Raw genomic sequence first — 144,179 nt, forward strand, 5'->3', positions numbered from 1 at the left:
CTGAGATATTAATAAATGAAATCATAAGAGTTTCACACGCTTCCCTGTTTTGTAACTTGGAAACATCGACGCATTACTTTTAATCCATTGGTTCTGATACTTTTCCTTATCCACAACTTAAATTTAGCAGGAACAAGTAAGTGATTAGTGTCGCTGTCTTTATCCTCCATAACTATTACAGTGCACATATCCTGAAGATCACGCTTGCGCATTGTGACATAATGAAAATTTGGCCATTATTTTTACTAGGGTGTATCGAAGTTACATTGTAAATGCGATTTTATTGGTAGAAGAGGTTACATACTGCAGGATTATGTTCAGCGCACAGTTGCAAAAGAAGAATTTCATTATCATTTGCATTACAGAGGCCATATTTTTCCAAGACACGTCAGGTGTTGTGATTATTTCAACCAGTGCATTAAATAATTTTTTTACCTGCTTTTAGTATTCCTTTTGATACAATTTCCTAGATTTTTGATAACACCACATTTTCTGATCCTAACTACTATTTAAGGTAGGAGCACATATTGGGATAACTGACACGCAACGATCACAATGTAAAGGTCCCCTCAGTAACATAGTTCGATCACTAATTCAACAAGGTTGTTCTAACTAAGATCTTCTACTGATAGCAAAACCTCCCTTCTCTTGTTTCTCCTCAGTGTTTGCCTTTCCAAAAAAGACGAATTCCCTGCACTTTTTCAGTAAGTTAATGAAACAGATAAACCATTACAATTATTTAATCCTGCCTGATATCCTCCACAAATCACTAAACTGTTTCCTGATTTACTACGCTAAACTCATGGATACGTATCCTCGAGTTACCTCCAGGTCTTTATAAGTGTTGACTTGTTATAAAAAATGAAACAGTGTTTAATAATTGTCAAAACTCAGAGCGTAAGATATCATTTTCGAAACTGAATCCAATTTTTAAAATCCAACTGAGAATCTCGTGTTTAACCCGATGTCTATAGATGATGGAGTGTTGTCTTCCTGAAGCAACGCGTTCATTTCTGATATCATCTTTGATGTAAACGACATTTTTACTTTTTTCCTGGGTGATATAGGCGATCTTAGATTCAAATTGATAACCCAGGACAACGTCTATGAATTCATCATTATGTGACTGGAAGAAGAAAACAATAACATACCAATATTAAAAAAAAACCCTTGGATTCAGAAAGGATGATAATCAGGTGTTTCATGAAATATCCGAAGTTCATTATGTCATCCATTTATTATCTGGATGAAAATCTATGAATTGGCGCCATTGATTCTGAATGGATGCTGAGGGTCAGAAATGATATCTCAAAAAGAAATACAACAAAAGCAATAACAAAAATAATTGCCGGTTTTGAAGCAGTTTTAAGGAAGATTGATGTTTATATGCTTTTATTTATTCGACTTATCTTATCATTTTTGTTCATCTTTTGTTGTGAGGATATACTTCTTAATGGTTTTCATCCGTTAATACTGCTTTGTTCTTCGTTCACAAGATATAATCATAAAGCAGTTTCTTTCTGCTATGATTACTGGAATGAGAAATATATACTATTTTGTTTACAATTCATGCCTTGCATAGAACTTTTCACTGCGTTCATTATTTTCAGTATTTAAGCCACCAGATAACAAACACTTCTGATATCTTCTTCTTGTCCCATATAAATATGTAAAAGTGTTTACTACTTAATTTTCTATCTATTATGCTGTAGAGATTGCATATTCATAGTGATTGGTGTATTGCTTATATCACACAATTTTTCGTAGATGTACGCCAAGTTTAAAAAGTGAGAAAATAAGGATAGCATCTCTTATATAACATTTAATCTATACAAACATTTAATTTGCGCAATGGATATGTGGTCCAACGCATGAAGGCGTTAAGTGACAATCATGTTCGTGTTGGTTAGTTGGAAGGGGAAGACTCCCTCCCAACTACGGGCGAAAAAATTGAAAGACAATAAACAAGTACGTTTTTAAAACCTCTACTTTGCTGTAGTTTACAGAACAAGAACACTCAACTCCAGTTGATTGAACAGATGGTTTAGTTTTAACATGGTTGCTCTTGAATTATACAAAGTAACCACGTGTTTCAATTACGTAAGGTGAAAAATAACGTCTGAAATAAGGAAATAATCTGAAAAATTCTGACAAGACAAAGTTGCATTGATTCCTAATCAACGTTTACTTCAGACAATTTACTAAATATCTCTGTCTTATAAATCGATATTTTAATATGATCATTATACTTAGTTACTCTATATGGAAAAGGTGCGACATAGTAAAATACGTTGTGCTATGTTTATCTTGACATATCGGAAATTTTTAATAAATCATGATGAGATATCGGAGGAACTTCACAGTTTCTGATAACAAATCATAAGACGATATTCTGAATCGCTTCAGCAAATATGAAAGAACCTAAATAGTCGATAATAAATATACAGAAAACATACCACCACAAATGAATATTACACATGAAAAGTTTAAAAGTTTAATACATGAAAATATCACTGTTTGTGATGAGAGTATTTCCAAGGAAAACTATTGCTTACGAAACAAATATATTAAACTTGAAGGTATTTGTATACTGTTAAAGTGGTCAATGAAATAATCTGAGAAATAATCTGGATCGTGTAACAGTGCTAAATATTGTTAGATAGGTTAGATACTTCAGACGAAACTGTGTAACCTGGAACAAGTAATACTGCAGGAGGTTTACTCACAGTGTGGTGCACGTATAGATGCATCATTATATACTAGGACGCGTTGATATTCGCTTTAGTATCTGTGAACGGCAATGGCAAAGGGAATCTACCATCTCAGTCAAGATACAGATCATTTGTAAGGGTTAAACGCATTTACTTACCGTCAGATTCGACTGAATTTTAAGAGCTACACATATAGTTTAGTCTATATATTTAATTTTGGTTCAAACGACAGCCTCCGTAAACAATCTAAGTAAAGTGAGGTGTTGTGACCGTCTGAATAACATGGGGATCGATTTATGTGTTTCGATTACCGTCTAGTATACGATTTTTTGTCAGTGTATATAAGTGTGTATATACGTATGAACGCATGTCTAATATAGTGGCTGTTGTGTGTATGTACATACAAATACATATCACGATGGGTCAATAATATATATGTTAGAACGTTCATTTTCGACCGTTATCATCTTGAACATTCCATTAGAAAAAAAATTGAATATCCAAATGCCCAATAAAAATGATTAAATTTGATGTCGCTGTTAGTGAGAATTTTACCTACATTCTGATTGGATGCTGAAAACGCACGTCAACTTGACATTAGATAAAGAAATCTCGCTAATCAACAAAAAATTTTAAACAATAAAGGCGATTTTAGCTTTTAGTTCAAACGTATATTTTCATTAAATAATTACCACATATACGTCAAATATACAAAGAAAATATCGGGTTCACACTCTTATGTATGTTTTTACGTTCATATGTATAACTGTTATTTTACACTTTGAATTTGTATATAAAATTTTGAAACAAAATTATTTTTTACAACCTCTGAACAAAAATGAATTATTTTTTGCTCGGCTGATTAACATTTAACTAGTTTGTATTTATATATTAAAATAATATTCTAATTAAATCTTTTTCAAAGTAATTATTATTTCTTTATTTTGTATTTAAGAATCGATGATAATATATTTAGTTTAGCCTTCCTTTACTTTTCAAACATGTTATTTTTATGTGTTGTTCTGCCATCGGTCTAAATATTATAAATCATCCGCGATTAAATAAATGTTTATATGTTGTCTATTATAGTACAATACATAAACGTCATTATTGTCTACTTTGTGTTAAAACGGTTATATATCGATGATATTATTTTTAGCTTATTTGTTATTATTTTAATCTTGCAAAATGCAAGTTTGTTTTAGATATTGAAAATAGACAAAATGCTAATTGCTTTAACAGGTGAATATCGGTTTTGTTTTGACTCATAAGCTTTCTTTTTTAATACATGTTAACCCCCTCTGTATAAAAATATTCTTATTTGGTTGATGAAAAAATGAATAATAATAAGTTATTTTTAAAATCACTAAATAAAACTTATTTTACGAATACAGGAAGTCTCAGTTATATAGACTTGCTCTGTATTTATTTTATCACTGATTTGTTTACGCCTGACTAAAATTTAAACTAATAATAAGCGGTGTCTGACAGTTAATCCCGCATGAAAATCCAGACATGTAAAAGGAAACAATGCATGGTTGAAAAGTATCGCATTTCACTTATTAATCACATTTGAATTTTGCATGAAGGAAGCATTACTTTATTAATTATTTAATTTATATGTTTCAGTTAACAAATTATAGTTGGTGCAGATCACAATATCATATCTTTTATAACAAGCTAATATCTGTTAGGTACAGATAATTATATTGATTAATTATTTTTCGTAAGCCATTGTGTGGTTGGTGCGGATCAAAATATTATTAAGTTATTTATTGCCAGCCAGTGTATGTAGGTGAATATCAACATAATAAGTTATTTATGGCCACCTAGTGTGTGGTTGGAGCAAATCACCTTACTAATAAGTTACTTATCGCCAGCAAGTGTTTGATCAGTTCAGATCACAATATTAATAAGATATTTATCGCTAGCCGATAACCGGTGTTTGCAGATCGTCGCTACACAAGAGAGAGACCGTAGAATTTATATATATATATATATATATATATATATATATATATATATATATATATATATATATATATATATATATATATCCCGCAACCAACCCCTTACACAAAATCTTCAATAAAAATACCTTAAAGTTATCCTACAGCTGTTGCGAAAATTTACAGATGATAATTAAAGCACATAATAACAAAATATTAAATACAAACCATGTAAACCACAACAAAATAAACAATAAAAAGTAGACACCATGACAAAAATAAAACTAACACTACCAGAAATAATAATAATAATAATAATAATAATAATAATAATAATAATAATAATAATAATAATAATAATAATAATAATAACAAAGAAGAAAACCCGGACAACAACAACCATATTAGAAATAAAAATAAACATACTAATAACGAACAAGATAAATGCAACTGTAGACACCCCAGACTCTGCTTTCTTCAAAATAAATGTCTAACCAAAACGTAGTTTACCGGACCACAATATTTGCGAAAAAAAAACTCCGATTAACAAGAAATATTACGTTGGTATGACTTCCTTAGATTTCAAAACTCGATATTATGACCAAAAAATAACATTCAACAATAAAAAAACACCGTATGAAAACAACGCTAGCAAATAAATACCGGGAACTCAAGGAAAGCGGACATTCGCCGGTAGTCGAATGGAAAATAATAAGACAAGGTACCACATGTAGGGACTTAGCCGATCCATGTAGATTATGCCTTCATGAAAATGTTGCTATCATGTACTTTAAAGAACACCAACGTCTATTAAACTGTAGAAGAGAAATAGCGAACAATTGTGTTCACAGAATAAAATTTACCCTAGGAGAGCGATACAAAATAATTTTAAACTAACAAAAACAATAGAAAAAAAATTAATTAATTAAATCAACATGAATATACATAAACTATCACCCATATATGTATGTATGCATATATATATATATATATATATATACATATCTCTCTTTATATGTACAATTATATATATATATATATATATATATATATAAACTAACATTAAAAACTAACCTAAATTTAAAACAGGTCAAGAAACTAGATATCCAGGCAACATAGAGCACACACAAAGGAATAGGTCAACCAGAGGTCAAATAGACCTTTGTCCGGAAAGTAAATGATCATTGGCTGATAGGGAGGGTGCGGTGGATACTAGAAAGCTGATTGGCTAAATAAAATCTGAATAGAAGGTGCGTATATAAAAACGACAGACAATAAAAAAATTCGCGCATAAGTCTGAAGAGGCCTAGAGTGGATGAAACGCGAAATATTCAGTGTAGCTTAATCGCCATATATATTTCATAACTGATTAACTATATATATACACTTGTGCCCGATATTATTCATACCCCTCGGATCTTTGAGATTTCTATAAGATTATTGCTCAAACCAGAAGGTAGACAATATTAAAGGGATTTCAAACAATAAATCAAGCATAAGCATTTAATTTAAACTCAACAAATAAATAAATTATGCAAGTTTGAAACATTATACAAAGAAAAACAATAATGGAACTAGTTCTAAATTATTCATACCTCTCTTACTAATAGTCAATAGCATGCCCTTTATTCTTAATAACTGCCTGTAACCGTTTTGGATATTTATCAACAAGGTTTTTACAAGCATCAACACTGATTTTTGACCATTCTTCAATGCAGTAGTTCTCCAAATCCCTCAAATTTCTAGGTTTCCGCTTTTTAACCTCAGTTTTCAATATGTGCCAGAGGTTTCCGATAGGGTTCAGGTCGGGACTCTGGCTAGGCCATTCCAAAACATTAATTTGATTATCCTCAAACCATTTCTTGACTATTTTGGCAGTATGTTTTGGATCATTATCCTGTTGAAGGACCCAGTTTGGTCCTAAATGGAGCTTCTCCGCATCCTGTCTAATGTTTTTCTGGAGTATCTCCAAATATTGCTCCTTCATCATGGTTCCATCTATCTTGACCAAACTACCTGGACCACTAGCCGAAAAGGAGCCCCAAAACATTAGGCTACCACCACCATGTTTCACCGTGGGTATGGTGTTCTTTGGGTTGTAAGCTTCTCCTTTCTTCCTCCAAACGTAAGAAGCATCCATATGGCCAAACAATTCAATTTTTTCGTCAGTCCACAAAATACTTGAGAAAACGGACTCTGGAGAATTCACATGGTTCCTAGTAAACTTTAGACGTGCTGCAAGGTGTTTTCCGGTGTGCAATGGAGTCCTTCTTGGTCTTCTTCCTTTTAGACCATTTTCATGCAGAGTCCTTTGCAATGTTTGCCTTGATATTTTTATGCCAGAAGACTCCAGATTTTCTAAAATGTCCTTAGTAGTGGTGGTTGGATTTGCATTAACACTTCTTACAATATTCCTGGTGGCTCATGCAGACAGTTTCCTTTTCCTTCCTCTACCAATCAAGTTGTTTGTTGTGTGGTGACTCTGGAATTTTTTGATGATGCTCTGTACTGTTGCTGTAGGGACCTCAAATTTCTTGGAAATTGACTTTTAACCTAAACCATCCTTATGTGAATTCGCAATTTTAGTCCTAAGATCATTGCTAAGCTCTTTTTTCTTCCCCATTCTAATAATTTTTATTCTTTTATTGGTTTTCAGTTGATATCATTTTAATTTCTGAAAAATGCAAAAAACGAAATGAAATTAATCAAAGGTTGTATAAAAGCATTCAAAATAAGAATCAAACAGGAAACAAACAGTCAGAAACTCGATTAATACTGAAAAAATAAGGGGGTATGATTATTTTTGAACATTGCAGATTTTATAAATAGCTGTATATTTCTTTTATTACAAGTATCCCGAGATTTTAAAATGACTAAAATGATCAGAAGAGGTTTATTAAGAATATGTATCAATATGGACGTAAACAATAAATTCTAACAAAGTTACACCTAATAAACTCAATTTTCAAGGTGGGGTATGAATAATATCGGGCACAACTGTATATATATATATATATATATATATATATATATATATATATATATATATATATGGGGGGCACGTGTTTTTGTACAGTGGGACCGATTAGACTGACAACTGTTTTTTGGACCCTATCAAATAGTAGTGGTCGGTGCACCAGCCCAGATATGACAAACAATACTCCATGCTTGGGAAAATGGTTGTCTTATAGAGATACAGCATACTCTCAGGTGTGAGTAGTCTTCTAGCTCGATAGAGGGAACACACCTTTTTTTACAGCAGCATTTGCAATGCGCTCTATGAATTTGTTCGAGTTCATATTTCTATCAAATGTTAGGTCGAGGAGTTTTAAGGTAGAATTCTCTGGTAGGGTGTTATTTGTCATGGATATATGCGGTTGGAAAGGCGTCTTGTAATTGTTAAAGGAGGGCAGCTTACTTTAAGCATTAAATGTCACCATCCATTTGTGACCCCATTCCACTATAGTCCGGGAGCCATTTTCTAACCATTCTGCCATTGTTTTACATTGATATACAACCGTTCTTCCCTCGTGCATATTATAGAGCGTTGTATCATCATCAACTGCACTCATCTCGGACACAATAGTATCAGGGAGGTCGTTTATGAATATAAGGAATATTAATGGTCCAAAGATCGACTCCTGAGGCACTCCTGCATTAATTTTATGCTGCTTGGATGCACGTCCGCCAATAACAACCTGTATGCTTTTAATGTTTAAGAATGATCTAATTATTTTAATATACGCCCAGTTATACCATACTATTTAATTTTCATTAGCAGCCGTTTGTGCAAGAATTTTTCAAAAGGTCTTGGATATATCAAGAGCTACAGCTTAGGCTTCGCCCGGCTTCACCAGTACATGGGAAATACATTCCAAGATGACTGTTAAATTTTCTGTAGTAGAACGATATTGCTTGAATCTGTAGGGTTTGGCAGACAGAAGATTTGCTTTTGCGAGGTGATGAACTATTGTTTGATTAATTAAGGTCTCTAATATTTTAGCGAAGAGGGGGAGGCTAATGGAGCGATAATTGAGAGGGGGTTTCTGTCACCAGAGTACTTGTATACTTGTAACACAAGAATTAAATGTTTTAAAAAATATAAATATTGTCATTATTCTAGAACATATTATGAATGACAAACCAGTTTGACTTCCATAATCATAACAAGCATACGTCACCATACGTCTCAGCATTGTCCGATGAATACTCAACATAAGTATCCCAGGGATTTTAGCTGAAATTAACTTGAATACATCTAGTAAAGAAAGCCACCAATTCTATAGAACGAGAAACTGTACTGTAGAAATGCAAGAAATAACAACTTTAACACTGTATTTTGCTTGTTACCTCCTTTTAGGTTATGGATTCAAAGGTCAAAACCCCTCTAGATTTCGATTATGTGGCCTCGATTTGGGGTGAACAAAATGGCAACAAATGAATGCCAATAGACTCTTGAACTTCATACTATTTCACAAGCATTAATGTAGCGCATTATCGAGAAGTCCATATTTAGAGATGGTCGACAATCATTCAAATACAGCTTACTTTAACCCTAGTAGCACACAAACTAATAAACACAAACTAAATACTGTATTTTTAATTATATGGATATAGGAAATAATATTTATAGTCTATTCTAGAGTCGAGATTATTTTTAAAACAAAATGCTTTTATCGGTCATTTTCTGTAATACTGCGCCAATATATTATATATAAAACTTGAAAATAGATTGTTTGTTAAATTTGGATATTTCACATGCAAAATCATTTATTTATTCTACCAATATGCTCGTCACACAAATTATAGTTGCTTGTACTTCCATCGAGGAAGCTGTTTCCAATCATGTGTATAAGTATGTTTGTTTGCATATGCTGTATATTTTTGGCATCGCTTGATCAATTATCACTAAAGTTGGTCGAAATATTGATCCTGATCCAAATGAGAAGTGATTTATTTTTTAGATATCTAGTTGAAAGGTAAAAAATCAAGGTCAAATAAAAAGTCAACTCCATATTTTGTGCAATAACTTAAGTTTTCTTTATTGTAGAGACTTTGTCGAAATTGTAGCTAAGCAAGTCCGACGTGTAATGTAGCTTTCACTTCGCAAAGCTTCATCAAATCTGAAAATTGTGTAAACTTTCGATTTTCGATGTTTTAAATTTTTATTTATGAATCTGATGACATTGTGTAAAAGCAATCACTATCCAAAATTTTGAGTTATCACTGTCAGCATGTGACCACATTTTAGAACTACTTGGGGGAATTTTTTAATCAATTTTTTCTTAAATATCCTATTTTATATGAGTAAGTATCAACCTCACTCCGTACTTGTATCCGCTTGACAAGGTCTTTTATAATTTTATTCTCACTATTTTCTTGGTTTCGATTATTCGGTTGTGCACGGATTTGACAAAGACCTTGAATGCTTTATGTCTGTTCAGTTTTGTTTCAGTTCGTCAAGTACAAGGAATTATTGCTCTACTAATTGATTGATACACTCTCTTCATGTTTTCTTCATTTGCATGGACTGTGTTTCATTTTATTCGGAAATTTTTTTAATTTGTGATCCGCCATTTTACAAGATGTCTATTTCTGTTCTAAATACTTCTTACTTTTGCCAGATGTAGCTTTTTTCATGTTTTAATCTTACCGAAAGATAATCAATGAAATTAGAATAAATAACTCATCTTTTTTTAGTTGGTGGTCCATTCTTCTAGCTAGTTGTGTACTGTTGATAACTTGAGACCGTGTAAAATAAATATATTCACGGATTTATATGCATTTTAAGTCAAAAAGCTTGCACACAGTATAATTTAAATTCAAAATATTATCAAACGCTTGATTAACATTTTGATAATTATTTTGCATAGTTTTAAAGCATCAGCAACTAGATTCCTGTAAAAAAAAATCGATTTCTTAGAAGGAACCAAAGATAACAGGTCAGTCTTGCACCTTTCATGAAAATGAAGATAGAATAGATAACTACTAGCAAGGTTTATTCTGTGAGAAAATGGCACTGCAAAAAGAGATCACGCTCTCCATTAGATTATGAAGTTGATTTTAAAAATTAAAAAAAAAATTCTCTAAGCGACCCCCCCTGATTTCGTAATGGAACGCCAACAGAAGATTATCTGAGTTTTGGAAAGCTAGTATATTGCATCGCGAGTTTTTGCTTTTGAAGCAGTAAAAAGATCCATGCATTTTGTTTTTATGAAACTTCAAAATAGATTAGATACGTATCTTTTATTTTAGATCTGGTGTGACCTCTGACCCCGTCCAAGTTACAATGGTTGTGATCGGCTTCTCTCTGGCAGTTCGCGCCACACTCCTCGTTTATCGGGTTGATATGCCAGTTTCCGCTGAAAATGATTAGCTTCTCATGCAGGCGAAAAAAGACAAACTCAGATATCTCTATTCTATGCAATTAATGCAAACGAAATTTGCATAGGGTGTTCACATATATACAACTGTTCAGTTCAATTTAATACAAAACACTTTTAAGTCCCAACAAAACACAATAAACCCTTTTTTTCGGCAAGGTTTTCCGCCGCTGCCGGTGCTCGAAATAATGGTTTACAGTTAATACAGACCCCGTCTTATCCAGTGTGTCGGGGGGCTTAATCTCTCCCAATGGGGAGCTTTATCGCTCCTGGAGGCAGTCTCGCTACATTCCTCCCCCCCTTAGGCCCATTGGTTTCGATGCAAACGAATGGATCCAAGTCATCCGCTCTCACACTGCAATCAATACCAGCTGGGTTTCATCCGCTGTTTCATCTTTCCATTGTTAGTGCACCTGTTAGGAAAGAGAGCATATATATAGTCCTACTAGAGTTCACAACTATCCCACAAATAAGGTTCTCCACACCAGCTCGTCCCGCGAGCTATTGCTCTCCTGGGCCCCCAAAAGTTCAAAAAATAAATTTAATAAAGTCGATAAATCAAAAAGTTCAAAGCCCAAAATTCCAAGCAAGTCCAAGTTTAGCAAGCCCTTATTACTCTTGTTTTTAGATACACGCCAGTTAAAGTAAAAACATCAAACACTTTATAGTTCAAAATTCCAAGAAATTCCAAAGTTGTCAAGGTCTCCTTACTCTTGTATTCACAAAAATTATAATACTAATAGTCTTGCCATTTTCAGCACAAATATGACAGTCTCTTTTTTCTAAGAATCATGCAAGTTCTTCATTTTTTTTCAACAACAAAAAAAAATAATTCTACACAATAATGAAAGTTATGCAGAAAATGTTTCTACAAATTAAAAGTCACCAGGTTTTTAGCCAATTTTTCGATATTTGTCGACAACTATACTGATCTCGTGAAAATCTATCGCCTCTGTCGAAAGTGTTATGCAGACATAATAACATACATACATATATACATTCATTCATTCATGCATACATACATTTTAACAGGCAGGTAAGGTTTTTATTATAGACTAGCTTGGGGGCTCGGCGTTGTCCGGGAGTTTTAAGGTGTGTGTTGAACAAATAAAAGTTGTAGTAGGCAAGCAAATTCTTACCCGTACCGCGAAGGAGGAAAATAAATGAAAAGAAAACGTTACGTCTTTGCTGTTGCGTCCATCGCTAAACCGGAAGTGACGAATGTTTAAATTAAGGGTAGTCAATCGAAAAGATGGGATGACTTTCGAAAATATCGGCGAAAAAAGCCTGTAGTCATGTACCCAGTTGAAGTTGAAGGAATTAATGTTTTTAGCCAATTTTGTGATATTTGTCCTCCGAAGGGTCGGGCTTCAAAACGATGCTAATCTCGTGAAAACTCGTTGCCTCTGTTGCAAGTTTTAGGCAGAAATACAAACGTATATACATGCATACATTTAAAGAGACTAAGGGGATTTATATCATAGAAAATTACATTTCATCTTATATCTCCGCTACTCTGACTTAGGTTTGGTGGTAAACAGATTAGTTAGTTTCCTTAAAAATTAGAAAGGTGTAAAAATGAGGTATCGTTTTTTATTACATTTATTCACGAAACAAATCACTATACTAACATTCTAAAATATGTTTTTCTGCACTAAAATAGTGCTCGTCTAAAACACAACACCCTAGAGATAATTCTAAAATATGTTTTTCTGCACTAAAAAGGTGCTCGTCTAAAACACAACACCCTAGAGATAATTCTAAAATATGTTTTTCTGCACTAAAAAGGTGCTCGTCTAAAACACAACACCCTAGAGATAATTCTAAAATATGTTTTTTTGCACTAAAAAGGTGCTCGTCTAAAACACAACACCCTAGAGATAATTCTAAAATATGTTTTTCTGCACTAAAAAGGTGCTCGTCTAAAACACAACACCCTAGAGATAATTGGAAAAGAATAATAGAGAGTTTTCATTTACAGCTTTACTAAAATTATGTTACTTATAAGATGTGAAATGACGAAAATTACCGATCGATAATTTATAATTGCTTTATTTTACAATTTCGTTCCTTTGAAGCAGGCTATAGATTTTATATATACAGCCTGCCCCAAAAGTCACTGAAGAGCTTGTAACTTAAGTAGATTCTTCACATTTCAAGATATATTTCCGTGATTTTTACAGAATCTGACTAAGACTTTGGGAAATTTTATAAAATGAGCAAAATTTAAACAATTTTTATTGATAAAAAGTAATGCCTCTTAAATTTTACTCATTCAGCTTCGCATATTTGTGCTCTTTCCAAAACATTTTTCATAAGAGATTGCAGAATTACTGGATTGTGATTTAACTCTCTTATTTCGTTCGGCGAGCTGGCACACATCGAAACGTGAAACGCCAAATCCTTCAAGAACTGACGGAAACATCACGAACGAAATAAAGGAGTTAAATCGCAATCCAGAGATTCTGAAATCTGTCCGGAATAGTCTTTTGGAAAGAGCACAAATATGTGAGCTGAAAATGGGTAAAATTTCAAAGATCTTATTTTTCATTAAAACGATTGTTAAAATTTTGCATTTTCAAAAAATATTTTTCAATGTCTTAGACAAATTCTTTTAAATTACGGACTGATATCATCAAAGAGACAATAATATATTTAAGTTAAAGTTTTTTCCGTTAATTTTTGGACACCCTGCATTTTCAATATTGTTGTTTGTGAAGAAGACAAATATTCTAACATGTTTCACTCTCCCGGAACATTTGGTAAGTTCCTAATTATTTATTATAATAGATTTAGTTCTGGTATAAAAAGATGCAAAAATGAAATTAACAGGAAAATGTGAGATGTTATTTTACAAATAAAAAAATCCAAAATAGTTTTGTTTTGTTTAAATATAATTATCTGCTGGACATGTCCATCATTATTTTTACAATTATTGCAATAATTGTGATTGGTTGGATATAAGATAGTAAATACATAACTTTTATTGGCTACTTTTTTAGGCAAAGAACAAAAAAACTAAGGAACTGATTTGACGATTAAAATTAAAATTTTTATTAATGCACCAAAATCTTGAGTGTGAAAATTTTCTCAAGGTCTCATAGGATTTTGATTCATTATATCAAATCCTATCCCCCACCTCTATTACGTTTTCGAAAAATTGTTTAATCCTGCTTTAGACCGACGGCTTATTACTAAAGATACTTAAATGTGTTTATTTTATATCCTTTTATATACAAAGTTTACCAGTTCTGGTTCCATTTAATCGCATAGGAATATTTCTAACTATATGTTGACTAAAGGAGGCTTAATAAATATAGGATATATTAATAGGCTATTTTCAATAATTCTTTTTTTGTTGGTGGTTTGCAATACATTCTAAAGTGATAGGTTATTGTTAAACATACATGCTTTGTACAAAATGTAATATAAAAAGCAATTGTAGATACGTATAGAATGCATTGTAAAAATAGCAAACTACATTACACTATTATGTAGACAATATAATAATATGGATTTCTTTTTAATATTATCTTACTAATTAGATTACAATGATTATTGTCTACAATAATTTAATCAAAATAATATGCTTGGGAATGATTTGGGTTTACAGATTAATTGTAAATGTGCATTAGTAAAATACCCATATTTTAGACAACGTAAGATGTGTACAGCGTCATACATACGGACGCGAAATGTGGTCTCAATGAATGCCGTTTGAATTTTGAAACAGCGACTGAATCACTTATTAATATTAAAGAATTATGAAATAAAATCTGATTCTGAAGTCTTTGTAGCACAACGAGGAAAAGAAAAAAATACGACAAAACTTTCTCTGACCTTCTTTTTGCTGCTGACATGAAACAATAACGTATCGAGTTGTATCTGATTAGAGATTTCAAAATCCTTTCTTTGAATATGAGGCCATCGTCCCAAAACTAAAAGATGAGACCCATTTTATTTTCAGAAAAAAAAAAAAAACAACAACAAAAAAACAGCGCAATATATTATGAAAACGTTACGTATATTAATATTTATAATCTTTATATCTATAAAATTGAAAGTGCCTGTCTGTGTGCCTGTATCTGTGTACATTTCCCTACGCGATAACTCTGTCAATTTTCAGACTTGGAATTTTATATACACGGTACTGAGATTTGGGAAATCTTGATAATCCGTTTTCGGCCAGACATTTGGTTGTTAGGGGGTCAAAGTTCAACGATTTGACCTTTGAGATCTCTACGAAACTCCTCCGCCAATTTTGCATATAGGCACTTAAAATATTATATATAGGTTCCTTGGACATGCATCACTTAATAACTTCATTTGAGCCAGAAACAATAAATGTTAAGGGGGTATAATAGGGGTCAAAGTTTAAAAAAAATGTTTTTTTTTCTCAACATACACCTCCAAACACCCGGGCAACGCCGAGCTAAAAGGATAGTATATCTATAAAGGTGACGTGTCTGTATGTCTGTGTACATTTCCCTACGCAATAACTCTGTCAATTTTAAGTCTACAGACGTGAAATTTGATAGAAAGGGTATTGAAATTTATGAAAATCGTTGTGATCGGGTTTCGACCAGAATTTTGGCTGTTAAGGGGTGAAAGTTCAACGATTTGACCTGTTAGAACTCTAATAATCTCCTCCATCAAGTTAGCGTCAAAACCCTAGACATTTTAGATATAGGTTTCTTGGAATGAGACTAACTTAATAACTTAATTTGAGCCCAAAATAATAAATGTTAAGGAGTCATAATAGGGGTCAATGTTTCAAAAAAATTACCTCTGCCGTGACTACCAAATTACTCAAACAGTTTCTGGTCTAAACATTTGAAATTTGACATGAAGGGTATTCAGAGATAGGGCAAGCTTATTAATTGGTTTGGGTCGAAAGTTTTAGTTACCAAAATATAAATGTATGTATGTATGTATGTTTGCATCTTTGCTTAAAACCTTCGACAGAGGCGACAGATTTTCACAAGATCAGTATCCTTTTGACCGCGCTCTTTCAGACAACAAATATCGATAAATTGGCTAAAAACATTAATATCTTCACCAGCACCTGGGCTGTTTTCTTGCAGAGGGGGAGGGTCGCTTTCTTCGCTGATATTTTTGAAAGCAATCATCTTTTCTTTTCAATTGTCTCGGCTTAATTTTAACCTACGTCACTTCCGGTTTGGCGGGGTCGTAAGAGCAAAGACGTCAGGGTTTTCCCCGTTCTTTTCCTCCTTTGCGGTACGGGTTCGAGCCATCTTCCTACTGGGTATAAACACTTGAAATTTTATACATAGGTCTCCTAGACATGGATCTAACTTAATAACTTGATTTGTTTTCAAAACAATAAATGTAAAGGGGTCATAATTAGGGGCAAATTAAAAAAAAATGACCGCTTTTTGTTGTTCAACATACACCACCAAACACCCGGGCAACGCCGGTCTTCATACTATTCTATCTATCTACATATCTGTAAAATGAAACTGTCTGTCCGTATGTGTGTCTGTGTGTCGGTCTGTGTACATTCCCCTACGCAATAACTCTGTCAATTTTTAGTCTACAGACTTGAAATTTGATATACAGGATACTGAGATTTGGGAAAATCGATGTGGTCGGTTTTCGGCCAGAAATTTGGCGAGTAAGGGGTCAAAGTTTAATGATTTAACCTTTGAGAACTCTACAAAACTCCTCCGACAATTTTGCGTCTACACACTTGAAATTTTAGATATACGTTCCTTGGACATGGATCTAACTTAATAACTAAATTTGATCCCAAAACAATAAAGGTTAAAGGGTAAAAGTAAAAAATTGACCTATGCAGTCTCTTCCAAATTACTCAGACAATTTAAGGTCTTAATATTTGAAATTTTACATAAAGGATATTTGGAGATATTGCAAGTTTTTAATCAGTTTGCGTCGAAAATGTTTAGTTACCAATATATAAATGTATGTATGTATGTATGTTTGCATGTCTGCCTTAAACTTTCAATAGAGGCGACAGATTTTACAAAGGTCAGTATCGTTTTAATGTTCGACTTTCATACGGCAAATATCGAAAAATTGGCTAAAAATATTAATATGTTCCCCTTCAACTTGGCAGCTTTCTACACCGATATTTTTTAAAGTTATCTTCTCCTTTTGATTGTCTAGCCTTAATTATAAAGAATGTCGCATCCTGTTTTGCAGTGATCGTAACAGCATAGACGTTAGGTTTTTACCCCGTTCTTTTGTTCCCTCGCGGTACGGGTTCGAGCCTGCCTTCAGCATACTATATTTTTTATTTGTTTTGCTTCTTTTTTGTTCAACAGACAGATCCCACCCGGGCAACGCCGGGCTGAAATGCTAGTATATCTATAAAAGTGAACGTGTATGTGTGTCTGTGTGTGTGTACATGTTCCTACGCAATAACTCTGCCATTTTTTAGTCTACAGATTCGAAATCTGACAATACAGTGTACTGAGATTTGGGAAAATCTACGTGATCGGTATTCTACAAGAAATGTTGCTGTTAAGGGGTCAAAGTTCACCGATTTGACATTTGAGAACTCTGCCAAACTCCTCCGCCAATTTTGTGTCTAAACACTAGAAATTTTTGATATAGGTTACTTGGACATGGATCTAACATAATAACTTGATTTGAGCCTCAACCAATAAATGTTAAGGGGTTATAATAGGGTTCAAAGTTTACAAAAAAATTTGACCGTTTTTTTGTATGTGTTATTTGTTTTTCTGCTCAGCATACACCTTCAAACACTCGGGCTACGCAGGGCTGAAATGCTAGTATATATGCCTATAAAAGTGAAAGTGTCTGTGTGTGTGCTTGTCTGCCTGTGCTTGTACATTTCCATACGCAATAACTCTCTCAATTTTAAGTCTACAGACTTAAAATTGATATACAGGATACTGAGATTAGGGAAAATCTTTGTGATCCGTTTTCGATCAGAAATTTTGCTGTTATGGTGTCAAAGTTCAACGATTTGACTTTTGAGAACTCTACAAAACTCCTCCGACAATTTTGGGTCTAGAACACTTGAATTTTTGATATAGGTTCTTTGGAGATTGATCTAACTTAAAAACTTAATTTGAGCCCCAACCAAGAAATGCTACGGGATCATAATAGGTCTCAATTTTTTTAAAAAAAATACCGTTTTTTGTGTGTTTTTTTTGTTGCTCAGCATACACCTCAAAACACCCGGGCAACACCGGGTTGAAATGGTAGTATGTCTATAAAAATCAACGTGTATATGTATCTGTTTGCGTGTCTGTGTGTGTGTGTTTACATTTCCCTCCGCAAAACTCTGTCAATTTTCAGTCTACAGACTCGGAATTTAACATTCACGGTACTGAGATTCGGGAAAATCTTTGTAATCAGTTTTCGGCCAGACATTTGGCTGCTAAGGGGTCAGAATTCACCGATTTCACCTTTGGGAACTCAACCAAACTCCTCCGCCAAGTATGGGTCTTAACACTAGAAATTTTATATATAGGTTACTTGGACATGGATCTAACTAAATAACTTGACTTCTGCGGTCTCTGCCAAATAACTCAGATAATTTCAGGTCTAAACTTTTGAAATTTTTCGTAAAGGGTATTCAGCCACATGGCCAGCGTTTTAATCGGTTTGGGTCGAAAAATGTTAGTTACCAGTATATTAATGTATGTATGTATTTTTGCATGCCTGCCTAAATTTTCGATAGAGAAGACGGATTTTTACAAGGTCAGTATCGTTTTGAATTTCGATCTTCCTGCCAATAAATATCGATCAATTGGCTAAAACCTTAATATCTTCACCTTCAACGGGGTACTGTTCTACAGGGCGTTTCTTTTTTCGCCAATATTTTTGAAAGGCATCCTCTCCTTTCGATTTTCTAGCCTTAATTAAAATCTACGTCACTTCCGTTTTGGCGGTAGTCGAACCAGCAAAGACGTAAGATATTTTCCCGGTTCTTTTCCTCCTTCCCGATATGGGTTCGAGCCTGCCTTCCTACGAACACTGTGTTTTTTCTTTATTGCTTAACACCACCATCCAAACACCCCGGTGACGCCGGGCTTAAATGCTTGTTCTTATATACAATGCCTCCCCACGGGACAGAGTTAGATACCAGGGTCGTTTTTTAACGCGGAGAAAGAGAACAAAAATAAAAAAATTGTCTCAGCCCTGAAGGATTTCTCCTACTTGTTTAAAAATAGTTTTATTATTAGAATCAAATACAAATCATTATATGAATCACGGTTTTCATAGGAATATTTACAAGATTTTTATAGTAGAGCAGAGCATATAATTTGCTAAGCTGTAAACACTATTTAAAATGATATTTTATCTCAAAGTATAGTTGTATATATCGTGTATGATACCATTTGATTTTTGAATATTTATTACATTCCTAAACTCTCAAGACCTCTCTAATTTAACCGGTTACATGAAAATATGGTTTATTAAAAGAAATAGATGTTGTATGAAATAATCTAAGTACAGCGCCTTGTTTATATTTCCAATCTGATTAGTTGACATATATATATATATATATATATATATATATATATATATATAAATATGTATGTATAAATATATAGATATATATATATATAAATATATATATATATATATGTATACACACGACTATTTCATTTAATCACATAAAATAATATATGATGATATAATTTTCTGCGTTAATTTACAGTATTTACTTCATCAGTGATCAATAGGTAGGTAAGGCATGATGGTAAGTTATGAAAATATATATGGCAATTAAGCTAAACGGAATATATATATATATATATATATATATATATATATATATATTTATATATATATATGCAGGTAAATGTTAGTATGTGCTTCTGTGTCTGCACATATTTTATTCAAATCTAACGGCGAAACATTATTATGTCATATATTGTATATATTGTATTTAATCTCAAATTCTACTTGATATTTGTAATTAATATTTCAGGAAAACTCGCAACTTGTTTTATCTCAAATATTGTGGACATCCTTTTGAGGAATCATGACTATGGACATTGCGCTACATCCTCTGTTATAGAAATGCCATTAAAAATCATTGAGGCGAAACTCGGTCGTCTTTATCACGTTTCTTCTAGAAATGTCTAAGACTCGTTCTATTTTCAAGATGAAGGATTTCGTAATTCAACTCTTATCTACATCTATTAATTATTACAGATCGGTAAACTTATATGAAGTAAAATCTCTTCAGACTCTATTACAATGCAATCAGGAAATATGGACAGATCTCTAAGTCAAAGGTCCATGTTTAATCGTGATAAATATGAATACGCTGTGATAACCTAGTGGTATAAAAGCACAACGTTTTGATGCAAGTGACTTAAATACAGAGAGAAGTGATTTAATTCTAACCGAAAACACTTCACCGCGAATAATTGATTTTATGTTTTGGATGACACTTATTATTCTCGTCTCATTTATTCTGTATTTCCACAACGTTTAAACCGATATAAATTAAATATCCTTTCACGTGAAAAAATTCGACATTTTCTCTATAACACACACTTCCTTTTTTTTTAGGAGCATTTCCGATAGGGTTACAAAGAAACAATTTGTTTTAGAGATGTTGTTTGTTTTAATTCCTCAGACGAGAGGGCATAGTAGTGTTTAATATGTCAATGTCTTTTAAAGTTTTATGTTTATTTTCTGCATATCGAACCTCTGAACATTTTCTCGAGGTAAGATCAAGTTTCCATCGGGAGAAATACTGTAAACTTTACAAGAAATATAGGGCATAATCTTAATAGTTGCTAAAATATTCTAAATGAGAGTACTAAACATTCAGGAACATTCGGTAGTGTCGTGCATACTTTACTCGTACCGGAGTTAAGCATTATAAACTAAACACTTACTAAAAGTGGGAAAGATATTAGCTTAAACACTACTAACTGTTCATTGAATTGTACTTAAATAAAGTCCCTCCTATTATCTGATAATTTGCATGTTATTGCATGGTGTATTCATCTGCCTTCGAGTTAAAGGAATTTCAATCTCCAATTGTAAACATCGTAATATAACAATATAAAACATTTGGAATGCAATCATATAAAAAATAAAAAAAATATCTGAACACATATTGCACGATGTTGCAATTAATGAATTCAATACATTAATAAAAGTAATACTTATATATCTATGTACATAATATATCTATTTATATATATATATATATATATATATATATATATATATATACGTATGTATGTGTACTTCATTTAATCACATAACTTAATGTACGGAAGTATAATTTCATGCGTAAACTTAAAACATTTACTCCAAGATTGTCAATACATAAGTAGAGCTAGGTAGTAAGTTATAAAAATATATATGGCAATCAAGCTACACATAATATTCCGCGTTTCATCCACGCTAGGATTCCCCAGGCTTATGCAAAGCGTTTTGGTCATCTCGCATTTTATATACGCACATTCTATTGAGTTTTGCGTTAGCCAATCAGCTTATTGGTTCCCACACCACCTTTAACCTTCCAATAGGCAGACACTGACATAACAAACGCCTAGTTCACCTAAGGGTCAACCCTTCTATTATGTGTGCTTGTAAAGCGGGTAGCGTAGATATCTAGTGATATGACCTATTTAAAACCTACGTGTAGTTAAATGTAATTTTTTTAAATATTATGTTAGTTCATATATATATATATATATATATATATATATATATATATATGGTAATTTAATTATATATGCTTGTTTATTTCATATATTTATTTTCTACTGTTACTTTTAATTTGAAAATTATTTTGTATAGCTATCTTAGAGTAAAGGTTATCCTGTGTACACAGTTGTTCGCTATTTCTTCCCTTCTGTTTAGTAGATGATCGGGTTCTTTAAACTATTTAATATAAACTTTTTCATGAAGGCATAATCGACATGGATTATCTTAGTTTCTACATATGTTTACTTGTTTTACTATTTTCCAATTCGACTACCGGCGAACATCCACATTTTTAAGTTCCCAGTATTTTCTTGTTTTATTTGGAATTGGAATATCCCACTTTTATTTTTAGGAGTGCAAAGGTTAATTTGGAATATTCCACTTTCTTCTTTTAGGGATGCACAGCATGATAACAGCCTAATCGAATTGCGATATTAATATAAAGATAAGAAATGGAATATCATAACAAACGACCTGGATGTAAGCGTTACACACAAAAGAACACACACGCTATCGTATTAATATATAGATAAACCAACTCCACACAACGACGATCATACTAGAACTAAAAATAAAAATACTAATAACGAACAAGATAAATGAAACTGTAGATCCCGCCCACATTGCGCCCTTCAAAATAAATGTCTACCCAAAAGTATGGTTTACCAGGCTACAATATTTGCGAAAACAAACCCAAATAACAAGAAATATTACGTAGGTATGACTTCCTTAGATATCCAACCCCAATATTATGACCATAAATGTACATTCACAAATAAAAAACACCGAATAAAACAACACTAGCAAACCAATACTGCGAACTTAAAAAAAGCTGACGTTCGCCGATAGTCGAGTGGAAAATAGTAAGACAAGCAAACACATGTAGAGACCTAACCGATCCATGTAGATTTTGCCTTCATGAAAAATGTGTTATTCTATACTTTAAAGAACCTCTACATCAATTAAACTGTAGGAGAAAAATAGCGAACTGTGTACACAGGAAAAACTTACTCTATCTTAGCGATACAAAATAATTTTCAAATTAAGAATAATAGAAAATAAATAAATAAAGTAAACATACATATACCTAAATTATCATATATATATATATATATATATATATATAAACCAACATAATATTAAAAAAACTCTGATTACAGTTACGTTTAAAATACGTCAAATCACTAGATATCCACGCTTCTTGCCTAAAAAGCACACACAAAGGAAGGTTTAACCTAAAGTAAACAGGGGCGTTGTCCCGTAAGTGACTGTCCATTGGCTGATAAAGAGGAGCTCTGTGGAAATTAGGGAGCTGAGTGGCTGACTAAAAACTCAATAGAATATTCGTATATAAAAATGCGAGATAACCACAGCTCTTTCAATAAGTCTGACGAATCCTTGCGTGGATGAAATGCGGAATATTCTGTGTAGCTTAAATGCAATATATATTTTTATTAATTACACACATATATATATATATGTATATATATATATATATACACACACATATATATTTATATATATATATATATATATATATATGTATATATATAATTTCCTTGGATTTTACTTGTGCAAATGGAAATTCAATTAACTTTCTTGAAGTAATATACTTGGATTTTACCGTCACTGGATTATTTATCTTCCACCAGAATATCTATTCATGTGTAATCACCTTTTTCTTCACCATATTCCCTCTACTTCACTTTTTTTTTGTTATCAAGTAAGATCTTTGACTTGGTTCTTGTGTCATCAAATACTTTTGCATGCAAAATCCGATCCCGTATTTTGGTAATTCCTACCCTCTGATGAGGAGGAACGTATTTCTTCGAAACTCCGCTGATTAAGGACCATCCACTTATCTAGTGTTTCCTTTTCAGATTATGTGTGTTTTTAACTCATTTCAAAGTGTTTTTTAACATGTGTTATTAACTGTTTTCTCGTATATATATATATATATATATATATATATATATATATATATATATACCCACATATATATATATATATTTGTGTGTGTATGTGTGTGTATCCAGTATTATAATATCAATCCCTCCGTGAAAATAGAAAGTTGTGCGTCGAATATCATATGTATTAGTAAAGTTTGACTACAAATATTTTTTTTTAATTCTTAAAGTAGTATAACATCAGACAATAATTATCAACGAGAATTGTAGATTAGTGAAAAAAATACAATACAGAACATATCTGCCTTTTTATTTTTCGGGATAGTTAATTCTCAATCACAAAACATTTATGAAATTTTTAATAAATACTTAATAAAACACTTAAAATGCATAATAAAAAATAATGTTCAATTCTTTTTCAGATGAATAATTTATATAATTTATTGTATTTAATTACTAGCGGAGCTACCCGGAGTTGCCCGGGACTGTATAAACAATGAGAAAATTGAAGTTGATTTTCAACATATTTGTTATTCTTCGGATAGAGGAATTTTTAATGTCTATGTATCATTAGCTTTTTCGAGCAAATGAATATTTTACCTACTCTAAGACGGGTAGTCCATGTATCAAATAATTGTACCTTATCTAGGATAATAGATATACCATATATATGAAATAATGTTTCCTTTGCTGGGATGGGTAATAAACAACACATATTTAAAATAAGTTTACCTACCCTCGGACCGGTAATTAAAATACATACATGAAATAATTTCACATACTATCGGCAGGTAGTGTACAACATGTTAAATTATTTCTCTTACCATCAAGGCTACCACAATTTTAAGAAAACTAAAACAATTTTTAGAAAGTACCTCGGGACCGTATAAACAATGAGAAAATTGAATTTGGTTTTTAATATATTTGTAATTCTTAGGACTGAGAAATTTTTAATGTCTATGTATCATTTGCTATTTCGAGCAAAAGAATATTTTATATAGCTAGGATGGGTATTAGACCTATGAAATAATTGTATCTTACCTAGGGTAGATAATTTACAGAATGTATATGAAATAATTTTACCTTTGCAAGGACGGTGAATATACAACACATATTTAAAATAATTTTACCTACACTAAGACGGGTAATTAAAATAGATATATTAAACAATTTCACAAACTTTTTTAACCCCCAATACGGACATTACTTTCTACAACTTAACCCCCAAAAGAAAACTTAAGAGCACGTTTAAAATTAACATAACCATGCTTCTTTCCACCCACTACTACAACCATCACGTAATTCCTTGATGAGTATATAAAACATTTTAACAAACATAGATCACCCCCTATACAAACTGGCCTAGGAAACTTTCATAGAAAACCAACAATATATATGCATTAATCTAATTGTTAGATCATTAACTGCTTAAGCCATATCTGGAATTGACTTCACAAATGAAGTAATTTTGAAATAGAAACTTATTTTAGCCATTTCCGGTAAAACTTTATATTTCACCCTCCTCATTTAATCCAGGGCGACGCTGATTATTCTACTAATATATATTTGCCTCTATCTCATTCAATCCCGGGGAACGCCAGGAATTTGGCTCATGTATATTTTATTTCCATCAATTTCCTTCAATCCCTGGGGACGCCGGAGATATTGCAAATAAGTTATCTCACGTATCTCATGCAAGCTTGAGTAATGCCGGATATTCTGCTTTTTTATAAGTGCAGATATCTAATACAATCCCGGTCGACACCAAATATTCGTCTATTCTGTATATGCACCTATATCATTTAATCCCAGGCGATGCCACGTATTCTGTCAGTATTTATCTGCGCCTGCATTATTAAATCCTATATATTTCAACCAATCTCATTCAATACGGGGCGATGCAGGGAAGTCTGCTAATTTATATTTCCACCTATCTCATCCAACACCAATCAACGCTAGGTATTTTGCTAATATATATTCTAACCTATTTCGTTCGATCCGGGGCAACGCCAGATGTTCTGCTAGTATATAACTCAATCAATCCAATGAAATCCTGGGCGCCGCAAGGTATTCTGTTAGTATATATTTCAATCAATGTAATTCAATCCAAGGCAACGCCAGGTATCCTGCTAATATATATTTGTATCTATCTCATTGGATCGCAGGCGCCCGTGTATTCTGCTTGCATATATTTGCATGTATCTCATTCAATTCCGGAGGAGTTCGGGTAATCTGTAAGTATATAGGTGGACGGATGTCGTTGAATCCCATAATTCTTGGATATGTTACAAATCTCCACAATCATTTTTCATAATAAAACCCACATGCCTTCCCACTCTTACTTAAATAATAACTTTGATACATTTCACATCTAATCATTTTTCATAATGTTTGGATATGTTACTAATTTTGACAATTATTTTCACGATTGAATTCACATTATCCCCCCTCGTACTAAATTAATAACTTTGATACATTGTCTGGGCTGTTTATTTTATTACAAACACACCAATAAAATATATTACATTTAATCATCTTTTATAATTCTTGGATATGTTACTAATTCCGAAAACCATTGTTAATGATTTAACCAATAATCGCACCTCTCTTATTAAAATATCAACATTGAGACATTGTCTGACTGGTTATTTCATTACAAACACACCAATCAAATAACTCACATTTCATTATTTTTCATAAACTAACCGATAACCTGTCATTAACTTGTTTACACCAAAGGCTCTGTGTCTCATTTTCAGGTCTTAGGTACTCAACTGAACCGATAACATTTTCTAATTGTAAAACTTTTACTCATGTCTGTGTCTAATCACGTGATGTAAAGTTGTCAAAGTGTTTCTCTTTGTTTAATGTCTTGTAGACGAGCACCGCATATGTCAAACTCAAACACAACTCTTTTCGAATAGTAAAAAGAGAAAGACAGACTAAAATAACACCATTCCATGTTTTATCCAGATTGTAATGCAATAAGTGAACACGCAAATTGTTTCATTCCAAGAAATACGAAAACTTTCTTGCGACATCATTGTTTAATATATTAATATCACTATTTATTTATCTTCCTGACAGAGGATTCGTGAAGTTTTTCAGAAGAATCACTCATACGTACAATTTTAGGATACCTTGACAGAATTACCCATTCAGGTTCTCTGCCATGTATATTAAAATTTATAGATTATTGCTCTAATCCAAATTGGGAAAACATATAGACGCTATTGAAATGGCAATACCAAATATTGATGGTTTATAGTTCTTCAATAAGTTCAAGGAAACGAGGTGCCTATGGGCGCATTAATAAATCAATGGAACACATGATCAATCGACATCATTCCAAATTTTAATAATATCTAGTAATTATCGATTATGTGTTATTATAAGCTTGTAAAATGATGTTTCACTTTTATTATTTGGATTTAATTGGAATACTGTTTGCATTCCATTTCGTTATTCTAACAAGCTTTTACAGAAGACGTTAAACAGGATACCTAGTCAATAGTATTATGTATTTATAGTTGGATAATACGTCGTGAAACAACTACTCCGAAATATGAGGATAATAGTCCGCAATAAATAAATGAGTAAATAATGCTCATCTCAATAAAAAATTAGAATTCAATAATTTATATATATAGTATCGGGTCATCATTTGTTTGCAAAGAAAAACAAATCCAAATATAATTTTGTCTACACAAATATCGTACAATAACTTCAAATATTAAGGAGAAGGTATGTGATTAGTAATAAACTCAAATAGATACTTTCGGATCTATTTTAATCTCCACGTTAGTTGAGGATTATTTGTATATTCCCGATTGAAATCTTCGCCACAAATTCTGCTAATAAATACTGTTTTTAGCAGTTTTAGTATTACGCAAATATATACAAGTTAGAAAAGTATTTCATCCAAGTCATGAAAATTGTTTGAAATGTTTTTACTATAGGCTTTAAAAATAAAGGTACAAGATTCAATTTTAAATTTATATACCTTCGAAGTGCACTTTTATAAATTTTACAAAGTAAGGTATAAAAATATAATTTAAATTGAATCAAAAAATACCTTGCATTTATTTTATGTAATGTACATTCTGTTGCACTTTAAAAAAACATTGACAATTTTATATCTATATCATTAATTGCTCGATGAAAGGTAATGTTTTTAAATTGCAACAAAATGTATATTACATTTTGTCTACTTGGCCTTCGGGCCGGGATCAAAGTGTAGTATCTGTTCCGGCAGATGCTGCACTTAAGATAATTTGTACCAGTCAATGGAGGGGAAACCCTCTATACTGGGACAATTATTATTTTTGGTAACCAGAGTGACCCCTTTTAGGGGAGCTGGTTTTTACCTCACATTAAAAACGGCCTTGTGCCTAATTTGCTCAGTGGGGGAGCAAATAAACACCATCTGTTCCGACAGATACTGCAAGCTATGACTAGCAAAGACCAGATGTGGGGGCGACCCCACATGCCTGACCTTTAACCAGCTCCCATTTCCCACCTCTCGGGAGCTGGTCCCCTTTTCCCCTTCCCCCTCCCTTCACTCCTCACATTAAAAATCGGCCTTGTGCCTAATTTGCTCGGTGGGGGAGCAAATAAATACCATCTGTTCCGACAGATGCTGCAAGCTATGACTAGCTATGACTAGCTATGACTAGCAAAGACCAGATGTGGGGGCAACCCCACATGCCTGACCATTAACCAGCTCCCATTTCCCACCTCTCGGGAGCTGGTCCCCTTTTTCCCTTCCCCCTCCCTTCACTCCTCACATTAAAAATCGGCCTTGTGCCTAATTTGCTCGGTGGGGGAGCAAATAAACACCATCTGTTCTTCAGATGCTGCACTTCTATTTCTTGTTCTCTTTCGGTGGAGGAGAAATCCTACACGACTGAGACAATTTTTATTTTTGTACCTTTTCTCCACGTTAAAAAACGACCCTGGTGTCTAACTCTGTCCCGTGGGGAGGCATAGTAAATAGGTACATAAAATAAACCCATGGTATTTTTGATTCAATTTAAATTAAATATTTATACCTTACTTTGTAAAATTTATAAAATGCACTTTAAAGATAAATAAATTTCAAATTGAATATTGTACCTTTATTTTTAAAGCCTATAGTAAAAACATGTTGTTTAACAATTTCCATGCCTTGGATGAAATGCTTTTCTTACTTGTGTCTTATTTTTTAAAGATTATATGGTAAAGCTCTCCTTCACTCTATTAAAGTTTGTATTTATCTTCACACCACAGCTCATTTTTGCAACCCCATCTTTGTATTATTCCAGGTCTTAATATTCTCTCTGTTTCAGTTTGTAATTCTCCTCACACCACAACTCATGTTTGCAACCCCATCTTTGTAATACAGGTCTGAAACATAGGATAATCTGATTTTTTTAACAAAAAACTTTTAAATAACTTTTTTTAATTAAATTTTTTAAAACTTCTATCAGAATAGAAAATCTTTAAAATCTAATAAGGAGAATATTTCATATAGGTTTCATTAATATATATTCAGTGCATAACGAGGAAAAAAGAGATGAAAATTTCAAAAGGACTGTATAACTGGTTACGGTCAATAATAGTCCTCGCCAGCGAAAGTCTTTGTTAATGTTATTCTATTATTATTATTATTATTATTATTATTAGTAGTAGTAGTAGTATTTAAAACATGTTGTGTCCTGCTCTTTCGCGCGAGAACTAATACACACACACACAAACACCCCCCCACACACACATATATATATATATATATATATATATATATATATATATATATATATATATATATATTATACAGTTTTTTCAATATTCGATATTTATTTGCTGGGTTGGATTGCTGCAGTATAGCGGCGCTATTGCAATATATGGGCATTTATTTATGGAATGATCTAAAAGTCATTTTACTTAGAGAATTCTTTTTGGACACTATCGAATTCTGGAAACTACAAAGTTTTCAGTACTGGATATAAATAAATGGGTCATGTGAATATGGTTGAATAGTTTGCACTATCGATTTATCACATGCACTACAGTATTGATTATACAGCGACAGACCCGGTCATATCTCGTAATTAACTTTCAACAACGTTTCAAGTGATCTTACGTTTTAGCTACTTATACATTTGATAATGAGTTAATAATTGAAGTAACTACTGCAGAGAAGCCATTGTTCAGCGTATAAGAAACTATACATACTGTACTCTGAATTGAAACGCCATTGATTTATCCTTGTATAGTTTAATAACTTTAAATTGCAATATCGCGGATAAGTAATACTGATGAGGATGAATAATAACCGGATGGATATAATTACAATAGTCTCTCTTACAGATTGGTGAATTAAACGCATACATTTATAATGTCAGTAGTTTTAGAACATATATTAATGTAAAAAACGTTGCAGTATTTCAATTCAATGGTATGTTGTAGATGTACATTACAAAACTGCATATAAATAGACAAAAAACATAAAGCCAATCACGTCTGATAACATGCCGCTACTGCTGTTACAAATTGATAACGTCGGATGTTACCTACTTTACTCTGGTTAACATGATAAATATAAACAGCTTCCAGAGATCATCTGTTGGAATTTTATAGATGAACATTGCTGGTGAAAACCATCCGGATTATTCGGATTGGTACTATTAACTTTGTTTTTTACACACACACTAAGATGATAATGGTTGTTTCATTGATCCATATATGCTTGTTGTGGGAGGGGTTAAAATATATATATATATATATATATATATATATAAACACACACATTATATATATATTATATATATGTATATATATATGTATATATATATATATATATATATATATATATATATATAGCGGTGTTTATACGGTACAAAATTAACGCATGTTGTATATTGTGTTCTATGTTATTTATATTACGGAGTGGTTGTATTCCATACATATACATAATTACATATATATATGTATAGATATATACATAATCAAATACATATATATATATACATATATATACATATATATATATATATATATATATATTTCAGAGGAACCATAATTTAATTTAAATACCAAAAAGACGAAAAAAAAAAAAAACGGGCAGGTGAAATTATTAAAATTTCCTTAAGGCCTTATCGTCTGACCCTCTAAGAGGAAACGTCAGAATGATAAGTTAAAAACTAAGAAACGAATGAGGAAAGAAGGGGATTTGGTTTCAGTTGGAAGACCAGTGAAAAAAAAAAACTGAAACCAAATTCCCTTCTTTCCTCATTCGTTTCTTAGTTTTTAATTTATCATTCTGACGTTTCCTCTTAGAGAGTCAGACGATAAGGCCTTAAGGACATTTTAATAATTTCACCTGCCCGTTTTTTTTTTTGTCTTTTTGGTATTTAAATTAAATTATCTTTCCTCTGAAATTTCTCCTTCCATTTTGCTGTACCAAGAATTTACTTATATATATATATATATATATATATATATTAGTATATATATATATATATATGTGTGTGTGTGTGTGTGTACATTGTTGGCAACGTAATATGCCGAATGTTTGCATGGGCCTAATAAATGCCTGTTGTGGTCTTATCATAAATGGACCATATGCATGTGTGTATGTTGTGTAACAGACTGTGATCCCCAGATCCTGAATGTCTATTTAACGGTATATATAACATACACATGACAACATACATGTGCCTGCTTGTTGTTTATCATGGAACGTTCTTTTTCCGTCTTCGGGGACGCTAGAATCTATTTAAATGAAACGCTGCAGACAAGAACAAAGTCGATGTGAGATTTTGTGTATTTTATCCCATGTCAGTATTCGTCATAGCAGAAGGGAGTAATCAAAGATCTTTGACTTGGGAGTTCTTTTATGCTTCTATTCTGAGATATTTACTCCCTTATGGGAGACCAATGTTCAGACAATCTGTCTCTCTCAGTGTCCCAGATCAAACTTATTACTATGCTTGCGCAAACACGAACACGTGGCATACGACACGTCACTTCCACTCTCCCTTCGCATCTTCCAGGTTTGAACGGGTAACTATGTTTGTTTCGGTTGCATTTGAACGGGTCATCGTCAAAACATGGCTTTAAAGCTCGGTATTTCGGTCATGCCTATATAAATATATATTCATATAAACAGAAAATATATACATATATATATATATAGAGAGAGAGAGAGAAAGAGAGAGAGATTGACAAATAGATTGCTAAATAAACAGATATATAAATAGATACACAGATAATTAAATAAAAAGATAGTTGACTATTTCTGTCCGATTTCTTTCCCTCCCCCCTTATTTATCAAAATGTATAGCGAGGACATATATTTTATACTACCTCATATATATCAAACGGAACTGCATATGTCAACTCCATGGGCAAAGACATCTGCCATGCAATAATTCACTATAAAAATGAAATCCACAATTAATGCCATCTTGCGTCAACCCGAAAAGACAACTCGATCCTTGTGATCTAATTACCTCCTAATAAAACCAAATGTAAAATCCAGGACCATCTCTCTACTCCCGTCGACACTACTCAATAACTGGTCAATAAACTTTTCGGCAATTAGCCAAACAACACAACTCGAGACCTTTTGGCTCATCAACAAGAAGTAGTCATTGTCGCTGGCTTTATAGACAGACTGTACTTCTCGCAGGTAACACACAAAAATTCAACATCCCAGGCCTTATAGTCTCTGTTATTATCGATTATCCAATTATACTGCATACATTGGGGAACAAAACAGAAAACCCCTTCGACACCGTATCTGGTTGTCAGCATTCTTATTTCCAAGATACCTTTTATCATAGAGATTAACTCAAACTTCACTAGATCTCGGAAGTCAGGATCATCCGACCAGTTCATGGAAAAAATAACAATACACACCCTTACTAACTTAACAATTTTTATCATACCTACAGTACCCAGTGGATCCTTAACAAGAAACCAGGTATCATGTGAAATACCTATCCCTAGCCGGTGTCTTGGGGAAACCAGAAATCAAAGTATTCCCTTTAATACAATTTTAAAACCCCGTACCATGTATGTTTATCAATCACTCCCATTTCTGAAGAACTTAAATAGTCAAAAAGTAGGCCCATCTTTCTTTATACCCATCTTTTCTTTCTTTTTTTCCACGCCCATGTGACCATTATCATCGTGATATTGAACTAACACTCTTTCTCTTAGACGCGACGGAATATATAACCTTATTATCGGTTCGTCGTCGGGTTGCGACAAGTAATATACTATATCGTCCAATATTATGTACTTTTTTCCATCTTGAATCTCCAATCTCCCTATCTGCTTCATGTTGTTTACATACATCCAAACCCGATAATGCAGGACGCTCGTGTGTTATCGATGAGTCTTCAGTATCACTGTTTGATGCAAAATCTTTTGGCTACAAAATGATTTGAGTTTATTGCACTCACCGTGCAATTCCTACTGTTTATTTCTACTGGGGGATCATCATTGTCCTATCTCGAATCTACAGCGCGTGATAGGAGATCCGCACAGACGTTTTATTCCCCCTTCAGGTACCGTATGGTGCAATTATAGCCAGCCATACTTAAAGCCCACGTCTGTATCTTCCTATTTTTTATTGGTGAGTTCAGTAAATACTCAAATGGTCTATGCCCTGTATAGATGGTGAACGTTGCTCTATGCAAATAATGATTTAATTTATTCAGGGCATAGTGTATAGCATGTACCTCTTTCTCTATCGTTACCCATCTGGCTTGAGTATTACTCAACTTGTGGGATAAAAAGTAAATAGGGGTTTCTACCTCTCTACCCTCCCTTGGGTCATAGATCATTTGTGACAAAAATGCCTCAATCGAATGATCAGAGGCATCTGTATACAGTCGGTAGTCCTTATCCGGATCGGGATGAGCCAGTGTTATCATATCTGCAAGCTTCGTGTTTAGGCTATCAAAGGCAGACTGACATGCATCGTCCCAATAAAATCGTGCATGCTTCCTCGTTAATCGGATTAACGGCTCGGCGATATCGGATTTTTTTTATATAAATCGCCGATAGTACGATGTCATACCAATGAAAGATCTTACTTGCTTTACAGCGGTTGGAGTCGAAATCATTTTTATAGACTTGACTTTATCCATGTCTGACTCTATACCTGCATCTATCGCACTATATGCTCCTTCTCCTAGTCTCATTCTTCTCAGCATATAATCTTGAATAGTTCCGTTTCTACCCTGTCTTATATTAGTTAATTCTATTATGTTCTTCTTGGGATTTGCGGCTATCCATAATAATCTTCTAAGGCCCTTTTCAATTCTAGCCAAGTCAACCCTTCATTATTTGCCATGAATCATTTAATGAAGAGTCCAACTGGGCCCCTAGTAGTCAATAGTGCTGCCTGGTATTTTTCTTCATCCCCAGCACGGACTATTCTAAAATATTTTTCTATCTCTTGCAATCACACCATATATCCATCGTCCCTTCTATTTTCTAAAGTTCTTATATTCTTTAGAAGGGACTCACCTCGTAAAGTTTTTGAGATGGCCCCCACCGCGTTCCTAAGCTCAATGGTTAAGCCCTGTACGAAATTTGAAAATATTTGCTGTTCCATCTTTTTTTTTTCAACTTAGCCAAAACAACAAACAAAAACAACGTCAGATGAGAAAACAAAAGTACAAAAATACAATTTAAAAGACAAAAAAAAAGAAAAAAAAAACAAACAATTTTTTTCTGTTTTATTAATTTTGTCACCCAGTCACGAATTTCTTTTTTTCTTTTTCTTTCTCTTTACCGAAATCTTGAGTGTTTTTATGCACACACACATATATATATATATATATATATATATATATATAAATATATATATATATAAATATATATATATATATATAAATATATATATATAAATATATATATATAAATATATATATATAAATATATATATATATATATATATATATATAAACCTTAGAGCAGAAACAAGCAAAGAAAGAATCGGACACGACTTACCCCGTTTGTCTTTTGTTCATGTTTTTTTCTCCCCCCCCCTTGTTTTTTTTTTAATTTGACAGTCTTGACGTGGTATTTTTTTCAATAATCTGTCCGTGATAATAGCTTTTGTTTTGTTTTTTAAAGGACCCTTTTTTCGTTGTGCATATATATATATATATATATATATATATAAAAGTGAACGTGCCTGTCTGTCTGTCTGTCTGTCTGTCTGTGTACATTTCCCTACGCAATAACTCTGTCATTTTTTAGTCTATAGACTCGAAATTTGAAATACCGTGTACTGAGATTTGGGAAAATCGATGTGACGGGTGTCAGCCAGAAATTTGGCTGTTAAGGGGTCAAATTTCAACGATTTGACCTTTAAGAACTCTACCAAACTCCTCCGACAATTTTGGGTCTAGACACTTGAAATTTTAGATATAGGTTCCTTGAACGTGGATCTAACTTAATAAACTGATTTGTGCCCGAAACTATAAATTGTAAGGGGTCATAATAGGGGTCAAATTAAAAAAAAAATACTATTTTTTTTTTTTTTTGCTCAGCATACACCTCCAAACACCCGGGCAACGCCGGGCTGAAATGCTAGTATATATATATTTCTAACCACCAGGTTCAATTTTTTTCACACTTTTGTATAAGTGCTCTGGTTCAGTGGCACCAATTTGTATATATGTTATATACTGGGTATTATGAATATGACGTCTATTCTCTATTATTGTTGTTGCTCGTCTTAGGAAGAGTCTTAATGTTTCATCTAGAGACATGGTACATTCTACTACATGAGCACCACCTGTAATTTAACTATAAAAAGATTTTTGGTTGTTGTAAATCGTCTAGTGATTGGAATGACCGCTGTTGATTCATCAATGAATAATGAGACACTTTGTTATAAACAAACTTGGTTTATTTAACAAACATTCATATATACACAAACGGCGGTGGCGGGGTGGGGGCGGTGCTAGGATAGGTGTAGGTTGCGAACGTGACAGGCAGTTCCTCGTCGTCTGTTTCTCGCTCCCCGTCTACGCGTCTCTTTCCTTGTTTTTGTTTACCATCTCACTTTTATGGACTTTCAACCTGATAATCAATAAACCAATTGACGTCTTTGAACAATATCCAGCCTAGCGTTTGCTTTTTGTTTGACCCCCGACCGAATTACGTCATCTCCAGGTCATCACAATTCCCGGTTTACATTTTTGTCAGCCTTGACATGAGTTCACTCGCACCTTGCTCCATAAATCGTTCTGACCCATAAAACAATTTACGTCATAAGACAAGGTAATCACAATTCCCGGGTTACATTTTTGTTGGCCCGGATTTTGAGTTCGTTCGCATATTGCTTCACCATAACAAGAGAAACCATGTTAGACTAAGAAAGATTTTTCGGAGTAATTTATATTTTCGAAAATGCTCTTTAATCAACATTCAGGGGCGTGTATGAGTCGGTTTAATTTCCAAATTAACTTTTCAATAAGGAATTTTCTCGAAAAATACTTCTTTAAAAAGGTATTAAAAAAAAGCATCGCAGGGAAACTTCAAGTGTTAGTGAAATACGTTTCTCGTTAAAAATTATTAAAATTTGTGTAACATCTAAATCATAATTATCAAATGTTTTTTTTTTTTCAAACAAAAACATTATCAAAAATTCACGTAACATTTCAATATTGATCGAATAATATTTCTTTAGAAAAATATCAGTGTGGAGTTTGAGTAATTTCTCATGTACAAATAATTGAAAGAAAATATCAGAAAACATTTCTAGTGCAATCGTCGTAAATATTATTTCTTAAAAATTATTAAAAATTTGGAAAAATCGGGTGTAATAGTGTATTTTCGCTTGTTGGTTGTAAGTCGTAATGAGGTTTCACTTAACCGACATTGGCACCGATATGGGGATTAATCTATTCAAATACTAAAATAGAAAAAAAAACCTGAGGGAAAAGCAGTACATTCATTAGAAACAGTCAAATTCCACATCATAATTATTACGCAAAATCATTGAAAAATGGTTGATTTAACTAACTCACTCCACGCACTTAACCCATGTGTGGTTCCATAGATGTAAACAACTTTATTGGCGCCTGTTATTACGGCTAATGGTGACTGATACCTTACTTTTAAAATCACAAGCTAAAAAAATAAATAAACTTTTTTTGTTAAATTTTTTAGAGGCCCCTTAACAAAAAAAAAAACTTAACATATTATTTTAAGAATTTCATCAAATTTAATAGTATCGTCTAATCTCTCTTTTTTTATGTTTTCCAACAAAATGAGTCCGCGTGTAGTAGGGTGGAATAGTAAGTCATAATATGATATTTATCATTGAAGAATTACCAAAATCTTTTTGAAAACAGATAAAAAAATCAATAATAAAAAAAAACATCTGATGCAATGGAAATAAAAAAAATATCTAGTTATAAGTACTATTTTGTCAGCGTTAATGGCAGTTTAATCTAAATAAATGGACATATATAAATTGAGAATCGATGTTCGTGGATAAGAAGTTGTTACAAACTGTCTTTCAGCGTTCGTAAAATGAAAAGAATGTTTGAAATTCTAGTTTTTTTTCCTTTTCTTCTATTACGTACCATAGATTTTTTTTCTTTACATTTAAATATAAAAAAAATATCAAGTCGTATTTCTTTTTAATTTGAAATGAGCAGCTTAATTACACAAAGTCCCTGAATGAAATTAACGTTTGCAAAATAAAAGAGTTACAAGACCTCTATCTTTTTATTCAACCTGACAAGAGAAGAACAATGGACACGTTACTTTTTTTTCTATAACCAGAGTTTCGATATTTTTAAATTAAAATATATTTCCAGGAGCAGAAAGATTTGAAAACGTTTTGCTCTTTTATGTAAAGAAACATACATATATTTTTCATTTATTCAGAGAGATACACGCATATATATATATATATATATATATATATATATATATATATATATATATATATATATATATATATATAAGGTAGAGAGACTTTTTAGGGGCACATTTTTCATTTTCTCTTTAATGAGATGTTTTTTCCAATACTTCCTTTTTTCTTTTTTTATGTAATTAAGGCTTATTCTCCATGGAATTTTATTTAGAAAACGTACACTTTTTCATTTATTCGTAGATCTTTTATTTGAAAATTAACTTTTTCCATATGTGCAACATTTTTTTCTGTTTGTTTGTAACAGGTTCCCAAAATGTCTGAGTAATTACTTTGGTTTGCCTGTGTGTTTGTGTGTGTGTGTGTGTGTGTGTGTGTGTTTAGAACTTTCCCAGTCGAATGTTGAAAGATTTAATTTTTTAACACTAGATTTTTATTTTGGGGGATCGCCCAGCTTTATTTTTTCTGCCTGAAATATATTTTAAACACTATAAAAGGTCGTTGTATTTTATTTTAACCGTGGATTTTTTTATAGGCCCCGGCATGATTCCTCTGCTTGTAACGAAATCCTGATTTAAAGGCAACGAATTGTATTAAAGTAAAGGTGGTTTATCCGGAGAGTTTAACTTTTCTCTCTAAACGTTCTGGGTACAGTAACCAATTTCACGCCTGCTTGCAGGAAGTTAATCGTTGAGGATTTTAGATCCTGCCAGTTTTTGGAGACAGTGTTGTTCTGGAAATCAGGTGAAGGTATACCTGGAATTTGGGTGTGGCTTACTCTTGGCTGGTTCGTCATTCTCTGAAAACGGCGTCTTTATGTTGGGGTTCATCTGGGTAGATCGTTTCTGTACCATTTCGCCGTTTAAGGCATGTAAGGCATTTTAAGCGCTTAAGACAGATTAAACAACGCAACACAAGTCGTACTCTATAGGAAAATATAAACTACAAGATATAGTACAGTATTTTACAATTAAAGACAACAAAAATAACAATTAACTTTGAATAAACTTCGAAATTAACGACTTAAGCAAAGTACCCTTAACTAACTGTACGGGAAGAGGGGCGGTGCCCCCTAACCTTCATACGGAGCGGCCAAAATATACGTGCTCACCTCATTATTACCGGCCGCGAAAGAGAAAGGGCATCGTCGAAATTGCATTATGGTCTCTTTTTCTCCATCGCTCCGCCCGACTTAATCTCCTCCCGGTTATGATTGCCGGCCACAACAACGAAGAGGCACTACAAAATAGTGGCACACATTCTCGCTTTTTAAATAGTTGGCTGCGTTTTCTTTCCTTTTTTTCAGCATATTAAACATTGCCTTCAATTATTTGGAAGTATATTGTATAATTTCTTTAATTTTACAATTGAAAAATAGAAAGAATTGATAAGAAAAGGGATTACTGACAATAATGAAGTATAAAATAGAAATAATTAACAAAATATATATTCAGACATTTTATTTGGATTTGATTATTCACGTTTTATTGTGTGAACGTTTGAGTTTTTTTTTTTTTATCTCAGGCAGGTTTAATTAAAATCTCATAAAGAATGTTTTGGAGGAAAGGAAGATATATAACACAGTGCACAGGAGCGCGTGAGAAAGTATCAGGAGCAGTAAAGGATAGAAGGCTTATAAAGAAATTAGAAGCAGCAGCAATAGTAGCCAGAAAATGACGTACTTTCACCTAGCTTAGAGGCGTGGGTAATATGGCTACTTATCCAATTAGGGTATTACATAAGACGCTGCAGAGTAAAACAAATATTTTAATTTATTACAGGACATCAAGAGAAGCTAAAGAAATGTTAAACTCTCCTTCAGTACATTTTTACGCAGGACGCATATTATCTAATAGGAAAAATTATCTGCCTCCGTTTCCTTATTAAAGAGACAAAATGTGTCATCCACATATGGAAAGTATGCTAGAAGTATTGCAGATCTAGACAATATTTGTTACTCGTAGAAACCCACAAACATGTTAATTGTTGTTTACAGACTAAGTCAAACAATACCACATTTATATGCTTGTGCATTGCATTGTTTACATTAAATTACACAAATGCAGTATCAAATTTCATCAGCTTTCATATATGCTTTCAGGAATAGGGGGAGACGGTACCTGGCTGCGATAAAGTATTTCCTGAATGTTAGATTTGTAATGCTTCAGCTGCAAGATACGCAGGGGACATTAAAGTAAGATTAACTCACATTGCTCATAGCTTTGCAAGTACACCAGAATCCCATTCAAAGTTTAAATTTCATAAATGATATTTCACACTTAACACTCTGCGATAAAATAAATCTGTTTTAATAACCAGACTAGATAAAGGGCAATGAGTTGTTGTATTAAATCATGAGTCGACAAAATGTTAGTCATATAAAATAGCGCAGGAAATTGGTAAAATTAAGCCCTGTCAAAACTCATCGTGAAACTTAATCCTAACGGCAATTGGTCAAATGGATGAAAACTTGAGTAATTCCTTCGAATATACTTCGCGAGATATAACCGTAATGTTCTATACGATCAACATTTTTACGATCTACTAAAAAGGCCTATTATTTCTATAGTAGAGTCATCCCGACATAAGGTCGCCCAATTGAACTGTTAATATTTTTTAGCCAGTAGGTTAGCTATAGTTACTAGCTACTGTCTAAAAACATTTTATTTTGCGAATTTGAAATGTATGTGCCTGTACCATATTTGTAAACTAATCACGTGCGTCTTATATTAGGGACAATTAATATATATGTTGATATTTTTATCGCAGCCAGTTATCGCACCTCTTTTATTCATGAAAGCATATTTGGTGTATGTGATAGAATTTGCAACTACAGCTATGCAATTTAGTTTTAACAAGGAAATATACGTACTATTAGATGAGTCATCAATCAGCCGAGTGCTGGGCCCAACAATGACGACCATTACCGTAGGTTTCAAAGAAAAAAAATTATTGTCTAAATCCGCAAAAGATCTGGTCTACTTTCTATTTATTTAATATTGTTTTAATGAGGAGGCGGCGGTAAGTAATATTTCTCATTGAATAATATGCACTCTGTATTAAAGTACAGGCCAATAAGTCTCCTGTGCGTCATGAGTAAGTTGCTAGAATCTGTGTTAAATACAGAAGTAATCAAACATCTCAACAGAAATAACCTTCTTAGTGACACTCAATATGGTTTCCGTTCTGCTAGATCTACAGCAGATGTGCTTACAGTTATATCGCATAGGATTAGCAAATCTCTTGACGGTGGCAATCTTCCTAGGGCAATTGCTCTTGACATATCTAAAACCTTTGATAGGGTATGACATAAAGGTTTACTTCATAAGATCGCTAGCTATGGTATAGCTGGAAAAGTCTTCTCATTATTAAATCATTTCTTTCTGATAGTTTCATAAGAGTAGTAGTTGAGGGGCAAAAATCAGAAGCTCACAGTATTAATGCCGGTGTCCCTCAGGGGTCAATCCTGGGCCCAACTCTTTTCCTGATCTACATTAATGATCTTCCAAATCTCATCCTTACACCATTTGTAGACATTTATACTGACGACACTACCATTTATGGTAGCACATCTAAGACAGTAAACGACCAAGTTCTCTCCAATTCTCTCTCCTCTGATCTTGAGCACGAAGTACAATGGGGAAAGGAGTGGTTGGTTACTTTTAATGCATCTAAAACCAAGCTTCTCTCTTTACATCATCAACATTCTAATCAACATCTGGCATCAATTGAAATGAATGGCTCTCTTCTTCAGGAGGCCTCAAGTTTTGACAAGCTTCTGGGCTTGACCATTACTCCTGATCTTAAATAGAACACGTACATCAAATCTGTTGCCAAGGCCGCTGGAAAAATGGTGGGATCTTTCTATCGATCCGGTAAATATCTCACTGCTGATTCTATTCTCTATCTATATAAAAGCCAAGTACGTCCAAGGATGGAATACTGTTGCCACATCTGGGCAGGAGCTGCTAGAAAGGACTTGTCCTGCCTTGATAGAGTTCAAAATAGACTTCGTAGCCTCGTAGGAGATGTCCTTTTCTCCTCCTTGCAACCTCTATCTCACAAAAGAGATGTTGCGAGGTTGTCTCTGATGTATCGTTATTTTCATGAAAAGTGTTCGACTGAGCTTCAATCTATTGTCCCCCCTCGTCAAACTTTCACAAGAAACACTCGTCTAGCTGTAAACACTATCAATAATTCCCCCCACTCTTTATCTGTGCCTAAACCTAAACGTAGATTCCATGAACAAAGCTTCTTTCTTAGAACTGCGCGCCTGTGGAATTGTCTTCCGTTTTCCTGCTTTCCGGCTGACTACAATATGGTTGTGTTCAAGTCTAACGTAAATAAGTTCTTGATGAGCCGTTCCATATAAGTTATCAAATTTACCAAATTTTCATTACTAATGATTACTATATTGTCCAATTTCTACTGTACACTCTTTAACCCTTATCCTAGGCCTTGATAATGTGGTGATGCCTATGTAAAAAAAAGTATACTTATGATGGAAAGTTTAACTCTGATTTATCTTCCCCTGATGTGCTGTTGTTGCATAGAGGTACATATGTAATAAATAAAAGCATCCATCGTGTTACATGATTGTATACACGCTGGGATCCGTGTTACCTTATAAAATGGAATATCCATTTAATGTGGCACACATCGTGCTCTTTTTAGTTGTTGAAACCAAAATTGGTGGAGGATTTGAAAATGATCACGGATACTTTATCTAATAATGGTTACTTTCTTGAGGCCATTAAATCAGTCATTGAAAAAAAATGCTTTTTTCACGAATACAAACTAATCGAGTGGATAAATACCCAATTTATATTCGTTTATCATGTCAGACACACTAAGCGAGAAATACAAACAAACTATACAGTGGAAATATTATTTTGTTCCTCAAACATAGGCGCTGAGTTCTCTATGAAGACGTAAATAGCATCACATCGAAAGATGTTTTACGCCATCACCATAGCAATAATATATTTTATCCTTTCAAATGAGGGTAGAGTGTCGACTATGTTGGTCGAACATCGTTAAGATTGTACAGTCGAATCAAACAACACATATTGAACGGGATAAAATTAAGATTTACTTACCAATGGGCGTGTTAAGTAACATATCCGTTTTTTTATACATATGAGTCACCACTTATCAAGGTCCTGAGGCTACTCGAGGATAAGGGTTATTGAGTGTATAGTAATCAATGGGATAATGGGATAATATTGTAAGAGTCGTTATTAATAGCATTTTATCGAACAAAGGATCTGTTTTAGAACTAGGTTAGTGGTTTAAGGTAGATCTTTTCCCTCTTTTTTATATATATGTGAATATACCTATGTGTACACACACATGCACACACATATGCATATATATATATATATATATATATATATATATAATTATATATATACAAATATGTGTGATCGTTTATGTATATTCATGTTTATTTAATTTATTTATTTGTTTGTTTTCTATTGTTATTGTTAGAGGGAAAAGATCTTCCTTAAACCACTAACATAGTTCTAAAACAGATTCTTTGTTCGATAAAATGCATGCCCATTGGCTGATAGGAGGGGGAGCGGTGGATACTAGAAAGCTGATTGGCTAACTAGAAATCCTCAACATATATAAAAACAAGAAGCAACCACAAAATTCGCGCATAAGCCTGACGAATCCTACAGTGGATGAAACGCAGAATATTCAGTGTAGCTTAGTCGCCATATATATTTTATAAATTACTAACTAGCTCTACCTACGTATTGAGCACTTTTGAAGTAAATACTTAAAGTTTACGCATAAATCTATACTTTCGTATATTAAGTTTATGTGAGTAAATGAAGTAGTTATATATATATATATATATATATATATATATATATATATATATATATATCCTCTTTTTAGGGTATTGGCATAATGTATTCGCCTTTACTCAATCTAGACATGCTGATATTTCAGACTTTCCCTTTAGAAATAACTCCATTAGAAAAATCTCAAGTATGATTCAAAGATTTCAAACTAGTTATATAGGATGTACATTAGAACTTCCGTGCCATATGAGGTGTGCGTGGATCTCTACTGGTTATAATGTTTTCTATTTGCTCCAGAATCTGTTTATTTTTATCTCATATATAACATGTTCGATACATTTGGTTACTATTCCTCTTTCCTACATCTTCAAGTCCTAACGTTTTGGAGAACATCTGTGTCCTTTGACCTATATGTATTAGTCATCTATTTTATTTTTATTTATGGTTTCTCGGTTGAAATAGGCAACCACCTTTCAATCAGAGAACGTGATTTTGTTGTGAATGTTTACTTTTCTGGCGATAAATCTGAGGTCATATTAAGGTGTGTGGTGATTTTATAGTGATTGCCAATTTAGATACAATTGCGATCCCTTAGAATAAGCGGATTTCATATGTTTTAACATATGAAATCGGCTTATTCTATATTACTGTCACAGTCTCATGGGTATGCGCTTTTGTGAACAGACTCATTACATCTAAACCCACCATATCGCAGGAATAAATTGAGATATTGTTGGTTATTTATAAGAAGTGAGCTGAATTCTTGGTGTATAGTGAATGATTGGGGCAATTATATCTACCAAGACTCAGCTTACTGGATTGCATGCTAAACTTCTGGCCCTAATGGTATACGCTAGCGTCAATAATTGTTGCGCCGCTAAGCTATTTTTTAGCAATCCATCGTCTCGAGCTTTGAGTCATCCATTTGTGACCCTAACATGTAAAGTTATCTCTCCAATTTAAAAAGTATACCAGAATATTATCTGAAGACTTTATTGTTTCGCGCACGGGCAAAACCATTGTGACCTTACTAGTAAACCTCTTACAAAACATTCACTAGCTAATTTGCAACTCACAATCTCATAGAACCACTGATTACGATACTAAATAAAACACGGATAAAGTTGTTTTTCTTTTGATTATGAAACTGATATATGAAAACGTGCCCACCCGTTGGTTAAAGGGTTGTTACGGGTACTTCTTCGAAAATGACTGAAATCGTCGTCAAAGTTTGTCAGCTTAACTCATACAGTCCGTCAAAAGTATAGCAATTTTTGCAGGATATGAAATAGTTTATGCTATGTCATCGAGAAAAAAGTAAATAAAAATAATTTATATGCTAAAATCCTCGGTCATTAAAGCTCTCTCTGAAAATAAATAAATGTCGAGTAAATGTTTTCACAACACCCAATAATCGCAAATTAAATAGTATATTGATAGACTTATTGCTGTGCTTACGATTAAAAAAAAAATGTGAAACTACGTCGATTTTTCTCATTCATGTCTATTTAGCAAAAGTTTCTCTCTTTATTACAATTCTAAGAAAGATCTGAAAATTATATGGCTAAACTAATCAATAGCGTCATTCCCAGCTCCTTTAATACGAGGCATTCACAATTAATTAGTAAAATATTGATGTATAACTATGAAAGCTCAAAACATTCGATTAATAAACTCATAAATAATGCACAGAGAGAATGCACAGTTTACGTTTTTAACAGCGTATTCTAAACTTTTTTATCGTTTGGAAAATCGCAAGAGGCTATAAAATAAAAATGTATATGCAATCCAATTCAAATAATTTTAATCAGACAAAAAATTGTCATAAATTTAAAGATTTGCATCAAGCGAGATTTACATAGTAGACGCCATGTATCAAAAAATGAAACGATAAAAAATCAATTATGAAAGAATAAATCTGGAAGTGTAAGTCATGTTTAGTTTCAGAACAGTTTCCGATGGTTCGTTGTTCTACATAAGGCCTGGGCGATGGCTGCAAAGCATTGAACATATTGAGAGAGCATTATTTATCGAAATGAACTGACCGCTGTAAAACGAATGGAAGCCGACACCATTAATGATTATATTATAAGAGCTGAAACGATTCCAAATTCTTTAAAAATGCCTGGTGAAGTTATAACTGTTAACTTCAATGGCCCTTAAAGGATTACCGAGTGATGTCAAGCTATTTACCACCGCCATAACCCAGAAAGAAAAACACACGACGTTTAGCCAATTCAAGGTAGCACTCAGAAGTTGCGAGGAAAGTGAAAAAATTATCACAGAAAAAAAAAACGAAGCTACAAATATCATGAAATTTTAAAATGCACACATAAAAACACCAAAATTAAATTATACCCATGCCGGGAATATAAACCGCAACTTTGCCAAAAACAAATTTTCTCGTAAGAAACGTACAAAAATAATTTGCTATTATTGTGGACCACCTAATCACAAGAGTTTCCAATGTAGATGCAGGACTCAAACTGGTGACTCCATTAAAGATATGGAGAGTTCCGTCAGCGAACATACATTCTTATTTTCATGTACGTTTAACGTTTCAGCAAACAATAATAATTTCCTTGTCGATTGTGGTGCTACGGCACATATGATTACAAAGGAATCTGATTTTATCAATGTTGATCCCAACTTTAAGCCACAAACTCATTTTGTAGAACTAGCTGAAAAGAGTCGAGTAAATTATATCATTTTGAAAAGAGGTGATGCTAAAATCTCGCGAAGCAAAAATAAAGGTGAATTATGTTTCTGTATTCTAGCAAAGACTCTTTTAATCCCAAAATTTAAACAAAATATATTTGCAGTACTAGCTGGCTGCATTCGACATTAAAGAAAATGGAAGACTATATTATTTAAATAGCGTAATCCCATCGAAAACCGCCTCCCATGATCTACAGACATGGGATAAAATTCTTAGACTCTGCAACATTCCTGATATCAAAAATTTGCCGAGAGTAGTTAACGGAATGAAAATACAAACATGATACCACGCGAGCAACCAAAAGCTATTTAGTCGACATGGCTCCCTACGGTGAAGTAAAGTGTATTCGCTCTGACAACGGTATGGAATTCACTACTAAAGACTTTGAACCTGTACTAATTAACCGTCCTATCAAGCATTAAAAATAAGCTCCTAGATCGCCACACCAAAACGGGACTGCGGAACGACATGGCGGATAGTTTTTGAAATGGCAGATGTATACTCTTTGAATCAAAACTCCAGAAAAACCTCTAGACGTACGCACTAATGGCGGCTGCCTCTATACGCAACAGGTGATTAAACAAAACAGTATCTAAAACCCCATATGAAGCTTTCTGTGAGGAAAAAAACTAATTTAAGCCGAATGCATACATTTGGTTCAACTTGCTTCGCATATATAGGTAAAAAGAGTAAATGAAATATTTAAACCGATAGACGTATATCTTTTGGAGGCGATATAAACAGTCCCGCCAATTTTTTCCAGAGAAAAATAAAATAAAAAGAATCCGATGTGTAAAATTCACAGACATTTTAAAGACGACACCCCGTCATATGAAGAGGATGAAATTATCTTTCGTCAAATTATTAAAACAAATGAAGACAATAAAGATGATGGAGATCAGAGTATCCATGATGATGATGATGATGTAAAAGTCGAAAGATATCCCAAAAGAAATAGAAGGCGACCCGATTTTTTTGTGGTCGACAATATAAAAGATTATCAAATCGACTATTGCTATTCCATGGAAAGTACGACAAAAAGCTTTAACGAAGCAATTAATTCTGAACATTGTGATGAATGGAAAACAGCCATGAAAAAAGAAATAGATGCTTTGACCGAATATAATACCTACACAGTAGTACCTCTCCCAAAGGATACCCATCTTATTTCTACAAGAGCAGGCGTTGAACAATACAAAGCTAGATTTGTTGCTAGAGGATGCTCTCAGATTTACGGTATAGAATTTTTTCTACGTTTTCACCGACCACTAACCTAACAATAATCAAAATTTTATTGCAAATCGCATCGCAATATGACCTAACCACCCATCAAATGAACGTGAAAAATGCTTATTAGAATGCCCCGATACACTGTGAAATTTATATTATTCCTCCAGAGTGATTAATAATGAAAAATAAATATAGCGTGTTGCGACTTAACAAGCAATCGTACGGTCTAAAGCAGAGTGCTCAGTATTGGAATACAGTATTTCATGATTATATTATTAAACAACAAGAATAAAGTTAAAGTGTTTTTATTCAAAACTTGTTGGGGAATTCGGATAAATAATTTTTTGACCGGCCTGTATGTATATACCTTTCTATATATTAAAAGAAGTCCTGGGAAATTCGGTAAGCTGCATCCATTTTGTCTGTGTTAACACTTAACCTACAAATGCGTAACTGATACTTTTACTGAAATAATAAAATTTTTAAAAAGTCACTTTTTTAAAAACTTTTTTTTGTAAATTTATTTTTTGACAAAGAATTTTGTGCATCATTTTTTGGCAAACATTTTCTTTTCGACAGATACTTTTTGCATACTTATTTTAAGACGCATATGAATTACAATTGATTTTTATTTTTTGTGCACATTAGTTTTCTTTCTTATTTATCAAAAATGTCGTATCTTTCTTTGCAGTGTTTTAATTAACGAAACACAACAACAAAAAAAGCAAATCAACCAAAGAAACAACTCTTGTTTGAGTCGTCTACATATTGCATGCATGTTTATTTATATGTATATTTATTTATATGTATATATGTATGCGTTTTTTAACAAAACTGCATAATCAAATTTAAGAAATATTTTTTCACATACCCATACCTATTTAAGGTAAAAATAGTTCTATCTTTTATTTCCCTTCACTGTACATATATATATATATATATATATATATATATATATATATATATATATATATATATATCTGTTTGATATTTGACCAGAATTAAAAATGGCGTCTTTTTTACATGCTAAACTTTAAACATCAAAATGATTTCTAATTTTGTTATGTATAATTGAATATAAAAATACATATTTATGTTTTAGCAGATTGAATACAAGGGGCTTCCCCATTATAAAAAATAGGGGAGATGTTACAATATTTTAAAAATATAATGGGTAAATATTTATTTTCAGAAATATTACAACGTAAAATTCAGAAAAAATTGACACAAAGCCGGGCAAGGGGGAAGGGGAAGGGAGGTCTTCTTTGTCTAATACTAACTAATCTAACCTAACTATTTCCTACTTTAACTCTACTTTCCCCACAATACCTCATTCATGCTATACATCCATTAGCGTATACATCCTTCGTCAATAAGCATAATAACATCATACTATGGAAACCTAATTAAACCCCATGAAAAAAGGGGGGTCGGGAAAATCAAAATTTCATGTACAGAAATTAGAATGGGCTATTTACAATGTTAGTAACAAAATACTAATTTACAAAATTGCTAAAATGTGTCAGACGTCGATTTGTCAGACGAAAGGGTGATGCGGGTTCGAACGCTTTATTTACAACACCTCTTACGAAAACTTCGAAAGGGAACCCGCATCTCTGGCGAATCAAGCGATCTGTCACCTAATTGGGGAGGGAAATGGCGTAAAAAAGAACGGGACAAATTAAAAAGGGGGACCTAATGATCGCTATCACACGCTAGCTAGTTTATGAACACAGGAGCCTAAAAATGGTCCTACTGTTGCCTGAACCGTGACCTACTCTGAACTAAAAACGAGTCAGAGCTGACGTTCGTTTCTGCTACCCAGAATTCCTTTTTCTAATGAACATCCAAAACCAGTCATGACTTGTTTCTCTCACCCGACACACACGCGCAACTGACGCCCACCTTTCAACAACGTCTGACGAAGAGAGTCGAACTCTCTCGGCCATGATAGGAACCTTCAAATGGTAACGGAAGATTGGTATAAGGTCAAGGGGAGCGAATCCGCAGATCCGTACACCACTCTCATGCGTGTGTTCCATCTCACCCCTCTCATCACTGCAAGTAAGGCCAAAGGCAATTCTTTTCTAAGCCTATCCGGTGTCGATGCCCAATTGCTACAGACATTGATAGGAACCAAAGTTAATTACAATGTGTTCAGTATGCGGACCATGACGAAACACAATCAACGGAACCACGATGCGACAATAAACGAAGGCGTGACATAAAGTATCGACTTCATCGCTGTACCGTTTACAAATAGGCGAACTCGCCATACCAACTGAGTGAAGTGTCTTACAGATCTAGAGAGCATCCCGAATTACCAGCCAGGCGAAGGTGTCCTCATCGTTAGTGAGGCATCCCGACCCAGGCGCACAAGGCCAGATTGAGCGAAGCTGCCTCTTCGTCAAAGGGAGTCCCTCACCGATAACATCCCTTACAGACCCCTTCACTAAAACCCAATATAATGCTTTTCGAGACAACAGCAGAGCATCAGAGAGGCTCTCCTTAACTCTTAAGAGGAATTTAAGCGCGCGCCGACACTTGCGATAGAAGGATAATTCACCTCGGGGCAACCTGTGTGGGTCCCCTTCGGACTGGTGCACCCCTCTCAAAGCCTGAAATGCTTTCTTGGTGTCCTCCATGCAGAGGGCATCGTTTTCCCTATCTTGTGTTCACATTCGATCTAGATAGCCGTAGTATATGGAGCCGAATCTCAACGTTGGGCATACCTAGACCTCTTTCAGGAGGATGTAGATAGCAGACATCACGACAGATCATTGGGTCCTTTCCAAGCCATACAAATTTGAAAAAAAGCTCGCTGCAAATATAGCAGTATATCTAGCGGGATTGGAAGCACTGATAGACGATAAATAAAGATTGGATAGATGTGGGTATTACGCACCTTCGTTTTCCCCTTTAATGAAAGGGTTCTACTGATCCACAGCGCAGCTGTGGACCGAACCGCTTTCAGAACCCCCGAGAAATTTTTCTCCAGCTGGAGCTCAGGAACAAACCAGACGTCGATTATTTTGAAAGACTCATCACTCCAACCAAAGGATCCTTGAAGGGACATACTCCTCCAGGCACGGATCCGCAAACCCGAAGATTTGATGCATTTAATTTTGGCCCCTGTTACCGTTTCATACAATCTGATTTCTACACCGATGACACTACTCTCGTTAAACCCACAGATACGTCGTCGGAATAGTCGGAGTACTTTACCTGGGCATCCGCATCTGGCAAAGCAATTCCGCGTAGGATCGGATTCACCCTTAGTCTGCACAAAAATGGCTCGATCGCAAGCACGTACAGCATGGGTGATATCGGCCACCCCTGACGAATAAATCGTGACAAACTGAAAGATCTTGACCTCTTCCCATTCACTTCTACCATCACCGCTCGGTTAACATAGATAAGATAAACCTACGGCCGAAATTGCGAGCCAAAACCGGCCACCGACAAAGCAGCCCCCAAATACGGATGGTTCACCCTTAGAAGGATTTGACTGATCTAAATTGATCAGCACGACCTCAGTGTCGACTTCTTCTATCATCAGACGACTTATGTGCAAGTTATCCTGGATTGGCCTGCCCTTCACGGCACACGTTTGCTCTGGGCTGGAGCTAATAAGACGAGTCAGGACAATCTGAGGACGATTTGCGAGAATCGTGGCCAAAATCTTTAACTTTGTGTTAAGCATCGTTAAGGGCCGAAACTTACCTAATCATCCCCACCATCTTTGCTTTTGCGAACAAGTTTTATCTTGGGGATTGAAGCGTTCCTAAACTATGAGTTAAATAAAACCGTCAACAAAGGGGCAAATATGTGCGACAGCCTCAAATACACTTCTTAGGGCACCCCATCGATCCCCGGTAACTTATTAAGGCCGACCCGCTTTCAGGATTTAATGACTTAACCCTGCGTTATGCAACCTTCGAATCTAGCCGCTCCGGTCGTCGAAATATGAGAAAAGTCACCCAAATAGGTGTCGAACCATTCTAATGACAGACCGGGTTCCATGGAAAAAAGCTCCTGGAAATGCGATCTAAACGCCTCCAGCGCACTCTGCTTTGTGGTCACGGTACACCCGTCCGGCAATGTGACACGAGCGATGGGCCTATCTTCCGCTTGCCTAAACTCCACTGCACGCAGTTCAGCGGCCATTTTTGTTGCTTCCTGGGGCATTCTTTTAAACCTAGTCCTAATCACTAAAGTGTGGTGCTCCTTTTTAGCAAGGGGGGCAAGCTGCCTTAATTATATTTACACTAGCACTCCCCCCTCTCCACCGCCCGATCTAATCTAAACTCTAGTCTCGCTTTAGCTGCCCTAGAATCTAGGTTTAGTCTTTTGCTAAAGTTGGCAGAAAAGGACCTAATGACTTACTGAATTTTTACCCACCACTTATTCCCACTGATGGCTACCATATTATCAGAGCCTTTAAAAACAACGAGAGGAGGGGCAGGGTAAAGGCTTTGTTTGACTCCTCAAGCATTAACAAGATTTCCTTAGCTTCTTCTCTTTGCGTATAACTGTGATGACTCTTTTTGCGCTTGGGAAGTTCGAAGGTATATCTATTAGTTTCGTCCCCTATCGCTCTGAACTCAATTAACTTAGTAAGGTATTTTCTTTAAAAGTTTTGTAATTGTTTAAGGCTGTCTGGTTTATAATGCCAAAGGAGGTAGAGGGTATTTTTCTTGTTTTCTACGGGGGATATCTTCAGTGTCCATGGCAGTGTGTGTGTGTGTGTGTCAAAAGGTGTCTTTGTAAGAGATGCAGGAGGAGTATTGTGAGGGGTCGCAGAGGTGCATGGAACAGGAGAGAAGGGTCCATGTTTTTTAAAAAGGGATTTTGGCAGTTTGTGGGGGACAGGAGTTGTGAGTGGAGGAGCCATTTTGAAAGGGGAGGGAAGTGTTGATGTTGTGGGAGACTGGGTGAAAGGGTTGGCGATAGATTTAGGGCTTGGTTTCGGAGAAGTTGGTTTGTAAGGGGATCGGGATGTTTGCCGTTTTGAGTACAATTTCTTTTTTGAAGTTAACAATTTCGACGTATTTTTCTCTACCGTGGTCGTTTTTTAGCATTGCCACTTCCCTTATCTGGTTGAGGTTCAGGCGTCCAGGTTTTTTTCAGGGCCGATCTGCCATAGTTCTTCTCTGAGTATCTCATCTGGGTTTGTGGTTGTTTCGTGGGTAGGAGGGTTGGGAACACAAGTTGATGTTGTGAGTCCCAAGTGTTGTCCAATAAATTGTTTGGGGTTTGGTGGAGGTTTCTTTAGGGGGCACTCAGACGTAAGGTGCCCAATCTCGCTGCAATTCCAACAGGTTGGTCTCCTGCTAGCTACTATTATGGGTAGTTTTTATTCTCCTACCTCACGGAAGAAAGGAATGTTTATAAAATGTTCCTTATCGAGGAGGATGTCGAAGGGTCATAAACCATGTAACTCGTCAACCTGTACTGACACCATTTCGCCGAATTTTAAAAAGAAGTCGCCAAGATATTCTCCTCCGATGTGGTGCAGTACATGAAGAATTGAAACCGTGGTTCGACGTTTCCCCATATACTCAGTTTTTGTATGTATTGCTGCGTGATGATTTCTTTTTGTAAGATGGTTAGGCATTCTTCTGATGAATTAAAGGGCGCACTCCAGGTGTTATAATCCTTACACTTTATGACACATAAGGGTATGAAGCCTGCTGATGCCAAAAGGCGTAGCTTGTTCTAATAACCTTTTTTGTCCTTCGGTCAACTACGAATAGTGTCAGACACTTTTTTGGATTTCCTCCAACCTCGGTAAATTTATGATCAGTCCAGTATCAGTGACGAGTTCCAGGCATTGTTTCGCCTTTTCCACAAAGTCTTTACTATTAATGTCTACTTTCGTGGGTTTAGACCAAGTGTTTGGCGAAGAAGGTGTGACGTTTTCCGTTTCAATCTCGTGTCGACGAGAATAGACGGCTGGCTCGCAGAAGCGGACATAGCCGAACCGTTTAAAAAACGGTTAAGAAAAAGTCCACAAACTGTTCAGAAATAACAGTAAAAACAGGGTAAAAAAGTGTCATGTGAAAAAAAAAATCCGACGTTCATAAAAAATAAAAGGAAAAGACAAAAAGGAGAGACGTCGCAGATATAATAACGCACGGCACGAGTCAAAAGACGGAATATAATGGGATAGCTATTTATTTGCAGTGCACCGCAGTAAAATGTGGCACAAGGCCTGAAAGTACAGAACAGGCGAGACCCCCTAAAGAAGGGTCATTCTCGCCTCACCAAAAATTGCCTGGGCACTCCCGTCGGTATTCCCCGGTAGGGGCGCCTCAGACGACAAGCAATTAACTTGCCCCACCGGAAAGCCCGGTGGCAAGGCCTGGGAGGGTGGAACTCCTAGGTAGTACCCAAGCGATGTACCTCAGTCCGACAGGTGCTGGCCCGGTTTCCGGCCCATCACCTGTTGAGCTGAGTGTCAAGAACGGATCCTTGACGGGAATGATTGCCCTGTCTCCCTGCAGACGAAGCCGCTAGGAGACACATCCCATCCTCCCGGAGTATAATGGGGTATGATCCCGCATATTCGGAATATTCTATTTATAAACGATGCTACTAGGAATTGATGAATCGAATTAATTCATATTCTGGTACCAACAACCCAGAAACCAGAATTGTTCAACAAATATTTAACCGTTCTGTAACAATTTTGCATATGTTTTTTTTCCGTCTCAACACGGAAGAATCTTTTGCTCTGTGGATTCCAACTCGAGAACTGTCTACTGCAAACCAGTCAACTCCCAGAACTTGTGTAGAACAACGAACCATCGCAAACTGTTATTTAGTTACTTTTAAATAATGAAGGACTTGGTTAGCTCTGTTTAATCCTTCATTGTCGGTCTTGATAATTGTTGTGACAGTTTTGTAACTGTATAGCACATGTCGGGTCTGGTCGCAGTCATTAAATATACAAAACTACCTATGATTTTAATAGTATTTTGCAAATATATCTCGATTGATTCATATTTACTTTGAGTATATACTATCGCTCAAAACCAGGATATTTTGCCAAGATCGGTCATTTGGAATCGTTTACTTGATTTGTTCTTAACATCGGTCAACATTATGTCCCAATTTGATGGTATTTAAATATCATCGACTCATAAAATCAAAAGCAGTGGTTTATTGTCTTTGTGTATAACCACGGGTCTGCAGTAACAAAAAGTAAATGATATTTTGATGAGAGAATGCCCATCGCTAGTGACAAAATATCAAATATTTCCCCACATTTCCAACTCTAATATATATATATATATATATATATATATATATATATATATATATATATATATATATATAAGAGTAGTAGTTGAGGGGCAAAAATCAGAAGCTCACAGTATTAATGCCGGTGTCCCTCAGGGGTCAATCCTGGGCCCAACTCTTTTATGGATCTACATTAATGATCTTCCAAATCACATTCTTACATCATTTGTAGACATTTATGCTGACGACACTACCATTTATGGTAGCACATCGAAGACAGTAAACGACCAAGTTCTCTCCAATTCTCTCTCCTTTGACCTTGAGCACGTAGTACAATGGGGTAAGGGGTGGATGGTTACTTTTAATACATCTAAAACCAAGCTTCTCTCTTTACATCATCTACATTCTGATCCACACCTGGCATCAATTGAAATGAATGGCTCTCGTCTTCAGGAGACCTCAAGTTTTGACAAGCTTCTTGGCTTGTCCATTACTCCTGATCTTAAATGGAACACGTACATCAAATCTGTTGCCAAGGCCGCTGGAAAAATGGTGGGATCTTTCTATCGATCCGGTAGATATATCACTGCTGATGCTATTCTCTATCTATATAAGAGCCAAGTACGTCAAAGGATGGAATACTATTGCCACATCTGGGCAAGAGCTGTTAGAAAGGACTTGGCCTGCCTTGATAGAGTTCAAAATAGACTTCGTAGCCTCGTAGGAGATGCTCTTTTCTATTCCTTGCAACCTCTATCTCACAGAAGAGATGTTGCGAGTTTGTCTCTGATGTATCGTTATTTTCATGGAAAGTGTTCGACTGAGCTTCAATTTATGGTCCCCCCTCGCCAAACTTTCACAAGAAACACTCGTCTAGCTGTAAACACTATCAATAATTCCCCCCACTCTTTATCTGTGCCTAAGCCTAAACGTAGATTCCATGAACAAAGCTTCTTTCTTAGAACTGCACGCCTGTGGAATTGTCTTCCGTTTTCCTGCTTTCCGGCTGACTACAATATGGTTGTGTTCAAGTCAAACGTAAATAAGTTCTTGATGAGCCGTTCCATATATGTTATCAAATTTACCAAATTTTCATTACTAATGATTACTATATTGTCCAATTTCTACTGTACACTCTTTAACCTTATCCTTGAGTGACCTCTTGGCCTTGATAATGTGGTTATGCCTATGTAAAAATAAAAATATATATATATATATATATGTATATATATATATGTGTGTGTGTATGTGTGTGTATGTAAAAAAAAACAATCAATAAAGCATGTGAAAAAACATTTTAACAAGAGTTAAAATATATTTAATTTTCATAAAGGAAACAAAAATTAAGTGGATTGTCCTAAATCCGCGCAGCTTCGAGAGAAATAATTTCCGTATGATCAGAGGGCAAGAATTAGCAAAATGCGGAATCGGACCTTGCTTTATATATATATATATATATATATATATATATATATATATATATATATATATATATATATATATATATATACACTTCATCATCAGTATGTCTTTCTTTTTTATTTTCTGTCATGTTACTTTGTGTGAGCATAGAATCACTAGAAGTCTGTTTGTTGTTGTTACGGTAGTCTTTTCAAATGCCGGAACGGGGAGTTGGTCACGCGGAATTCGAGGCACCGTTCTGACATTTGAAAAGACTACCGTAAAAACAACAAATGGACACACAGACATATATATATATATATATATGTATATATATATATGTGTATGTATATATATATATATATATATATATATATATATATATATATATATATATTAGGTTGGTGCAAATATAATATCGTTTTTATGTATAGTTTAAAGTCAAAATCGGACATTATTATTCGCCGCTAAAATATTGTCTTTGGCATGGTGGCGGGAGGCTCTACTGATCCAATTCATGCGGACCAGAAAATGACGTGTTTGGACGGGAATTAGCTTGATGAGCAACCTTAGTCTGCCAAGACCTTACACCACTCCTCCATTTAAAAGGCACTGCAGACCAAGAAAATCAGTTTAGTTGAGTGCGGGAGTCTGTTTGGACTCAGGAGAAGACATTGTCTACCGACCCACCCCACGTGAAAGTCCTCGTTCACTGACCGGCCGATACGCAAGGAATCCCTTGTTAAAAACAAGAAAAAGACCCCGCGTTAACAACAATCGAAGACTCCGAGAAATATAAAGAATATAATCGATACTTTTATTTTATTTTTCCTGTTGATAAGCATTATAAAATTATGTTTTTGTTTTTGTGAAGAATTAATATTTATACTAAAACCAGAATCAACGTCCTTTATTAATCGTTATTGACTGTGGGTTTACTTTAGAGAAAAAAACTACAATATTGTCTGATATTTTTCAGTTGACGACCAAATGAGAGAAAGTTGTCAAACAACCCCATTAGCATCAGAACAAGGAGCGTCATATTCAACCCTGTATTAATGGAAGCGAATGAGACGGTGCCATTGAACTTTTGTGGATGTTCGAACCGAACCATCGAAAACTCCACCTGTAATTGGGTGACCGGACGGTTTTCCCCGCGTGCATCTTAACTGAGGAAGGCAGAGTCTTCGCACTATGTTATAGTAAACAATAAAAAAGAGAAACAGAAAGTAAAAAAAAATGAAAGTTAGTATAAAAAATAGTAGAGAGAAAAAAGGGGGCAAATAACTAAGGGTTTATGTGTCGAGCTGTTTAAAAAAAAACTAATATAAAGCATACACATTATCTGATAGTTATATTTTATAAGATAACTGTGTTTTGATTCCTGTCCACTCTTCAACTTAGATATAATAACACGTGTAAGAACTGAACAGCTGAAATATTTGTTAAGGAAATATCCTGTTACTACTTGTAAAACGACCGGGAGAAGTCTTTTCCTCGGAATTACTTTAGACATTTAGTATATTGAATGATATCTCTAGAAGTGCAAGCCATGTTTAGTAGACAGAAAAGTTTCCGATGGTTGGCTGAGGTACACCGCCTGGGAAATACCTAGGAGGTCCACCCTCCTAGGCCTTGCCAACAGGCTTTCCGGTGGCGCAAGTTAATTGCTTGTCGCTTGAGGCGCCCCCACTGGGTAATGCCGTCGGGGTTCCCCGACAATCTTTGTTGAGGCGAGAGTGCCCCTTCTTTAGGGGAGCTAGCCTGTTCTGCAGCTTCCGACGTTGTGCGACATTTTGCTGTGGTGGGCAACAAATAAATAACTAGCCCATTATACAAAACAATATTGTAATAATCGAAAAACACGTATCAAGATTTGGAAGGTAGCAAATACATTTTGTGGTAATGTTTAGCCATGGTGTTTTTCTCATATAATGCCTTTTCGTAGACGAACATAGTCTTCTCTATTTTAATATATATATATATACTGAAAATTGCCTCTTAGGAAATTGATTTTTTCAAAGGTCTTCGGTAATATATTAAGCAAAAATGTACACGTAGACGACCCAAGTTAGGAAAAGAAATCTGCATAGAAATTACGCAAATGACATGCAAAGATAGAACCCATGGGCATAGGCTTTAATCAAAGAAAAGTGGCATAAAGGTTATCGGACCATTTTTAGAAATTACTTCGCAAGAATGAAACACCAACAATATGTAAAAACGGCAGATTTAGGTATGGTTGCATCAGCGGAAATTAATTAAGCTCATTAGAACAATTAATGTTGTTTCTACTACTATACTTGACGTCTTTCTATGTGCATTAATCCAAGGAAACTAAATTATTCGTTTTAAGAATAGAGATAAAACATTGAATATTAAACAAGAATCAGTGAAAAGACTTCAAGTTATACGCACTAAACCAGTTACATTTCGTTCGAATATTGCGCCACAAGCATGTCACACTTTTCTGTCAACCACAGCAACATGAACATTCTACAATGCTCCCCGTTACATATACTGTCAACTTTTCTTGAAACCCTCGCCATTCACACCCGAAAAATTAAGTACAATATCTCTCAGACAGCATACTCTTTCAGACAAAACTACACATTTCGCACGCTTACAGCTGACAATACAATGACTAAGCACGTTTGAATTTCGTCACTTAAAACAGACGTCTTCACGTGCACCATAAGTATCTGATTTACTTACATGTTCTTTTTGTTCGCTTGTCTGTTACAGTGCTATTTTACGTCTACATTTTTTGGTAGGGGGCAATAGCAACGGTACTTCCTGCTCTGATACAACATTGCCTTTTTCCTGTCCTCAGTAAATGGAGGAGAAATACTTCCAGACTGAGGCCATTTTTTCTCTCCATATCTTTTCCAATAAAACAGTTTACGTATGTGGATAAGTATGCATATTTGCATTCGGTATTGTGTTAATAAAATTAGAGTGTGTCTTACGTATGAGTTTTTAACAGGAATCTTAACAGGCGTCGCAGTCCAAATATACGGTGTAAAACGGGGAATACACAATTCGAAATCATTGAATTTCTATACATTAATCAGTGTATTTTCTGCAAATTGTATTGCTATAATTCCGTTTTCATAGATAAAACTTTGGTACAAGTTCAAAGCAAATCATTATTATTTAAAAACGTACACATTTTTTGCAAAATTTCAAGTATCACTAAGTTATTTTTTTACTGTTTGATTCAAGTAATAACAAAATTCTCATGGATTATATTTTTATTAAAGTTTAAAAAAAATTAAATTGCTAATACGTGAAGTAATTCCCAGTGATAAATTCTCGAAGATTGAATTCTCTCATGTATTTTTTGCACCGTATCGGATAAAAATAAAGTTAACACTATTGGATTCAGTAGTTTAAATAAATAATCTACTAGCAAAAAATAGCATAATGTGTGTAAGATAACAAAAACGAAAACGCATCCACGGGCGTTTCTTAAAATTTATTGGGATTAAAGTGCAAGTCAGTGAATTTAGCCAGAGATCTATCGACGAATGTCTAAAAGCGAAAAAGACTAAAAAACAAAGAAAGAAACAAAGAAACAAATACTGAGTATAAAATTCAAACAAATTTTGAAAAACAGCATTTTCACGAAATAGTCGAACCTCGACCTATTGTGATCAGCAATATCTTTCATGGCTTTTCTCTTATGAGATTAGTCAATTTACTCAAAATTGCTCATAACACACGGCCAAATTGAACACACTATGAGCGTTTTCTTTCGGTTTATTTTCAGTTTATTAAGAGTCGACAAATAATCTTTGTCTTTTCAGTTAAAGCACACACATATATGTCGTATATTAACATGTACAAACATGGGTTGCATTGGATAATAAAGTAATTAGGATCGATAATGAAATTTATTCTAAAATGTTGCTGTAATCAAACGTAGTGATCAAAAGTTAAAATGCTTACATGCTGCTATTTAGATGTGATTCCAGGAATGTAGTGAATCGTCCATTATAGTAGAAATAATTATACAACAAAAATAAATCAGAGCAGGTAGAATAGGACAATGGCAATAGAGAAATATTCTTTGTGTTGCCAGAACGCGCGTTGGAAGCATACGCAGTGTCAGCCTGCGACATTTGGTCGCGTTTTGATGTCACAGAAAGTATAGAATCAATATGTACAGTTGTCAGACTACAGTTTGGAAGAGAGTTAGAGAGGAGGAGCCATAGTTCAATTTGAGTTGAGTAAGCCCAACTCCCTTTCGGAAGTAAGGCAGAGTGAAGGACAAAGTAATGTACTAATTCTGTCAGGCATCGCATTCCTATCATTCTCATCTCCGGCTGGAAATAAATGCCTCCATATTTTCATTGTCATCGTTGGTAATTAACCACATATTAATTTGTTTTGTCATCGTGTTGCTCACTGAACTTTATATGGAGCCCTTTTCAAATTGTTTACTGTATCCCCTACATTCAATAACGTATATCTCCTCTGCGTTTAAAGAATTGCCCACTTTACATCTCCCTTCACATATCAACCTCCTATTGTAAATGTTAACTCCACCAAGTAACCGGGTCGTCGGCGTAACTGTGTACGCTGTTATAAACGTCTCGTCCCGTTATGCGTACCCACTCTCTGAATTCCTCTATGTATACACCATGTTACAAGTATAAATACACTTATTACACCCACGCACATATACCCACACACGCACACACACATATATATATACATAAAAAAAAAATATATATATATATATATATATATATATAGATAGATAGAGAGAGAGAGAGAGAGAGAGAGAGAGAGAGAGAGAATACCAGTAAAGACATCGGTCAACTATACAATTGATTAATATAGAAATCGAACTTCTGAAAACTGAAATATTCAAATTATCATAAGTGACAAGATGTTCTTTACTAGTGTATGCTGATTATTTACTTGATTATAGTCCAATAAAATTAACGGTAATTTTACTATATTCTCAATCGATGTTACAAAGATTGGTAAAAGATATCGAAAATTAAACATATTTAACACAAAAATTAGCAGTTTTTAAACATTTTGAACAAGATCGGATTTTTTTATCAAAATGCATAGAAAGCAAATTTTAAATAACACGTCTATAACTACAAAAGTTGTTCCCTTTAAATAATTTACCATTTGTCACACGAAAAAACACCTGCATAAGAGTTTTGAGCGTTCAAATAATTTTTCATAATCATTATTCAAATAACCATTTAGTTAAAGTTATATAATTACTTAATATTTTTCTTGAACAAAAATGGATGTTTGCATAATGCGTGCAAATTGCACGAATAGAGCAAAACATAAATTGCTTTCTATCTGTTAAAGTATAACAAATTATATTTAACCAGGAAATCTGAAGTTGTATAAACAGATAATTATAAACGTTTCTTGCCCGTAAAGTAAACTGCGCTTATATAATCATATACTCGGAAAATTTAACATCGCAATATTTTTATGTCGTCTCAAGACATTTCCACACAAATTATATATTTGCTATTTACCAAAACAGACATTCTGCCAAAAAAAAAATTAAAAAAGAATCTTACTCTGACCAAATATTCCCCAATCTGTCTGCAGTACGATTTAATTATTTACATTTTCAGTTGTCAATATTGTCCATTTTTTATAATATGCTGCTTTTCACCGTTAGTTTGCCTGTACGTTACGCTTTGCTAAGAGCTAAATACTAGTCTTGAAATCTAAACTGCTTCAGAAAAGTAAAATTAACGAAATTTAGATTTAAAATACCAATCCAGACACGGTGGACAAGAGGATAACAGTGACTCTCGGTTGATGTAGTATGGTGTTTAAATAGCATTATAATAATAAAATATATACGTTACTGTAATTGTGTAAAAAGGGAACCAGTATTACTTTCGACGTGAAGCGGGTTTTCGCGATACAAAATAGTCAGTGAAATGTTGCATAAATGTAAAAAATAAAAACAGCAAAAAGAACATTGTCGGTAAAAAGGTGCTTGAGTGATGGAGAAATTTACGAGTTTCTCATACATGTGATGTTTTTTTTTTCGCCTTAAAATATGTAGTACAATATTATTTTCTTGGTAGTCTGATATAATCTCAAAATCAGTAAATTTATTTACAAATATGAATTAATAAATAAAGGAAAATATTAACTCAGTTAAAAACGATGGAGAGTGTATTTTGTTATGTTTTTAGAGTACTCGTGTACCGTAGAGTCAGTATATGTTATAGCGAGCTATGGAATCCGGAGTATACTAAATTATTGTATAAAAGTGCAAGTGAGTATACAGAATTAATGTATAAACGCGCAAAAATTGAATGTGCTTGCGTGAGAAAAACAAATATTTCGACAAGTTAAAAAAATACGGAATATATTTAATAATAAATCATTGTCCTTAGGTTTCCTGAAACACTTTATATAAGAAGGGTCTAATCTGTTGCAAAATTACAAAAAAAGAAATGAAAAATATACAAGGCGAAGTGTGCATTTATACAGGCTCACCGTAGTTTTTTGTATGTGTGTGCGTGTGTGTGTGTGTGTTAACAAGCTTAAGGTATCAGGAAATATTAATTAACTAGTGAAGTAATATTAATCGGTGAGATCGTTTCAAAACAAATGTTTCTCTTGGTTGCGCTGAAAAAACATATTTAATTCGTAAATGAATCGAGTATTTTTTTACATTGGAAAACCATAGTTTCTTTGTTCTGTTTTGTTTGAAAACAATTAAAACTTGTAATGAAAATACAAATAAAATAATCGTAAATAAATAAGTTTTGACACGATGAATGCAATCGTTTACAAGTAAGTTCTGATTTTAATCACACACAGCTTGAGAATTTTTTTTTTAATATGTACGTGCACCTGAATAATCGGCACATGAATAATCGGCACTGAATAATCAGCACCTGCTTACAATTTATCCCTTTTTGTCCGTTTTCAACTATTGGTCCAAATTATTAATTGTTTAATTGTCTTGGAGAACATTTTTTATAATGATGAGTGAAACTATTCAAACTAAAAAAAGAAAAACTCCACAACACAACTGCTATGACTATGAAAAATTAAGGCGGCTCTAGTGAAAGCAGTATTAAAACCAAGTTTCTATATCTCACTCTTCTAGAATAGAAAATATTTTTCAAGTAAGGCCTGAAAAAATAAATCGTTAAAATCCGAAGTAAATATGATTATAAACATGATTATCATCATATATTTTATATTAATATTTAAATCAGTTTTATTTTACTTAATGAGGCTAAATTACATTTACTTGTATGGAAAACACGTTAAAATAGGTTAAACAAAAATATTGTTGACTTTGTGTATGGTTTAATAGCAGCTTGGGCTTTTAATATCAGACTGAAGTCAGGGCGGCATGAAATAGGTAAGCAGACAAATCTTATGAAATCGGAAGTCAGAAACCGGATCGACGCTTTAAACCTCCAAACAAGCAAGCGTATCTGGATTTATAATTATATAGATTACGACTTGCCGACGTGAAAAATAAAAAAAAATGTATGGGGAAAAAGGACAGGGATAGAGGCTCACTAAAGAGGAAGGGGTAATCAAACGTTAAAAATGAAAGAGAAATTATATTAGTCAACACCCACGCCTGTAAACAAAAATACAAAAGAAATACGGCGGAGGGAGAATTGGTATAAAGGTAGCAGAGATACATAATTCGAAATATATAGTGGATACAAAAAATCTTAGAAAAATAGTAAACCGTTTTGCATCTTTTAAACGAGAAGAATGAACAAGAAATAAAGATATGGGTAAAAGAAATAACGAAAAAATAATTATCGGCCTGTGACAATGATTGAGCAGACGAGAACTGAGGCGGAAAACAAACGGCAACAAGTTCCGCTACGTTTCCCAGTGCGATGAGAAAGGACACAAGAAAAAACATATTTTTGGATTAAATATATTTCTTCATTCAGTCGAATTTCTTCGGTTCTTTCTAGTTAAGTATAGTGTTACAAAAAAGACTTTTCTCAATCACCAATTATTGCAAAAGATATATCGATATACAAAAGAGAAATACGATAAATATGCAAACGTATATGCGGCCTAAGATAATCATGCAGTCTCACAGAATCTCGTGTACTCTCGCGCACGTATCCATATTTAAAGGACTGTCTTTTATAAAAATAGGCCATTGGAGCAGATGGGACAGCCGTGAAAACGAGTATACGGACTGTACCGACAGAGGACGACGACGCTGCAGTGATCTGGGTTTTGGGGTTACTCTTTTTTTCTCTTTGCGACAACACATATCAACACAATCAGGAAAGCAAGGAACCGGAAGGAAATTCTTACGGCTAGGAGTTTAAGGAAATAAACTATTAGATTAGAAGTTTGTCCGGCTTCGGGTTAATCAGCGAAATTTACGTCGAAGGAGCAGAAAAACTAGGATTTCCTCAGAACACCTTCCATCAAAATACTCTTACAATAGAAAGAATGGTGCAACATTGAAACTATGTGATAGAACTTGGAGTTCGGTTTGCAGCACGGACATGTTAGGTCACACTATAACCATCGGCCACACAATCGCCGGGAGCGGTGGTAGAACTAGGTCTTAAAGTGAGGGTTTCTGATCCTGACTATTTGGGATGCAGGTCGGGAGTGAATGTGGCAGTCCGTGTAAAAGACAGAAATATAGAAAAACAAATTGTCTATATAACTCGAGAACCGTGATGAAAATTAACGTCACCAAATACATGTACTAAGACACTGGCATAAAAAGAGAAGATTGTGTCTATGCTGCAGAGCAGTGATTTACTTGTGCACATGTCCTAGTTCTGGGAAAGCAGAAAGAAAAATATAAGTACTTAACTTATGTTGCAAAATTTGTATAAATTATATGAAAGTCTTGTCTTCAGATTCCATTGCCAATTTTTTTGAATATTTGTCAACTGAATTAACAGGAAGTAAACATAACATTTTCATGTTATTAGGTGAAACAATCACCCTTTTATTTACTTCATACTATATCAATGTTGTCGCCATTAAGATAATATTGAACAAATTGTTATGCAATATATAAAATATTTCTATCAAATAAGGTAATATTAAAAATAAGTTAATATTAAAAATAAGTTAATATTAAAAAATAATTAAACAAAAAAAGAGGATTTATTCGTAGAAAAACTGCAATATGTTAATAAATAATTAGATGAATTTGGATTCCCCCGATCATTATACTCATGTGATGTTCGTTTGTAAATATATTTGCTTACTTTTTGTCTAATTGGTTCTTTTATCACCAAAATTATTGTAGAAACATTTCTAATGGCGTTAGTCATAGTCCTACGTAGGGGGTCTTTAATCTTAGTCAAATTTAAGGTTTAGGTAACGGAACTGTTATGACTCAGGTTTCTAGCACTCACACTGATTCTTTTTATAGTAATACCTATCAAAATGAATTAAGTTCCACATATTCCAAAACTAGAGAGGAATATTCATGCTTTAAATATTAACGCAAGTTAAAATTTTTGTTTTCTAAATGTGATATGATAATATTTAAGAATTGAAAGTAACATGCATATTTCAACTTTAACAGATAAATAAATTTGTAGATATCATATATTATAATTGCAATAAAAAATTGGCCCTCATAGTGAATATTATTTTTCTAATAGTTATTAGTTTAAGAGTATATGAATTTATGTAAACGATCTTTGAAATTCACAAGCATCTATCTTATCTTCATATATTCTTCCCAAATTTCTAACAAAGTTTAATCACAACATAAATCTTTTAATCGTGATAAATTTGAAATTACTTCAGTCATATTAAAAACTGCTGTGTCAAATTACTGTCGCTATAACTAGAAAGATGCAAGTGTTTTGCAAATAAAAAAAATGGAATCGATAAACAAAGGAAAAATAACTCACCATTTTTTCTTTCAGAAATACATGTATAATTAAGTATTTACTAACGCATGAAAGCTAATACCGTGTTCTCTCTACACAATCCATAAATGTGTAAACAAATGGATTCTTAGTATTATTATTAGTTAACGCATTTGTCATGTCTTTCCATTCGAAAATCCTCCATAAAATATAGGACCTTGATTTCTAGTGCACACACCCTTAACGATATATACTTTATATTGTTTTCAAATGTCTGAATATGTTATTTAAAAAAATTTCCAATAGCGCAATGAGATCAGAGGGCTGAAGATCAACACAAACGTATTAATGACGATGCAATTTAGGGCAACGACCAAGTTATACAGCAGTGGTTTGTCCAGGTAAATAATTAGGTTATTATTACATCAACACACACATTGCCCATAAATATCTCGAATGTTAAATAAATTTTAGAAGGATTTCCTATGAACAAAATACACAGATATCAGCAGAGAAATGTGACTCATTTATTATCACGTATAAATGATTCACGATACAATCTACTTGTTACTACACACAACCTTTGATCTTTTATTCAACTCTTCCCAGACAAAAACCACTAGCAAAAATGTCCTTTCGTGTTCAACGAATATAATTCTAACTAGATAGTCGCTTGAAGAAATTACGGAATTTCAGATGTAAAAATGAGTTCTTCTATATTTAATTAGTATCAAAGTCATATGTAAGAAAATATGAGTGCTCTTAATCACTTAATGTTTAATTTTATTTCCATCATTCGATCTTTTCATAAATTAAATTACAAGACAATTTGTTTAGCCATTTAAAGCTTTTCATAGCAAAAATCACACCAGGACACAGCTACTTAATATTCAGGCAGCCACCCTTTATCTTCATATTTAAAAAAAAATGATTTCCAAAGCCATTTTCAATTAACACTTTTAGAATAAATAACTATTACATTAGTTTTGCAGCGTAATTATAAAATTTAAGATAAATTCATATTTTCACTATTATTTAATTTTCTGAGTTCTAGAGAGGGTATATTTTATAATTTCGAGATGTTTAAACGATAAAAATAAACATAGCATTTTATAAATCATAAAACGAAAACCCTTACCTAATAAAAATAGGGCTCAGTTATCAACATCATTTAAAAACTTGGATTCACATCCTTCTGGAAACTTCAACAAACCAGTAGGGTAAAGAATAAATTAAATTAAAAAGCTATTCCGTGTAGAACATGTACAATTTTGTTATTTTTTTTCAAGTGCAAATTACAAATCTTTAACGCTTTTCTCTTTGAAATGCAACAATATTTCTATACAATATTAATTGTTGGTGTTCATCACACTTGATCGCAATTGATGGCGTTTTTCCCAATTGATCGACAAAATATGTTGTGCATTTTACAATACGGAATGTAAAACATATTGTTTATAATTATATCTTAATTTGCTTTTCCACACGCTGCAGAATAAGAATACAATAATAAGTTATGAAAAAAGCTCTCCATTGAAATAGCTGACAGAACTAAAGTGTGCGGAGTGTTTTAATTAAATCAATTGTGAACGTGTCTGTGTGTCTGTATACATTTCCTACGCAATAACTCTGTCAATTTTTAGTCTATAGACTCGAAATTTGATATACAGGGTGCTGAGATTTGGGAAAATCGATGTGATCGGTTTTCGGTCTGACATTAGGCTGTTAAGGAGTCAAAGTTCAACGATTTAGCCTTTGAAAACTCTACCCAAAACCTTCGACAATTTCGGGTTTAAACACTTGAAATTTTGCATATAGATTCCTTGGACATGGATCTAATCTAGTAACTTGTTTGAGCCACACACAATAACTGTTAACGGGGTAATAATAGGGGGAAAAGTTTTAAACAATTGACCGCATGTTTTTGCTCAACATACACCTCCAAACACTCGGGCAATGTCGGGCGTAAATGCTAGTATATATATATATATATATATATATATATATATATATATATATATATATATATATATATATATAAACACTGAACGTGTCGGTGTATCTGTGTGTTTGTGTGTCTGTGTGTGTAAATTTGCCTACGCAATAATTTTGTCTACTTTAAGTGTATGTACCCCAAATTTGATATACAGGGTACTGAGATTTTGGAAAGCTTTACTAGATGAGTAGCGTTATAAAGCGGTACATTCCAGACGACAAATATCGAAAAATTAGCTAAAAACGTTAATATCTTCATCTTCAACTGGACACTTTTTTACAGGGGCGGGTCGCTTTGTTCGCCGATATTTTTTTAAGTCATCCTCGTCCTTGACTTGTCCTGTCTTACGTCACTTCCGGTTTGGCTGTGAGCGTAAAAGCAAAGACGTCACGTTTCCTCCTTTGCGGTACGGGTTGGACCTGCCTTCCTACTGCCATTTTTTTTTTTGCTACATACACATCCAAAGAACCAGGCAACGCTTGGTGAAATGCCAGTATATATATATATATATATATATATATATATATATATATATATATATATATATATATATATGTATACGTGGAAGTGTCTGTCTGTCGGTCTGTCTGTATGTCTGTATGAGCACATTTCTTTACACAATACATCTGTCAATTTAAAGTGTACAGACTTGAAATTTGATATGCAGAGTATTAAAATTTGGGAACATCTTTGTAATCAATTTCGGCTGAAATTTGGCTGTTAAGGGGTCAAAGTCCAACGATTTGACCTTTGAGAACACTACCAAACTCTTGCGACAATTTCGGGTATAAACACTTGAAATTTTAGAAATACTGGTAGAATACTTAACATAATTAAATCCTGCTTAGATAAGAGAAATATCCAGGTCGTCCTCGACGGTCGTACATCTAAACAGTGTGATATAAATGCGGGACTGCCTCAGGGGTCTATCCTTGGACCTATATTGTTCCTAATATTTATTAATGAACTCTCCGACAAAACTGCCTCTGAGATGGGTATATATGCTGATGACACTACGCTCTATAACAGGCATGACAGGAAAACAAACGAACACATATCTAAAGAAATGGCAAAAACACTAGAGGATGACCTCCAATCTGTAGTGGAATGGGGACATAAATGGATGGTCACATTCAATGCTGCCAAGACTAAACTGGTTTTCTTCAATAATTACAAGAAACCTCCTCTGCCACCAATAGCAATGACCAGTGACTCCCTGTCTGAGATTACATCTTTCAGACTGCTCGGCTTAACGTTCACGGGAAACGTGAGTTGGAACAATTATATTGAAAACATTGCCAGGACCGCTGCGAAAAATGTAGGCTCTCTCTACCGTGCTAGAAAACTGCTGACACCTGAAAGTATCCTGTACCTCTATAAGGCCACCATTCACCCATGTATGGAGTATTGTTGTCACATTTGGGCGAGTGCATCTGCTACTAGTCTCTCGCTCCTAGACAAGGTTAAAAAAAAAGAGTCGGCAATCTGATAGGCCCTGAACTGGCATCTAAGCTTCAGCCTCTGTCCCATCGACGAAACGTTGCATCCCTCTGCCTTTTCTACAAGTTTTTTAATGGTGACTGCTCTGATGAACTGCAGACACTGGTGCCCCCAGGACGTAGACACCCTCGACAAACCCGACAGGCAGCTAAATCCCACCCCCACACAGTAGAGATCCCCAGATGTAAAGGATCTTTTTACTCCAGTAGTTTCTTCCCCAGAATCGCTAGACTCTGGAATTCCATTCCAAGTTCCTGCTTCCTCAACTGTAATGACACGCAGAAGTTCAAGTGCAACGTGAACCGACATCTTGCTTCCCAAATCCCAACATAGTACTCCAGTAGTTGCTGCCCCTGATAGTAGCCCCCTATACCAAAGTGGCAACGCGCCTTGTTTGGGGTGAAAATGTAATAAAAATTTAAAAAAAATAGGTTACTTACATATGGATCTAACTTAATAACTTGATTTGAGCCCAAAAGAATAAATTTCAAGGGGTCATTATAGGGGTCAAACTTTAAAAAAAATGACCTCTGCGGTCTCTACTAAATTACTCAGACAAATTTTGAAATTTTACATAAAGGATATTTAAAGATACGGCAAGCTTTTTAATCGGTTTGGGTCGAAAATTTGAGCTACCCATATATAAATGTATGTATATATGTTTGCATGTCTGCCTAAAACTGTCGACAGAGACAACAGATTTTCACAAGATCAGCACGGTTTTAAGCTTGATCATCCACATGACAAATACCGAAAATTTGGCTAAAAACATTAATTTCTTCACCCCAAACTGGGAAACTTTCTACAGGGAGGGGTCGCTTTTTTCACCTCTTTTCGTTTGTCTAGCCTTAATTTTAATCTATGTCACTTCCGGTTTGGCGGTTGTCGTAACATCAAATACGTCACGTTTTTCCCCGTTCTTTTCCGCCTTCGCGGTACCAGTTTGAACCTGTCTTCCTACTACCACTTTTTTTTTTTTGCTCAACATACACCTCCAAACACCCAGGCAATGCTGGGCGCCTATGCTAGTATGTATGTAATGATAAACGTTTTCTTTGTATATAAATGTGTGCATATGCATCGCAGCATAATAGTTTGACAGTTGATGCAAATAAAAACCGATTTTTTTAAAATCCAGCAGCTTTGATACTATATATTGATTGATGCAAGGCGGTCTTGTTCCTTTACGACACTTTTAATAAATTACAAATACGTAAGAATTACATTAGATTAAAATATTCTGACATTTATTCGTTTCTGTTCAAGTCGATGAAACAGTATAGTTCTTCACTTGTAATAATAACAAAAGAAATATGTAAATACGTATAAAATACGCGTAGTGAATTTTAATTAGAGAATCGAATTATTATTTTATTTTATTTTTCATATTCGAATTTATTTGATGCTATTGTATATCAAGAAATATATGGTATGTAGTTCAACTCCTATACATCACAATAATATATTGCTATGTCGTTCCATTTATTTGCTATTAGAAATAAAACACTACCCTGAACTTGAATCATGCACATTTAAATGGAACTTTCATATCTATGTGGAGTATATTCAATTTTATATGTTTATACGTGACTAGACTACCCAAGACCCGTTGGATCAGCATGTTATATTAGCTATGGAATTCATGTACGAGCGTGACACTTGTGACGTAAAGACATAGCAGAAACATTTTTATGAAACTATATTAAAATGTAAAATTACGGACGGATTACTCAAACATGAAAAAAAAAATCATACTTATTCGTGTAAAGTTATCAAAAACCGAAAATTAAACATGATTTTCCTACGAATCGAACGCCGACGAAAATCATTTAGCAGAAAAACGCACATGAACCTACCGATGAGAAATATAAGAATGAAAAACCCATATTGGAATCCTTCAACCAAGTTGTAGAAACTTAAAATCTAAACAAAATAATATAAATCTGAAGCAAAAAATAAAAACTAAATAAATAAAATAAAACTAATATTGAAACAGATTAGCAAATGTTAATTTATTTTTATTTCCGACTATTATTCTCATCTTTATTAGTTGTTGTTTTTTATCTTTTATTAGTTTTGTTTATTCACAACGTTTCGGCCAACTATTCCTCTGGCCTTCGTCAGGTGGTAACAGCGACGTTCCTATCCTATAAATTAATATATAATGCTCATCTCAAAAATGAATTCCAATTAAGGAATAATATATATATATATATATATATATATATATATATATATATATATATATTAGCAAATGTGTCAACAAATTCACGTTTCTAACACAACTATTTTGTATCTAGAAATGTAAACAAAAAATAAAAAAATATGTTTGTCAACGAGTCAAAGTTGTTTAGTTTTAAGAAAATAGCGACAGTATAGTTGCAATAAAGAATAGTTGCAAAACACCACCACTCTTCCCATGTTAAATAATAATTTCGAAATTATAACGTTAATATTTCAGTGTGCATGTCAAAATCTGCAAAATAAGCGATCTGTGTTTGTTTACGTTGTTATGTGTTAATATTTATGAGCGCATGCGCAACCGGATGTTGTAAACCGGAAAATGGGTTACATCACTCGTTACAAGGTCATTTGCGTTTTATAATTATATAGATTTAAAAGGATAATAATAGGCATGATATACTATGAACATCTATCAGAGAGCATTAGAAAATGCTTTCTAAAAAGGGAAAAGATACATGTTGGAGGGAATTATGAAAAACTAAAGGGATGGGGGTGAGTAAAATCTGATATAGAGTCTCCAAAGAATCTTAAATCCGGGACATATTATGACAGCTTGCGGGTAGAGATCCATTTTAGAATAGTGATTGAGTTAGTCAAAGACCCGATTTTTAAGGTTTTCTGATATTCGAGTCAATAACTTCAGGAGTTAAAAAATTATCAAGCGCAGTTTAGAGTTGACATCAGTTGGCTGTTTTGATCAGATCATGATATATTTTGAAGGTTGAGAAGAGCTGATATCCACCGATGACAAACTAGATGTTAGCGTTTCAAGGACCGATTTTCGCAGTGGTATCACACGCACCCACAGATTCACGAGACAATACTATATGCAGAATGTGTGGGTGTTTGTGTTGAGCTTTTTCTTCTACTTTTATAATTGTAAATCATCATCTTCGACCTTCGCAACCACCAATGAAAGAGAAGACGGCGGCCAGAAAAGATCAGATGTCAATTGTCGAAAGCAAGTATATATCTATTAGTTTAGTGGCTATGTCAACAGAGCGTGTGTAGTCAGTGCAGTATAAAATGTGAACCAATTACAAAGAATAAATCAGTTAAGTTTTTTGTTTAAACAAATTTTTATAATGTCGCATCACGCAATTGAAAGCCAGATTGAATTTTTGCAAATCAGATTTATGATTATACCGATATAACAATCTTTAAGAAAACGTTGTTATAACCTCTATGAACATATCAGCTCTAAATCGTGCCTAACTATTCCAATTAATTTTTAATTTCTCATGTATGAATAAAATGTATAGTTTTGTCATTTCGGCATTGTAATTGAATGTGCACATGAAAGTTAAATCATTTTAATCAACTTTAAAATATGTTCGTAAAAATGGTTCGTAATGAAACTCAAGTAAAGTAAAATAATTAGCTTAATGGCATCCATTAATTATGAGGAAAAATAGTGAGAAAAACACGTGTTATATTACATAGTAAAAGAAGTGCAGCATTTACCTGTCAATATGTGTACATTTAACTGGATACTGACATTAAACACGTAAAAGTGTATGTGGGTGGGGGTGAGGGGGAAATATTGCATATTTAAGACGGAACTGATCATTGAAGCGTGAGTCGTGTTTCTTTTCTTTTTTTTGTATTTCGAGGTTATTATACATTGAAATAAGTTCAAGTAGTATATTCAGTGTGTTATTATGCCTGCATTTTCTTGACACAAGAATTTGAATTTTGACAGCAGCTAACTCTTTATATGTATCTGAAATGCAGGATTACTGAGTGTTACGCCATTAGGAATAAACTACAGGTAGTTTGCGAACAAACCCAATGAAAAATAAACATAAACAAATAGTGTGTTGTATTTTAAAGGCGGAAAAGCGTTTAGCCCGGTGTACTTAGAAATATTTTTTAATGTCAGATTCATAGCTTGATATGGTATTTGTAATTAGTTTTAAATCGAATACAGTCTATATTAAGTCGTATTACTCTCTTTTTAATAATATCATAATCAGTTTTCGTTAGCAAATAATAACACACTTTCTTAGAAAATTTCAGGTAGATCAACCAAGTGTTTATAAAGAACTTCAAGAATATATAGTGTATAGTCTTATCTTATCCATATTCATTATTATTACCTTGATACGTTGTTTTCTGCCATTCATTATAGCAAAGATACTTGCAGAATTTAAGCTATATAAACTCAGTATTTTCTGAGATTATTTTTACAGTAAATATTTTATTGTTATGAAGGATCGTTTTAAATTAATTTAATCTCTAAATACAATAACTATTAGTTGGATGCATCACTATATACGTTCAGTACGGAATGTTAGACAATTCGGCATAGTAATTTCTAAAACAAGTGGAACAGACATAGAGGCAAAAGAATCTAGAGGATTGTTTGATATATATATATATATATATATGTATATATGTGTGTGTGTATATGATTATATATGTATGTTGATATATATATATATAGGTTTATATATATAAATATATGCATATATGTTTATATATATTTATATATTTATTTACATATATTTATATTTATATATGTATATATATATAGATATAAATATATATTTATACATATCTATTTGTCTCTCTACATATATATATATATATAATAACTATATGATATGCATATATAATATATATAAAATATACATATATAGTATATAATATATATCATATATGTAATATATATAATACATGTAATATATATAACATATATTATATATATATATATACTATATATATACATATATAGATGTGTGTGTCTATTTCAAATAATTTATCATGAATATCTCTAGTATCAAATAAGCGGAATACACTGTGAAATTTACTTTATGTATGGCAAGCAAAGAGAAGAGATACACTATATGAGAAATATTTGGAATGAAGTTTTCTATTGTTTCTATTTCAGATAGTTTGAAACTATAGGAACAGGTTTTTGACTCTCCTTTATCAAAACAACAGGTTTGGGGGGAATATCAGATATTTTTTAATTCATATTCCGTACTAGGAAAACAAATGTTTATGATTGAACCATTGGTAAGAGTGCAGTATCTTTCAACCCACAAAACATATTTTAAGTTACTACATTATAAGTTTTCGAGTGGGCCGAAGATGGAAAACAACAGTAAGAATCGCAGGAAACAAATAATTTCCAGATGATGAAGATATTATGAACTGGGGAATATTTTTTTCTCTATGAAGTGAACGTAAAATCAACATCCACTTTATAGAAAAACTGGTCATGAAGAAGCTGTTCATTTTACGTAAAATAAATATAGAATATTGATTGCCTACTTCATGAAAGTGGTATGTGCGGCATTAAGCGAAATATCACATACTGCACTACGTAATGCAAGGCATTCCCTTCCTAAAAATCCTTTATTTGTTTAATCTTTATAAGAAGTTGCCGAGATTTGAAACTCATAAAATTGGCCCCAAAAGTGCATATCTATACATGGATATATCAATACTTGTCGCCAAAATAAATTATTGAATTACTCGTATTATTTTAAAGGGCGAAAATACGTGGAGATTCGCTGGCTTTAAATAGATGCTCATACCATTCTATGATTAAAAACACCTATATGTTTACAGCCATTAAATATTCACAAAATTAGCACACATTTTATATATATATATATATATATATATATATATATATATATATATATATATATAGTGGCCTAGCAAGCCGGCTTTACTTGGCTGCTTTGGGGTGGATCTTGCTTCGGTTTCTTGTTTCTTTTTTGCCTGGTGGTCTCCCCTGTGACCTTTCTGCCCACTAATATATATATATATATATATATATATATATATATATATATATATATATATATTTGGTCGACATAAATAGCCATCTGTTTTAGTCAATGAGACTTCCTCAGGCGACTTGGAACCTCTCGGCGCCACAAACAAAAATAGAAAAATTAGAAAGCTATATACATATATATATATATATATATATATATATATATATATATATATATATATATAAACGAAGATCATCGGTTATCTCTATTTTCCGCAATATGGACAGCAATACCCTCAACAGTTGCATAGAGAAGAGCGGAAAATATTTTTATGTAGGATTAAAGATAATTCTATTTCCCTTGCACCATAGTTTCACACCTGGAAAGTTACCACATGCAAGTGTTCTGTCTCCGGTAAGTTGAATTTCCTTAGTATTACTAAGGTTTTAAGCTGCATTTTCTTATTTAAGTATTTCATAAAACATTCAAGCTTCTTTAGGTTATACATTGAGCCGTCATGTTGGTGTGGGTTACTTTCCTCGTATTTATCTATTTACTTGTCTGGTAGTAAAGTTTTCGAATTTATTTTATTCGTATATAATTTTAAAAAGTAATTAAATGCCGCAAAATTAACCTGGAAGCGTATTATAATTTTATTATCATATATATATATATATATATATATATATATATATATATATATATATATATATATATATATATATATATATGAGAGAAAGAGAGAGGAGAGAGAGAGAGGGGGAGAAAGTTGTTAATTATACAAACATTTTTTGTTACTTATGTGGATACATGTTTCAGTGATATTCGAATTAAACCATATATATATATACATATATACATATATAAATATATATATATATATGTGTGTGTGTAGTGTTTGCGAGAGAGAACCTTAGAACTGCCCTCAATTATTAACATTTCAAAAAGAGTTCCGTATTTATTTTTTATATGACGTACAGAAAATCAGAAGATAATCCGTACACCGATTCCAGATCAAAACGAAGGGTAAGACTTTTAAGAAAGCCTTTGAAATTACAAAATTCGCAAAGCTAGTAACCTTACCTCTGAATGTATTTCATGATTACAATATGTGGCTCCAAAAGCGATGCAGTTATATGTGATAAAAGCGCTGTTAGTTGCCGCTCCATGTAGTCTATCTTTCTTAACTGAGTCTTATCATGAATATGAAAGAATATAGCTTATTCGTATTGCTTTATTGGTTACAAAGATGTCCATAAGGTCCGCGAAACAAATTGAACAGAAACAATTTCTTTTACAAGTTTCTAAGTGAAAATTAATTTTAATACCTCACAGCGAAGATCCATCCACAGAAAACATGTGTTTCCGATAATGTTTACTGCAGGAATGGGGTGGGAAAAGTAACACGCCCTTTAACGACAAGTAACCAACGGAAACTGAAGACGCGGTATTGGTGGACACGCGAAGCTGGTATTTGACAGTGGAAAGGTGTTCAAAGGTGACTCCGGAATAGCAGCAGCAGTCTCGTTCTAGACGATCCAAATTCCAATACGGTATGTGATCATTCTTGTCTACCACCCTTTAGTCCCTGCTTTTATACGTCTCTCTGGAAATAACTTACAGGGATGATAAGATTATGATGTATGATACTCTCGAGCGATACTTAAATTTGTACAATTAATTTTAATTCGTAATATTGAACCTCAACCGACAATTTTGTTGTTAGAAGATTGTTTAAGCTTTCGTGTTTCTGGAATAGGTAACCTTAGTAAGTGCGCTCTGATTCAATTCTATTATATTAGAATATGCTTTTTCATTCTTAATATAAATAAATATAGTATTTATTCACTCTTATTATAAATAGATTTCAGTTGGATAACCTTCATTCGTCTCGAGTTTACAGTTTTTGTAACATGTTTTTTTTTGTTTCATATGATTCATTTTTTTTTCTGAATCTAGCATGAATTAATTTACATTGATTAATTAATTTTAGTCCATGAACTATTTTTAAATGTATATATATATACATTTATATATATATATATATATATATATATATATATATATATATATATTAATATGTTAAATTATATTTCTTTTCAATACTTTGTAAAGTTTTACTGGATGATAAATAAAATTTGATTATTTACTGCAACAGTAAGTCATGTAAACCTACTAGAAATTATATTTGATCAAGCAATGCTTAAAATACTGCAAGGCAAACTACAAAGCTGGTTGAGCGATATGAAACAAGAAGACGAAAGGAGCAACTTTGATCCAAGCGAGTGTCTTAGAGTGCTGAGTTAAACTAAGCTAAAACATGTTAAAAATCTAAAGCTTGCCAGGCCACTAATATATAATATAGTCAGGACTCCCTTGATAAAAGCTAGATTTACCTAAGAAATGACACATTCTTATATAGGCTAAGAAAAGAAACTGGAATTTTATAAAGATCTCACATATTCCGAAAATAGTAGAAGCAAACATACAGCGGAAAACAACTTCGAAAACAACATCAGACAAAATACAAGCTGAACCTATTACAAGAAAGTAACCAACACTTCTACATAAAGACACATTTAGAATCTTATGAAAGTTCTCGACTGGTATGTATGATTATATAATGATGAGAAATTTGATAAATAAAACATAATTAGCGTGGAAAGATACTGCACTTTTGCCGAAACATTTTATGGCAGTAAAACTGTTCTAAAAATAGGATGGATGATCTCCTTAATATGCGACTTTAGTAGCAAATGTCACATAGCCCACTACACAATCTAGACCATTACCTTCTTAACTCAAAGAGCCTACATTTTTTTTTTAATTCTGAACAATAGACACTGAGATTTGGAACTTATAAAATTTCAAAAGTGTGATCTATCTATCTATCTACCTATCTATCTATATATAAACACACATATATATGTGTATGTGTGTAAGTGTGTGGTTATATCTATACTCGTAGTCAAATTGAATATTGAAATTCTAATATATTTGGTTCTATCTGATGAGACTACATGAAAATTTACAGGCTTTTTAAGAGTATAATACTGTTCTATGGTTAAAGTCTTATGATAATTGGCAAGAGGAACTTTATATTTTCAAATAATAACATACGCCCAAACTTGTCTATATTTTGTTCTGGTAGGCTATCTTTAGTTTTGTTGCTTTTGGATTATTTTACTGTTTTTTTTTAATTTGATTGTCTCCTTTGTTAGCTTGCCAGGCCACTAATATATAATATAGTCAGGACTCCCTTAGTAAAAGCTAGATTTACCTAATAAATGACACCATTGTGAGCATTGCTTACTATTCAGTAGGATTGTCAAGGAGCCTCAAGCATGCCGACGATACCGATTGAAGTGATTGCAACGAACAAATGAAATCTCACGAACGTATAGAAGACCAGAGAAAAAGGTATTATTTAAACTGATGATAAGAAATGAAGTTGTCAATTCTAAGAAGACGCAAGTCAGTAAGCTCCTTAGCAGCAGCATTCGGATACATAACAAAAATGATACCTAGGAGACGTCATATAGGAAGCTAGGAACTCCATCACAATCCAGCTAAACAGCTTTAATGACGGAAAGCATGAGTTGAAAACTTTTTTAAAAACCATTCTTAAGAACAACAACAACAACAACAACCGCGTTATCAGAACACAATTGACGAGAAGATGAAATAAAACATAATACAGAAAATTAGTGAGAAAGATGTACACGTAAAGACAGTTGATGAATGAAATTATTAGAAAAATGTGTAGGGAATGTGACATTTTTTTACGAATCATGATACAGACGGATTTATACAGATTTCACCAGCAGGATCTGTGCATTTAGAGTGGATTTAGAATGTCAATGAATAAAAAGATAAAGATTAACGTATAGCGTTTAAATTTCTTTATTAACACTGTAAGATAAAGCATCAATAAGAGAACAGTAAGGAAATGAAAAGTGTTAGAAAATGAAAAATTTAAATAATAACAAAGATTAATATTGAAGTGCAACAAACATAAAACGACACCCACGATATTCAAGACTGGTGACAGGAAAAATGGGAAGATATTCGTAAAACATAATGGCACTATGCAAATACATGGAAGAGTTAAAACGTACAATCTGAAAACAACTCTCGATATATAGATCATTTATATGAGTGGAAGAATCTGATTTAATCTATTTCTCCCCCTCTCTCTCTCATACACACACACACATATAATATACATGATGAGCTGTTTAGTGAAATTACGCTATTACGTAATACGTGCGAAATTAAGAATGAACTATAATGAGTTTTAAAAATTAAATCTTTTTCGGAATGATAACAGACGTTATATGTAGTTATCTATTGATATATATATATATATATATATATATATATATATATATATATGTATATATATGTGTGTATATATATATGTATATGTGTGTATATATATATATGTATATATATGTATATATATGTATATATGTGTATATATATATGTATATATATGTGTATATATATGTATATATATGTATATATATATGTGTATATATATATATATATAATACTTATTGGCAATGTTAAAAGTTCCAAGTCTCAGCGACTATTGATCAGAATTTTACAAATGAAGGTTCGTTGAAAAGGTAATGAACTCATTTGTCTAGTGGGTAATGTAGCATTTGCCATTAATTTTACACATAAAGGGATGCTCCATCATCCAGAGCCTATTTTTGTTACTTTTTGCAGCCATAAAGTGTTTCTGTAAATGTGCAGTATCTTTCAACCCTCAAAAATCCTTTAAAAGCGAATCCATAATCCCTATTGTACGCAATACTTTCATGCGTATCGACGAACTCGCGTGAACATGCGCACAAACGAATTTTGGGGGTTTGCAAAGATTTATTACCCTTTCTTTCTCCCCCTACAATTCGCACACGCCAAATATCTACGAGACTCGCGTTTATATACGCACCTAGAAATTTATTTAGTTTGTGGAGACTTCTTGCCTTTTCTTTCTCCATATCTATATGTGCGACTTCGCTTGTTATTTACTTGTGCTAAAATCTCATTTAAGAAAAATAATATAATGGACAGAAAACTATCGCTCCCAGACAGAAAGCTTATCCGAGTAATTTCCATTATAATCATTAAAATACATAGAAAAATTCAGCTGATTATCCGTGGGGTGGGAATCGTTCTCCCTCTCTTCCAAATGTTTAATTAACATCCGATAGTCGCGTTATATATTCAATGCGTAAATTCGTAAACCTCGCCACTGTTGGCGCCTTCAAAGGACGTTATTACCGTCTCGGTATAGACTATCCTACTCCAGATGTGAATGTTGCACCAATCGATCCACGCGTACCAAAGCGTTTTCTAAATTCTGTTTTAAATAAAAGAAACTCAAACAATAGAATAATATGCCCACAATTCTTCTCTCCCCCCCCCCGAATATTGGAACACTCCATAGCTTTTTTTCCTATCTCGAAATTAATTAAATTATACGTTTTTTCTCAAATCACGAATGAAAACAACTAACTGATGATCAGGCCAATCGAATTTGCCATCCGTCGTAGTTGTTTTTTTTTTCTGTTGATTTGGAATCTTAATATCGGGCTTAAGACAGGACTGCCATTAAATAGGTAAACAGACGATTTTTTTTAACAGGAAGTTAAAAAACAGATGGACGGTTTAAACGCCCAGTAAACAATCTCATCTGAGTTTTATAATTATATATATATATATATATATATATATATATATAATAAAAAATACAATTAAATTTACCAAAATGATCCAAGATGGTAAAACTAAAGTATATTATAAATATTAAAGAACTAATATTTATAAAGTGATCCCAGCCAGATGTAAAAGCTCGATAAAACCGAATAGGAGATAGAGCTTATATATATATATATATATATATATATATATATATATATATATATATATATATATATATATATATATATGAACAAATGATTAATAAAACATGTTAAAATACATCTTGAAAAAGAGTTAAAACACATTTAATTTTAAAAAGGAAGCACAAGATTAGTGGATAGTCCTTAATTCGCGTAGTTTCGAAGAAATACTCTTCTTCTCATCAGAGGGTAGGAATTAGCAAAATGCGGGATCGGATTTCGCATGTAAAAGTATTTAATGAAACCACAAGTAAGTCACAGATCTTACTTGGATAAAAAAAGGGTGAGGTAAGGGGAATAGAAGGTAAAAGAAAAAATTATAAAAAGATTTCACATGAATGGATAGTCCGATGAAGGGTAAAAAATCCAAGAATGGTAAAATCCAAACACGATCGAATTAAAAACTTCCAATCCAACAGGTAAGTTCCAAATGGTCCGAAATGATCCAAGAGGCAGAATTCCTTGGAAAAAATCACAAATGGAATGAGTTCCAAATCATTAAAAGGAAAGTTCAAATGTGCACAGAAAAAGCACTGGAGAGAATAGTTAAAACACGTCTGCTAAGGCCGGAGGAATCAAGTATATATATATATATATATATATATATATATATATATATATATATATATATATATATACATATACATACATATATATATATATATATATATGTGTGTGTGTGTGTGAGATTTAATGTAAACATAATACTTAACTAAATAGACACATAAACGTAGAGGAAACCGGAAAATATAACATTATTAAATCATATCGCTAAATGCATATCTTCTATTGGTATTTCAGTTTTTTATCCTCGTGTAGAAAAGTTATTGTGCAAGAAAAGAAACTGGTGAATTTTATACAAAGATTAGACTATCCGTGACCCGTTGTGTCATTATATGCTATAGCTTGTTATGAAATAGTGAGTACACAAAATTAATGTATAAAAGTGTAAGTGAGTTTACAGAATTAATGCAAAAACACGCGAAAATTGAATTCTCGCGCACGTGAGAAAAAACGTGGCGACAAGTGAAAACAACACGTAATTTCACGCGCATAAAAAATTGAATTCTCAGGCGCACGAAAATAAACGCGGCAATCATTAAATACAATACGGAATACATTGGATAATAAGTCTTGACATCATTGGTCTTGGAATGAATGAGAAATTCACTTATATAAGAGAGGTCTAGTCTATTGAATAAAATTTAAAAAACGAAAAAAAAGATACAGGGAGGGAGTATGAATTGTACAGGTCCATCTTTGTTTATTTCTGTGTGTGGGGGGAGGATGCGCGCAACCTTAAACAATCTAAAAGTAATAATTAACTTATTAAGTAACATTTAATGGTTGAGGGCTTTACAAAGCAAATCCTAAAAAAAAAGAAAAATGATAGTCCCTCCACACACACATTTTGAATTGTTTCTACATATTTTTCAAAATGTTTTCAACTTATGACTCCATCCCATATACCCTTCTCTTTAAAACTTCTGACCCCAACCCATATACCCTTCTTTAAAAATGCGTCCTGGACATGACCTTAAACTATATCCAGTAGTGAGGTCCCAGCTTGCGGGCTTTGGGAGTGTGGAGCTACCCTTTTATTGTCATTGCTCCCAGGTCCACTCTGACCCGAAGTGGTAGTACCTGTTAGGGTCCCAACTATGGGTTTAATATAAACCGACTTGAAAACAACAAATGCATTCTATTGAAAAATGTGTTTTCAAAATCTTTGGATTCGGCATTTAAATAACCAGAAAAGGGTTGATATGCCGTAAAACAAAAACAACCAACCAACCAGCTTCTTTATAAATGCTAACGATGATATGTCGCTCTTCGTTGCCAATGAGTGGGGTCTAATTTTACATTTAAGTAATATAGAAAAGTGATCTCATACGCTAAATTGTTAAATATTACTTTTTTTAAAACGAAAATATTTATTTTATGTAGTTTTTAAGGTCCTTGAAACATTAGCTCGGAAAAGTAGACTTTGATTTATTTAAAAATGTAAACTATGTATCGTATTAAAACGTTTTTTATTGATAGATTGATGAAGTATTTTTTTACATAGGAAAAAAAAAGATTTGCTTTGTTTTTTGTCTTAAAACTACTCCATTTTTCAATGAAAAATATAAATAAAATAATCGAAAGTAAATCAGGTTAGGCAGGAAAATCGTAGTATTTTTTAAAAATCAAGTTCTAGATTTAATCACACACCGCTTGTTTAAGGAAAATATTTTAAAAAGGATATGTCGGTGAACCTTAACAATCAATACCCCCCTTACATTTTTTTCTTTTTCATCTTTTTAAACTATTTCTCCGGATTATTGACACTAAGCTACCAGATTATAAAAAAAATTGATTTGGAAGGGGTTCAGCTTTCCATACAACGTTTTAGTAAATCGATCCTCTATTTTTAGAACCGATTTACAGCACCGATTTGAGCTCTTATTGCGGCATTTTATTTTGAGAAAATTGCGGTAGACCCATCACCGTTATTGTTAAGTGTTTATTTACGAATTTTTAATAGTATTTTCTGTAATTTAACGAAACATGCTACCTTTTAAGTAGAATTTTCAAGTTAAATTCAAGTTTTACCCTACCCTCATTATGTTAAATACTAGGTTTCAAAATAATAACCTTATTATGTCACTGCGGGTCGTTAAATGCAAAATTATATATTTTTTACTAATTCTATGTTAATCAAATTAAACAACCGAGGTGGAGACACATATATTAGAGGGGCGTAATCCGTTGAGAAGAAGTGAAAAAAAAAAAACAAAAAAGAAAAATACAGTGTGCATGGAGTCTACCCTAGTTTTGTTGAGTATCTCTGTTTGTTATCAGCATTAAAATATAGGGAAATAATAATTAAGTAATATTAATTTATTAAAAATTCTATTGTTGTGTTTAAAATGAAAAACAAAAAAAAATCCATGACACGTTGGGTTAAAGAAATATTTGATATATATTTCAATAATAAATCAATAAAATTTCAGAGAATAGCCTTACATATACAACATTTTGAACAATTTGAGTGATTAAAACAAAAGCCTTATGTTATCTTTTCACTTAACTCTACTAAGTGCAACATATAGTTGTTCAGGTTGAAAGGGACGTTTATCTTGATAAACCTAAACTTTCTGTAAAGTTCCTCCATGAGATTTATGGACTGTCATAGCAAATACTCACTATATAAAATAATTTACTCTGCCCAGCTGAATACTATCTCTCTGTTGATGTCCCTGGTGTAGTTGGTAGCGGTAGAAATCGTCAATGAGAATGTACGTAGACAACTTTTAATAAAGTGGAGGAAAAAGAAATATGTAAGTATTACGCAGAAATGTATATTGGAAAAGTAAATATTTTTTTCAAAATTACATAAATTGAACATTTTTTTTTAAATTGTTTCTTTTAAACTTCTCGTCTATTAAAACACCTCGCCTATATCATTTATATGCATGAAGTGTTTGCGCGAGAGTGGAGATCATAAAGCGGTCTCTTAAACCGGAACCGGGGAGGAAATATGTTTTATTACGCACAAATATATATTGGACAAAAAAAAATTTCTAAATCAGGAAAATTGATCATTTTTTAAATTTATTTCTTTAAACATTTGTCTCATCATTATTTTGTTATTTAATAAATCTCGTTTATATCGTCTGCGTGTATGAAGTGTTTGCGCGAAATAGGAGGTCCTAAGCCGAACTTAAACTGGAACTGGACAGACAGCTTAAACATCTGAGCAAGCAAGACGATTTGAATTTTATAACTATATACATATTATACGTGATTGAAATCTAAGCTCGGAAACAGAAAACGCAAACATATTTTACACGAGTTGAAATATATTGCACATTATCATTAATATTGAATTCATTTCTGCTTCCTGTATACATTTGGAAAGTCCGTTCATACTACATATATTATAATAGTTATACAAGAATGCATTTACTACTTAATACACGAAGGTAATGACATAGTTTAGCCTTAATGATTTTTAATGAAACATAATCGGTATTGATCGACGAATTAGATAATAGATATAATTAAATGAAAAATAGGTATCATCGATTGACGTTCCTCTGAAAAACATGACATGTATGCCTGTGTGCCTCAGAATTCAACCTAGAATAATTATTATTCCTGACTTTCCTTAACGTTATCCCTGGATAAATTGTGTACGAGATGGGTAAGTGTTCTATAGACAGTGCGTCTAATTTACATTATATTTTTAAAAACCGGACACAGGTATATCTTTTAGCAAGATATGAACACATACGAATGGTAACATTAAATGCTACCAGGACATAACTTCTTAGATTAAACAATTATAAGAAACAATTTAATCACATATCGCTTAACTATAGCCCATTAGTTTAGCTTAACATATTAAGATCCACAGATAACAATTATTGTAACAACTACGATAACGCATTGTCAATACTGCTGCAAGTAATCTAAAAAGAAATAGAAAAGTTCTAAACCTGCACAGATGTATCATTGTTATCATATCTGAGATGAGATATGCAATCAATGGCCGCTAACTGGACAAGATAAAAAAACAGCATCCTTTCTAATAATCCCACACTATTTGTATAGATTTCAAGGGGTGTGAATGGACTTTTTGATTTATTTCCCTCGCTAGAAAAATAATTGTTTTCTTAGTCACTACACACAAATCTACAGACAATTGTGTTTATATGCCTTAGTAAATTTCAAAATTTAGGCACCACCTTTTAAGATAGTGCAATTACTTTTACTGATGAGTAACTACTTATTCAATCCGAACACCACGCGAAATTCAAGTATGACTACTGGATACAGTAGATTGTTTTTATCATAATAGAAATAAATGAAAAAATAGATAAAATAAAGATTAAATTTTATTATTAAGTGGCATTCTGTTTTTATAATATAATAGCGAGTGGTACCCGGAGTTGCCCGGGTGTTTGTAGGTGTGTGTGGTGTTTAAAAAAAAGAATTGTTATAAGCGAAGTAAGAAAAGAAAACAACGTTTTAATTAAGCGGGGGGTGTAATCAAAACATCGAAAAAAAAACACAAAACAAACTAACGTAAGGCAAACGAACGATGAAAACCGAAAAAAGAACACGTGAAAAATGGCTTGAATAAGCCTCTTTCGATATTAAAATTTATAAAATCGGTGGGTACCCGGGTCTTTTGGGATGTCGCTAATAATAAGCGAAATCCCCCCCCCCAAAAAAAAACAGGAAAACGAACGTTACGTGAAAAATGCCTTAAATAATACAGGGTTACAATATTTAAATTTAAAAAATCGAAAAAAAAACACATCTCACACCACGATTCGAACCCAAAAGGTTTAGATACTGAACCCAGGCCTTAACTACCTGAACTAAAGCGACGTATATGAAATTTGCTCGGTTTTTCAACTATCTAAAGTAAATAAGATCACTACGTCATGACGTCATCTGACGCATGCGTTGTTGACCCGCCCCGTCGAAAATTGCGGATTTCGGGGTGAAAAAGTCAACATTTTTCTAACTCTCTCTCTCTCTCTCTCTCTGTTTGCGTCTCTCTCTCTCTCTATCTCTCTCTCTCTCTCTCTCTCTTTCTTACACTTCGTCTGTCTTACTCTAAAGAGTGTTACTAAAAATGAAAATGGCGTCTGGGTTTTTTTTATTGTAAAATCTTCGATCGTTAATATTTTTTTAAGCGTATGTTTTTTTACTTCACATTTTCGACTTGTTATTTTTCGTTTTAACTATCGTATCTAACTATTTTTAACGTGCTAATAACTTTGGTAACGTTGTCATAGCGTAGAAGTTCATAGTTTAGCTTGTGTTCGGGTTAATTTTTTTACCGATAGCAACAATGTTTTTAAATTCAGACTGCCATTACAGCTTGCTGACGTCAAGATCACATGACATGACTCAGCGGGTTTTAAATACAAGTTGACCCAAAATAAACGGCCCCGTGTACACTTTATGTAGAAGAGTTGACGCCCGTATTTTTAGGCAGTTATAAATCGATTTAAAAATATGTAATGTTTAACATTAAAATGTCACTTTTTGCCCCCCCCCCTGCAGAAAATCGATCAGTTGACGCACTTCTGATGGTCTTTTTGGGACAATAGTTCGATATTTGTCGTCCGAAGTGTGGGGCTTTCATATGAGATCCAGTTTGTGAATTTTTGGTCCGTCGGCCAAAAGTGTTTAGCAGACACACAAAAATACATACATACATACATACATTTTCGCTTTTATATATATAGACTAGCGATGGGTACCCGGCGTTGCCCGGGTGTTTGTTGGTGTGTGTGGTGTTAAATAAAAAAAAACGGGGGGGGTAGGATGGAACTCGAAGCCCTGAGGCGAAGTTTGAAAAGAAAATCGGCCAGCCAGAATGAGTTACTGAAAGATGCTTGAAAGTCGTCGAGCATTACGACGACAACGACGACAACGATGACGATGTAAGCATTGTTATAAGCGAAGTAAGAAAAGAAAACAACGTTTTAATTAAGCGGGGGGAGAGATAGAGAGAGAGAGAGACGCACAAAAAACACAAAAAAGTCTAACGTAAAGCAATCGAACGCGTGAAAAATGGCTTAAATAAGCCTATTTCGATATTAAAATTTAAAAAATCGGTGGATACCCGGGTGTCGCTAAGAATAAGCGAAGTAAAAAAAAAAAGAAAAAAACAGGAAAACGAACGTTACGTGAAAAATGGCTTAAATAATACAGGGTTCAATATTTAAATATAAAAAAATCGAAAACAACAAACATCTCGCACCACGATTCGAACCCAAAACATTTCGATAATGAACAAACAGGCTAACCAACTGCATTAAAGCGACGAGATGAAATGTGTTTGGTTTTTAAACTATTTAAAGTAAATCAGGTCATGACGTCATCTGACACATGCGTGGAATCGGGCATTGTTACGAGAAACCCGTTTTTGTTGACCCCCCCCCCGTGGAAAATTGTCGATTTCGGGGTGAAAAAGTTAACGTTTTTTGTCAATCTTTCGACATTTTTACAAGCGAAGGAGGGGGCTTAGATATAATACCGAGTTTGTGAATTTCCCTCGCGTGTGTGGAAAGTTTTTAGCAGACACACAAACATACATACATACACACAAACACACACATATACATTTTCGCTTTTATATATATAGATAACCACGTTTAATAATAAGTGATATATATATATATAAATATATATATATATATATATATATATATACATATATATATATATATATATACATATATTTATATATATTAACACAAGTTATAAATCATTTTTAATACAGTATATGCGTGCAGGTATGTTTCAAATATTCTTTCTTGACTTTGACTTTAGCCAGGTCTGAACATGCTTTTTTTAATAATCAGATAATTTCCCCCCAAATATTTCATAGTGTAAGTATAAATGATTTAAAGAATAAACTAAAAATCTATATGTACACTTTATGAACCTACTATCGTGTAAAAAGATCATAATAGGAAGCACTGATTTAGCCGATATAAATTATGCAGTAGCATTGCATATTTAAGTAAATATATAGTAACATAATCGGATTAGTGGTGTGCTATTTAGAAAAGACGTGTTTTTGTACATTTTCTCCGAGAGAATCCTTAATAGTAACAAAAAACCAATGCCTGCATTAAATAAAAAAAAATGTATCTAAAATATCATTATCGTTTTTGTAAATTTGGAACAACAAATAGTTCATTGTTAGTCAGTGAGAGGTGATGTAATTACAAAAACTAAAAAAGCACTATGAAATCTTGTAGAAATGAATACTATGTCATATATATTACTTATTTACCTAGTTTAAAAATCATCTACGCTATTGTACAGGAGAAAATGTTGTGACACAGTGTATATATTGTTGTCATTAGTCATTTTAAAAGAGTTCCAATAGAAGTGCATGACTTTACGCTTTAAATGATATCATATCAAATTTCTAGAAACGGTCGCTGGTAAAAAAAAAAAAAAAAAAATTGTTCGATCACGCTACACCCCAGAAATAGGCCAGCCCGGACACAAGCCTCTACTTCAATAAGAGAAATATAGCCTCAGACATTGACGCGTGTTGCCAAATCTGTAGAAGTAACGCCTAGCGCACTATTTCTGATAATAACAGAATCGATTTCGCATATGAGATGACCTCTATTCAAACCTAATACAATGTTCTCACAGATATGATTTTGTTTTCCTTTTTGTAATCTCTCGATATTTTCCTGTGAAGGGCTCAACTGATATATTGTCTCTAACACCTTCTGTAAAACAGTCTAACGACAAGCCCCTCTACACAAGTCTATTAGATCTACGTGTACCTGAATTTTAACGAAAGTTCGATGAGAAGTTTTATTCTAAGGATTACGCGTTTTTACTAAAGCTAAATACAACAGCAATGTTCATTTCAAGTCCAATGTAAACAATTACTTATTGAGCCGCACTATTAAATAATAAAACCCTGTCATGTTTCAACCATCTTTTTCAATCTTCATAGCTATTGGACTTGTGGACTATTTGACAAATTAATAACACTTATTTTGTAGTGGGCATTTGTACTTAAAAACAATGTTTTATGAGTACAAATATGAGTAAAATATTTAATTCAAAATAGAAGTAATATAAAACACGACAGCTTTATGAACCATCCCTAAGTTTTTTTATCATATATACCTGTATATGAATGAAATTGCTTCAGTAATCTTTACATTACACAGACACACGCACGCACACACACACACACATACATACACATATATATATATTTTTTTTTTGTTTGTATAATATATACAGGAATTTACATCGGTAGTCGGTACCGACGGTTTCAAGCCCGGTAGTTGAGGACTGCTCTTAATGTCCGCCTCAGGCTCTCTTCAGCCGACTCTCATCCCTCTCATGAAGAGAGCCTGAGGCGGACATTAAGAGCAGTCCTCAACTACCGGGCTTGAAACCGTCGGTACCGACTACCGATGTAAATTCCTGTATATATTATACAAAAAAATATATTGCTCTTATTTCGAGAAAGGTTTTTCCCTAATAATAGAGCACTGTATGGGATTTCTTTTACTACAAAAAGTACAAGTATATATATATATATATATATATATATATATATATATATATATATATATATATATATATATATATATAGTATAAGGCTGCCTGGCGTTATCTGGTAAAAAGATACGCGTAATATTATATTTAACTGCATGCAGATTTCATATCTTTTCTCATACAGTCAATTTTCTATTGGTTATTATAATGTACTAAATATATAATAGTGCTTTCAAATGTAAAGAAAAATAGCTTCAATGCACAGATAGAATCGAAACAAAAACACTAGCCCCACAGCTAAGTCGTTACCGTTTAAACTATCATCAATAAATGTAAATTTAAAAAATGAACTGATGTTAACGTAGTTTTATTTGTTCTTTCCGAAATAAATTTTTATAAAATTTCATCTCTTAGTAGTGTCGTTTACAAACAAATTACAAAACGAATTTCTTCAACAGGTCAAATCATATACAGGTTTAAGTTTGTTGGCATAGATGTTTGTTTAATACCGTTCGTCAAACACGCAGATAGGCAAACAGAATATATATATATATATATATATATATATAAAAAGGGAAAGAGAGAGAGAGAGAGAAATAAGAGAAAAGAGATAGAAGGAGAGAAAACACAGATAGATTAATATTTGTCTATATACCAGTGTTGATATTAATCTGTTTACCGCAGTTATCTTCATAGAGTTTTTTATCTTCAATTTTGATTAGAAGGAACCTATGCGAGGAAACCAAGAAAGACGCCAAGCAAACTCTATAATTAACAATCGTTGCACTCAGCGGCCTATTAAACATCGTGCATATTTACAACGTAAACGATGTAGTCTTCTTAAATATGTACTCGTGTACAAGCAATTGCGAAACTAATTGCCTATACATTGCCATGGGTGTAATTCCGACTTTTCTCAAAGTATTAATCAAATTACCATTTACTTGGAATATATCCTAGAACACAGCATCGTTGTAGGCTACGATTTCTATCTATTTCCAAAGCGCATTTATTTTCCACTAAACTGAAAGAAAGCCATTGTTCATCATTATTTTGGTAAAGATGGAATGCAGAATATAATTAATATTTGCAACTCTGTTATTTAGGAACGATTGAATTATAGATATTTATTTTTTAAATTATGAATTTTACCTTAGGTGTATGTGTCTAGACAAAGGAAATCGACTGTAACAAAAAATGAACCCATACAAAAATATTAAAAAGGTGATAAAAATATATAAACAGTGAAGTAACAGAGAAGAATTTAAATGGTGGTTCAAAATACGTTAATATAGAGACGAATGAGATCTACTAATTTGGCATATTTAATCAAATAACTATCTAATATTAGGCGACAATGTGAATACTTTTAATTTTACTAATAAAGTGTTTGGAATGATACATTTATAAAATAAAGCTGTAAAATTGTGGAGTATATTGTAATATAGGATATCTGCCGAGGAACCTTGGTTTTCTTACTTAAAGAATAATTGGCACATTTCAACAATTTTACAGACCGTGGGAATACCATCGTAAGCAAAACGCACGCGTGTAACATAGCACGGTGAGCTATATGTAAATGAAATCATCGGTAAGAACAAAAAAACGTTATAAAAGGAGAACAAGGAAGATCGCGGAGAAGGTCTGGAGCACTACGAGGTAACGTCCGACATCACCTGAGAATGTAGATGACGTTCGAGATCACGTCAGAGAAGACGGTCACGTGGGTGATGTCACGTCAGGAACCATGAGGAAATAACTGTTGATGATATAAAGAAAAAAAGGAGTTGAATCTCTTTCTCATTCTAGTCTACTTTGTGAGACTGAATCATACATGTAGTTGTTCCCGGATACCTTTACAAAAATCTTGTATGCAAACAATACCAACACGAACTGGATGGAGATAATTGTGTATTTCACTCTGAAACTTCATAAGAATTGCGTTGAACTGTAATTTACGCTCCAAAATGCATCGAATATCAATGTCGCGTGTGGTATTTTCCTTAAGACACAATGTGAAGCACAGTATTTGGCGATAACCTGTAATGCCAATAGATAGAATGTTTTAGATATTAAAAAATACTCTAAGCATGAGACACAAACACGAATAAATAAAATAGAAAAGGTTTAGAATTAATTTATCAATGTTTGTTTCAAGTTTATTTAGATGAAAATAATAATTTGGAAATTTTTTGATAATTCACACCACAATTATAATTCTGAGTGTTAATAGCTATGTAACCACATGAACCTCTTCAGCTCTATCTTATCGAACTCGGTAATCTTTGTGTTCATCTTGGTAATCTGCGCAAAATTTCGAACGGAGCAATTTATTTAATTCATGTGCATAGTATAAGCACGTTCTCTCCAGCAATCATCGAGATAAAGGCTTAAATAATTTTCAATTCTATTTGTATCGCCCGCATTTGGGAATGCACCTTCATTAATTTGTCTAATTTATTTTTAAATTTCTTGTATTCGCAATGGCTGCACAATCACAATGGAAAAACAATTTAACTTTCAAATAATATATTGAACAGAATCCGACCTGTTAATAATATATTAATTTTATAAATGTTATAAATTTTGATTTTCTTTTCAGAATAGAAAGGGAATTCTTCAAAATTATTAATATAATGTCATATCTACGTGTTCGTTTTCTTTTTCTCGTTTTAAAGTGACGTGAACCTTCCTATTTTACTAGCAGATCGTATCTTGGCATGATCTAAGAAATAAAGTTAACCTGAATTTTAGCATGGTACCTATCATCGAAACACTGGCATCCCTTCGCATAATAATTATAAAAATAATATAAATAATACCATAGTCTTTTAAAAAAAAAACTACATTGACTATGAATCTGTACACGAGTGTGAAAATATATTGGTCTTCTAACCAAAATTCGGCCTAGCGCGAAAGAGCAGGACACAAAATGCTTTAAATTATAATACTAGAATAGCAATAACAAAGACTTTCGACGGCGTTATACATATTATATATTACATATATTATTTCGACCAGTTATACAGTCCTTTTGAAATTTTCATCTCTATTTTTCTCGTTATCTACTGACTGTTTGTTAATGAAACCTACATGAAATATGTTCCTTATTAAATTGTAAAGAATATCTATTCTGAAAGAAGTTTAAAACATTTAATCTTAAACATTTAATATTAAAAATTTATTTTAAAGATTTTGTTTAAAACATTCAGATTTTCCCATTATTCAGACATGTAGCAGAAAGAGGGAGTTCCAAAAAGAGGTTTTCTGTGAGGAGAAATACAAACCGAAACAGAGAGAATATTATGACCTCTAATAATACAAAGAGGGGGTTGTAAAAATGAGGTGTGATGTGAGGAGAAACACAAACTGAAATAAAGAGCAGGAAAGTTTTTATGAATACATTCAAAACCGCATTAATGTTTTTTAAATCCAAATGAATAAATTAAATAAAATATAATCTTAAAAAGATACAAGTTAGAAAAGCATTTAATCCAAGGCATAAAAATTGTTAAACAAAATGTTTTACTATAGGCTTTAAAAATAAAGGTACACGATTCAATTTGAAATTTATTTATCTTCAAAGTGCACTTTTATACATATTACAAAGTACAGTATTACATTTTATACCTTACTTTGTAAAATTTATAAAAGTGCACTTTGAAAATAAATAAATTTTAAATTGAATCTTGTACCGTTATTTTTAAAGCCTACAGTAAAAACATTTTGTTTAACAATTTTCGCCCCTTGGATTAAATGCTTTTCTAAGGTGTAATTATGTTAGACGACGATAAACATATCAAATATACAAAGTAGAATAAAACGCATATTAGTCGTGTAAGAGTGAATGAAATAGGGATAAAAATTATTACATTTAAATATATGCTTAATGAGTTTTAATATATAGCAAAAGTGTAATAGTGTATGGTTCCAAAACGACCAATTCAAAATAATGTTGGCTGCTACTATGCGGGCAGTTAATTACCAATGTTTTGACATTGCCCACGAAAAGAGACTATATGTATATATTCTGTGTGCGTTCGTATTACTTTGATTCACTGGATTTAAGTGAGAGTTTAACAATGTCTTGGTGGATGTAATCTCAAACCTTCTTCAGGTGTTTCTGTCCAAATCAGGAATTTGGACGGAATTTCGAGCATGCCTTTCTTCTTCTCGTCATGACTGGATAGAAGTCTTATATATATATATATATATATATATATATATATATATATATATATATATATATATATATTATATCCTATATATATATATATATTATATCCTATATATATATATTATATCCTATATATATATATATATTATATCCTATATATATATATATATATATATATATTATATCCTATATATATATATATTATATCCTATATATATATATTATATCCTATATATATATATATATATATTATATCCTATATATATATATATTATATCCTATATATATATATATATATATTATATCCTATATATATATATATATTATATCCTATATATATATATATATATTATATCCTATATATATATATTATATCCTATATATATATATATTATATCCTATATATATATATATATTATATCCTATATATATATATATTATATCCTATATATATATTATATCCTATATATATATATATATTATATCCTATATATATATATATATATATATATATATATATATATTATATCCTATATATATTATATCCTATATATATATATATATTATATCCTATATATATATATATATATATATATTATATCCTATATATATTATATCCTATATATATATATTATATCCTATATATATATATATATTATATCCTATGTATATACATATATTAAATCCTATATATATATATATATTATATCCTATATATATATTATCTCCTATATATATATATATATATATATATATATATATATATATATATATATATTAGCAAAAGTACCGTCGTTGACTGAGTTAAAAAACAGCCTACAGAAAATGGACTCTGATTTATGAAAGTATGATTGGTTATGAAAAGGAAGGGTTTTAAAGATATAGCTTTGAATTTTGGGGTATCTAAACCAAAGCCAAATATGATGAAAGTAAAAATAAAATAGATAAACCCCACAATTTAGTATACCATACCTGTTCACACTGCAACACCTATCACAATATTCTGTGGATCTATATTAAACACCCTTGGTAAACTTTGTGACATATTTCCATTCTATGGAGGTCAGGCGCGAACGAACACCCCATAATTTTATTATTATGTTTCTTCAAACTGAAAAATAGTTGTCAAAGTATACTTACGCAGATAGATATAAAAAAGTCTTTATTAAAATGTGTGTCTATTTCCATTCTATGGAGGCCAGGCGCGAACGCGGACTCCACAATATTATTATACCATCCCTATTTAAGTTAAAACATACTTATCAAAGTATTAATATGTACATCCATATCAAAAACACTTGTAAACGTTTTTTTTTTTATTTTAAATTTTTTTTTATTTCCATACTTTTTGGACTAGGCGCGTACGAGGCCCCCACAATTTTTATGAATCATCATTATGCCAGATCAAACATACCGAATCCTGTATCTCGATACATCTTCTATCATTATATGTTATCAGGGTTTTTTTTAAATAGTCAATCATATAGGAGCCTATTCCTGATCAGACACACACACACGTTTAGCTTTATATTATAGATCTTAAATATATAAGATATATATATATATATATACATATGTGTATATATATACATACATATATATGTATGTATATATGTATATATATATATATATATATATATATATATATATATATATATAAAATCCAATACTAGATCTCATTAGTAATTGGTTATTCCCTAGTATATATGCGCTGTTTCTGTCTCCTTACCCCCACTGTTCTTCTCCATCTATAAGTTTTACTTCGTCCCATAATGGTAGATCGTTTCTCTTGTTCTTCTAGATATTATCAACTACACGTGACTCTTTCGGTCTTTCCACGTACAACAGCTTTTCGATGTTTTTCATACCCTATTTCAGTTGACGACACATTTCACCTTTGTATAGTTGCCCACATTTACATGGGAATTTACATATACACAGTTCTTAGTCATGATTTTTTTTTCTGTAGGGAGCTTGACGTTCACAAAATGCTTTCGGAGAGCGTAATCACCGCTAAATACTGTCCTGATCTCATATAGATTACCTAGTCGTTGAAGTCTTTCAGACAAGCCGTTTATATATTAGTATACAATAATATGCAGACCGAAAAATACAATAGCGACTTACTTAGGACCTCTATCCATATCATAGCTGACGGAACAAGAGCGCGCTATTCCCGTGAAGTTAATAAGGGGTTCCGGTAGAAATTCCGTCCAAATTTTCGAATTCGACAGAAACATTCCTGAGTTCGGCAAAATACACCTGAGGAATATCGGTTACATCGACTGAAACCTTCTGAAAATCACACTTAAGACGAGAACATTAGTCTGATGAATCAAAATGATATGAATATCTAATCCTCATCCTCATATTTCAGAAACGTCATTTTCTGTCTGTGTTGCGAAAAGGCAAATGGTATGAATGAGGATACATACTAAAAGGCATAGAAAATCCAAGAATGTTTTCGCCCGATTACCTACAAGGGGCCATGATCAATTGTCAGATAAATAATAAATACAAAAAATAGAATATTAAACGCTATAATAACAAAATTAACTATATGTATTGGAAGTAATATTAATATAAGCATTACTGATTGGGCAAGATATTTACTTGCAAACGACCTTACTTTAAAAACATATGTAAATAGTAAAAACAATTCCCAATGACTATTTGAAGCGAAACAGCACAAAATAGACAATAAGACGAAACGCTAACCTAATATGCTATAATCTGTAAATGAGACTTGCTTCTGAACAGACAGTACGAAATAAAATTTTCCAGTTAGTGATGGATAAGGTTTTGCCTGTCGACACATTTGATTTTGGTTATATTGATATTGATTTTAGAATATATTCAATAAAACAAATATTTTCATTGAATTCATGAGAATGTCAATTTTCATAAATATTATGCAACATGTTAGAAAAACCTATTGGTTCTAATGTAAAAAACAACTTTTATCTTTAGCATAAAGCATTATAAAAATTGCTTTATTCACTGAGTATATGTTTGGGTGGCACCCCTACAGATTTTTACGTTGACATTTCTTGACGTCAGTTCTAATTTCTGCTATCGTGTAGTCTGAACCTGATACTAATAGGGAGTGGGTCGTAGCCTTTCTTTGTCTTTTCAGTTGAGCTTAGTACTATTCGATTAAAAAAAAAACAATTGACGATAATTCGAAAATAATTTATGCGCCGCAATTCACGAGCAAACTATGGCTGGTATTAATTGGAGGGAAAAGATTGAAAAATAAATCTTCAAAGGTCTTATTAGTAAAAGTTTTAACGGACGCCCAGACCACTCATTAAAAAAGATAGATAAAAAGGAGAAAAGAAAAACACTCTAATCGTTTGTAAAAATCCTTTTTATACTCTTGAAAAAAAAACAAGTGAAACAAAGAAACGAATTCTGTTAGCAAGCGTTTCTGTATGATAAACTATTTACTACTTGCAAAATTAAGAAAAGCCACAAGTGTTTCTTTTGAAAAACCAAGAAATTATCTAGTTTTAAATGTTGAGTTAATTTCGCACACATGCACCGTATTGACTCATTAATTTAGTTTAATTCATTTCAAACTGGGACATTAAAATATAACATTTTTAATTTGTTCAATATTTTTTCTCGTCGAATTTTTCATTCTGTCGTTGGAAGAGAGTACTTTATTTTAGGAAACAAAGTAAAGCAAACTTTTGGAGAGCAAGAACTATACTTAAACATTGGAACCGTTTATCAGTTATTATATCTAAAAGAAGAAAATAATAGCAGCAAGCTATGCAAACTCATATTGTGTTGGAACTTGTGTACTACATATAATGCCTGACGAGGCCAAAGACTGATCCCCCATGCATTGAAAACGCTACTCTCACGCCGAGAGACACTACCCATAAATATAAAAAGAAATCACGTTCGAGGTAACGAACTTTCATATCTACTTTCATTGCATAAGTTACACGTTACAAACCACGTTACTGACGATTTTAGGATCCAAAGAAATCTTACCGACCTATACTGCGAATAGACTATGAGGACGGGATAGTGTCCAAATTAATTATAACTTTCGATTAAAATACCTGTCATCGACACAAATTACCCATGCGAATGGCTTATCAGAACTGATACCAGAAAAAAGAGTTCATAATTGTTGCACTTCGTCTCGATTCCGAAATCAAAACAATGGTAAAATATAATGACCTTCCAGTATCCCAATCTCAAATAAAAAGAGAAGCTGAAAACGACAACTTCATTTGTAAATCGGGATAAAGATCGTTATGGAGGTCAAAACGTTACAAAAGTATTCTCGCTTTGCGACGAGGTCTTACTATATAGAGAAAGAGTGGTAATTGCGAAAAGTCGCAGGAAATAAATCCTACAGGAAACACTGGAAAATAACCGGATGAAAAGTTTAATGAGAAGTTCCATCCTCTGGTGTAACATAGACGAAGATGTAATGACTGACTCTTGCAGACGTTTCGCTTCAGCTGCAAAAGAAATATCTACCACAATTAAACCTTGCTCGAAAGCTTACCAGCCATGGTCAAGGACCACATTGACTTTGCAGGTCCTCTCGAAGATTATTACTCATTAATCATAATGGATAGCTACACCAAGTTGACAGAGGTATTTAGATGCAAAAAGGCCACGTCAAGGACAATAATATAGTTTTACATACACTTTTTACTGTAGTAGATTGCATCATAAGTAATAATATAACTTAGATTACATCCGCAGTGTTCAAAAGTGGTTGCGATACGTTTCAGCTCAAACACATGACCACGCTTTAATGTCTCCCTAGAGTGGATCGGCAGGCGGCTCGACTAGAGAATACACTCAAAATAGCACTTAAAAATTGTCAGACTACACCGGCGAATAGTGCCATCCAACAGGGCTTACACATGGACAGAGAGAGATAGAGAGATACAAAGTTAGGTAGCTGGAGAGAGTCAGATCCAAAGACAGCATCAGCGCAATGATTATCGAGAGAGAGAGAGAGAAAGAGAGAGAGAGAGAGAGAGAGAGAGAGGAGAGAATGGAAGTACATAACAATAACACGACCTGGGTTTAAGCATGACACAGAAAAATACACACGCTATCGTAGTGATATATAAATGATTACATTTAGAATTATAGATTTAGGAAACAACAGGTTGATTTGGTATGTGAAAGCATTCATAAAATGTTCCGATTCACATATCGGTACTAATACTCCGAAAAGTTTCGATTTTTCTAGCTCAGTAAATTTCTATATTGTTCTCAAGCGTTAGTAACAGTTCACTGTTTCCAATTTTCAGGGTCATAAAAAATATTGAACTAGCTTTGGCATGGGACTTTACTAGTCACTCCGATCCCTGGTGGTTACTCTCAAGCTATACTGTGTACCTGTTCAGTACAAAAATGCCATCACACCGCGTATTATAATTCTCTATTAATAGCATTTTGTCTAGCGCTTTATACTAGAGGCGCAACTACAAGGAAACCTGGGTTAATCTGCAGTCTGAAGTGCAATATTTATAGATAATTGGCTTTCTAACCTTATACTTGTGCTGGTATGAAACTTACGTAAATTTAAATTATAACGGTTATCACCAATGCGTCTCTGCAGTAATATTTTTATTACTCTGTAAATTAAAGAACGGGTATATATAGGCATGTGATTGTGTGTGGTCGCAATTCTGTAATTGTTTTATTTTTGTTTATTACTCTCTGATCGTACATTAATATTCCCTGCATGAACCACCATGAAAAGCATTGAATCTAAAACGAATTAAATAATCGTATAAGCCCGGTTTATATTTACACAATGCTAAAAAGACAGCGATCACTTTCATTTGAGCCAATCGCTATACCATTTTCATATCATATGCTCTGTTAAAGCAAGAATGAGATAAGACAATCATCAATAAAATTAGCGCCATGAAAGCAATGGAATTTTCCTTTCTGCAAGGTGCAGGTAAAAATCATCGATCGATTCAAAAGCAACGAGATTTATCGTGTTTATATGATGCGATGGGAAAGCGATTCCTGTGTGAAAACCTCAGCTTTTTATTTTAAGTAGGGTATCTAGTAATTTTGGGAAGAAATTTAAAATTAAACGTTATTAGAAAATGCAGAGGACAGCGGACATGTAGTGCCGTATCAGCAATAAGATAATATACATCCCTGTTTTATCGATGTGCAAAATTGCACCGCTTTGCATTTTGAGCGAACATCTTATTCAAACTATATTGCAATAAGCATTACCTAATAGCAGCTGATAATATATCTATATATACTTATAAGGTTATAACTTGTAGCGAGCGAATTTTGACCGCTTTTGTTAAGTAGAGGAATAAAGAGAGATAGTCCACTTTGCCAAGTAATAAGTACACAATTTCGCCGAAATTATATTTATAATCAATTCACATTTATTCAAAGAATGGATACAAGGTATAAGAAAACATTGCTTGCCTTATAAGGTCCAAAGTGTTCGTAGGAGTTTAAATGAGCTTTGCGTGGGTGAAAACAAAATAGTTTTGACGCGATCTCTATGATCCGCAGTGCAATACACTATGTAGACACTATTCAATAAAATGAACAATACTCATGTAATTATTATTGATAAAATAAAAATAAAATGTAAGCTGCAATATTTTGAATGGTCGTCAGAAGTTTCACGTTATAAGAGGAGGTTATATTTACATAAAAAATATAAAAGCAACAGAAGTACAACAGTTTAATCACTTAAATGTCAATTTGTGAATATACGTTATATAATTAAACAATGTATTAAATAAAATAGTTTACACATTTATTTCTTACTATATGTTTCTTACTTTCTCGTAATATGTACATATATGTGTGTGTGTGTATATATATATATATATATATAGAGAGAGAGAGAGAGAGAGAAAGAGAGAGAAAGAAAGAAAGAGAAAGTGTACAGGAATAAACAAGAGTGGGAAAGAGCAACCAAGTGTTTACATGTACAACGCAACATATCTAATCATTTAATCAGAGAAAAATAATTTTTGCAAGACTTTTAATATATCCTTGCAAGACGTTAGTGTTTTCATACATTAATGTTTATCTACTGAACTAACAGAAATAAAAATATAAACTTTAAAATTTACTCTGAAAGTTAAAATAGAAAGCGCAATTATGTTGCAAGAAGCAACAATCCTAACAATGTTTTTTTTTAATTACTTTTTTTTACATTCTAATATATGCTTTATTAAAAATTAGGATGACAGACAAAGAAAACATAAAAGGTGTGGACATATCCAGAAGCATATGAAACGAAAATTACGCAAAATGCACATTATCTATGCTATCTTTCGTACTATTTTTGAATGTAATTTTACCCTTTTTTGCCATATTACAAATTTTTATGAAATTAAAGTATCGGAAATTTTAATAACATTATTTATAATATTTTAAAAGAAATCATTAATATAAAAGAAGGAAATTTTAATTGTAATATCTTTTGGGTAATTAATATTTTCTTTGTAAAATTTACGCCAATAATATGTGAGAGAGTATCAACATAAAGGGAATTGGAACTCTCATGTATTAGAATCTTACTTTTTTATTCTTGTTTGTATTTTCTTTTAACGTTTTGCTCGCTTTAGTGTACGTTAAGCACAGTCGTTCGTTATTACAACCATAGCATAGTTAAACGCAGTATTACATCGCAGACATATTTATGTTTGTCTAGTATTCTATGTAAGGCCACTAAATTTTAAGAATAAAATGAACAAGATCTGTAACTATGAGCCAGTAAAACCTACCGTTTATTATGGGCATTCTGTAGCTCAATAAAACTATCATAATATTTATCCAGCAAGACAGTAATTTACATGTAATTGTATAAAAATATATTTTAATATTTGTTCTTCACAAAAAAGACAGGTTACTATGTACCGATTTACGAATACATTACGTATATAAAAAGAATACCTCGATTTAAAAAAATAATATCTGCTTTTGATAAACTATGTGACACTTTATTATTTATAAACTGCAATCGTGTTGGTGATCTCACCATTTTAAAAGCATTAAAAGTAAAATCTCTGTTTTACGAGTGCGTGATTATGTTTGTCACAACGTTGTCAGTTTCGATAGAATATGCTTCTCTTCAATCTGAGGTTTTCAGGAATAAAATAAATGTATTTGATAAAATATCTTTTAGTCACGCGATAGCTTCACTGTTTTACAACGTATGCTGATGTTAACATCTAATATTGCTTAATTTTACTGCTAAACAAACGTGAATTGGCATTTTTAATTTTAAATTATATTAAGTTTTGCGAAAAACGATGTGAAGTTTTAAAAAACTGCTACACTGTGGAGTTTTAAAAACAACTTTATGATAATGAACATTACTGACTGAAATAAACGACGGTATAATGTGTTCAATTTATAAATACACATCGCGTATGTAGTTGTAGGCACAGTTTTTCTCACTTTTAATGAAACATACATGTTGCATTATTAATGGTTTTTATCTTGTATATACTCTTTTACAAACAACTTATACTTATGTGTTTTTGCTTACGTAGACATTTAAAAAGTTTTATGGCAAATGCTCAGCTGAGCTTCAATGTATGGTTCCTCCTCGCCAAACGTTCACGAAAAACACTCGTCTAGCAAAAACCACTATCGATTATTTCACACTCTTTATATTTGCCTAAACCTAAATGCAGATTCCATGAACAAAGTTTCTTTCTGAGAACTGTACGCTAGTGGAATTCTCTTCCGATTTCCTGATTTCCGGCTGACTACAATCTGATTGTCTTCAAGGCCAATGTAAACAATTTCTTGATGAACCGTCCCCCAAGTAATTCAATGTACACAATTCCCACTAATATTTACTGCGCTATAATAACATTGCCTAATATATACACATTTACCCTTAGCCTCGAGTGGCCTCCGAGCCTTGTAAAGTGGTGATTCCTGCGTAAAAAATCGAATTTTACAAATACTGGGAGTTAAAGAAATGTGATATTAATATTTTTATTTTGCTTTAATAAACACTAATTTGACACTATATTTATAATCATATTTTGTTTTTATAATACTAAAGAATTGAATTTAAGTTTTTATCTTGACATGACAAAATCAGCGCAAACACTGTATTTTTAAAATACAATGTTAAACTCACTGCGAATACACGTGTATTTTTTACAAAACCACCTGCATATTTATTCTATGAAATTATATGCTTATTTTTATTATTATTATTTAATTATGTTTTCTATTTTCTTCTCTTATTCCTTAATGTGTTTCTTTTTTACTTGTCTTTATTATCGTAAAAACTTTCGAGGTGGCGCATAATCGTATTACGTATTCGAATTCTATCCCCTTCAGCTACCTCTAAAAACTGTAACATACATTAGCTTTAAGTGAATTTAATCAATAATATTTCAATTAGTAAAATATTATTCCTGCGTTTCGCAGAACGTGTTAAAAGTTATGCTGTATTAGGGAAATGGTTCGTATTGAAACGTTTTTAAGTGTTTGATTTATTTAATAAATTTCGGAAACATTATGTTTCTTAGCTGATTATAATGCTTTGTTAGTGTTTTTCATTCGAGAGTTGTCATGATGTCGAATACTGCAACTAATAAATGCTGCAAAATGAATATAAAAGACGTTTCAATAGCTCTCGCTTGTATCTTACAAAATCAAATATATAATTGTTGTTGGAAGTAAAATAAGTATCTCAATAAAATGGGTATTATGCTGTAAATGGCATATTTAAGAGAAGTGACGATTAATAATATCTTAAGATTATTCACTTGAATAGAATTATTTCACTGTTATCACTAGTCGAAGCTTCTCGGAGACAGATTTGTAGTCACCTTCGATGATGAGCATATTACCTATAGAAAAAAGTGTCAAGAGATAAAAAGAAGAGAGTGCTAAGAGCCAGCATTCTAGATATAGAAAAGTGTTAATTTTATATGAGAATGGTAGTTTAGGTTTTACGATTTCGGGGGTATTTTTTTAGGGCTGCCAATCAGTTGGGCTGGAAAACCTCCACGTTACTGAGACGGTGTACACAGGCAAGTTGGGCCGATGTGGCTCTCTGTGATTCTTAGATAAATGACTGGTTTTTTCCGTTGCGCTAAGCAAAACAGAAAAAAATATTCTGAAAGCCTTTCTTCTCAACGTGAGTAAATAGATAAAATCTATCGTCCTTAAAAATATAAGCATAATATTAGTTTAAATTTGACCTTTCGTTTTATTTAGGAGGCATTTCTTTGTTTTGACTGAATTGAACGATGACATTCAATCGGCATGACTAAATAGTGAATCACGAAAAATATATGTTTATAGTAATAGCTCTATGAAAAGTGGAAATTACAATTATGTTTATACTATAGGAGTAAAAATAGGCTTTATCACATTTTACATAAGAATGTGCTATGCACATAAACCCGAACAACACATACAGAAGCTCACACACACATACACCCACACACACACATATATATATATATATATATATATATATGTATATATATATATATATGTATATATATATATATACATATATATATATATATATATACTCGTGCTGGTCAAAATAATAGAATATATGTAAATTCATTCCGTTTGGGATAATTTTCGGCTTGTAAATTGTACAGGTGATATATCTTATATTTAAATAACAATTACAACTATTTTTACTCATTTGAGAAGGTGCATATGGCAGACAATGAGTAGTTTATTGTCCCATTAGAAAAGTCAACATTTCAATTTAATAGAACATTTTGCGTTGAGTAATCTTAAACTCCAAAAATTTTGAAAATATTGTTTAACAGTATTTTGAAAATGATTTAATAATACTGTATAAGTATGGGTCTCTCTAAAGACATATATTTGTCTAAGAAGCAGCATATCTTTGATTTGCGGGCAGAAGGAAGACGCACATGGAAATCGCAATCAAGGTCGGATGTTCAAAATCGGTGGTAACCAAAGTGCTCCAGAAAAGTGCTGAGGGTGTTTCCAACAGTAATCGAAAGAAATGCGGACGAAAGAAAAGCACCAACGAAATACAAGACCTGGCACTAGGCAAGGTGGCAAAGAAAAGTCGATTCCAATCAACAAGTCACGCTACTGAAGCGTGGAAACAGGCTTCTGGTGTCGACGTTTCGAGAAGCACTACCTACCGAAGACTCCGGCAACTGGGATACCGAAATCGTATAGCTGCCACCAAACCGCTCCTTTACAAGAAGCATATGTTGAAGAGGCTACTATGGGCAACTGCTCATCAAACCTGGACTGCAGACGAATGGCGGCGTGTGATGTTTTCAGGTGAGTCTCGATTTTGTGTCTCCTCGATCATTTGGCGAAAACCACGGTACCGTATAACAAAGAATGCGTTAAGAAATCTGTGAAGTTCCCACATTCTTGCATTGTTTGGGGCTGTATAAGTGCTAATGGTGTTGGTAATTTATGCTACATAAAATGAACTGTAAACGCAAAAGTGTACCAAGATATCCTGGAAGCTAATTTACTGCCAGTATTGGATAACCAGTTTCACTATGATGCTACAGACATCATTTTTCAACATGACTTTGCTCTGGCACACTCTGCCAAACCACTTCTTTCTGACTCCGAGAAACATCGATCCCTGTTCTTGAATGGCCGGCGATCTCGCCAGATTTGAACGTTATTGAATAGGAAGCTCCGCAAAGAAAAACCTTGAGAATTGCAATCCAGAACACATGGGAGTCAGTGTCTACACAGGACTTCGAGAAGCTTGTTGACTCCATGCTTCAGCGAATTGATGCTGTTATCAAGGCAAAGGGTGCTGCTACTAAATATTGATTGATTTTATTTGTATTTCTGTTAATAAAAAATAGTTTGTTTACTTACATGCATTGTTCTATTATTTTGAAACACGAAATCTTCCAAAACTGATATTGCAATTGATGTGAACATCAATTCTGTCGTAAAACGATCATTTCAGTTACTTTAGCATGATAGGGATATTTCGGCACCAATTATATCTCACAGTTCGTCCTCAATAAGTATTTAGCGCCAAAAACATGATGTTCTATTTTTTGACCAGCACGCGTATATATATATATATATATATATATATATATTATATATATATATATATATATATATATATATATATATATATATATATATATATATATATATATATATATATATATACCTGACCTTCATCTGTTGAATATATATATATATATATATATATATATATATATATATATATATATATATATATATATACATGACCTTCATTTGTTGAAACTCTGGCTGTGGGAAATGTCTTCTAGCTTAGATGACGTCTGACCACTGAGCGGAGTATTACCAGTTGATATAAAGCACCAACTTATCATCGAAAGTCACAACTCGATCGAGAATCCGGTCGTTCCTGTTGCGTAAATGAAGGGAGGATGACGGATCATAACAGTGTTTCCTTCGGCTGTCGCTCAATTTGTGAGGCAAGAATTTATCATTTTGTTTTTGTCTGTCACCCTCCCTATCAAGTGGTTGGAAATCTTCACATATGTTACGTATAATTCAAAAGCAAGTTCGCCAAAAGTTGTACTATTGCTTGGCTCCTAAATAATCTCCTATTTTATCGGTGTAAACATCCGATATCCGACCACTACGCTCACAATCTTTAAGACTCTCGTTGTCGTCATGAAATTCCTTAAACAACAATTGTACTGAGCGTTAAGTCGTGGTAGCTAGGCCAAGAGATTCGTTGATATCGCGATTTTTTCAGGAAATTGTCTGGTCTAGCTTGAATTGAAATAGGAAATTTGTGCGAAGTTGTTTTCTATCTCATATTCGACATCCTTAAAAACGTTATTCAAAACGATTGTAATTTACACAATAAGATAGAGCGAAAACGCTCCTTTAAATGATACATGGAATAAAAGTATTAAACCGTAGACGTATTTGAACATACATACTTGGAATCATAATTAAAGATTAAGCAAGAACTTTCTCATGACTCTTATATAAAACTAAGCTAATGATTATTATAAAAGTAAATTTTACGTTCTTTCAATGTGAATGCTCGACGTTTGAATGCATACATTTCTATGTTTTTTTTTATATTAATAAATCATTTTGAATGTAACCGATCGGAGTCTTTTCCAATGAGCATTTCATAGGTTTTTGTATTTATTTTACCATTAAGATCTTGTATGTTTTAGGATACATGTATTATATTAGGGTTAACTTTTTAGTGGTATATGTATATATATATATATATATATATATATATATATATATATATATATATATATATATAGAGAGAGAGAGAGAGAGAGAGCGAGAGAGAGATGGATAGATAGAGAGAGAGAGAGGGAGAGAGAAAGAGAGAGATGTGTGCATATGTTTGTGTGTGACAATGTGTTGGAATTTTCTTAAACTGTTATTTATTCTGGAAAATTTTGTAGGAAAAATACTTTCTTTAACTATTCCTGATATTCATTGTAAGAAAATAAACACGCACACAAAAAAAACAGTTATAAGCCTTTATTTTTTCCTATATGCTCCTGTTTCCCGATAACGTCATAATACTGGACAGCCTTATCTAAACAGGACGCAATGAGACTGAGGATATTCTGAGTTTGTTGCCTGTTTTCGCGTGTTGCCGTGGGATATTAGCGATTGTATCCCAGAGAAAAGAAATAATAGTGTATTGCTCTGCGTGGGAAACCAAGGCGCATTTGTTATCTGCTATGTGTTTGCTTGTTTTTTCTTTTTGAATATGTAAAAAAATACACGTCGTTTTTGAACTGATAGATAAATCGTTGGAAACTGAAAATTTCGATAAATATTTTGGTGGGGGGGGGGCTTGCTGGAAAAATCTCGATTGTGTGATAAGAACATCATTGTTTATTTTTCTATCTTTTATAACAAAGAAAACCGATAAGACTGTGTTTTTATCATAATCACTGTATATCAAAAATTATTTCCATTACGTGTTATTTTCTTTCATATGTACTTTGAAAGGGTATGCTTATACGTGCAGTTAATTCGTGATAATAGAGTATATCAGTCAGTCGATAGGTCCGCCGAGCTATTGATTGCAGGTTCATAGGTCTGTCACAATAAACGTTAGGAGAGCTGTTTATAAGCGCTTAATTACTTAAAGCGCATACAATGAAAGCTGTATCTAACAAAGTTTATATTTACAAAAGTAGGGCTACCAAATACCATTATTTCAAAGTTTCGCCTTTTTAGCAATACAGGAATTTAAAAGTCCAAATAATCTCTCCGAAATAATAAGACATTTTTCAACAGAGGAATAATAATACACACACACACACACACACACACACACACACAAACACACCCCCATATATACATAAATACATATATATGTGTGCGTGTGTACGTGTGCATGTGTGTATGTGCCTGTGTGAATATATATATATATACATATACACACACACACACACACACATATATATATATATATATATATATATATATATATATATATATATATATATTTATATTATAAGTGGGCAATAGCCAGAGAGCAGACATTAATTTATATATAATTAACAAACCGGCACAATTATTGAGTTCAGAACTTGTCGCGAACCAATCCGCAAGTCTGTTTTGACAATATTTTATACTTATACTACATATAAAATTTCGTACACAATTAACGAATGGCATTATTGTCGCCAGGATGTAAGGTCACAGGCCCCGATTCATAAGAAACAGATGTAACGCATATTGACGGTATAACGTTGCGCTAAGTTGAGATCTGAAAAAAATCTGAGTTTTGTTCTTATAGTCGAAAGAAAATATAGCGTTTAAAGATGTAGCTCACCGAATTGCCTGACTCGCCCCTTTAGATATGAAGGCAGGGAAAGATTATTTAGTAATGCGTTTTTGGAATAGGATCTCTTGAATTCCTGAATAAACTTAACTTCATCAACGTCATAATATGAATGGTATCATTCTCCTTGAGAGAAACTGAGTAGAGAAAACAACAGGCAAACATTAAGTGGCTCAAGGTAACAGGGACATAAATGAAACAAAGAGTCAGATTAAGGGGGATGCTCTTATAGCTAAAAAAATATCTGTTAAATGTTTTTATTACACGTGAAGTAAAAAGAGGTCAAGTTAACGTTACACGTTATCTGTGAATGTCTATAAAAGGCATAAATGAAAGACTATCAGTTAAATAAACTGTTTGTAAACTAGGTGATTAAAATATTTACGTTTATTACATGACTCGATGAGTCTGAATTATTTAAGCCTATGTAACATATATATATATATATATGTATATATATATATATATATATGTGTGTGTGTGTGTGTGTGTGTGTGTTCAGACAGATAGACATTGTTAAAAACAACAAAAAAGTTTCTGTTTAGTACTATCTTTCTTAATTTGTAAAATTTTCCATATTATTTTTTGTTTTGTATATACATCGGAGGTATGGATTATGGTCCAAGCTTTTCTTCTATCTGTTATCGGCTAAGCATCATAAGAAATTGCAGAAAGATTTGTTTAAATAGTAGTTGCCAATTTTAGGGACTTCTGGCGGCGGTAGGTTGTTAGTGTTTTTTTTTTACATAGGCATCACCACTTATCAAGACCAATAATCCACTTGAAGATAAGGGTTAAAGAGTGTACAGTAGAAATTGGACAATATAGCAACCGTTAGTAATGGAGATTCGGTGTTTGTTAACTTACATGGAACTGCTCATCAAAAACTTGTTTACGTTAGACTTCAAGACAGCCATATTGTAGTCAGCTGGAAAGCAGAAAAAAGGGAGACAATTCCATAGGCGTGCAGTTCTAAGAAAGAAGCTTTGCTCATAGAATCTACGTTTAGGTTTAGGCACAGATAAAAAGTGGGGGGAAATTAGTGATATTGTTTTCTGCAAGACGAGTGTTTCTTGTGAAAGTTTGGCGAGAGGGGACCATTGAATGGAGCCTAGGCGAGCACCTGCCATGAAAATAACGATAAAGCAGAGACAAACTCGCAACATCTCTTCTGTGAGAAAGAGGTTGCAGGGAAGAGAAAAGGACATCCCCCACAAGGCTACGAAGTCTATTTTGAACTCTATCAAGGCAGGATAAGTTCTTTCTAGCAGCTCCTGCCCAGATGTGGCAACAGTACTCCATCCTTGGACATGCCTGGTTCTTGTATAGATAGAGAATTGCGTCAGCAGTGAGATATCTACTGAATCGATAGGATCCCACCATTTTTCCAGCGGCCTTGGCAACGGATTTTATGTATGTGTTCCATTTAATTTCAGAAGCTTGTCAAAACAGGAGGCCTTCCCAAGACGAGACACATTCATTTCAATTGATGCCAGATGTGGATCAGAGCGTTGATGTTATTTGGGAGGAAAGAAAGTGTGTCGGTTAAAGGTTTAGTAGCAGAAATGGGTTGAGTGTGGGGAAAGGGGAAAGAAAATATGCGAGGCATGTAAGTATATTGGTTCTTTTCCGAAATGCAACCTGATTAAGTCTCGGTGTTTGCGTTTTGATTAAATATCTTCAAGAAATTTAAGCTTTTTTACATTTGTTTCGTGGTGTAGTATTTTAGTGTTTAGACTACAATTTTTGTGAACTTCGGCGGATGCAGTGATGGTGTTTTATGAAAATGATAAAATATTGCACATGATTCAACATTATCGCAGATGAGGCGGCAGGACAATTTGGTGGCGATATGTCCGACGTAACTATAAATTGCGCAGTTTTTATAGGAGTTTCACTCTCCCAAATGTGCATTTGAACTGATAGATGACGGTAGTGCGTCCAAGTGTTTTAATCGCAGGAGAGGGGTGATTATTAATAACTAAGTTTTGGACTTTAAATATTTTCAAATAATGATAAATCTAATGCTATTCTTTTCAACAAATGAGACGTACCTATCGATAATGCTTTTTTTTATAGAGATTTCTTCTAACTTAAACTCCAGATGCATCTGATTGCAGTAGAATAGGTTGGGTGCATTGAAGTTACTGGGTTATTACTGTTAGTGGAGGTGTTGATTAACTTCTGGAGCATAGATGTTATGTGTTCGCCAATAATATAATTTGAAGAATAGTTGTTGATGAGGACTTGTTTAATATTTGTTTGGTTCAATGAGTGGAGATTTTGTTTGAAAGGATGGGTTTTGCTCGGGTAAGGAGTTTTGTATTGTTTTCAATTTTCACCTTGAACCAGTCACATTGCAACAATGAAGCAGGTGGCTACAATCGGGTGCATAAGTTGCAGGGATATTAGGAAAGTAAATGAGTAGTAAGACGTATGTTCACATTACACTTGAACTTCTCCATCTCAGTAATTTGGGGAAGTAGAAACCTGGAAGGGAGTTTAAAAGTCTAGAAGTTCTGGGGAAGAAACTATTGGAGAAAAATTCATTCTAAACGTAAGGATCTCTAGTGTGTAGGAGTGCGATTTAGCTACTTGTCGGGTTCGTCGGGGTGAAGTGCTTGTAGCTCGTCAAAGCATTCACGCTTAAAGTACTTGTAGAAAATATTTTGTCAATATGACAGAGGCTGAAGCCTAGATGAGAGTTCAGCACCTATTAGGTTGGCGACCCTATTTTGAACCCTGTCAAGGAGTGAAAGACAAGTAGAAGATTCCCCGCCCCAAATGTAACAACAGTACTCCATACATGCGCGAATGGTGGGCTTATAGAGGTGCATGATACTTTCAGGCGTAAGTAGTTTTCTAGCACGGTAGAGAGAGAACCCACTTTTTCCGCAGCACCCTTGGCAATGTTCTCAATGTATCTATTCCAGTTTATGTTCCCTGTGAACGTTAGGTCGACGAGATAAAAGGAAGTACTTTCAGGTAATGTGCGTCTGACAATTGCTATTGGTGGTAGAAAAGATTATTATTAAGTTATTATTTTGCAATTATTTAAGGAAACAAGCATAGTCTCTGCGGCAGTAAATATGAGCATCCATTTTTGTCCCCATTCCACAAAAGATTAGAGATCATCATCTAGTGTTTCTCTCATGTACTTAAATATGAGTTCATTTATTTTCCCCTCGACACTGTTTTAGAGAGGTGTGTCATCAGCAAATATTCCAATCCCAGAAACAATTTTATAAGGGAGGTTAATTATGAATATCAGAAATAATAAAGATCCCAAAATAGAGTCCTGGGGTACCCCCGCATTTATATCATATTGTTTAGATGTACGACCGCCGAAGACAACCTGGGGTTTTCTCCTATTAAAGAAAGATTAAATTACAATATGTACTCTTCCAGTAATAACATATGGTCTGATTTCCATTAGAAGACAATCGTGCCATACCCTGTCAAAAGCTTTAAATATATCGAGGACTACGGCACTACCCTACCCTGCATTGTCCAGTGAACGTAATATACGTTCAGAGATTATAGTTTACATATCTGCTGTGGATCGAGACTGGCTAAATCTATATTAATTGAATGTCTGAAGTTTAGCAGCTGTAAGGTGATGGACTAGAGGTTGATTAATTATGGGCTTAAATATTTTGGCTAAAAGCGGGAGGAGGCTAATGGGGCAGTAAGTTAATGGGTCAGTTTTTTCGTCAGAATTCTTCAAAACTGCTACCACAGAAGCAGCTTTACCTCTTGAAATTTAGAAGGCAATAGTTGAAGCAGGTAATTATATTTGTAGATGGAAGTGCTGAAAGAGGTATTGGATGTGTCAATAAGGACGTCTAGGAAAGGTATTTTATTATAATAATTTTATTATAATAATTTTATTCTACTCTGAATTTGAGAACGGAGTTTTCTTGGAGAATGCTCTTAAATGTAAGCATTTGTTGATTGTTGTTAGCAAGAAATTTCCATTTACTAAAATAAATAGTAAACTACTACATAGAATTGTAATGCACTAATAATATACATTATAAAAATAATAATAGTCATTAATATAATTACTATTGTAATAATTGTAACGGTACTATTGGGTATGGAAAAATGATAAACATTATAATACTACTGCCTATACATATTACAACGCCGACTACAAATACGTCTGCGAGTAATAAAATCATACGGAATAATAAACACATTAATAAAAACAAACGAGTATTAAGAATTCATAAAATCAAAATAATAAAGCGATCAGCGATAATAAGAAAACGAAAAATCACCACCAAATCAATAATAACTAATTAATAATAATTCCAAAGACTGAAAAACGTATTTATTTAATAATTATGTTTTGTGAACACTGAAAATTTACTGTGTGGCGCAAATATTAGTTTTGTTGACAGAAAATCACAGCAATTATTAGATTATTTACTTATCTTGAAACCAGTGCACAATGTATTTTAATATCAACAAAATTGAATTCATCTAATTATTAGCAATTAGTGATGTAGATATATCATTTTTAACTAAACATGTTTTAAAAGTGCAGCAAGATGTACCTAATGTGAAATTCTTTTATATATTTTAGATGCAATTTAAATTTAAGTTATATATTTTACTCAGTAAATCTTATACTAAAGCGTTTTAAATAATTGATTAATATGTTTCTAACAAAAATATTTTTAATAATTTTAATGCCTTGAAAAATACTTTTTTTAACTAGTATCGTATTTTTTATGTTTATTTTTTATTCAAGTTTCAAATTAAAATTTTAAAAAAGAATATGCTGTTGCATGCTTTGAACACATTGAAACTGTTTTTGTTTCAATTTTCTATTTGAGTTAAATAGTAAAGCTTCTGTGATAGAAAATATAAACACCTGATATAAAGCATAAAATACTACAAAGAATATTATATACAATTACATCTATTTTTCTTTATCCCTAACTCTTTTCTCCACTTCAATTTCTTCTTTGTATATCGATATCCATACACTCACTCAGCCTTTATTCTATCGAGGTTATTAATCATAGTTTATTATTTCTGTTTACGGTTTCTAATTGTCTAATTTATATTGTAATGTTTTAATATCTCATGTTGAGAAGAACCTGTACGTTTGTTTTATTATAGGTTCGTTTTAAAATTAAAAACATATGTGTACGTGAATTGAAATTTGTTCCGTTATAATTTATATAAAAATATACAGAAAATAACAAAACAATGGGTTCTGTGTTGCTAAAATTTATTAATCCACTGTTTTAAACTTTATTAGGTTAAATGAAATCTCTAAAAGTTGTTTTTAATCGTAGTTTTTTTGTTTTATTTTATACTATATAACAAAGTTAGAAATTGACAAGGTAAAAATTGCAAGGAGAACTGTAATTAAATAAAACAATAAACTGTTGACTGAAAAAAATAGAGATAAACAGATTGATTCCTCAGAATCGTGTGTATCTTAACATTCTTTAGAAAATCGATTACTTCTTTAAACACATTGACCCGGAAGTAAAATAAAGTAGTAAACTTTTCAGATGGTACTCTCAACTTAATACGTACATTTGAACACTGCCATACACCCAATCAACCATTATACTATAGAGACTCTAAATCTGAGTACACAAACACAGTGTAAAAATCATTAATCACAGCATTTCAATAAGATTATCCCAGCTATCTTATTAGTGAGAAAATTAGTGCAACTAAGAATTAGCAAGATCAAGTTTCAGAAGTGCAATTAAATATATTTAGCACGAACATAATGAACAGGGGTGTAGAAAAAAGTATAACATAGCATGTTATGTCTTGTAATAGAGTTATAGGCAATTCTACACATAAGCATTCTAAATAATTGGGATGATCATCCATCTTATGGAATAAGAATAAATACCGTACACAAATATCACAAAAATAAATAAAAATAGGATGCATCTGGCGCATACAGTTTAATCCGCTTTACAGCATGCACATTGAAAACAACTTGCCAAAGAACTCTACAATACGGTTGATTAGGTAGTAACTAAAATAAGCTCATGAAAAAAAAATAATTATCATTCAACGTGTGTTAACGTATCAAAAATTATAAGTTTCAACAGGCAGCCAAAATAAAGTGATATTAATAAACAAGTGGACAAGGCAGTAGCCAAACATTGAAAATTAAACATTGAAAAGGAAAGCTAGAACATGGAAAATTAAATTAGCCAGAAACTTAAAATGTAAAGCCAACTGTATAAACAAAAAAGATGTAATTCCTATGGGAAATGCTTAATTTCTGACATTGTATATAAATTAGCAGTCATCGAAAAGAAATAGAACTAGCACATATATAGGGGCGATGATTGGCCAATTAAAAGACAGATTCCATAATCACATAACGTCTTTAACAATAAGGAGACTAATATATAATACACATGCTTAGCTAAATAGGAAATAGAACAAACAAGACATGAGATAGAATACAAATAAAACTAGTTTATACTATTAAGGACTACAAAATATATAACAAACACATCTGAGCAGAATAACATCGGAATCCACGAAGTTTATCATTTATTAGTATCTAATGAAAATTTACTAAATAAACGGCAAAAACTAATACACCACTGTTTGCTCAGGAATAAATCTTATAAAAGATTATTTTGCTGAGCAAATTATTTACAATTATAATATATAAATTGAATGACACAATCTAACGTAAATAACAAATAGCATAAATTAAACATATGCGGTAATAATTTACAAGAAGTTACCATAAATCTGGCAAGCATTTTAATTATCAAATATATTTACACACATAAGCATACAGCCACACATATGTATAGGTGTATACACACACACACACACACACACACAATCTTACTATGTGAAAAGAAAAACAAAAAAAAATAATTTCGTATTTAAACCGCTCAAAATCCTTTTTAGATTAAACCCTAGTTAACCAAATATAGAAAACAAATATTAGAAAATAATGTAATAATACCAATAATACTAATACTTCTAATTGCAAGTAATTGCTTGTTAAAATAAATAGTACATTCCAAATGTCTAATGATACATTTAATAAAACCGGCTAAGTTTTCAATACAAGATAAATGCTTTCCGGAACAAACACACATTTTTGTTTCTTTTTGCTGTATTATAAGTTATATGTCTATGTGAGTGGGATACGTCTTTTAGAATATTTTGTAAACGGACTTGAAATTTTAGATCTTGGGAACACTTTTGATGTTGTTTTAGTGACTGGCAATATCTGATAAAATGTCAGAATTTAAAATAAAGTCAGTTTAATATGGCAAGAATATATTGACTTACATCTGAGTAGGCGTACTAATACATTTGAAGTCTTAATTTTAAGCACTTCTATAAATCTGTCAATAGCTCAGACAACAGACGGAAACAACGAAAGTTTACGTATTAAATAATGACAAAAGCTTGGCCACTGAATTCTGTCATAAGTAATGCATTTTACAAAGCAATAAATTATAAAACTTAAATCCACATAGTTGTAAGTCTTTTCTGATAAATTAGCGCATGTTATTCGCGGATTTTATATGTCCATTTATGCATCTATAAATTTACCTTGTATGTCTACCAATAGCCTCTATTAATTTTTTATTGATATGGACGTTAAATTTAATATATTGTGTATTTAGACATACGGAACAAATTTAATTCAGAATTTAACTGATAAAAATAACTATTAAGAGGCTGAAATGATTACTTTCTTCACCCATGTATGGCGTACTGTTTTCATATTTGAACTGGAGCATCTGCTACTTATCTCTCATTTCTCGACAGGGTTTAAATGTGAGTCGCCAACCGTATAAGTTCTGAACTGTCATCTAGGCTTCAGCCTCTGTCCCATCGACGAAATGTTGCATCCTTCTACCTATTCTACAAGTACTTTAATGGTGAATGCTCTGAAGAACTATGAGCACTTGTACCCCCTCGGCGTGAACAACCCCGACAAACCCGACAAGCAGCTAAATCCCACCCTTCACAGTAGAGATCCCTAGGTGTAAGAAATCCTTCTACGCCAATAGTTTCTTCCAAAGAACTGATAAACGTTGGAACTCGCTTCCGGGATTCTGCTTGCCCAACTGTACTGGCATGCAGAATGTCAAGTATAATGTCAACACACATCTTTCTACTCATCTTCCTTCATATTACCCCTGCAACATGTCCCCGATAGTAGCCCGGTATTAAAAAATATGCAACTTGACATGCTCCTTTTTACGATAATTAAACAGTAACGGCGCTGATAGTATCCAAGTAAACTTTATATTCTTTTGAAATTATTACTGTATATTGTATATTCGAAAACTGCTTGATCTTTGATAATAAATACGAAACTTTATGCATAAAAATATGATATTTTACGACCAGGTATCGCCTGTGTGTCTGCCGTTATATATATATATATATATATATATATATATATATATATATATATATGTGTGTGTGTGTGTATGTATATACATATATATACATATATATATATATATATAAATATACATATATATACATATATATATACATATATATACATATACATACATATACACACATATATATATAAATGTATACATATATATATACATTTATATACACATATATGTACATATATACATATATATGCATATATATACATATATACATATATAGATATATATACATATATATACATATAGATATACATATATGTACATATATATACATATATATGCATATATATACACATATATACATATATATGCATATATATACATATATATACATATAGATATACATATATACATATATATACATATATATGCATATATATATACATATATATACATAAAGATATACACATATAATATATATACATATAATATATATACATATAATATATATATATACATATACTATATATATACATATAATATATATACATATAATATATATATACATATAATATATATGCATATAATATATATATACATATAATATATATACATATACTATATATAATATATATATATATATATATATATATATATATATATATATATATATATATATATATATATATTAGTCTTGGGGCCCGGCGTTGTTCAGGTTTTTGGAGCTGAGGCTTGAGCACAAACATGGTAGTAGAAAAGCAATGAGGAAAATAACGGGAATTAACGTGACGCCAAACCGGAAGTGACGTATGTTTGCATTATGGCTTGGTAATTGAAAATATGGCATGACTTTCGAAAATATTGGCGAAAAAACCGACCCCTCCCTGTAGAAAAGTGGCCAGTTGTAAGGTGAAGAAATGTATTATTTAAGCCAATATTTTATATTTGTCGTCTGAGAGGTGCTTAAAAGCGCTATTACTCTTGTGAAAATCCGTCTTAAAATATTTAGGCAGACATGAAAACATATATACACACATACACTTATATATTAATAGCTGCAATATTCGACCCAAACCGATTTAAAAGCTTGCTCTATTTCTGAATAGCCTTTTATGTAAAATTTCAAATGTTTACACCAGAAATTGTCCGAGTAATTGGGTAGAGACCACATTGACATTACTTTGTAACTTTGACCCATATTTTGACCGCTTAACATTTATTGTTTTGGGCTCAAATTACGTTATTTAGTTAGATCCATGTCCGAGGAACCTATATCTGAAATATCAGGTGTTTAGACACAAAATTAGCGGAGGAGTTTGGTAGAGTTTTCAAAGGTCAAATCGTTGAACTTAGATCCCTTAACAGCCAAATTTCTGGCCGGAAATTGATTACAAAGATTGTCCTTACTCTCAATACTCTGTATATCAAATTTCGAGTCTACAGAGTGAGAATTGGCAGAGTTATTGTGTAGGAAAATGTACACAGATAGACACACACACATATATATATATATATATATATATATATATATATATATATATATATATATATATATATATACATATAATTTACTACCCTAGGCATTTTAATATATTCTGACTGTACTTGTAAGTAACACTATTCATCCGATGCTTTTTTATCTTAATATATGTCGCTTAAAGCATTGCTTAAAATATTTTTAATCTTGTAATATTATTTTCGCTTTGCAAGACCTTAGTACGCTCTACTATGATGGTTTGGAAAGATGGCAGCCATGTTTTCCCAAATGCTATGATATTGAACTAGAGTCGGAGAGGTGGGGAGTTTGTCTTCACAACAACGTGTTTGTAGTATAGCCTGTGTAATTATTAGTATAAGAGATACTCTCTTCTAATGAGCAGTTAAATTGGTAAACTACATTGTTTTTTCTAACAATTTATATGTATGTTATCTAAGTCTTTCAGATTACCACCATTACTACAATTATTACTAACAATATTAGTATTATCCTTATTTTCTTTATTATTTTTTTCTTTACATTTTATTATTATTATGATTATTATTATTCATCTTATTATTATTATCAGAATCATAGTTCTCCATCTTGTTGGCATGCGTCTAATTTTAATCATCGAGGCTTGTGCAACAACTAAGCATTTACATTGTTAGTCCTCTCCCTCTTTTTAATGTTAGCATAAGCTGACCTCGTAAATCTGTTCAACACACAATGATAAATCCGTGTTGTCTGATTCATTACCGCTGTCTAGACTGCCACTTATAAATTCTGGCAACTCCAGTTTTAACTGGCCTTAATTTTTAATTATATATATATATTTTTTTACATTTGCCATTTCTTATTTAGCCAACGATGTAAGCGGGTGTTAATTGGCTATTTATGTATCTGTTCTTTTTCCTTGGCAAAATATTAACTTTTCTGAATTTCATTCGAATGCCACTCAACCAAATAGGCAAGGAGTCTCTTTTATAAATGTTAACAGGATTTTTACCATTTTGAAATTTAAGCAATTGGAACTACAATTCTGGATATTGTGTTTCTTATAATAAGTTCTCTTTCGGCTTGCGGATTTCCAATAAAAGATTCACTACCCAGGCTAAAATGTCATTCCCGGTCTGTCTGTTTTTTTCTATCGGTCTTATGTATATATTAATATATATATATATATATATATATATATATATATATATATATTAATATATATATATATATATATATATATATATTTGGAGTAGTCTGTCTAATATTACATACAATTAAAATTTTAATTCACAGTTTTAAATTCTTAAATTTTATCCTATAATTAGCTCTACTTTCTATTGTGTCTGTATTAGGTTTTTTTTTATTATATATATATATATATATATATATATATACATATATTTATAAAATTGTAGGTTACCTCTAAGTCTATCATATAAAAATTTCATTTCCGCTGTATATATATATATATATATATATATATATATATATATATATATATATGCTCTGTTGTTTTAGATGTGCTGATGCACACATTAACCAATATATAATACACACATTTACGTGCATGTTAACAAGTTGAAAATCGCACAGTAGGAAAGAAAATAAATATATAAAATAATAGATAACAATATGCAATATAGTCTTTTGCCTTCGATTTGCAGGAACAGGCTACTCAAATGATCTTTAAATTTCGAGAATATTTTCATTTTCGCTTTCTTATCTATATATTAATATGATAAAGTGTGTGTTCTTTTGTGTGTACCGCTTCCATCCAGGCCGTATTATTGTTATGTTCTTCTATTTCTAGCCATAAATAATTTTACCAAGAATTCTTCATAATTTTTGGTTTCAATTTCTAATATAGCCGATGGCAGTTAACCCATCTATTTTTTTATAATAATTTTATCCCGAATTCTTTCATGAGTTTTGGTTTCGGTTTATATTATGGGTGAAGGAAGCTATATATATATATGTATTAGTTCTCGCGTGAAACAGTAGCACACAAAATGTTTTAAATAATAATAATAATAATAATAATAATAATAATAATAATAATAATAATAATAATAATAACAGAATAACAATAACAAAGACTTTCACTGGCGAGGACTACTATTATTCGTAACCAGTTATACATTCATTTTGAAATTTATATCTCTATTTTTCTGTATTTATCTTCAAAGTGCACTTTAATACATTTTACAAAATAAGGTATACACATTTAATTTAAATGTAATAAAAAAATTACGTTGGATTTATTTTATGTAATGTACATTTTCTTGCAATTTAAAAAATAAAGTAGCTTTCATCTAGCAATTAATGATATAGATATAAAATGTCCAATGATTTATTTTAAGAAGTACAACAGAATGTACATTACATAAAATAAGACCAAAGTAATTTTTTGATTCAATTTAGATTAAATGTTTATACCTTACATTGTAAAATTCATAAAAGTGCACTTTAAAGATATATACATTTAAAATTGAATCTTGTACCTGTATTTTTAAAGCCTATAGGAAAATCATTTTGTTTTACAATTTTTATGCCTTGGATGAAATGCTTTTCTAACTTGTATATATATATATATATATATATATATATATATATATATATATATATATATATATATATATATACATACATATACATATATATATACATATATATATATATATATATATATATTCATAAGTTTTTATATCGGCTTCGATTAAAGCTAATTCACCCAAGTCATGGTGATATATATTTTTCAATTTTGTAAATCGCAACTTCATAACATATAAACAGCCATAGAACATTAACTCTATAATAATATATACGAAATCTGCAAGAATCAAAAAAATCATATTTAAGGGTACTTTACGACCGAACTTTACTGTGCGTTTGCACTTTTAACAAATAATCTACAATATCAGATCATCTTCATTTACACTGAATATCTACAGAATGCCAAGATCAATATATTACATAAAAATGAGTCTCATGTGGTATTTCGATAGGTCTGGTTAGTGAGGCATTAAAAGACAAAATAGCTAAGCACAGACTATACAAAACCAAAGCCAAATTAATGAATGAGCAAAGGTAAATATAGGCTGTATTAACTATTTGGCCTAAACTCTAAAGCTTAGAAGACACACACCTTGTTTGTTAGTATTTTGCAAGCAAAGAAAGCATTTAATGAAAATATGTTGTGTTCAAAATATCTAGAAATAAAAAAAATAGTGAGTGACGAAAAAAGCCATTTATGCAAGATTCACGATAAAGTAGGTTTCTTCCAATAAATTGACTTAACGAAATAGCGAAATACGTAAACATTTCTCTTTTTACCACATAGTATGTATGGAACTTATAGAAAGTTTTATAAAATGCTGTTGGCAGTGCGGATAGATAAAATGTTAAACAGGTATCGTGTCGTAAAACGAAATCAAACCGGATCTTACTCACGTTAAGAGTGATCATGTCGAAAAAGAACTCGAGGAAATTTCCTCTTCACCTGCGTGTGGTTACACGAAGAATTCACGTAAACTGGAAACAAAACGGAACGTGCAAAGATATTAACATGCCGGTCAACTCCTTCTGTATCTGGGTTTTGTGATGAAATGCCTACTTTAAACTTAATCGATGCAGTTCACAAAACAAGCTGCTAAATAATCAGTGCACAGCATTATAAACGCAAGAGAGAATGTCAAAATCACATAACATAATAGAAGAAGACATGTTTATAAGTGTATATATATTGAATGCACAATATACACTCACAGAAAATAAACCGATACTTATGAGATTTGTCCACTGTTGCTAGACATAAGAGGTCAAAACTAAGATTATAAAATTTTAATATAATTGTATAAAAAGGACAAATTAAAATAGAATTGGATTTAATTAAATATTAATAATGTTGGACATATAACTGCAACGCTAAAAGAGATATTCGCACATAATTCTTTAACATATAAATTGTCAATTTTCTCTATGTTTGCATATGTTTAGCGAAGAAAACTATATATTTTATCTATAAATGCAATCATGTTCCTTTTTCATGTATGAATTCTAACTATTTCAGGAGCATATCTATAAAAAGCTTTAGTGGAAAACATAACGCCTTACAGAAGAGTTGTTTGCGAAGACAAAATATTTAACATTGCAATCAGTTTCTCCCAGTAAATAAATATAGTGATATTGCCGTCGACGAGACTTGCAGGATATCCAATATCACCTGCAACAAATCTAAAAAAAATTAATGCTGTCAGCAAAAGAATATATAATAATTTTTATAATGATACAAAATTGTGGAGTTTCTCCACGTATAATGTCATAAATATACAAAATAAAATATAAATTATCATCTTATAACTGTGATTTGCAACAGGGGATAGCTAACGTCACCCCTTAAAAAATTTCATAATAAGCTTTATTAATTCCTTAATTATATAGAATATTACTTTCTTGGCAAATGATAACAATTGTATTATATGCATATATTCATAATTTTTTTCAAGTTTCAGTTTATCAACACTGAATAGATGTTATTGGCGTCCCATGGCATAACGATTATAACATTTGATAATCATTAAATAAGATCTCATGCACTAGCATGTTTTTTTAGAATTAGCGTTTTAAAATATAATATGTAAGTCTACTGATGTCTGTCATAGAACTATATTAATCATGTCAACAACACTTACGCTAGTCTGATTGAAGTGAATTCCTTCGAAGAAGGAAGTGCTAAAAAACATTACATTTTAAAACAGTACCCATCGCATGCATATCCTTATTAGTAGCAATGGCGAGTTAGACAATGAATTTTCTTTTCAATAAGATTCGATATAATGAAAATATAAAGGATATAATATTAAACATGTACCCTGTATAAATCTCTAAAATTATATCTTATATCATACCTACAGACGTTCAAAGTTCTAATTTATTTAACACAAACATTAATCATATTTAAATCATATACATGGAAAATTATAATGCCAGATGTTAGCAACCTTCATCTGCTTCTCGGTTTTAAAGTGAAAATATTTGTGCGATTTAGTAGTACATATTTTTTTGTAAATAATCAGGGTATGATTTGAGGCAAACTCTTCTGGCTTCATGCGTATGTATGAGGAATCTGTATATCATACAATACAAAGATGACTTTATCAACTAGACATTCGTATCTACTCGTGATTTCATCAATGAAGGGTATCAACAAACGTGGAGTTCTGGGCTAACATAAAAAGTATCGAATTAAACTTACTCTTTTATATTGCGCAGTATTTACTACGCACTGTATTCTTAATCATAAAATACTAATTCATGATAATATCCAAGGAGACGTGCTATTACAATAAATTCTATAGGTCTGATAATGAGTATGATGCATATCTAGACGCAAGCAATTCTGTTGGCTATAAATATGTGCACTTAAACACTCAGGCTATAGAGAAAAAACTACGAGACATTATCTTTGAGTACGAAATGCATTATGCAATAAGTTAAGTCTGTCAAAGTTAATGAGTAAGTATAACATAGCAACTACAAATGCACATCCTATTATAATTTTACGTCGTGTGATATTATAGACAACAGTAACTTTTCAGAAGAATAATCCAAGTCTATTTTATTGCATCCAAATGCAGGGTAAACTCAATGTAAATCTACGCATTTATTACATCTTATCTTTTGAAATCAGAGATAAGATCTAACAGAAAAAATCTTTTTCACAAACGCCCCATAAAAATCGAATTTAAGCCAGTTTTTTGCCAAAGCATTAAAAGCAAAAATAAAAAAATGCACAGACGAAATATAAAGCAAATAAATAAAACAGTGAAACACAGCAAGTAAAAATAAGTGTAAATTTAAAAAGCGTTAACTCAAATATCCTTCGTGTGGGAGGCGCCATTGTCGTAAAATGTCAACAGGCATTTTATTGCTTTCTGTTTAAATGAGGAAAAGTCTTTAATTAAATAATACCTCTAACGGCAACATTTTGTGCTTCTCAGTGTGGACAAATAATTTAAGAACGTAGAGGAAGTAGAAGTCTTTTAATCTAAAGTTAATTGAAGTTTAAAGCAAGAAAACATGGGAAAACTTGTATGAATGTCGACGTAGAACATTGGAAAAAAATGAGCGAGAAGATTAGACAAAAACAAGAATTTTTTTTTGCAGAAGTACACAATCACAGTCACACACACACACACACACACATATATATGCACACAAACACACACATTATATATATATATATATATATATATATATATATATAGCGAGAGAGAGAGAGAGAAAGAGATAAAGAGAGAGATAATTAGGAAAACAGGTGAACGTAAAAACCCAATATTGACTCGTATTCAAATAAAACAGAGATAAAGGAAAGATACTCCTATATACATAAAACAAAAGAGGATTTAGGATGATAAGAGCAAGAGGGACAGATATATATGTGGCGCGAATGGGAGAAAAAACGGGCGATAACCAAGTATGGACAAGTATTCAATCAAAAAAGAAAACATAGTAGTTTAGATATATAAAAGTGAGATTAATGTGAAAAAGACTATTGATTTATATCTAAATGAAATCAAGACGAAACCCGACGATGTATATTCAGACGAATACTTATCACCCGACGCGCTTATGCATATCGGAAAATCTCTAACATTTTCTCACACATTGATTTACACGTGTCGACACCTAAGATACAAATCCGAATTCTCTCGTTTGAACAAACACCTCTGCACACATACATTTACACACACACACACACACCCACACACCCACATATATATATATATATTTATATATATATTCATATATATTTATACATATATGTATATACATATATATATACAAATATATATATATATACATATTCATACATATGTATATACGTATATATATATGCATATGTATATATATACATATATATATATATACATATATATATATATACACATATATATATAAATATATATATGTATATGTATACATATATACACATACATATGCACATATATGTATACATATATACATATATATATATATATACATACATATATATGTAAACATCCATATATATATATGGGTGTGTGTGTGTACTAGCAGATCCACCGATATTTCCCGAAATTGAATGATGATCAAAGAATATTTGAGACTATGATATATTTTTCGCCATCGAAATCACTGAAATCGCCAATTTGTCAACCATAGCGATTAATTACCTGCTTCTCTCAGTGCCCATAGAGATGAAATTAGAGAAATCTTCAAATGCCTCTCGCAGTGAATAATTTCCCAATATACTTTAGTCTACATTGCACTGAAGAAAATATACTGCTAATTTTATATAAAAAATATGTACAATGACTTTCATTTAAGTTTAAATTACAACAGTCAAGTATTATAATTCAATAGTCCCCTAAACGAAGACATTCACTTCGAATGCGCTTTTGTCATATCAAAGAACACACTGCTGGTTGTATATGACTGCGATTGTTGGTTGTACTTTTGATAATGGCTTGAATTTAAGTTTAAAATGAAAATAAGTCAAGTAGCATGGTGAAAATGTGCTTTAAACTGTCTAACACTTCTCTGTCATATAAAAATACTATTGATTTTATATGTTCAAACTTTGTGTAATAAAACTTCTGAAATGCATTTGTTATATAAGATGTATATATAGGTCGGAATCGAATGCTCCTACTTTCATCAGATTATTTCAATTATCGACTATAGATACATAGCGGCCTTTAGTTTTTGTTGTTGTGGCACACATTCATTTGCATATGTGGATAGAAATCACACCTAAATATGAAGACTCAGTTAGTCTGAGTTTGTGTTCACCAGAAGCCACCGAAGGCCGCCGAGAGCAGATATGTTCTCCAGCAAAGACTCTCTTATTTGACACCATTATGTTAATATCCTGTAAATATACCTTTTCCTAATACACTTCTTATTTGATCTACCTTTGTTTGTTGAGTCGTCATCTGTATTGCATTCTACGTTACTTGTTTCAACCTGCAAACTTAACAATGACGACGAGGATGAACGTCAAATATAACAGTTTGAAGAAGAAATGGAAAGAACTCACTAAAAAAAAGTACAACGCAACGGTTGACCTTTCTAAGGAATACAAGTTTTGACGAACGAAAAAGTCGTAAAAACGGATTTTACGCTAAAGAGAAGTTCGACTCAAGCGGAAAAAATGAATAATTCAGCGAACATTGGAAAACTGTCAAATATTTTCCTCGCGAAGTACAACACTAAAAGAAAGAAACGGTTGTTTCCCAAATTCCCAGAACAAAAACTATATTCAGGTTAAAAAAGTAACCTCGATTAATAGTATTTTATTTACAAAAATACTAGTCGGAAAAAAAAGTAAAAACAAAACCTTTAATTGTAGTCTCAAAGAAAAAAAAAAAACTCGAACGTGGAAAAAAAGCGACGATTTACGCCGTTTCCCGTGGAATCCATCTTTAAAACAAATAACAAACTGTAAAAGTGAATTTTTGTAAAACGACAAACAAATTCGTATTCCTAAATTACGAAGAACAGGTTCGTATTACTAAATTACAAGGAAGTAGCATACGAAGAAAACAAAAGTTCACCAGTGGATTTCCTAAATTGCTGTAAATACCAACTAAAGACATTTTGGTAAACCGAATTTTTCTCTTCGGTATTAAAAAAAAACTACCATAGTTAAACTAAAACCAAGGAAATATTTTTTTAAACTAAAGTTGTCACTTGATAACGAATATAAGGCAGTAAAACGTCACGCAAAAAAAAAAAAATTAAATGTAGTCCATACATTTTATTTTTTTCAATTGTGACTCGAGTTGAAAAACATTTTTCTCTGGAAAGAGTTGTACTTAAGTTCGGCTGTTATTTATTAGGAAATGCCTAAAACGGAAAAGTAAATCGTATTTTGTGGTTTCAGCAAAAGCCTCGGTTCTTATGTTATGTTGACACGGTAGCGAAGTGAGAAACTATTATTCGAGAAGCGATATTACTATTTAAAACAGGAACTATGAACAATTTTTTTTTTGTAACACAAGCCATTTTATATGGTACGGATATTGTGTTGCATGTGAAATTGTACAATTTTTCTTCGTAACTGTATTACTACTACTGAAGGATACAAAAAATGGAAGATTTATCTAGAATGTTAATGCAATTTTTGCAGACGCAACAAAAGGCGCAATCCGAGCTAGATGCACGTAGAGAGAGGAAATTATTAAAATGGCAAATGGAACAAGAAGAAAGGCAGAAGAAATTACAATTTGAACAAGAAGGCAGTAGAAATTACAATTTGAACAAGAAGGCAGTAGAAATTACAATTTGAACAAGAAGAAAGGTAGTAGAAATTACAATTTGAACAAGAAGAAAGGCAGTAGAAATTACAACTTGAACAAGAAGAAAGGCAAAAGAAATTACAACTTGAACAAGAAAGGCAGAAGAAATTACAATTTTAATATGATGAAAGGCAAAATGAACGTTTTGCTAAAACACTGGAACTATTAAAGACTAATCGAAAAAAAGTCGACAGTACTAATTTCTCGCATACAACTATATTTTATAGCATGGACATATTTAATTATGTGCCGGAGGAAGAAAAGCCTTTTGAATCATACTATACAAGATACGAGGATGTCTTTCAACTGGACTGCAAAAGTTGGCCAAATAGCCAGAAAGTGAGCCTTTTACTCAGGAAGTTGGTTGTAAGAGAACACAGCAAGTTCGTAGATTATATATTACCTAAAAAAACTACGGAATTATATTTCATGGAAACTGTAAAATTACTAAAAGAATTATTTAATCCGAATATATCTCTTTTTCATAAGATATGGTTGCGTATGAATCTAAGGAAGATGGACAACCAAGGTTATTTGACATACGCATCAGTTGTCAATAAAAACTGTGATAATTTTAAGCTAGCGGAGCTAACAGTAGAAGATTTCAAATGCCTAATCTTCGCACAAGGGTTAGTCTCAACGAAAAATGCAGAAATATGCAGACGAGTGTTATCTAAGCTAGAATCTGAGCAAGATTTAACACTTCAGAAATTAGCAGAGGATTGTGAATGTGCCATTTCACTGAAAAAGGATTTTAAAAAGATAGAAGAATCCGGAGCGGCATATGTAAGAAAGGTTAGAAAACCATACACACCAACCAAGAAATATATAAATAAAAACAGTCAAAACGGAACGAGATATTCCAAATATAATAATTATAATTATAGTAAACAATATAACAAGTCTCTTCCTAGATATAACTGTAAGAGATGCGCAGAAAGACATTGGGAATCGGATTGCCCTCATAAGAAGAAAAAATGCTACATTTGCAAGAAAGTCGGACACAAAAGCGATTGTTGCAGATATAAAGATTTCACCAGAAAGAGAGTACAGCAAACATCAAATGAAGAATTAGACGAAAATCGGCGAAAATACATAAAAGCGGAAATATTTAAAACGCCAATAAAATTACAACTGGATTCAGGATCCGATATTTCTATAATAAGCTTGAATACATGGAAAAGTTGGGTAAACCAACAATTATGAAAACAAGTAAATCAGCTCGGGCGGTAACTGGTGGTGAGATAAACTGTGAAGGAGAAGTTATCCTTCCGATAAAATTGAAAGGGATTACGAAGAAATTAAAAATGTTCGTATTGAAAAATAGCGAAAACCTGTTTGGAATAGATTTAATTGAGAAATTTCGACTCTGGGATAAGCCGATTAATACATTCTGTAAAAAAATAGAATGTACTCCTCCAACAACAGAAAATATAAAAGAGGACTTGGAAAAATTATTCCCTGATATATTTATGACTAAATTAGGTCGTTGCAATAAATTTAAGGCCTCGTTATAACTTAAAGAAAACACCAGCCCGATTTTTAGAAAAAAGCGAAACGTTGCCTTCGCTGGATTGGAAAAGATTAATATCGAATTAGACAGATTGGAACAGACAGGAATACTATCAAAAATAGAACATAACGACTGGGCAGCCCCTACCGTATATATAAAGAAAAAAACGTGAAATCAGCGTTTGATAAACTATTGCCAAGACAGGCAATTTTCCGAAACACTACACACAATATAAGAAAGAAATATAACTCGGGAGATCGAGTATATTTCAAGTGCTACAGGAAAACCACTTCTTACTGGGAATGTGGAGTAGTAGATAAACTCATTGGTGATTGTACATACATGATTAAATGTCCACAAAATATACATAAATGCACCTGAACCAAATAAAAAAACGCCACATTAAAGATTGTGATTATACAACAGCAGTCGAAGAGGAGGGAACCATGGACATCATATACGAATCCTTTAATTAGGAACCGCCTCAATATACACCTGAACCCCGAAGATCAGGTAGAAAAAGAAAGTTTAATGAACCATTAATGTTAAATCCCAAGATAAAAAGATATTGAAATCTGTGCGACTTCAAATCTTGGAAGGAGGGTGTTGTGGTGGCCCACATTCATTTGCATATGTGGATAGTAATTACACATAAATAGGAAGACTCAGTTAGTCTGAGCTTGTGTTCACCAGAAGCCACCGAAGGCCGCCGAGAGCAGATATGTTTCTCCAGCAAAGACTCTCTTATTTGACACCATTATGTACATATCCTGTAAATATACCTTTTCCTAATACACTTCTTATTTGATCTACCTTTGTTTGTTGAGTCGTCATTTGTATTGCTTTCTACGTTACTTGTTTCAACCTGCAAACTTAAGAGTTTTAAATATCACTGACATCAGTCTCTCAAGTAAGGAAACTTATGTTTTTTATAACGGATTCTTCTCGATATATTTATTTGGAAAATGCCTTGTTGTTATCTCATGTTTTGCCCATTAAATTTATTATTTTCTATGCTGTCCTAAATCGTGTTATTCTTATATATTTATTCTTATTTATCTACAAACCTTTATCGATTAACCATTACAAATAATAATAATTCATTATCTTTAATAACTACTAAGACACTATTTGAACTGAAATAAATATTTATAAATTGATTTCTTAAAAAGAGTAGTTTTAACAAGATCATGCGCTTTTGGCATGCTATCGCATATTTTTTCTAAGAAATATCCCATCAATATCAAATTTCTATAATTATTGAATGTGTAATAATGCAAGGTACGTGGACACAAGAATTATACTCACCCAAGCAGTTGTAATTTTATAATATTATAACTATGAATAAAAGACGGGCTCAGTTTGTTGACAAATATACGTCTTTCCACCATACAACATTTGCACAACTGTGTCTCATTTACGATTGGTTTTTAAGTCTCTGTTATGTTTACATTAAGACGAGCAGAGACATATATGCCATTCAGATTATGTTTATGTGCACATCTTTCTTAATATATTCTGTCTCCTTTACTCAATTATGTTACAAATCCTATTTAGTCGGTTTGTCTAGTTCTCTTCTTCGTGTCTTACTGATAACTGCCTTCCCTAGTTATTTCTTTCTGTTTACGTGTTTCTATTGGGGTTCTCTCAGAGTAGAATTAAACACACTTGCTATGGTATAATTATTATAGTAAATCCTTGGCAACACCGATTAAATTTTATGAACAAAAAACATGAAGTAGATAATGTATGGGATGATAGATTTTGTTCACATGGAAAATTGGCCCTATGTCTGATTAACTCTGCCCTCGTGGGAATGCAAGTAAATAAGAACATTAGTTTTAATTATTTTTCTCTAACCACATACACCCTTCCCCCGGGCACCGGCGTTGAAAATAAGGAAAAATAAAAATACTAAATTCAGTGAAAGAAACGGATAATTACAAATAACAACAATAAAAAATAAAAATGCTTACTTCAAAATTAAGAATAAGCGAAAACATATCTCCGAATTAAAATAAAAATAATGATTCAGCTTAGAAGGATATTTCGAAATGAAAACAAATTTATAACATAAATTTTTTAATATCGTTCTCCGTTTTAAACAATTTTTCAAAGAATTAAACTATCACAGTTATTCCCCTTTGGTTTTCTGGTTTAAAAATTCAACCGATTCAGATTTCACAAGAAATAAGTTAAATCAAGTATGAATTGAAATGAAAATAAACTAAATAATTACATTTTAAACTATATTTTTAATAATACAGTTGAAACGAGGCTACTATGTTGAATAAGTAATATCATCGAGAAAATTATTTAACTAGATTTAATTTAATGTGATATGCTAATGACCCTAACTCAATCAATGTAGATGTGGTTTGAAGGATGCTATATAGAGAAATTACGCATATAACATAATGTCTCCTTTGATAAAAGTATCCGATCATGGGCATTAATATATATATATATATATATATATATATATATATATATATGTATGTGTGTGTGTATAATATCTTGTCTGTGACATATAGGGAGGTTTTTATATTAATTTTTTACACGCATTTAAACGTTTTGTAGACTCTTGAATATTAAGTAAGTTACTCTATACATATTACGAGATGGCTGACTAGGTTGTATTATTTCAAGTCAAAATTAACAGCAACTCAAGGAATTGGAATCCGCCTACGAAAGGCTGATTGTCGCAGTGTTTAATTTTTAAAAAACACAATCTCGACGTGAGGACAGTTTAAAAGAACGCTATGCAATAGCATTATTTTGTAAAATTGGAAGAATGCGATAGAAACGCCTAAAATTTGTCAGGCTGATTTTGCTTTATCTTTATGAATTAAGCACCAATTTTTGAGTGGCATAGACTATTCCAGAACGGCAGTGAGTCTATGATGGAATTTGAGATGTTTGAAAGAAGAAAAACTATCAGAACACTAGAGTTGATTGGCCAAATAAATAATTTCGATGCATGAGGACCCTCGTTTTTTTCTGTAGGGACAGTAAGTGCACAATTCGATGTGAGTGTGGGCACCGTACACATTATTATTCGCTAGGAACTAAAGATTCGGAAGGTTTGCGATAATTTTTATTCCCAAGGGTGGGCAGAAGAATAAGACAAGAAAGACGTTGAAATGAATAAGATGGGCGTAAACACAATTTCTCACCCTCCATAGTCCAGACCTTATTCGTTGTGGCGTTTGAGTATTCTCTTAGCTTAAAGAAATCTCAGTGTTTTTAGTCATGAGACAACTCAGTAGATGAAAGAGGCTGTTACGAGTGTCAGTGACACTCTCATACAATAAGCAACTCATGGGGATTCAGTTAGTTTATTTGAATTGTACCACAAGTATATTGCAGCAATAGGGTATAACTTCGAAGGGGACTAGAATTCCATGTTTGTACTATCAAAAGTTCTCATACGAAATTATTGAAGGCACCTCGTATATGTATTAGGGGCAAAAGAGTACTTCCTTACGTCGCTCTCACTTAATAAATTATTGAAACATTAAAAACCTCTTCCAAACTTTCTACAAACATTGAATTTATTTATCTTTTGAGATTAGTATATTTTTGTGTTCTTAATCAAATAGATTCTGAATGAATGCGACCTCTATTCATATATTCAACTACGTGTAAAATAATAGTTGTAAGTGTAGAATATGTTATAATGAATTAAACACTAATGAAGAGGTCTAGGTAACATGTTTAAATGGTTATCTATAATTATGAATATAGTTTATGAACAATATAAACATATAAATCATGTAGCATTATCTAATACTTATTCTCTAAGGACAGAGTTTGCGTATTCCGTCAGTAAAGTAACGCCTCTGAGTCTTGCCAGGTATAACCGTACTAATGATCATAGAGACAATGACACTCACATTTGTTCATAGCTGTTTGTCTTTCTTAGTCTCTCCCTTCCTATATATATATACATATATATATATATATATATTTATATATACACATATATATATTCATATATATATATTTATATATATACACATATATATATATTCATATATATATATTTATATATATACACATATATATATTCATATATATATTTATATATATACACATATATATATTCATATATATATTTATATATATACACATATATATATTCATATATATATATATACACATATATATACATATATATATTTATATATAAATCTATAGGTATACATATACATATATACAAATATATATACATATATATCAATATATATACATATATACACACATAAATACATATACATATATATATACATACATATGCATATATATATATACATATATATGCATATATATATGCATATATACATATATATGAGCATATATACAGATATACGTGTATATACATATATACATAACTATGCATATATATTTATATATATATATATATAAACATATATATAGTTTATTATTAATGCGTGTGTATATATGTGTGTGTTTGTGTGTATGTGTATCGCTCTTTCTACTTGACAGAGTTAAACATTTATGTGAATTTCTATTAACGAATAAATTGCCAATTTTAACATGATTCTATTCACTCATGTTTAACAATAAGAACATAATGTGCACATGATCTACGACTGTACCCTGGTTGTATTTATGATTTTTAGAGGAAGTCATTAAATACACATATAAGAGACAGAAAATAAAAAACGTCTACTTGCCAGAAACTAGTCTTCGTACAGCTTTTGTCATTATAAGTGGTCAGTATGAAATGTTACATTTCGGCGTCTGACCTAGGTGATTGTTGACGCATTCGATTTCTATTAACTCACACATGCTAGACTTCAATGCGGAACGATGTATTTATTCGAAATGTTTGAATTAACACCAGACAAATTCGTGACCGAATTCATTTACCTCGTTTTGTAAAACATACGCACACACACATAAGCACAGATTTACACGCCTGCATAATCTCATTGTTTTAGTCTCTCGTCATTCACCGATACTCAAGAGAATATCGATTACAATGGAAGCGCAGAAAGCGTATAAATGAGCAAACAATTGTAGCAATAAAAATCTGAACAGAAACGTTAGCAATAATAACAATAAGAAGAACAACAAAAAGAAAAACGGAAAAGGATAAAAGAAGTACATGTCGATGAAATGGCTGGTAATTTCATAAAACACAATCACATTCATAAATGTATGGGAAAACCATCATCCATTTGTCCCACAAAAGTAGCCATGAATGATCAAAAGATATTATAAACGAGAACGACATTAAAGAATCCGAAGTGCACTCGACACTATTAGATGCATACTACCACTTAAATTTGAAAGACGACTAATGGTCAGCGCTAATGAGGAAACAATGCTGCAATGAAACAGTGCTTGAAAATTACATTTAAATTATATATTTAACTAGTCAATTTTATATGGACAAAAAGCAGTTGCGTTACTTAGTTGAAGAGACCAATTTGTACTATTCCGACGATTCTCTTAATTTACACATTTACCAACAACCAGCAAAAGTCATTTCTAAGCACAAAAGCAAAGTACAATATCTGGATATTAGAGTACGTCTGTATCAGAGAACAGTGTAAAATTCGACACATTTTCTGTAATATGATATGAAATATGGAATGTAATCATCTTCGAAACAAAACACTGCTGGTGATAAATGATAAGTTGGAAGTGTACTCTGTTTATTTACAATACATTTACATTCTGGCATGTTTGTGAAGGCAGGGAAACAGTAATCAAAGAGGAAATTCTAAAGATAAACGGGAACAAATCTATCAATACAATAGATTGTAATAGTTGTAAAACATGCAAACGATTGGATTTTTTAGAGAGTGAAATACAGTATAAATTATATACATTTTAACCCTGTTTTATAGAGGAAAAATGAATAGTTGAAGCATCCGCACAGTTTTGAAAACAATACTGCATGCATGGTTGAATTATCGATTAACAGAAATATAGAAAACACTTGCGTGTAAGATGTTTAAAGCACGGTAAATAGAATCTCACTTTCTGTGCATAAACATTGACTGTATATCTAAAATAATAGAATCATTAAGGTCAGTTGGGAAGGTTCGAGAAAAGAAATATACATAAATGGTCCTTTAGTGTACATCTGCATTCATGTCCTGCTTGGGCGAATATCGCTCGAGGGCAATCTTAATCTTTATATTCCGGCTCGGATTAATTTTGTTATATTAAGTAATAATCTAGTAATACCTGACAAACTAATATCATGTAAAGGACCCCATTGAAAACCGTATCAGCGGTTTTTGGTATAATAATCCAGATCGCGCTCGCTTCACATGCCTTGTGAAGTGTATCATGTGTAGATCTTTAGATGACATATAGAATATCAGCAGTGAAAAGTGTTTCATTAAACTTCCAGTTTTCTTTTAAGATAGAAGTTTAGAATTAACAGTGGTCAACCATAAAACATTGATTACGTTGAATAATATACGTTTTCTTGGAAACAATATCATTTTGGCTGAAAATATTTGGGACGTTTTGGACTAAAGTTTGTAAAATTTTATACTGTTTTCGTAAATCATGAGGTTCTTAGTTGTGTGACTCAATGCTTGTTCTAGTAATTTCCGTATACTTTCTATTAGTTACGACGGTTAAATTCTTACAATGATTTCTTGATATAATTGTTTTGTGTCTATATGTTCTGAACTAATGTCTTCTGAATCGGCGTTTTTGTCTATATTAGCTGCACAGGTTATAGTGAACATTTAGGAAGATGGAGTTTGCTATAACATTGCTACGTGGAGATGTATGCTTCTTGGCCAGGTTTGGTCAATTGCATACCCATATTTATACACTAAGGAAAGATGGAAATTATTTTACACTGTTTAATCTTTAATTGATTCTCAGTAAAGTCTTGCAGTATCTTAAAAATTCAGCTTGCGTTTAAATTTCAAATGTGAAATAAATCATTATCCAGAAGCCCATACAACTTAGTTAGAAATGCCTTGGGTTGTGTGGACATTAATATATTGATAGCTTGAGTAATACCAAGGTCCCTCAATTACAAGTTTGTCAAATTGTATAGACATTTTAATTTCCTAAATATGTAAATGCAGTGGTTCATCTTGAACGGGTGTCGGATCTATGCTCTCAGATACATGACCGATCATAATAGATCCGATGTAAAATTGAAGTAAGCACATATTTTAAAACAGCACGCAAATTTGTTTTTTCTACTTATTCTTACAGGGAATTAGAGAAAATGGGGTCACATGGTAGACGAAATAAGAATAAGGTATAAGAAAATACGAGAAGAAACATTAATTTAGAATATGGGATAAAATAAGATGAGGAAATAAGAAAAATAATTTAGTGTTAAAAAATGATACGAAACAGAATATCTTACATTAAAAGGAATATCCCTGTATATTTATAGTCGTTTTGTGACCGAACATATGGCTGCCAAAAAGTTCAACGTTCAAAAGATTTGACCTTTGCTGTCTCTAGCAAACACTTCAGCCAATATTGGGTCGAAACATTTGAAATTTTACATGAAGCTTATTCAGAAATGCAGTAAGCCTTTCAATCATTTTTAGGCGAAATTCAGACTGCAAAGAATTTCAAAGTTGAAAGCGTAGACCTTTGCAGACTCTACCAAACTCTTCCGCCAATTTTGGGTGCAAAAACATGACATTTTAGATGTAGGTTACCTGGACATGAGCCGAACTTTTTAATATATATATATATATATATATATATATATATATATATATATATTATAAACAGCACATATGGACCGATTAAAGCTGTACTTAATTGCTTCTATGTATATATATAAATTTATATATATATATATATATATATATATATAAATTTATATATATATACATATATGAGAATAATGGAAATATTAGTCTGACAATATAGAGAAATAAAAAGAAACAAACAGAGTCATGTGTTTATTAACGTTTCGTCTTTATTTCGAGATTACTTTGGCTGAATGAGATGAAGAAAACACAAACAGCAGTACAAATATTTGAACATTTTTCATGTGCAAAAAATATATGCGACCATATAACCTTATTAAAAACCTCCATCTCTTTTACAACGCGAGCCCCCTCCTTTTTTGAATTTCGAAAGTATTTTTCCGTTTTGAAACAGAACAGCATCACTCGTTGCACATGAACATTTTTCAAATATTTGTACTAGTGTTTTAGTTTTCTTAATTTCACTTATCCAAAGGAAGTCTCCAAATAAAGACGAACCGTTGATCAAGGTGTGATCCTTTTCATCTCTCTCTCACTTTCTTTCTCTCCTCTCCCTCCCCATATATATATATATATATATATATATATATATGTATTTATATATATATATGTATGTAAATGGATCGAAAGAAAGAAATAATGTGTATATATATGTGTATGTATGTAAATCTATATATATATATATATATATATATATATATATATATATGTGTGTGTGTAAAGGCATCGAAAGAAGGAAATAAATAGAGAAAAAGGAAGGAAGGTGTGTATTGAATTCGGGCAAGAAAAAATGGTTCATTTTTAAACTGCAGACTATTACTAAATACTAAGAACGAAGTAATAATTTAACACAAGTTTAAACTGATCAATATGGTTTGGTAGATGAATTACTTAAAAATTTACAAGATGTGCATAGATTATCATCAGAAAATCTATTATGGATTTTACATTAAAGCATGGTTTAAATATAGTCAGACTTAGCAGTAAAATTGATTATACGCGACTTGGACTTCTTAACCGCTAAAAATATCTTAGAAACTGTTATTTAAGAATAAATAGTGCGAGATAAACGTATGCAATATACTCTAATAGTGTACGATATCCTTTTGAATCTTACGTTTTTCAAACTAACATGCAATGTTGGACCGAAAATGATATAGGAACGTACGAGAAAAACACACATGTTGAACATTAGTACATATGTGGACGATTTAAATATTTCTTTTACAAATCTAATACATTCTGATGGATCGAAACATTATATATATATATATATATATATATATATATATATATATATATATATATATATATATATATATATATATAATGGAGGTATGAGAATTTAAAAAAAATGTTTTACAAATTTAACATTGATATTTAAACCTTTGGATTTTTTTAGGAGGGGTTATTTATATTCATATTAAAAACTCTTTTTTATTTTTATTAGAATTTATTTGCTTCCCCCGAAAGCAAAATGTGACACAAGGTCGTTTTTAATGTGGTACAAAACCAGTTTGACCCAAAAAGGCAAGAAAGGCACTCTGAAAGGGACCAAACATAATGATTGGCTCATTGTTGAGGGTCTCCCCTACATTGACTGAAACAAATTACCTTAGGAGTACCATCGGAACAGACACTACACTTTTATTTTTACTCGAAGGCCAAGAACAGCAGAAAAATAGCAAGACTTTTTTCTATTTATTTTTTAAAAAAGAAAACACAACTTTGTTATAAATCTGCAAAAGATCTAGATTATTTGCATATTCTATAAAACATTCATGTTAATTAATTCCATATAAGATATTTCAATTTTCGTATGGGATGATCATCTTTATTAAACCATTTTGTGTAATTATATATATATTCATGAAGAAATTCTACATAATTTCTTCTTGCGTAATATTTGCGTAAAGAGTTTATAGTAAACGCACCTCATTCTAAATATATTTATGTATGCGTATATATACTTGTTTAAAAAATTTGCTTACCAAACTCTTCTTTCAGGTTTTTGTCTGCGGACATAAAACTTATATATATATATATATATATATATATATATATATATATATATATATATATATATATATATATAGTAAGTTATAAAATATATATGGCGATCAAGCTACACTGAATATTCCACGTTTCATCCACTCTAGGACACTTCAGGTTTATTATATAAATAATTCAAATTGTGTTTTTTTTTTTACAATGCTGGGAAATATCTTTATGGCCATGTTAGTCAAAGAGTTATTGAGAAGAGTAGAGTTGGAAATTTGCGTATTCGCTGAAATCTTCAGCATTTTCAGTTCCTCGCTCATAACTTATGTTTAGGAATAAAGCCATTTATACGATATCCAGAATTTTGTGCAAACAGATATGGATTGATCTCTAAAATCTAATATTAAATTAGATTATCCAATTCAAAACCTATTAATATGACTTACTATATACGTAGGTGGTATTTTTTGCTTTGTATGCTTACATGCTGTACAATAATCGCATGAGTAGTTATTTCTAAGATATAATACCTTAGAGTCGGCCATGTTGGAATTAAAGATTACAACGCTCAATTCTCTATGAAATATTTGTTGTTGTTAATAGAACTGCAGTTTTCGAAACCATGCCTATGCCCAAAAAATCTTTAGTAACATTGTCGGCTTCAACAAACGGCAAAAAAGACGCAATTTATTCTATTATGTATTATAAATTATTAGAAACTGTTTCAAACTTGGTTTCAGAAGGAGTGTTATGACTTTGTCTTCTTCTCTCATTGTCCCCCTTCCCCTCAACTGAACATACGGAATTACTTAGTTTAGTCATACGTTGAGAACATCACCACCATGTCGGCTTACTACACCAAAACCATACAGATCGCCGCCATCCTCCGAGTATTAGCCGAGCTCCCATCGATGCTTGTGGAAGAGGCATGCCCCCATTTCCAGACCTGTATCAAGGCGCTGATTAAGACTGAAGACGTCTACATTGAATGTATGTCAGCTCTACTACATAAAATATCAAATATCCTGAATTGATGTTTTCAATATTTTTTTTCAAATAAAGCTGTAGTGTATTTTTGTGTAAGGCGACAAATTTATCATTCCACCGTGTACAGCATTGTCTGGTCAGAAAAATACAAAGAAACAAGGAACTAGCGTGCTATAGACCTTTGTTAACTAACACCAAATAAAATTATATGCATTTATTAAAACAAACGCATATTTAATTGAAATACGTTCTATCTACGTTATTTGCAAAAGCAACAGATGCTGGTGCTTTGCGATGTGACTACATCAAATGTTACTACAAAAGTTTCGCTAAACGTCGGAATTGTTAGCAGATTTTGGACACCTTCATTCAAAATGATATAACACAAGGTATTACCAGAGAACATTTGGAGAATGTATATGCGAACGAGCCAAAGATTCTGGTAAATAACGACAAAATGTCGCTATTTTATTTCTACGTATAACTTATGGATTTATTTACATACCTGTTTTTCGTACACGCACGCTCTAAAATACTAACCAAAATCCCATTGTTATAATCATTTTTATTATTATAATGCACTTTACTCATTTGTATTGTATATACATTTAATAATTTTCTTGATATATACCGATTTAAGGGATATCTTCGGATGTGGTTTAAAATAATAGATGCTGCTTTGTCGGAGTGTGACTAAATAACAATTTCACTACAAAGAAGCACCTATGTGTCGAAATTGTAAGCAACAGGGTAGAAAATTCCATTCGACTGAGAAGACACGAGGTGTTAAAAGCATACCATCTCTAACATATACGCGCTTATGAGCTAAATAGACTGTGGTACGCAACAAACCATTCCTTTATTTAAGCTAGTAAGATGAAAATTATCTTTGTTCTTTTCCATGTAAAAAAGCTTAACTCAGTTTAATACAATTAATACAATACTCAGTTTTAACGGAGAGTAGACAACGCATTGTAGATGTGTTCTTAACAACCTCTCTAACTTTCGCTTCTCTTAATTGGTCAATCAGTTCTAGTGTTGAATGTTGATATCTCTGGCAAAGGGAGCAAAAAGCTGTAGACTAGATAGACAGACTTTAGTCATGAGGAGAAGCTTAAGGCGTCTGTATTTTCTCTTCCTATTCCTTTCTTTTAGCGATGCCACTAAGAAGGGTGCTGGAGGTAAATGTGTTAACAAAGCTTACTTTATTCGCCTTATAATCAGGAACTGAAACCGTTGATCAATCCCTAAGGCGTCCATCCTACTAGCGGTGCTAAATACTGGGGGTGCTGCATTTTGTGCATTGATACTTGGTCATGCAGTAGTTTCTGGTTCTACTTCTTGATCCCATACTAATGTTACTTATTATCTTATCATGGGCTGCAAAAAAATCCCCTCTTTTTATCTTTCACTTTCAATCTTTGCCTACTCAAACCTACTCTGCCGACTTAATTCACACTTCCGCATATTTCACCATGCAAAGTCTAAAGAAACAATACAATGTTAAACTCAGGACGTCACAACCAAGTCTCTTTTTCTCACATCAAGGCGTACGTTCCACTCTTCAAGAGGATGGGCCTCAATTATAAAATACCTAACAGGCCTACTATTCCTGGACAAACCTGATGTTAAGGCACCTGTTTTCTGAGATGATTTCGTAATTAAAGAGTAATCTGCATTTACATCAACATTTGGACAGTGAGATAGCTATGGACGTGGAATATGTGGCTACATTAGAAAAAAAACACTTTCCGTGTGTTAGATACATCTTCAGGGAAGAAACAATATTGCCTCACATGTGCTTCCAAGTAGACTTTGGGTACATCACTTCGTTTAGTTTTACTCTCTATCGCCTCAAATAATCTCTGAGAAAATTGATCACATACTGTCTGCTTATCCTTCGGCTTATATTCACGTCTGTGGTGACTTCAATGTGCACAATATTTAATGACTACTCAAAATTAAAAAAAAAAAAAACGGATGATGAGGAGAGTGCTGTCATGATTTATTCATAGCTAATGACCTAACCCGATACTGACGGTGAACACGCAAGCCTCCCAGACATTGTTCTCACAATTTACCCAGGGTTATGGTCATCGTCCATCACACCCCCACGAGATATATAGATGAATATGATATTTCAGTTAAAATAAAAACTAATATAATACGAGCTCAGATGTACCTCAGCATCCTACAGTATATCGGTACTCTATGACAAGCTAGGATATCTCCCTACATTTATATAAGATATTCCTCTACGCTCCATGTTAAAATGAACGTGTCCTCTATAGTATAATTGTAGCTATCGACATCTCCATACTCTCCAATAAAATTCCAACATATATTTGGGTACATCCGTTCTTCTCTCCTGCATGTTATGGAGTGCTGTATCCTCAACAAATATACGAACCTCGGACTCATAATTATCAGGGATGTTGTAGATGAATAACATCGATGCTCTTATTGTCTAAGAAAAATATAATTATATTTACTATGCGGGAAGGTATGCCATATTGTTTTTTTAGCAACCCTTCATGCCAGATATTGTCAAAGTCCTTGGATCTATCGAAGGCTACAGCCCTGGTTCATATGCCTTCTACAGTGCATAGGATATGCGTTGAGAAATTACTGTTAAAATATCTGCAGTAGAACGACATTTCCTAAATTCGTACTATTTGTAAGAAAGAGTAGCTTTTGCAAGGTGGTAGACTAGTGCTCGATTGATTTACGTCTCGAAGATTTTAGCAAATAGGAGGGGGAGGAGACTTATAGGGCGATAATTGAGATGTTGGATCCGTTTGTCAGAATTTTTGTACACTGGTGTTGCAGAAGTTATCTTCAAGCTATTAGAATAGCAGAATTTGAAATGATTGTGTTGTAGAGTTTGGAAAATACGGAGGTTAGTTCTGCTGAGCATTTCTAAATTTGCACAGCCGGGATGAGATCAGACCCACACGCATTGGAGGTGTCTCAGATTTTTATAATATTGTAGACATGTGAAATAATTATTTTCTGATCGTCAATTGTGGTTTTCGTCCACACAGGGAAATTTATGAGTGAGTTGTCATTGGCTCTGTGGTGGAGTTGGAAGCGATCGCCGAGCAAGCAGTTTTGCCTTTTCGGATGCCGTGCATGCAACCTTCTGTTTGTTGGATAATGGGGAAATTACTGATTGTCCTTTATTCACTACACTATTATAAATTTTCCAGAAATCGCGAGTTCTTATTTTCTGCAATTGTGTACGTTCCATTGTTATTTCAGCATGCCTTATAAGACTGCAGTTATTAATCTCTTACAATGATTTCTAGTATCAATACAGGTTTGCCTGTTTGCATTTGACTTATGACATACGAACCGGCGGAGTGCATGCTGTCTTTTTGCAATGGCAGCGGCACAATCTTTAGTGAGGAACAGGGTTATGCAGGCTTACTTTAATACTTCCGTGCAGAGACATGTGCTTACTTCGATGTCTATTTATCGTGG

The sequence above is a fragment of the Euprymna scolopes genome, chromosome 18, assembly GCF_053919585.1.
Source record: "Euprymna scolopes isolate OS-2025 chromosome 18, ASM5391958v1, whole genome shotgun sequence".
Taxonomy (NCBI): Eukaryota; Metazoa; Mollusca; class Cephalopoda; order Sepiida; family Sepiolidae; genus Euprymna; species Euprymna scolopes.